The 144,179-nt window shown below is 39.6% G+C and overlaps 3 protein-coding genes across 6 annotated transcripts; 2 read left to right on the forward strand and 1 right to left on the reverse strand.

Annotated features, from left to right (window-relative positions):
• Nucleotides 1-700: 700 nt before the first annotated feature.
• On the forward strand, nucleotides 701-27,062 carry il6st (interleukin 6 cytokine family signal transduce). Its single transcript, XM_081354978.1, has 16 exons — nucleotides 701-886; nucleotides 5,966-6,043; nucleotides 6,132-6,440; nucleotides 7,383-7,521; nucleotides 7,634-7,800; nucleotides 7,927-8,081; nucleotides 8,346-8,505; nucleotides 10,166-10,242; nucleotides 10,375-10,564; nucleotides 11,926-12,108; nucleotides 17,238-17,375; nucleotides 17,663-17,812; nucleotides 17,901-18,041; nucleotides 18,184-18,280; nucleotides 20,325-20,406; nucleotides 25,457-27,062. Exons 2-16 carry the CDS (start codon nucleotides 5,989-5,991, stop codon nucleotides 26,009-26,011), a joined length of 2,598 nt encoding a protein of 865 aa, XP_081211104.1. The 5' UTR covers nucleotides 701-886; nucleotides 5,966-5,988; the 3' UTR covers nucleotides 26,012-27,062.
• Nucleotides 27,063-55,961: 28,899 nt separating this feature from the next.
• On the reverse strand, nucleotides 55,962-111,173 carry pam (peptidylglycine alpha-amidating monooxygenase). 4 transcript variants are annotated; one of them, XM_081354346.1, is made up of 26 exons: nucleotides 111,080-111,154; nucleotides 101,134-101,549; nucleotides 100,718-100,838; nucleotides 98,737-98,794; nucleotides 96,467-96,554; nucleotides 92,509-92,600; nucleotides 92,285-92,368; nucleotides 91,890-91,938; nucleotides 91,086-91,153; nucleotides 90,829-90,909; nucleotides 90,640-90,716; nucleotides 88,485-88,588; nucleotides 85,422-85,618; nucleotides 85,066-85,125; nucleotides 80,513-80,815; nucleotides 69,251-69,380; nucleotides 67,632-67,748; nucleotides 67,439-67,511; nucleotides 64,092-64,302; nucleotides 63,673-63,876; nucleotides 62,787-62,905; nucleotides 61,359-61,458; nucleotides 61,159-61,212; nucleotides 58,869-59,153; nucleotides 58,722-58,781; nucleotides 55,962-56,751 (listed from the first exon to the last, which is right to left on the reverse strand). In XM_081354346.1, the coding sequence occupies exons 2-26, from the start codon at nucleotides 101,223-101,225 to the stop codon at nucleotides 56,573-56,575; spliced, it is 3,006 nt and encodes a 1,001-aa protein (XP_081210472.1). In that variant the 5' UTR covers nucleotides 101,226-101,549; nucleotides 111,080-111,154; the 3' UTR covers nucleotides 55,962-56,572. The 4 variants fall into 4 exon arrangements, with proteins under 4 accessions (XP_081210472.1, XP_081210473.1, XP_081210474.1 ...); XM_081354347.1 differs by having other exon boundaries at nucleotides 110,870-111,110; XM_081354348.1 differs by lacking the exon at nucleotides 80,513-80,815 and having other exon boundaries at nucleotides 111,080-111,173.
• Nucleotides 111,174-125,304: 14,131 nt separating this feature from the next.
• Nucleotides 125,305-136,450, forward strand: st8sia4 (ST8 alpha-N-acetyl-neuraminide alpha-2,8-sialyltransferase 4). The gene is made up of 5 exons (XM_081353982.1): nucleotides 125,305-125,503; nucleotides 129,788-129,916; nucleotides 130,584-130,841; nucleotides 132,282-132,575; nucleotides 135,196-136,450. The coding sequence occupies exons 1-5, from the start codon at nucleotides 125,382-125,384 to the stop codon at nucleotides 135,476-135,478; spliced, it is 1,086 nt and encodes a 361-aa protein (XP_081210108.1). The 5' UTR covers nucleotides 125,305-125,381; the 3' UTR covers nucleotides 135,479-136,450.
• Nucleotides 136,451-144,179: the final 7,729 nt, after the last annotated feature.

Genomic DNA, 144,179 nt, shown 5'->3' on the forward strand with positions numbered 1-144,179 from the left:
CACACACACACACACACACACACACACACACACACACACACACACACACACACACACACACACACACTAACTATAATTAATTACTTGTTTTCCCTGATTTATAGCATGAGCCAAAACCCATCTGTCACAGGACAGATCATAGTTTTATTTGGGATCTTCAAATTTCACTGTGAAATCCATGCATGGTTCTCTTAAACAACTGTCATTATTCATGTGCCAATGCACTGCAGGCATATACTGGTGCTGAGGGCAATTTGGAAAAGTGATGTTTTCGTTTAAGCTTGTCATAACACGTCCTAAACAAAAGGCTTTTGTCAACAAAAGGACCATTTCATATAAATGTCCCTGGATTGCACAATACTGTGACAGCTAGAGCACTAATAAAGTTGGTGAACTGAAGTTAATCATTTGAAAACGTTTTTTATAACGAGAATAGGCCCCCAAAATAGCATTAATGAGTTTGTCAAGCATTTTCATGTTTTTTTGTTTGTTTTTTTTATTTATGTAAATACGCTCAGGAAGCAAGATCATTTTACAGGGTTTTCGGGCAGTGGGCGAGGACTAACTGGAAATCTAATAGATTATGAATCACGAGGCTTATTTTAATGACCGACCGCTCTGCTGACCAATCACGAGAAGAGTTTCGGTACCGGGGAAGTCTTGGTTCTGCGCATGCTCAGAATGCTTCGATCTATAGAACACAGTAAAGTCCCCAGTGAACGCGAGCGTGCCTGCAGGTCTTTCCGGATGAAGTAATCCTCTGTTCCGATGAAAACCGGAAATAACTGACACAGGACGGGCAGAACAGACATGTTGACTTAATCCTCCGCGATGACTTCGAAGAATTAAATTCACAGTAAACCATATAATGTGAACACCTCTAAAGGTAGGAAACCATTACAATGTCTCCAATTTGGTTTTATTATTATTATTCTCTCATTTATGATCCTAGTCTCGTTTAGTGTGTTAAGTTTTATTTTCAACGTCCGTGTACGTTAGTTGACAGGATCGTGTTACTGTGATATTTCAGTTATATTAAGTAAAGATAAACCTTTTGTGTTTGTTAATTCTAGCTCATTAAATAAAATATACTTACTATATGAATTATTTTCTGGAGCTTGTACATGTACAGACATATTGCTGGTTTCCTTGCCTCTGAAATAAGTGTAATGTAATATAATTGGAATAAAAACCATACATACTATATTATTATAATCGTGTGTTGGTTTAAGGAGGCCAACATTGTGGTCTGTGGTTTAAAAATGGTTGGATTATGTATTGGATTATTATTTATGGATTAAATCAAGTAGCAAAACAGTACGATCTGCAATAGAAAATACTATAACAGATAACTTTATTACTTATGGAATCTCAGCATTAGGTTATATTATAATTTATTGGTAAAAAATAATGACGATAATCTGTTTGCAATATTTGTATATTTATATAGCCTAACAAAATATCGTATGTACATTGTATATTGCCTATATAACAACCAGACACAGTTTAAAAAATAATAGTTCTTTACAAAGTGCACGTATTAGCAATTTATATATTTTGCTCTCTAGTCCTCTCAAGCTTCAAGCAGCAGTGTTTTCTCTTGCTGTGTAAATGATGTGTTTAAAGGGTTAGTTCGCCCAAAAATGTCAATTCTGTCAGCAATTACTCACCCTCAAGTTGTTTCAACCCTGTAAGACTTTTGTTTATCTTCAGAACACAAATTAAGATCTTTTTGATGAAATCTGAAAGCTGGCTCACTCCTTCATAGGCTGCGAGGTAATTTCATTCTGCCGGCCCAGAAAAGTTAGTAAAGACATCGTTAAAATAGTCCAAGTGACTACAGTGGCTCAACCTTAAGTTTATCAAGCGACGAGAATACTTTTGTGCACAGAAAAAACTAAAATACAGACTTTATTCCAACTATTGATTTTCTTCTGTGTGGGCCTCTGAGTTCATGAGAGACACGACGCATGCACTAGAACTGAGGAGAGGACGCAGATGGGTCTCGATGTAGTGTTTACAATGGTTCTAAAGTGTGCATTCCCTGGATGTCCCTGGAATTGTGAGAAACCAACAAGAAAACGTAAAAGTGCCTTACCAATGCCGCAAAATGGATGGCTTACCTTTCACACTTTCCCATCAAATGATCGTGAGCGTCATCTTCTCAGTTCTCGCGCATGCGTCGTGTCTCTCGTGAACTCACGTCAGAGGCCCACACAGAAGAAAATCAATAGTTGAATAAAGTCAGTATTTTAGTTTTTTTTGCACACAAAAAGTATTCTCGTTCATTTTTGGGTGAACAACTAACCCTTTCAATTCTTCATATAGTAGCACTTTATTTTACAGTCCTGTTCCCCATGTACAGGTGAAACCCGAAAAATTTGAATATCGTGGGAAAGTTCATTTATTTCAGTAATTCAACTTAAAAGGTGAAACTAATATATATTCTAATATATATATATACTTGAACCAAAAAATCAATTCATACTCCACATTCCATACCAGATGGGGGCAGTATACCTCCAGAAAGTGAGTTGGTCTACTCTAGAGTAACAACGGAGAAACGGCATAGTCTCTATGCTCCGCCCCTACCTTCACAACGACCCTAGAGCCATAGCCGAAGCCGAGCCAACTCCTAATAGAGGACGTTTTGACTCCAGAGGAACGTTGGTTGATGTCAAGTGATGTTGAAATATGACATCTTCAAGCTACTTCCCTTCACCTTTACCAGTGAATATGTTCATATTCGTGAGACACACGCAATTGACACTTTTCACACGCTCTCACGCCACACATCAATTTTCTCACGCACAGAAAAATCGCGAAGCAAAGAGGACACGGAGACCGACAGACTAGACAGAGCAGGTTAGTTATGATATGAAAAAACTCAGCTCTCAGATTCTGTCAATTTTACTACGCTCTCTTCCCTGAACTGAAATGTAGTAGTGGGCTACTTTCCACACGATTGACATCAGGTTCAAGTACGCCCACAAGCTGTGCGAGTTATTCGCGTACTGCAGTTTGGCTGGTGGTTATGTTGCCCGCATACCGCCTCCCATGGCCGAAACTGGTATCATGACACCTGTCGGGCCGTGGCTAGTAATGCTAATGCTAATTCAGGTTGATATCTCTGCAGCACTATAACTTGACATTTTTTTAATGACATCATCGCCCTTATTTCTTCTCATTCTTTTGATGCGAGTAGCTCATTTTTTGGATATTTTTACCTCAATTCTTACACATGGCACCTTTAAACAACTATATTTTCTTCTGAAAAACTCTCAAAACTACATTCTGTGACAACAATTTTGAAACAATAGTTTAAAAAATGATAGTGTGTTTTCGCCTGTCTAGAACACACAGAGACAGGAGGACCGAAATTGAAGAAAAATAAGAAAAAACAGAAAAGGGGTTTGATGTGGATTATTTTGAATTAAATAACTGATTCAAATACTGTATGTAAGGCAACAATTGTATGTAGGTTTGAGAACCAAACCTGCAGAAATTAAAAATATAAATAAATATATAGATAAAGAAATGTAATAAAAAGAAAATAAACAATGGAATAAAATACTTGATAAAACAAATATAATAAAAACATTTTTTAAATAAAATTTAATCCAAGCTTTCAGGATCTCGAAATTGTCTTGCTGTCATTTTGGTTCTTTTGTTTTATATATTGTTATTTTAATTATTGATTTATTTAGTTTAACATCTTTGGATGTTCAGTTTTTGTAGTGGCTGTGTTGGTGTATTCTCTGGTTTGTGGGTGAAATAAGTTCAAAATAAAATAAAAAAGTTGAATGAAAATAAATAAATAAAATTGAATCCTGCAGTTCTGGGCTTGATGACGATGCAGCTTCGTGCTTCTGTTTGTGGACAACCGTTTTTGAATCATAAAAAAAAACCCTCTGATCTCTATCACTGAGGCTTCTATTCGGTACGTGAGCTCTCAACCAATGATGCACTGGAGCTACACATGGACCGCCTCCCTCATTTACGTGTTGCACACGGAAAAGTAAATAAATAACTAAATAAATACATGTAGGAATAAATAAATATATACACATAAATGAACGCATGAATACATAAATGAAAGAATAAATATATGAAAGTTAATAAAACAAAAATACATTTAAAAATAAATACAGAAAAGAATATATGGTAATATATTCCATATATTCAAATAGGAAAAAAAGTGTTCTTTATTAGAAGAAATAAATTCAAAGATGACATTTTATTAAAAATGATTTATATTTGTTTAGTCAAGTCATTTATTCCTTTATTGATTGTCCTATTATTACATTTATTATTTTCTCTATATATTTACTTATTTTTTATTTCTGCAGGTTTGGGCCTCCATAAATGAGTTGTACTTGTTATTAAATATGGTTGTCATATGTAAGACTGTGTTGAAGAATAACATTTTGGTCGCCATGAGCTAATAAATCGTACTAAATTATGTTTTTTTGTAAATGTAAAATCGCAGAATGTTTTCTATTGGTTTAGAGTTATGGTATAGAATGTAAAGTTCGTAAAATCATTATTTCTAAGGAGAGTCCTCATAAAACACAAAATCCCAATGTGTGTGTGAGTGTGTGTGCAAAATGCATAAATGTTTTTTGTCCAGATCTATTAATTTATCCAAAAATACATTAACAATGCTGTTCATGCAATGTTTTGAATACACGTCTTCTATGATAATATTGCTTTTAATTTCTAAATTAAAATAAATTTTGATATTTTTGGTAGGCATAAAGAAAAAATGTCCAAATTATCCAAAATTTCAGATGATTTTACCATTTTGTAAAATAGATTTTCAGAGGAATTTATCTTTTCTTTATTGTGGAAAAACTAAAAATGCTTGTGTTGGAATTTAAGGAAGTATTAAAGGAACTATAACTTCCCTCATTATTATAACTCTATTATTTGAATAATGGTATGAAAATGAACAGGATGTCTATCAGGAGGGAAATAAGGAGCTCAAGTTAGCCGTTGCTCAGTGAGAGATTAGTTAGCTTTCATGCGTGTGCTGCACGTCTTAAGGCTGATTTATACTTATGCGTCGGACCTACGGCGGAGCCTCTACGTTATAGGCAACGCGTTGGTTTGCATTTATACTTCTGCGTCGTTGTCCGCGTTGACGCACAATTACACTTGCAGAGGGAGCGTGTGAAACCCGAGGGAGGGGTTCTAGCAGACCAATCACAGCGCTTGCGTCCACATAGAGTTGACGCGTTGTTACATTTTTGGAGAGGTGCACGTCAGGGTACGCCGAAGGGCACGCGCACTACACACAGCCTACGACGTAGCTACGGCATGAGTTTGACGCAGAAGTATAATGAGGCCTTTAGTTTAATTTTAGATTTTTGTTTAACCTTGTTTTAAAATTTTCATATCATGTTGATTACTTTAAATCAAACAAATTACACAAATGAACTAATAACAATTATCTCAAAAACACGCTTTGAAATCGCTGGTGTTTCTGTCGTCACAAACTACCTTGTAACCAATCAGATCAACGTGTGATCGTCAACCAGTGGGTCTTTGAGTGAGTGAGTGAGTGGAGGTGGGGCTCATTTGCATATTCATAGAACCACGCATATTAAATGAGGCAAGGGTGTTGAGTTACATTCAAGATATTTTAAGGCATGAAGAAAAACGCTTAAATATGTCATTTAAAAAAAAAAACTTTACTTCATTGAAAAATTGGTGGTCCAGTGACAGGTAAATTTTTATTTTATTTTCTGGACAGTGGAGCGTTATTTAAAAATTTGGCAGTTTTCAATTGTAGACGTTTTTGATTGCAGCAAATGGGAGCGATCCTCTCGACCCACAGCAGTGAAATCATGTAGTTTAATCTGAAAACATACATTACAGGGATATGAAATGTTCTGAGTGGGAATTACCACTATCTGTTATCACTATATCTATATCTTTTGATGTCCATATTTTATTTTTTCAGATATATCCAGTTTTGATGTGACAATGGACGCTTCACATCATTTCTTCTTACTCTTGATGTTTTTGCACTGTACAATAGGTAAGCCATGTCACAAGTTATTTACTCCCAATTAACAGTTTCTTAATTGTTCTTTAGTGATACTCAATTTAGTGTTTTGTCCACACAGGAACCAATACAACCTGTGTAAAAATTCTTCCAGACTCCAACAGTAGTATTCCTGTTGAGGTGGGAAAAAACTTCACCGCGACATGTCACCTGCGGGAGGGATCTGATTACACCTCAGATGACATTGAATGGTTTTTGGAAGATAACAGCAGCATTGCAAAGCAGCATTATCATAAAATAAATGAAACGGCCGTCAGTGTTACTGTTAACGCCAACAGTAACATGAAAGGCTGGTTGAAGTGCAAAGCCACCAGGAAGTCCTTGTCATACATACCACCGTGTGTCTATGGAGTCTCACTCCTTCCAGGATGTGAGTGTCTTCTTGCTGCAATCACATCATGTGTTACTTTCTAATTAAAAGGCTGGAATTCTTCCACACTCCAGTTGTGTTTTAGTGTTGTACGTATTGTAGGGATAGTCCCCTAAGGGACATGGTGAAGGAAAGAAAGATGAGATGGGAGGAAAACTTTTATGTCAATGCTTTTGCATTCTCTCTTAAATGTTTTGCTTTCCCCTTAGAAACTTTTGAGTTTTTTGGAGGAACACAAAAGTTTTGCGAGCGAACGCAGTGTTTCTCAGGGAACGAAAAACATTTGCGAGAGAACCTCAAAAGCAATGGCATAATTTGTCCTCCTGTCTCATATGTTTTTCCATCACCTTGTCCCTTTAGGGGCTCCGTAGGATAGTTCCACCAAAAATTAAAATCTGACTTTGTTTCTTCCATGGAACAGAGAGGAAAAATATTGCAAAGTATCCAAGTATCCAGACATTTGTGTCCGGAAAAGACATTTCAGTCATTATAAGCTTTCCCTGCCTTAGATTTGAGATTTCAGTAGCGCTCAAGTTCAATTTCAAATAAAGTATTTTTTTCTTCAAAGACCATGATCGTTGATGTCACACCTGGCCCGACAACCTTCAAAAAACCCTATTTGAATTAAATGAGATTTCAATAATGTTTTCAGCAAATAACGGAATCATTATTTCACACAGAAAGCTAGTGTGTGGCTTTAGAACATTTGGTTAATATTGACAATTTTCAGTTTTCAGTGAACTGCCCCTTAAGAAGCTTTTATTAATTTGTTTATAAAAATGTAGGAGAAAAGCAGCCCTTCTGTTGTGGGAAATGCCAGAAATGTTTTTTTTCATTATTTAAAAGCTAATGTATTATTGACTTTTACTTCATTATGTATTTTATTCATTTATGTACAGGTATTCTGTTTACGTTCAATGTTTTTCTGTTTATGACCTCCAGACCCTCCGTTGAAACCAGAGAATCTGACGTGCATTGCTGTGCAGGAGGGCGATACTATTTCCCCTCACTTAAATTGTTCCTGGGATCCAGGATCGCGGGATCCGCTGCTCGACACCACTTACACTCTTCATGTTGAAACGTATGTGTAAGAGTAGCTGTTGTATCTAATAACACTGCATCAGTTGTTACACCTTTAATTCAAGATGAAAGACTAGAGTATCACTTACTTCCTATTCATTTTCTTTTTATAGTGGTGATTCAGAGTTTTCCAGCAGCTGTAAACAGCGTCTTGCAGGAAGTTGCATCGTCAACCTGAGCACTTTTCCGTTTTACATGATTGTGACTGTGTGGGTTGAAGTGAAGAACGGGTTGGGGTCAGTACGGTCAGATGAACTTCAATGCCTTGCTTCGAAGTTTGGTAAGATATGGGCTTTTGCATTACGAAAGAGTTATTATACACTCTATATGGATGCGTAACTTCAGCTATCTTCTTCACTTTTTAATTATTTTTTGGTTTTTATTTGTTTTTGCATTTGTTTTGTAGAGAAACCCAATCCACCATTGGATGTCCAACTTCTTGCTGAAGCTAACTTCTCCACATCTCTCATGGTTACTTGGAAACATCCCATTGAAAAGTCAACTATGCAACTCTCTTATGTCATCAGATACTGCCAAGTAGACTCAGATGTTTGGACCGAGGTACGAGAAAGCCAAAAGCAATTCAGATTTTAAAATGGTCAGGACAAATTATGATTTTTTTATGTGAATAGTGATTGTTAGTGAAAAATTTGATGTGATCTTTAGTTTTGACCGATCAAACATTTTATTTACCTACCAAAGCGGTTTGTTTCTTATTTCAAACAATGGAGTACAAGCTTGAATTATGTTAATCTTACATTCCATGTTGTCCTCACATCAAAAAAAGTCACATTGTTTTATTTATGAATTGAATCCCTCTTTCAGGTGCCTGAGGATTACACCCGAGCACACACGGAGTCATTTAGACTGCAGTCGCTGAAGCCTTACACTGAATACGTGGTACAGATGCGATGCATTGAAGATCAGCATGGAAGCTACTGGAGTGACTGGAGCGCCAATGCTACAGTTCGCACTGCAGAAGCCAGTATGACCTGTATTATTCCCAAAGTTATTTAATTTTTCTGAAAGGGTTGTTTTTATTTCGGACAGTTGATGGAAGGATCCTAGAATTGCAAAATATAATAAATATTCCTAAACACTGAGGATGTCTTCAGAACAATTTTGCGGAGAAGCTACTTTGAAGCTGTAGATTTGTAAAGTAGTTAAAGTTACGAATTTTCATGCGATTTTCAAATAGCGCTTTTATTGCCAATTTATGAACGGCTTGTAAGGAATAATAAGTAGCTTATCTTAGCTTTCATGCATGTTTAGACTACCTTCCCCGACTTCCTAGGTTGTCTATGAAAGCCTGTGGGCTGATTTTTATGTGAAGGACTCTGGAAGTTTTTTCCGGGAGAATCCAGAAAATGTGATGTTTATCTTCCGTTCAGTGACACATGAAACGAATGCTTATACAATGTTCAGACGAGACCACTTTGGCAAGTTTACTTTAGTTTATTGAACACAATTTATCTTTGGCGGTATGGTTCCTTATGGGGGTTCTTGCTCCATAATTAATGACATACGTAGCTTTAGCATTAACCCCCCTATGGAACCATCAGCTTGAGCAATACACAGATGATTAAGACAGTTTAGTAATGTCTTTAAGCTGTGGTTAAACATGTAGACGTAGCAGTGAAGTCCGGGACGTCTATGCTGTAACTTGCTATGAGGAAGGGTGTGTCTCTCACGATGATGTCTGTGGCTCTAGAACTTGGAAGCCTTGATAATCTGAAACAAAGAAGACAACAGCCAAAAGGTGCACAGAAATATTCTTGATACTTATAGTGGTGAGGGTGGGGGGGTTGCGAGTAGTTTAAGCATGTTTCCCAGGCGGAAGTGCCGCGTATATATATCCTTCCGGTCTAATAGGAGAACGGTAGTGGTTGGAGCAATTTGACAGCTGACCGCGTCAGCTGATGGCAGCCTATGCCTACGTGGCCTGTCTGAACTAACGCTTTGCTTGATTTGAGGGTAATGTTGAAAGAGCCATTTTGTATTGTAATTTCAATGTGTCATGCAAAGAAAAGGGATTAATTCAAACTATAGTCTCATAAAAAGCCGGATCTAAAACTATCAGAACAGTGTAATTTTAATGAACTCATCTGTCGACATGATGCCGGTTAATAGCAGAGGTCATGGATCGCTAAGATCAGATGCTTTCTGAACTGCTGTTTTCTCACCGTTGTCATTTTTGTTGTATTTATTTTGTTATTGAGAGGAAAGCACGCAGCACATATTTACGTTCATCTAAACGTCGCTCTCAGCGGTTTTAAATACAGTAATACACGGAGAATGAATCTGAACGTACCATTTTACTTGACTCACTAATGAATTGGAGAACATTACAGGTGCAATGTGAGACTAACCACTTGAATCTGACTTTCCAATGCAATTAATAAGAGAGTGAGTTTGATTATTCTCTGGACTTGCTTGACAGTAAAGTGTGTGCAAACAGTAAAGCATGCACAAGCAACATGACATTAAAAAAGTGATGTAAAAAAGCAGCTGAATTGCTGTCAAGCTACTAAAATGCATATTTAATTTAGCAGAATCACTGCTTAATTACTTCCCAACATTCAAAAATATTATTGAACCTGCATTAATACTTATAAGTACATTTTTAAACCATCTTATTTCCTCAGAGCCAGCAACTGCACCAGATCTGTGGAGAATCATCGAGCCCACTCGTGATAATAGAAATGTCAAATTACTATGGAAGGTAAATTCCTTTTTTTTTTCACGATAAAATATCTTACAGTGTTTGTACAGCATGGAAATCTCTATATGTGTAATATTCAATTTCTGTTGACAAGTTTAATATTAAACATTTTAATATTGTCTCCTATAACAGCCTCCCGTGAAAGCTAATGGAGTAATAATTAAATATGACCTGTATATCAACGGGAAGCTTGAAATAGCACATAATCAGATGCATCAGATGCAGTTGCCACCAGGAAAAGAGGCAACCATTGAAATAACTGCAACCAATTCAGTTGGAGCGTCTCCTAATGCAACTTTATTCATTCCAAGATCAGATCAAGGTATATTAAAGACTTCAGAATTTTTCATTAGTTATTTTAAACAATTTATTACTTTTTTAATTTCATTATGCATGTAACACTGACCCTTCTGTTGCCTTCAGAACGCCTGTAGGACTTCACCAGATAGTCAAGTCACTTTCATTTATATAGCGCTTTTATCAATATAGATTGTTTCTAAGCAGCTTTACAGTGATAATAAGAAATTAAAAGGGTGGTTGATCATGATTTCACTTTTCTAACTTTAGTTAGTGTGTAATGTTGCTGTTTGAGCATAAACAACATCTGCAAAGTTACAACGCTCAAAGTTAAAAGCAAAGGGAGAGATTTGCTTTTAAAGAAATTGTTTTTAAAGACTACAGCAAACGGCTGGTAGAGACTACACCACATTCCTCCCGGGTTAGTGACATCACTAACCCTAAAATTTACATAAACCCCGCCCCCGGGAACATGCAAGCAGTGTTGAGAGAGGAAGAGTTTTAGTCAAGCACATTTGTGAGTCTGCTCAAGCTGTCGCATCCGTCTTTTCACATGCAATACAGTGCATAACACAAATGCAATAGCATATCACTCTGTAGACATCTTACAACAGTTCCCGCACACACACACATAAGCTCTTGAAGCCCCGCCCCCTGTGTCGGGAGCAGCAGCTCATTTGCTTTTAAAGGTACACACACAAAACAATGCGTTTTTGCTCACCATCAAAAAGGGACAATTTAAACATGCTGTAAAAAATGATGAGCTAAAACTTCACATACACACTCTGGGGACAACAGAGACTTAATTTACATCTTGTAAAAAGTGGCATTACCACCCCTTTAAAGTTAAAGACTTTTTTTGGGTTTACAGCAGCTCTAAAATAAAGTTATTGTGCAGCTAAAGTTAGATTTTGATTGATTCACTTCTATTGCAAAGATCATTAGTCATTAACTTAGGGGCCGCTAACATGACACCGTTTTAACTGAAAACAGAAAACATTTCATTTGTAAAGATAGTGTAATGTAAATGGTAATAAATTAATTTGTTGTGATGGATGTGAAAAGTCAGCCATATTGATATCATAATGGCCATGTGTATGTGATATACATGAATTAAAATTCTAGCTCTAAGATATACAATAAAATATGAAATTAATTTGGAAAAGGGACACAAAATTTTAACCAATATATACGATTATAGGACAATAGAATGGTTAAATGTAAGAGCATATATATATATACATACATGATTTGATATGTATCTGTCTATCTATTGTTCTGTCTGTCTGTCTGTCTGTCCATCCGATAGTGCTTTATTGTAGATGGTTAGATAAGAGAATAGGGCATATGAAAGGTGTAACGTGTGATGTGTTTGTGGTTCATCAGAGCTTCCTGGCGTGGGGAGTGTGAGCTGGTCAGTGCGTCATGAAGAGCTGCAGGTGGAGTGGACTCATCCTGGCAACGCTCATCTCTCTGAATTCCTGGTGGAGTGGGTGAATCTGCATGAGGAAAAGCCTCAGCCACACTGGCAGAGAGTTCCTCGCAACGTCAACACCACCACACTAACCGGTACCTGCACTATATTTTCTAAAGCTCGACTGGCTTATAAGCTGGCCTTCATGGAATCTGTGCTTATTTAGTTACATTAGAATCCACTGATTGTCGGTGGTACAGCTGAATGAATAAAATAAAAGGTGAATAAAAATGCTAAATATGTTGACTTAAAGGTGCCCTAGAATTTGAAATTGAATTTATCTTGGCATAGTTAAAGGTTGTCTAAGCGATGTCAGGCCAAAACATTTTTTGTCACATACAGCAAACATCTCACTATCCGCTAGCTGCCTGTCCCCTGAACACACTGTAAAAAAACGCGGTCTCTGTAGACACCACAGGCTCCACAAACGGCAACAAAAACAAACTGGGCTCACCCGCACCCCGAAACATAACAAACAGTGTTCCAGCCAATCACTGGCAAGAAGTGTTGAAGGGTGGGGTTTGCGCGTTTGCGGGGTTAGTGCGCGTGCACATGAGGTGGGTGTGTGGAGGAGAGAGATGAAGAGGGAAGTTTGAATTATGGCCGACACACGACCAAATAGACGACGTTCCGATGAACAGAACAACTTGCAAAAGGGACAAGGATAAGGAACGCGCGAAGTCCCGAATTTACATCGGAAAAACCTTTGAAATGTGGCGAGACCTCCGCCGGCAGAAGGGATTAGCTAGCAGCTACTATCCGACATTCAGTTGCTCTGTTTTTGCAGAACAGGTAAATCCACTTTTCTTTCTAAACTGACGTTCATGTTCGCCAAACCAACACAAGGATGTAATTAGCTAGATTTATGCAGTCAGCGTTAACTTTGGTGAATACAACATGTATGTTTCTAGCAGCGATCAATCTCTATTGTAAATGATCAAGCAAATTCACAGTAGGGCGACAATTTGTGTAAGTTAAGGGTTGTTTTCACCCACGGTTTGTCGTGAATTTGAATGTTCATTTATAGGCTATTGACAACTTTGACTAAATTGGTTTACAACGCCGCCGTTGTTTATGCTCACTGGGAAACGCGAAGCTAAACGTTATCTTGCTATCATTGCGTCCTTGTATGGGAGCTATTTATAACCTCAGGTGGCAAAACGATTTTAAGATAATTTTTCTCTTTTTCTGCATTCTGTTCTGCAATATATAAAAGCATTTATCTAACTTGGCGACATTACACATTGAATGAAGTATCAGTAAAACTTAACTTTGTAGTGACTATTTTGACTTTCCTTTATGCCGGAAGGGAGGGGAGGAGGGAGGAGACGGGATGAGGAAGGAGGGAGGGTCTAGCCAGCCTCCGTTTTGTTTGACAATAATTCGAATGTCAACAAGAAGAAACGTCTCCCGGGATCGTTTAGACAACCTTTAAATAACAAGAGTTCAGTACATGTACATGTACATGACATACAGTGAGTCTCAAACACCATTGTTTTCTCCTTCTTATTTAAATCTCGTTTTTGAAAAACACCCCTGAAAAATAGGCGAATCTCCACATAACACCGACTGTGACGCAACAGTCGGGATCATTAATATGTACGGCATCAAAAATTTGCATATGCCAGCCCATGTTCAAGGCCAGGCGGAACTGCGCAGCTGAATAATTTTTCTTCGAGAGACATCATGGCTTGCAAACGAGCGAAGCATGGCAGCTGCTCAGTGTTTGGATGTACAAATGAACACAAAGGTATTTTTATAGTTCCTTCATCCGAGCCTCTGAAGAACCAGTGGGTTATGTGAATGTCTGATGTGTAATTGTTCAAGTTCAGACAGATAATCTTTCTCTCAAAGTCGTTCAATACTGTTTATGCATTAGTAAATCAAGCCAGTGACTAAACGATCAACTTCAGGTCGTTTCTCTTAGTAGGATGAAAATAATCTTACTTAAACTGTGATTAATATACAGAAAGCGATCAAAGAACAATCCCTTTCCAGTCGCCAAAGCTGTCAATCACACAGCGTGAGTTTATCTGGACACTTGCCAAAACTTGTAATGAAATCAATGACGCTGTTACACTGCACAACGAAGTTCTTACTGTACGTACATCATGTTTGCATTGGTGAAGTCATTAGTGAGAGTGCAGAAACTGCGTTGCAATGATACGATCTTCATTCACGTGATCAACAGGCTTACACTGAAGTCTCACGGCAGCCAATCACAGCAGTGGGCGTTTACACTGAAGTCTCACAGCAGCCAATCACAGCAGTGGGCGTTTACACTGAAGTCTCACAGCAGCCAATCACAGCAGTGGGCGTTTACACTGAAGTCTCACAGCAGCCAATCACAGCAGTGGGCGTTTACACTGAAGTCTCACAGCAGCCAATCACAGCAGTGGGCGTTTACACTGAAGTCTCACAGCAGCCAATCACAGCAGTGGGCGTTTACACTGAAGTCTCACAGCAGCCAATCACAGCAGTGGGCGTTTACATTGAAGTCTCACAGCAGCCAATCACAGCAGTGGGCGTTTACACTGAAGTCTCACAGCAGCCAATCACAGCAGTGGGTGTTTACACTGAAGTCTCACTAGGGGTGTGCGATATGACGATTTTTGATCGTGGGCGATTAAAATGTCTCCACGATCTGCTTTTGAAGAAATATCGTAGAATCGTGCATTAGCCTATATCTGGCGCCTCTGTCCCAACATACTGAACAACGCGACGTATATTCACATCAAATGTTAACGCAGCGGAACGGGACACTGCAGTTCAAGTTTATAATTTGCATGTGCTTAAATGCCTTGTCGGTTAAACATTTAATTTGCGCGCTCATGCGCTGCTCTAACATGTGTGTTCCTCAGCGCGTACATGTGAAGCTCACATGCACTAAAAGCCTGTCTACCAGCGCCAGGATACTGGACTAAGTTATCTTTCGAGTCTTATTGTGCTTATACTGTCAAATACACACAAGGTTTACATAAAGTCGTTTATGTCTAAAGTGAAAACAAACTTGAGAAAATTGAGAGAAAATCTGCTATATTAGACGCGTCGCGCGCAACTCTTAAAGAGACAGTAGCAATAGTAAACACGCTGCCGCTTGTCCTTAAAGGGATAGTAATAAAAAAAATAAAATAATTATCTCATCATTTACGCACTAATGTTGTTCCAGACCTGTATTCATTTCCTTCTAATATTTTCTAATGTTTTTCTAATATTAATATTTTGAAGAATGTGGCTATCCAAACAGTAGCTGGTCCCCATTGACTTCCAAAGGAGAAACATAGGCTATACTATGGTAATCACACTGGGGTATATCAACTGTTTGGTTACCCACATTCTTCCAAATAACTTTTATTTTCAACAGAAGAAAGAAACTTATTCGAGTTTAAATCAACTTGAGAGAGTAAATTATGATAATTTGAATTTTTAGGAGAACTATCCCTTTAATGTTAATAAAACAACAAAATGCAAAGAGAAAATCACTCAATGCTCTTGACTGATAACTTTAATAGTAGCTTTAATAAGTATCAATGTTTAATTTATACAGTGAAGTCTGTTTTGTTTTATTTTCATATTTGTTCATTTAATTACTTTCTTCAATGCTACTGTTAAATACACCTACTGTAGCTGAAAATATAAAGCACTGTTTAGCCTATTTAATTTGTATATTAAGTTGTGTATGTGTAATGTGTATCTGTGATCTTAATATTTAATAACAAAGAAAATAATGACAAATATTTTTATCTTTGCCCCTGTCTGCCATTTTTTTAATTTATTTTTTATTTTGTTACCTAAGGTTTTGTTTTTAGAATATGGACATTAGATTGCCTGTAATGCTAAGTCACAAAATAGTAAAACCAACATAAAAAGAATCGTGATAAAATCGTTAATCGTGATTTTCCTGAAAAAAATCGTGATATGATATTTTTGCCATATCGCCCACCCCTAAGTCTCACAGCAGACACGCCCCTTCAAACAGAGCGTTCAAATTAGAGGCTAAAATCAGGCTAGGAAAAATGCCTTTTATTTCTAAATTATAACAAATTTTGATCTAAAAAACATACTAACATTATAAGGGCACCCCAGGAAACATTCTAAAATAATAAAATAATCCTTGCAATGGCACCTTTAAGCTGTACATATTACTTTTTTCAGTTTGTTCCTTTTATTTAAACAACATTAATTCAGTCCTTAAAATGCAAATATTGTGTGTAGAAGTTGTGAGATAAAATATTGCCAGTAAACATTGTAAATTTGCTTTGTACTTATTAGACCTGTTTCGTGCATCTTGTGTCTGTGGCGGGTTTGCTTGCAGTTATTGCTGTTACAGCAGTGTTGGTGGTAGCAAGCAAGGGGAAGTCACTGTTTCACACTGAGTTTCGGGGTGTTATGAAAACTTCTAGAGCTGCACGGTTTTGGATAAATTGAGAATCACGTTTTTTTTTTTTTTGCTTCAAACTGAATCACGATTTTCCCACGATTCTGAACAGACAACTAAACAAAATAACATATGATTTATTAGAGGTTTTGACAGAATGTTAATTGCTGTAGTCTATTTAAAATGTTTAATTAATCTGAAATATTTTAAAAAATCAGTTTGAATGAATGATTGAATGACAAATGCATTTTTAACACATTGATGTAATTGATACAGTCATTATTGATACAATCATTATCATTATTATTCTGTGATCATTTGAATATTTGTTACACAGAAATAATGATACTGTGTGGTTGAAAAGACTGTTTGTGAAGCTGTTCATACCTATACATGACAACTGCTCTCTCCGGTTTAAAGCGCAGATCTGAATGTTCGCTGTGATTTTGTCAAAGGTTTGATAGACACAGCCGAATCCTTGTTGTTTAGGAATGAGATCTGAATCAAAATCGCGATCTTTTAACAATTAATTGTGCAGCTCTACAAATTTCTCAAATACATGAAAGATATTCAACAATAAGAAAATCAGTCAGGGCAAACTATTTTTCACAGCACCGTTTAAGCTGAAGTTTTGCGGAAGAAGCACTTCAAATTTTGGTTTTGACTCTGTTCTTGTCTCAATGCCCAAAAAAATGTAATATTATTTTTATATAGAAATATTATAGTAGTGCCAACTATATATATATATCTATCACAATGCACACACACATATAGTTGCAGTTTCAGTGTTTGAGAGCAATGTAGCTGGCATTTAAAGGTGACCAAAGTCTTTTCCCCTTTCCAAAGGTTTTGAAGAACTGAAGCGGTACAACATATCAGTGTATCCAATTTACCAGCAGCGCTTTCACACCCAAGCAGGAAGACCAGTAAAGCGCATCCAAGCAGGAAGAGCAGTGACCGATGCAGCCTACATTAAACAAGAAGGTTTGTATCTCAGATGTGATGATCTCATATATCACATTGTTATCGTTCGTGATAATTAATGTGACATGGCTCAGCTTGTCAGTGAACTACGGCTCTGTGTAGTAAATGCCGCTCCATTTGAAAGCAAGTGATGGCGATTTACTACTAATCAAGGAACCGGCTTCACTGACGAGATGCGCATAACAATGTCATGCGATATATCGCCCAGCCCTACGTTTTCTCATAAAGGACAAGTTACTGAAGTACACTCTTGTAACAGCTTTGTGGTGTGGTGTTTAATTTTATAGCTCCAGAAAAGGGCCCTATTCTCAAAGTTCCAAAATCCAAGAAAAATGCTGCTGAGCTGGCATGGGAGGAAATACCTCTGGTCAATCGGTGTGGATTCATCACCAACTACACATTATTCTATAGGGCCGGGAACACTGAGCACTGGCAATGTATGTTCAACACATGATGGTTTTTTAATGCGTGATGAAATGAGTATGATGATTTCACAAGCAGATCTTTATCAAATGTTTTTGGCAGCTGTGACGGTGGGTCCTAATGTCCGCTCATATGTACTGACTGATCTGGCCAGTGAAATGGATTATGTGGTTCACGTCATGGCATCAACAGTAGCAGGCTCCAAAAATGGATCAGACTTTAATTTCAAAACATCGAAGTATGGTATGTATTTTAGCCTCATTTTATACATTTCTTATTAAATTCTTAATGATGCCAGATTTTATTGTGATTTTAAACAAGCTTAAGCTACAAAAGTATGTGACATGCGTTGATGCTTTGATGTGCATTTGTTTCTTGGCTGTAGGTGATGGAGAGGTGGAGGTGATTGTAGTTGTGGTTTGCCTCAGCTTCCTGTTCCTGACCGTCTTTATCATAATGCTCTGCCTTCGGAAAAGAGAAGTGTGAGTCACTACTTTTCACCACTCAAAATGAAACGCAAAGCAAGACTTCAACTTTAACTCGTCACTTCAGTTTAGTTCGGAGAACCCTTGCTCTGGAAATGCGAATACAAGATTGCTTAAAAGTGCCTAACTGCCTTAACAGTCTTTGTAAACTTTGTACACACTGTACACAATTCAGAAGTATATTTAATATAATAAATTCAAGAAGTAAATACTGTAAAAAAAGAAAAAAAGAAAGAAAAGAAATTCACACATTTTAAATTTTCACTTAATGAAAACAAGAGAAAATTATGAAAATATTTTAGCATTTTTATTTATATTACACAGTATAACAATACATGCAGTTTAAATAATATACAATTTAAACATTTCTTTATTAAAGGTAAATTATGTTGTTACTTACTCCCATCATTACTTATGATGTCATTACTGACTCTTATGTTGTTTTGATGCATTTAACAAATATCTTTATGCAGCTTTTATTCACTACAACGGCAGTTCATGGTGTTGTTCATCTGTTGAGTTCCAAAAATCTTTTTTTCTATATAATGAAAGTAAATTATGACCAAGTGCTGTTAGGCATTCAAAAAAGACAAAAGGCACCAAAAAGCACCATAAACGTCCGTGTACCTTTGGATAATTTGTTTTCTCGTTTTTGTCTTCAAAACGGGAAAATGATGAAACCGTTCATTTATCACATATTTGACCCTTCTCATGAACATAAAAAACTGATCTCGTTTGTTTTTTTGGGGTTAATTTTAGTTAGTGTAGCAAAACCATGGTTCATTTGTGGTTACCATAGTTTAACTATATTAACCATGTTTTTTGGTTTTACTGCCCGATCCACTGCCGTGCAAGCTTTGCCTCACAAACACTAACTTTTATAGTTGGTCAGCTAAATAAACAGGCAGTGTGCCAAATATGTAGGCTGGGAGTAGTTGTGTGTGGAGATAGGAAGTAAATTAATATTTATGAGATAAATTAATATTTCACGGCACGTAGGTGAATTTATGTCTAGACAGAAGAAAGCCCTGTCTAGGCTCTGCCCCGGTACAGTTTGTGCCAAGCCATTAGTTAGTCTGGTTGTTTAATGAGAAAGATGAAATGTAGTTGCAATAAATGCTTTAATAATCTGTACAACTTGCAGTGGACCGTAGGACTATTATTCTGTTGGCACAGTTTGATGTTGACCAATCAGCAGAAAGGGGCGTTTCATTCCCGCCCATGTAGAGTTCAAATATTCAAGCTGTTTATTCATTTTAGTTTCCATTTGGTGAATTAAAACAAAGTATGATGAAAACGAAAATAAAAATATGAACAAACCCACATGAGATTACTTTATGTTCATGAGAAGGGTCGAATAAGTGATAAATGAAGAAAAAAGTTTTGACGAAAAAAAAAAAACCCAGAGAAAACAAATTATCCAAAGGTGCACAGACCCATAAAGCTAGTACATTTGATTCATTTTATATATTCCAAACCTTCTTTGAGTCATGTGACTTATGTGGGGAAACTGAAATTGAAGTTGTTATTCACTTATACTGTAATCTTCTCTGGCACAGCTCGTAATTCTCATTCTTGTATATATTTAAATAAGGCAAGTCGAATCATGTCAGGTTTGCACCAGGTTTGATGTTAATGATGCCATACATGATTGATTGCGACTGTATGTGTTTTGTAACGGATCACAATGCGCCAATTTTTATATGTGCATATTTGGATAGCTTGAATGAGACTTTAGAGTTATGCCATCGAGGTATATTTTAGTGCAAGTGTCCTGCAGACTATGTTATGTTATATTATTTACCCTAAAAAATCCCACAATCCCGCATAGAAGGATTGTAAAACTAGTCTAATAATATGCTCTTTGGGTAACTTAAAAAAGCGGCAAATAAAAAATATCATGATGGCATTTATGATATTGTTTATCGCCATGAATCGTTCTAAATATATCATGAATTCTGGATATATCACCTAGCCGAACTTATAATAGAAGTAAATGGTGCTGTGTGGTGTTGAATTATTTTCTTTCTCCTCTGTTCAGGATTAAGCAGCTGTTGTGGCCACAGGTCCCAGACCCGTCTGACAGCTCTATTGCCCACTGGTCACCTGATTTCCCTGTAAAGGTCAGTGAGCTACTGTATAAAGTATCAAAATAACTTATGGGTAAATCTCACAAAAACATGTCCTGAAAAGAAATATTGTAATATGGAAAATGAAACCTTTTAAGACCATAAAGTTTTAGTTTCATTATGAAATTGACATGTCAGTTATGCCATCAGTTTAAACCCTCACATTTTTGGGTAATGTGTCCGGAAGTTGTACTTCATTAAACCCCTTTAGGCATTAATGTGTATTATATGTGTAATTTATTATGTTTGTCATTGATGCTACGACTCAAAAGACTTTGCTCCTTACCAAATTCTCACTCAGAAATGTTCATGCTTGGGCTCCAAGTTAAAAATACTGTGTAAATGTAAATAAAATTGAAATCATGCGGCATACTGAAAAATGCCTGTCCTAGTATGAATCATGGTGAGCACAAGCTTAGGACATCAGAGCCCGGTGTGGAGTCCAAGTCCAAGCTATACATTTTTTTAAATGTGTGGGGAGAGGCCCAGCTCGCTGCATCACACACTTCTTGAAAGGAAACCCCTGATAACAAAGTCTTGGAGGCCGCCATACTCCTAACTGAGACGAAGGCCGGCCATGTGCCTCATAAGCCACATACACCTTCAGAGTGGAAGGGGATGGCCCAAGAGAAAAACAATCCTGACGGATCTCTGACACTGAACCGACCGGGCAGTTGACTGGGTCCAACCGGCATTCTCTGCACCGTGAAGTGAAGACTCTCCACTTAAAGGTCTAAAGGTTCCTCATAGAGGGAGCTCTTGAGTTTAAGATGGTCTCAACAACCTCAGTCGAGAGACCAGAGTTCACGAGTTGGTCCCCCTCAGGTGCCAAACCCACAGTTTCCAAAACTCCGGGGGAGGGGGAAAGATTGTGCCCCCTGCCGGGGAAAGGAGATCTCTCCTGACAGGAATCTCCCAAGGGGAGCTGTTGAGGAAAGACATTAGGTAAGAGAACCATACTAATAACAGCAGACAAACCCTGTAATGCGAGCTCTCTCTAGAATTACCGATAGCAGAGCGATTGTGGGAAATGCGTACAGATGCAGCCTCGTCCATGTCTGCACCATGGCATCAAACCCCAGTGGAGCTGGATGCATTTGGAAAACCAAAGTGCATTAGAGAAAACCAAACCAAACAGATTCACTTCCGCTTATCCGGACCTCTCCCAAATCAACTCCACTGTCTTGGGGTGGAGTCTCCATTCCTGTCTTGACAGAATGTCTGCTCCCTGATTTAGGTGCCATGGGATGTAGATTGCCCTCACCGAGAGCAACTTGCCCTGGGCCACAGGAGGATTTGGTGTGCCGGTCTGCTAAAAATGCACGACCACAGAGCCCCCTGATGATTTATGTATGATACTACTGATGTCTTTTTCTGTCCGGATAAGCAACCATGTGCCTCTGAGGTCTGGGAGGAAGTACCTCAGTGTTAGAAATCCGGCCTCTCCACCGACCCAGAGTTGAGTGTCCATCTAGAATCGCGCCCCAGCCTGTGAGGAAAGCGTCTGCCATAAGTGTTCTGCGACGACAAGGCACCCCCAACACAGGCCCCTTAAACAAGAACCAAGGCTTCTTCCACATCACTTGTGGTGACTCTCTATTCGTTCCGGTGAAATATTACAAAAAAAAAATGCACACAAACGTGTCCCTGCCTGATATACAACCACTGATAAACATAATCGGTTTTGATGAGAAAAAAAAACAAAACCTATACGAGTGCGGATTAGAACCCAGAACCTCTGACACGCTTGGCAAAAGTTCTGCCACTGGACCATTTAAATACACGCTTGATGTAGTCGGATCTATGTATTTATTCACATGAAACTTCTCACCACTAACAACATATATTAGACCTCATTGAACGACAAATTAAACCCAGTGTACTATTTAAATCAATTGCTGGACATCGTAGTGTTATTGTACATACATCTGATTTATGATTTAGCATTGTGTTAGCCCCCATCTATGGCCCCATCTACCCAATGTAATATTGACATTGTATGCAGACATGCACCAGCCTGATCCACTGCCATATAAGCTTTACCCACCAAATCCGAAGTTGTTCTACACAGCTTGGTGTGTAATGTCGGGGCCTTCATGGACGATTGTTCCTCAGAGAGGTAGATCACAAGCATCTCTTCCAACCATAAATGTGTTCATTAAGCCCCATAATTGACTATTAGTTAGACACTTGAGGGCTGGAAAAAAAATAGCATAAAACGGTTCGCTCCAAGACCTTGACACCTTGGTGCCCAGCTAACTTATATTTAATTGGGCAACGGCATGAGTAACAACCTCCACTAGCTCCTCATAGGCCGGAGAGGGAGGTGGCGAGTCTCTGGTCTTCCCTGCCTCGATGCTGAGCACATCCACCTCCTTAGAGCTGGATACGTCAGCACGGGGCCTTCCCTCGGGGCAGAAGAAACCACAGAGCATTCCGGTTCCCGGATGAAAGGGCTGGGTCCAATGGGTGAGAGCTGAGAAAGGGCAGAGCCCATCTCAAACTCCTCTGCTAGATCAATCTACGAACCCCGTGATCTAACCACAGAGCTGACTGTGCAGTTTTTTATGATTAACTACTGCTGTTGTGTGGAGTCTGAAATGAGCTCATCTCATGCAATTTAAAGAGTTAGTTAAATGTTAAATTACAAATTTTCATCATTTACTCACCCTCTTGTAATTCCAAACCCTTTCAAACCCATCATCTTCAAAACATAAATGAAGATGTTTTAAATTGAAGATTTCTGTCCCTCTATTGAAAGTCAATTTACCCAAAACTCTGATGCTTCAAAAATACATTATAAAAGTAATGTAGACATATAAACATGTATAAACACTGACCAGAACACACATATAGAGCTCACCAAACATGTTAAATGGAAATTCAAACTTGCTTGACGTGTGAGAACAAACCTCACTGGTTCCTGGATCAAACAAGCATGTTTGATGAGCTCTGTGTGTGTCTGCTGGTCAATATTTATAAGGGAATAGAAGTTTAAAGTTGTTCATCATATAAAGCAATCCTCTCTTCAGGAGATTTAAAGAGCCTCTCTGTTCATAAGGATTATTTTATCATGCCTTTATGATCTTTTTAAAGCAGCAACATTTTGGCTGCATGGACTTTGAGTGGAGGGACATAAATTGATCAGGTTTCATAAAAAAATATCTTAATTTGCTTTCAAAGATCAAAAAAGGCTGATGATTTTGGAACAACATGAGAGTGAGTAAACGATTTTATAGTAATTTATAAACTATTTCTTTAAGGCAATAAATGCAATAAGAATTGATTTTCAAACGTTTGTCACAGCTGCAAAGCTTGGAAATTAAGTTTTAAATCACTAAATTATAGATAATATAAACATGCCACCTTTAGCATAGGAATACATTCGCTCCTCTAAAAACAGTGCCTACATTTACGGGAAAAATAAATGACAAGCCACTACATTTTTAAGATCCCATTACAGTTACTCTTCTTTTTATTAGGTAAATTTTATGATACATGAAAATGCATTCCTATTTTAGTGGAAATTGGTGTGCATATTTCTCTGTTGCAATACAAATGCGTTTTCAATACTGTAAGTGATTTTACTGACAGTGCTTGTATTCAACTAAATTCATTAAGAATTTCTCACCCTACTTAGTGGTCTGGGAAAAATAGATCAGTATCTGCCCTGGTTTGGGGGCACAAACATCCATCTCACAGCAGTTTCTTAATTTTCTCTGACTGTCTGGTGCTTGTGGGAAAGTCCTGTGAGCATATTTATTTTGCTTTGTCTCGTTATTTGGCATGAGATTTAGTTGGGTGGCGTGTGAGAGAGCCTGAAAACTTGTTTCTCATGCCAAGTACTTTATTAGTAAATTATTTTCATTTATACCAGTATAAAGGCAGAGTACAACCATTTGAACAGGTATATGTTACATATGTTTTTTTAAATAATGGAAATACATTTTTTTTACTCTTTTGACTTTGTGGTTAATTATGACCTGGCCATGTTCATGTTTTGTGAGATTCACCCTTATATAAAGGTTGTCTGTAAACCATGTATATTGTAACACAAATAATGGCATACTGCTCAAAACTGCATTTATGTTGTGTGGGGACATACTTTAGTAGTCTGGTACTAGGGTTGGGAATCGTTTAAATTTTAACGATTCTGATTCCAATTTCGATTCTGCTTATCGATTCCGATTCTTGTTGATTCCTAATTTCGATTCCAATTAGGTAAATTAAAATAAAAATGTAGAATATCATGAACAAAAATCAACAGACCAAAGAACACTTACACAAGGAACGTTTGCCAGTGGTTTTAAAATACCATAGAAAAAACAACTAGAATAAGACAAGTAAACACTCAGTAATTAAAAAAGAACAAAGTAATTAAAAAAGAACAAAAATAGCAATAGCAACAAATAGATACAACTGAACAAAGATACCATTGAAATAAACAGTGTTTTAATATTTTCAGGTTACAGAAACTGTAATCAAATGTAAAATAACACTGCACTTTTTAAATAAAATATACATTACAAATATAGTTACAAAAGTAATTCAGTCAAGAACGAGTGAATTTTCTGTTTGTCTTTTGTTACATATGCCTACAGCACTGAAGACAGCGCGCAAGTCGTCTCGCGCTTGAATGGTTTAAAATCACATTGAAATCACTTTTTCTGTGCGCACATTTTGGATGTGTGCAGCACATAAAGCAGTGCACGAGTTGTCTTGTGTTTGAATGATTTAAAATCACATTAAAATCACTTTTGATGTGTGCACAGTACAGAAAATGTCTGTTCATGTCTGTTTAAAATTTTAAAAGTTATGTTTAAAATCACTTTTTCTGTGAGCGTGCTTTGGATGTGCGCGTGCTTGAATTGTTTAAAGTCATATTGAAATGCTCACAAAGGAATCGATAAGAGGAATCGAAATTTTAGTTTTATAACAAGTATCCAATTCCTGACTGCAAGTATTCGATTCCAAAATTGCAATAGATTTTTGATTCCCAGCACTACCTGGTAAACAAACGAATGCCTTGTAAACTTCTCAACAGGCCGATATGCCCAAAGAAGACGTTAGCGTGGTGGAAGTGGACGTGTTTGATGGAAAGTCTTTGTGTGAGGAAGACAAAACTGTGCTGCCTCTGAAGAAGGACAAGTATCTCTCTGAGGAGCACAGCAGTGGCATCGGAGGCTCGTCCTGCATGTCGTCGCCCCGCCACAGCGTGTCGGACAGCGACGAGAGCGACTCGGGCCAGACCACGGCCAGCACCGTGCAGTACTCCTCAGTGGTGGCCAGCGGGTACAAGGGCCAAACGCCCAACCATCCGCCTCCTGTGTTCGCACGCTCCGAGTCCACCCAGCCGCTTCTGGACTGCGAGGAACATCCGGACCTTCTCAACGAGAGTGGCGGCCACTCCAGGAACTCTTACTTCAGACGAGGTAGAGAACTTGAGGCTGGCGTCCTCACTCAGGACTGCGACGAGCCCAATGGAGGCTCTCTTATTTTCTGTCCAGTGCAGGAGGAAGAGGTGTCTCCCATCGTGGAGGATCCGCCTGCCTCTGGTGTGAGTTACATGCCGCAGCAGAGCGGCTATCGACCTCAGTAAAGCTAAACTCATGAACTTTAATTTGGATGGGATTTGTTGATGAACTTTCACATTGTAATGGGATTGCAAGCTTACGCCAGACATGTATGGAAACACTAGACCGCTCCCCAGTGAAGCTGTCTGCACTTCAAGACATCACACTGCCATGTGCCTTCTGTGGACTAACGTTTGTTGCTATTTGTTGCTTCCTTGTTTAACTGAAATGAAATGTTGCTGTTGTTTTGAGCCACATGCACTAGTTGTAGCATTGCCTTAAATTAGTTTAAGAAAAAGTCTGTTTTTATACCAATGGATTTGCTTTTGATTTTACTGTTGCTGGCAGCTTACTAAAGTTCAAGTTGCGATTGTAATTTTCCTTGCTCACAATATAGACACAGTGTTGTTCAGAAAAAAAATGAACACTTTGTGCCATGGTGAATTATGTTACTGACATGTATTATGGATTGTGGTATTGCAAATATTCGTGTTTTCAATAACATGCTACAGAATGTCAACCCTAGCTTGAGTTAACCTTGCTTCCAAGTTCCTCGTGATAATTTTCTCCTGGATAAAACTAACACTACATTGAAATGTCAGTTATGAAATGCAAATATTTCATTGTATGCCTTATCAAATGTATCCATGTATCTCTGTGTGATTTATGTGTTTATATCATTGCATCACTTGTATGACTGATACTAGGTTAAATAATGACTTTATTCAAATGTTTTGTAGTATTATGGTTCACTGATGGCACCAAACAATCACTTCTATCTACCATCTTTAGACACCTTTACTTCCATCTCAGGCTTTGCTTACACCTTCAATCTATGGATATTGCTTGGATGCATTTCCATTGTAACAACAGCTTCTCTTGATTGGTGAGTCCCACTTCAGTATTGTAGGTAACTTTGCCTGTAATTTGGCAAGGTTCTAGGTTTTTTACTTAGTACAACAACGTTTTGAGAAACTATGTTGTATTGTAAGCAATGAGAAATTGAACCATTGTAAAACGAATATGCATGATTTGAATATACACCAAATCTTATTAAAGTTACAAAAGTTCAGGCAAGAGTAGTATGTGATTTTCTACATATATTATACTGTATATCACTGGTGGATCCAGCTGAAACCTGATTGGCCCATGAAGTCAAGTCACATTTATTTATATAGCGCTTTTTACAATACAGATTGTTTCAATCTGTCTCTGCCCTGTCACTTATGATCACTGATCTGCATCAATTCAACCCGCGTAAACATCGCTCATTCAAGGACTTGCATTTATTGCATTTATTTATTGCATGGATACCCTTATGAAAAAGAAATGTATTCAAGTGTGCTATTAATATACTTCTTTTAAACTAAAAAATAAGAAAGTATACTTTCAGTCTACTTTTTATGTTCTTCTAAGAAATATACTCTATGTAATATTCAGAAATATATTTTAAATTGCGCTTAAGTACACTTGACTTGTACTGACAAAAAAGTACAAGTATATTTGGCCTTTACTTGTACTCAATTATACTTTTAAGTATATCTCGATCAAAAGATTAAGTATTCTAAGTATACTTGGCTTGTAGTTGTGTTTACTCTTTTGATTGAGTAGCCTATTACATTTTTTTTTCCACATAGGTTTACATTCTGCCTTATAAACTTACATTGTTGGCAAATATTGATTTATAAAGGAAACAGATATGTTCCTAATTCTGAGTATCTGAATTTCTGTTTAGGTTAGTCCACTGGTAGTGTGCATAGGAATTTACTCGCCAATTTTCCAGCTATCTGTGTTTTCACTGTTCTCAGCGTTTTCTTTAAAATGTTGCTTTTTTATGAAACTTACCCACATTCAAGTGTTGATCAAAAAGAATGCATGAAGCTAGAATAAAATGTTGAAGTACGGCTAAAGTTATACTTAAAGTACAGGGTGGGCCATTTATATGGATACACCGTAATAACATGGGAATGGTTGGTGATATTAAAGTCCTGTTTGTGGCACATTAGTATATGTGATGGGGCAAACTCCTCAAGATGGGTGGTGACCATGGTGGCCATTTAGAAGTCGGCCATCTTGGATACAACTTTTGTTTTTTCAATAGGAAGAGGGCCATGTGACACATCAAACTTATTGGTAATGTCACAAGAAAAACAATGGTGTGCTTGGTTTCAACGTAACTTTATTCGTTCATGAGTTATTTACAAGTTTCTGACCACTTATAAAATGTGTTCAATGTGCTGCCCATTGTGTTGGATTGTCAATGCAACCCTGTTCTCCCACTCTTCACACACTGAATGGCCCCCAAGGTCTCCCGATCTGACCCCCTTAGACTTTTATCTTTGGGGTCATCTGAAGGCAATTGTCTATGGTGTGAAGATACGAGATGTGCAGCACCTGAAACTACGGATACTGGATGCCTGTGCTGGCATTTCTCATGCGGTGTTGCTATCAGTGTGTGAAGAGTGGGAGAACAGGGTTGCATTGACAGTCCAACACAATGGGCAGCACATTGAACACATTTTATAAGTGGTCAGAAACTTGTAAATAACTCATGAACGAATAAAGTTACGTTGAAACCAAGCACACCATTGTTTTTCTTGTGACATTACCAATAAGTTTGATGTGTCACATGGCCCTCTTCCTATTGAAAAAACAAAAGTTGTATCCAAGATGGCCGACTTCTAAATGGCCACCATGGTCACCACCCATCTTGAGGAGTTTGCCCCCTCACATATACTAATGTGCCACAAACAGGACTTTAATATCACCGACCATTCCCATGTTATTACGGTGTATCCATATAAATGGCCCACCCTGTATAAAAAAAATTAACGCCTAAATAGGAATATAGTAATATAGTTAGTGCAAAAATAATATATAAATAGTAAACTACAAGTATGATTTTCACTTAAAGAAAACTTGCAAGAGTATTTGCAGCATAAAACTACTAAACTAGTAGTTACTGAGAGTATACTTCAAAGTGGACTTTCATAAACTAAACAAATGTGCTGCAAGTGTTAAAATAGTAAACTATTAGTATACTTATACATTCACTTGTATTACAGATGTATTACTTGTATTAGCGCGCGGAGGAGGAAGGGTCTAGCTAGCCTCCGTTTTGTTTGACAATACTTTAAACGTCAACAAGAAGTGACGTCACCCACCATATGTAACGAATGACTGGAGAAGTGGTCAGCTGGAATGCCGGATTGAATCAAGATGTTTTTAAGGTGTTTTTGGAACCAAAAGTGTTCAATTGAGTGATTGCGATTTAGCCTGTGCGTTTCTTAAATGTAGATAGGCTGAGAGGGTTTGGTACGGCTGAATTGGTGCGGGCAGATTAAAGATGTAAATGAAATGGCCTCTTTTCATTTAGTCTGTTTTACTTTGTGTAATGAGGTAAGAAATGGTGTCGCCATCTAGCACTGATAGATCTGTCATTGTCGGGTGGATTTTTGGATTGAAGCTGGACGTGATGGTGATTTCTAAACATCTGAGAAAAACCAAAGAAAGCCAGAATGAACATAACGTCAAGAGTGCGTGCTGTATTGATGGAGTAGTAGCCTCGGCGGAGAGTGGAGATTTGGTGAGGAGGTCTAGCGTTATGGGTTTCCTGGTGTCCTGGCGGGTGGGTTGGGTTCTTTGGATGCCTTTGATGAGAAGAGATGTTTGTGAATTGGCTATTTCAGAAGATGGTGAGCCGAAAATAAGTTTATAGAAGAACTGTATTCCGCTTAGGTAGCCCTTAATGGAGCTGGCTTGGAGGTTTTTAAAGCCGTTTAGATCAGTGGTTCTCAACTCCAGTCCTCGGGACCCGTTGCTCTGCACATTTTGTATGTCTCTCTTATCTGACACACTCAGTTCAGTTTATGGAGTCTCTCCTGACGAGCTGATGATCTGGTTCAGGTGTGTTAAATAAGGGAGACAAACAAAATGTGCAGAGCAGCGGGTCCCGAGGGCTGGAGTTGAGAACCACTGGTTTAGATAAGATATGAATGAAGTAATGGTGAGGAGAGAGAAATTGGGAAAAGGCAGACTGTAAGTGAGGTGGAATGACTTAAAACATCTCAATGCAGTCAAATATGATTGTAAGGTTCTGGGCGAGACAGCTTGAAGAATGTAGTTGAGGAAGGTGTCATGGAGTGTTTTCAGTGGGTGGTTTATGGGAATATCAGCTCTGAATAACGAGGTACTGGGGTTGGGAATGGGTCCGCCTCTGGTGCCAATAGCTTGAATTTCTGAGAGGATCTGTGTTCTGATGTTGTTGGCTACTGGGTTTGGTTCCAAGGCTGTAGTGTTTGGTGGGATGGGCATCGGTGTTGCAGAGTATAGAGAGAATGGCGTTTTTGCTTGTGGGGCAATGTTAAGAGGAAGCTGGGTCGGGACCGAAGCCGTTAGCGGAGGCAGCCTCACGCTCCGCTCGGCCCCTGGGGTCGGAGGAGGAACGGAGAAGTTTGGAAAGGATGGAAATTGCGGAGTGTCAGAACAGCTCAGAAAGGTTTCTAATTGATTCATAAATATAAACTTCAGATAACACACAATACGTTTTTCTGCTGTTCAAACAATCATTTGGCTCAAACTGAAATATTTTTTAATAGTGCTATGTTTAAGGATATCATGGCAGAAATATGTTCCAAACTGTTGAACAAAGGCATGTTTTTGTCGCTTAACAAAGAATTCACCGAAGCCATCTTGATGAAGTTGGACAAGGAGTTCTTCAATGCTGGTGATATCATCATTCATCAGAATGCTCAACCTGACAATATGTTCTTCATTGACTGTGGACGGGTGCTTGTGAAGAACGAGGCTTTTCGAATGGAGCTGTGTGATGGAGATCACATTGGAGGTGATGTATGAGAAACTTACTGTTGTGTGATTCAGTTGAGAAGTAGTCTCGTGTAGAGTAACGGCATAAGTCTGGTCCACATTGCAGTGCACCCAACGCAAAACGCTGTCAAAATAGGCTCAATCCTTTGTGCTCTGTTTGTGCTGTAAAAAGTTTAATTTTTTTAGATATTAAAATAATATTTTTAGGTCATTCTGAGGTCACTCAACCCCCCATATGCTCCAAATTCACCCAAAATAGTGTTGTTTTTGCTCCGTTTGTGCTGGTTTGTGCCGGTAAAAGTTTCGCTTGTGCTGCGTCGGGTTGGCTGCGGGGCCAACTTCACACAGGTGTGCTACCTAAGTCAAATTTAGCGCTTTTCAAATACACATTGTTTCAAAGCAGCTTTACAGAAAACCATGTTAATGTTTATAATATCTGAATTTCTGCATGCCTCTGATAGTCACATTTATCAGATTAGAGCTGGCCGATAATATAGTTTACATTTTGCAACAATACAGGCAATCAAGCAGTTGAGATCTGCTGTATACATTATGCTGATACTGTATGAATGCGAATAAAGATGGACATGCTTAAATATCCAACCTTATATAAAGAGCTGGGCAATTTTTTTATTTAATTTTATATATATATGTTCAAAAATATGCTATTTTTAAGAAATATTTAAGAACAGGAACATTTGGACATCAAACCATGCACACTTAGAGCGGGTGTTTAAACTTTTGCTTTAAATGCAATTTTTTTCATATTGTCAACCTCTTGTCTGTCGCCACGTTGTCAGTGTCATCTTTACTTCCGCAATATTTTTCACTGCATGAGAAAACAGACAGTGTGGTGTGAGAGTGTGAGAAAAGCGTCAATCACATGAGTTTCACACTCAAAAATGCTCAAAATTAGATTACAGAGCTTGCCAGATCAAGAAAATGTTTTCCCAGTTTTGTGTGCAGTATTGATCAGATGGTCAGTCAGATAATCTTTGCTGTGAAACTCCAATGTGTTTTAAACAGCCAGCCTCATACTCACCATCCTAAAGGACAAATCAAGTGAAAAATGAACCTGGGGTTAATTAACACATGGTTACCGAGTCGATTGTTCCCTGCGATGCGTTTTCATGAAAATCGAATGTAAAGAGTTTTATTTATAAAAACAGATTAGCTCATAACACTAGTATATAGGGCAGAGAGTAAGTAAAAGTAAATCGCAAGTTAATACCACTAACAAGGCTCAAAATAGCCTCACACTAACACGGTAACATAATGAGGGTCCTTACATACAAACCGAAGAATTGAGAACTTTGTAAGTGTACAGACAGTTTAATAAGAAGATACTTTATAAAGACAGTACATTACGCATTTACAGGCAGGGGCCATCTTGGAAAACAGTCTCGACTAGTCGAGCCACGAACGCCGTGCGATGTGAGCTGGTCGATAGGAATTACGTTTGTGAAATCTAATGTCATGCACGTTTTGCATGTAGGGACCCTCATTATGCTACCGTGTTAGTGTGAGGCTATTTTGAGCCTTGTTAGTGGTATTAACTTGCGATTTACTTTTACTTACTCTCTGCCCTATATACTACTGTTATAAGCTAATCTGTTTTTATAAATAAAACTCTTTACATTTGATTTTCATGAAAACGCATCGCAGGGAACGATCGACTCGGTAACCATGTGTTAATTAACCCCAGGTTCATTTTTCACTTGATTTGTCCTTTAAGAAGTTTTGTGTTTCTGCAGAGATCAGCTTCCTGTTTGGTGGAAGGCAGTTGGCCACAGTTTCTGCGCTGACCACCTGCAGCCTTTTCACCCTGTCATTACAAGAGATTCAGGAGATTGAGGAAGAGTTCCTACATGTTGTGAACGAACTGAGGAGAGCAGCTCAACAGCTCGAAAATGATCTAGAAAGTAAGTCTTGCATTATGAGTTGTTTTGTACGGTCATCGGGAGGGGACATGTTCGGTTCATTTAGTTTTGTCATGGGTACCTTGGGTTCACCGGCGTCAGAATGAACCCAGAACATCCGAATCTTAAACCTTTTATCCTGTTCTTAATGTAAATTAAGTTGCTCTTGTTGCAACAGCTGTGGTATGTATGTTAATAAAGTTGTGACACCCCATTGTCTTAGAAGGTTCTCTGTGTCCCACACCCATTCCCATTCTACAATTGATGATGACCATTTGCTCTGGATGTGATCAGCCCAAATGGCGAAGAAACAATAACTTGACTTCCTTCATCTCTATGATAATTAAGCCATTTTGGGGATGAGCTCATTCTAAAATATAGTTTGGAGTGGAATCTGGGTCGAGGCAAACTACAATTTCTTACAGTCCCCTCTCTGATGCTCTTGGCCCAAAAGAAGCATCACATCCACTCCCTTCTCACAGATTACACCTCCCTTCCCTATTGGGCAGATGCCCAGTGGCGGTGAAGCCCTGCCTTAGAGTCGTCCCCCTCTGGCCACCGGATTATCTGACCCGTCTTTGGGTCGACACCTCATGCACACTGGTTACAGCTCCATCCAATTGGGCAGAATTATCAAAGAGACTCTTGAAAATGTATCAAAGAGAAATTTTGCAACATGATATACAAACATTTTCGTAGGTGTGGGTGAGAAGACTTTCAAGAACCATCACAGTCAGTAGGAGTGTCCTAAAGCGATCATTAAGTTATCTGCAATTCGACGTTTAAACAGAACACTTAACATAATGCATTGGCAAATAATAAGAAAGATACATACACATACAGCCGTTTTAAAGGTTACATTCCAAATTAAACCAGAACAGGCCATATATAAGTCTCCATCATGCATTTGTTTTGCAAAAATCTTGTCTTTCTTCAAGGCCTTGTTGGGCTCTCACAATGTGTATCAGTGATGTTAGCATATTGTTTGGTTTTGATAAACTCAAACAATCAATAGACAATATAATGTGCGTGTGTGTGCGTGTGTGTGTGTGTGTGTGTGTGTGTGTGTGTGTGTGTGTGTGTGTGGTTTTTCATTTTGTCATGTGTTTTGTGTCCATTTTCTCAGTGTGGACATCCTTTGTCCACTTGTTTTCCCTCTATGTGGAAAGACTGCTGTCACTTTCACTTCTCATTGTCCACTCTTTTCCACTTGGAGCGTAAGTCCTTCTAGAAGAAGCAGTCAGTGGTGTTGTTCGAGTCTGTGCCTCTTCATCAGTTCCATCCATCCCATGGTGGGTCTCAGGGTTTCTAGGTCTTTTAGGCCTGGAGTTCTGGATCTTGCAGGTCTGGAAATCTCTGTATTCTGTTCTTTTTCTTGAGAAAATCCCCTGACTCCACTGGTGGTTCTACTTCCTTCTTGTCCTTCAAACGACCTGATCATATTTCTCCAGGAGCTTACACATCTCAGACAAACATCTCAATGCTTATATCTGAAACTATAATCAAAAGAAGAGGTTGCCCCCCTTTTCCCCACAATAATCTTTTCACATTCAAAACATTAAAGTCACAAGATTCATCTCAAAACATCAAACATCGGTAATGTTTTTTAAAAATGATTTCTCAACATAATGCCATTAAAACATTTATTATAAATCATAAAGAATCATCCCCCTTTTGATAGTAAACCTTTTTCTAAAATGTGTTACTATCATAAAACTAATTCTAATTTGCATCCGCATTTGCTTTTGACCGAGCTACAGTCATGTTGCTGGTGCAGTGATATGTTTGACAAGGTGTAAATGGCTTCTTCTTTATTTCCTTTCAACAATGCCAACTGGGTTTCTAAATGGCCTGTTTTCTTAAGCATATCACGATAGCCCATCTTTCTTTTGTGTGAAAAGTGGCACTGCCTTGCCTTGTGTCCCATCTGATCTTTTCTTCTTTCCTTATCATTTCACTAGCCTGGTAGTTATTGTTATTATTATTATTATTGTTGTTTTAATTACCCCAAAACTGAGAGCTCATTTTCAGCCTCTAACTCATCTACTCTCCTCCTAAGCACAAACAGCTTGAAGCGCATTAGCGATTTTTTTTGTTCCTAGGCATTTTGGGATAATTTTCAAACTTAGAGATAGCCCACTTATATGGTTAATCAACAATATTCTCTATTCCATCAAACATGTCCTGAGAACCATGTTTAGCGATGTATTTCACAAGCATTTCTTCAATTTTCAAAAGTCTTATCAGGCTTTAAAAGTATCTTGTGATCTAATAGTTATTCACAAAGTCTGATTTAGATGACTACACGTTATCTAGTTCCTTTTAAGATATCCGTTAGTCTACTTCTTCACAGCTCCAGTTCTTCGGACGCAAATGAACAAAATAGCCACACTACCCGAGGCTTCTAAACTTAACCACGGCCACAAACCATTGGGCCTTAAATTTCATTACACAAAACAGTTAAGAAATGTAACACTGTCACAGTACGTCGGACAAAACCACACTACATCGGATTTTATGTTATTTTCTTAAAAGAACTTACTTAGCCACAGTACTTCGGCTTAAACAATATTTATCAAATTTAAAACACTGCCACAGTATGTCAGGCAAAACCACACTACTTTGAGTTCTTGTTTTAAACTTCAGAGTCATGGCGAGTCAGACTCACTAATCTACACTAGAACATACAATAGTTGTGAAATAATTCTGTGACCACACTGCGTCTGATCTATTCAATTACTTTAGAATTTCCTCAGAATTATTACAACTTCACAATTGGTTTCAAGTAGGCGTTAGAAACACACATTTGTTTCAGTTACTTTAGAAACAACCAATCTAATATAACTCTGCCACCACACTACTTCTGGCTGATTCAGTTACTTTAGAATTTTAACAGAATTATAAGAGACCATCACCAAGTTTCAGTTACTTTAGAAACTTAAAACTTAAGCACTTCGTTTCAATTACTTTAGAAACAACAATTCCAATACAACTCTGCCACCACACTACTTCTGTCATAAAACACAAAGCGGAGGCAATAATGCAAGTAACTCTTTATTTGATGGGTCAGAAGACACAAAAACAGTTCACTAGTAGGCTAGTGGCGCAGGGACAAGATGGTCAGCGTGCTGGTGAAGAGTGGTGACAGTGAATCCAGGGACAGGAACCGGGACAGGCGGATTAATACAAGAATGAAACACGGGTTTTATTTTGGAAACATGGAAGGCGGAATGAATCCTCCTGTACACTGGAGGGAGTTTGAGGCGGACTGCCACCGGGCTAATGATCTTGGTGACAGTGAACGGGCCGATAAATTTGGGAGCAAGTTTATTAGAGACGGAACGGAGAGGAATGTTCTTGGTAGAAAGCCACACTTTTTGACCAACGACGTATACGGGAGGCCTAGACCGGTGGCGATCGGCTTTGGCCTTGGTGCGCGCTCCCATTTGGAGAAGAGTCTTGCGGGCTCTAGTCCAAATGCGATGACACCTCTGGACGAAAGCGTGAGCGGAGGGGACCGCGACTTCGGATTCCAGACTAGGAAAAATTGGTGGCTGGTAAACTAGACTACACTCAAACGGAGATAGGCCTGTAGATGACAATGGTAACGAATTGTGGGCGTACTCCACCATTGACAGTTGTTGGCTCCATGAGGAAGGATTCTTGGAGACCAGAAATCGCAACGTTCTCTCCAAATCCTGGTTGGCTCTCTCAGTTTGGCCATTGCTCTGGGGGTGAAACCCTGAATCTACAAAACTCTTGCCAAAATTTTGACACAAATTGGGGTCCTCTGTCGGAAACCACGTCCGTCGGGAGGCCATGTAACCGAAAGACGTGGTTAACGACTGTTAACGCTGTCTCCTTGGCTGAGGGTAATTTGGGCAAGGGAATGAAGTGGACCGCCTTCGAGAACCGGTCCACCATGGTCAAAACTACCGTGTTACCCTGAGAGGGTGGGAGGGCAGTGACAAAATCTAGTGCGATATGGGACCAGGGTCTCGAAGGGATCGGCAGCGGTTGAAGGAGCCCATCTGGGGTTCGATTGGAAGTCTTACCAGTGGCACAAACTGAGCAAGCCAAAACAAAACTGTGAACGTCGTGAGCCATACGTGGCCACCAAAATCGTTGCTTGACTAAAGATCTAGTGCGACTAACTCCTGGATGACAAGCCACATTGGAACAATGCCCCCACTGAATAACATCGGACCGTAATCCCTCTGGCACAAATAAACGGTTCGGTGGACAACCGACCGGAGGCATTACCCCTTGTAAGGCCTCCTTGACCTTCGATTCGACCTCCCATGTGAGTGTGGAGATAATTAGGGTCTCCGGAAAAATGCACTCGGGAGTAGACGGGCGATCGGAGCGGTCAAAATGCGCGATAAAGAATCGGGCCTGGAGCCCGGGGGGTACGACTGAGTAAAGTCAAAACGTCCGAAAAAAAGTGCCCACCGAGCCTGCCTGGAGTTCAATCTTTTAGTGGTTCTAATGTATTCCAGATTCTTATGATCGGTCCAAACGATAAAAGGTACCCCCGGCTCCTTCTAACCAGTGACGCCATTCTTCCAATGCTAACTTGACTGCTAACAACTCTGTTACCAATATCATAATTACGTTCGGCAGGGGACAAACGGTGAGACAAAAATGCGCATGGATGCATTCTGTCGTCTGCAGGAGAACGTTGGGATAGCACTGCACCTACCCCCACCTCTGACGCATCGACCTCCACCACGAACTGACGTGATGGATCAGGGGTAACTAAGATGGGGGCTGAAACAAAGCGGCCTTTCAGTTTGGCAAACGCAGCCTCAGCTGCGTCCGACCACCTGAACGTAGTTCTGGGGGAGGTCAAGGCGGTCAGAGGTGAGGCTAGTTGGCTGAAATTGCGAATGAACCGCCGGTAGAAATTGGCAGACCCCAGAAACCTCTGTAGGGTCTTACGGGAATCTGGACTTGGCCAATCCACCACAGCCTTAACCTTCTCAGGATCCATACGCATTCCCTCAGACGACACAATGTACCCTAAGAAAGGAACAGACTGCATGAAAAGCGCATTTCTCCGCCTTGACAAAAAGCCCATTCTCTAGCAGCCTCTGAAGCACTCGTCGAACGTGCTGCACGTGCTCCTGGAGAGAAGAAGAAAAAATCAATATGTCATCCAGGTAGACATATATGAACTGATCGACCATATCTCGCAACACGTCGTTGACGAGTGCCTGGAAGACTGCTGGGGAGTTGGACAAGCCGAAGGGCATGACCAAGTATTCAAAGTGCCCCCTGGGGTAGTTAAAAGCAGTCTTCCATTCATCCCCCTTCCTGATGCGAACCAAATGATAAGCATTACGTAAGTCCAATTTAGTGAAGTCCGACGCTCCCTGCAACCTCTCGAAGGCTGAAGACATCAGCGGCAAAGGATAAGTATTCTTTACCGTGATGCTGTTCAGCCCCCGGTAGTCAATACAAGGTCGCAGGGATCCGTCCTTCTTCCCCACAAAAAAGAACCCCTCCCCCGCTGGAGAAGAGGAGGGACGGATGAACCCTGCTGCTAGAGAACGATGCGGAGGGAGGGAAGCAGCACGAGACTTACTGAACCCTTCCTTCAGGTCCTGATACACCGTGGGCACGTTTGACAAATCCAGTACTTCCTTCTGAAACGCAGAAACAGAAACAGACGAACAAGCAGACACAAGACAGGACTCATGACATTTACTGCTCCACTCCATTACTGATCTCTGCTGCCAGTTCAATCAGCTCATTGAGAGTAGTGGGTAAGTCCAGAGCATAAATCTCTCTCTGGACGCGGTCAGCCAGCCCATGCAGGAACATATCCCACTGCGCCTCTTCGTTCCACTGACACTCTGCCGCCAAAGTCCGGAACTCAATAGAGTAATCAGAAACAGATCTTTTGCCTTGCTTGAGGTCCGCAAGAATCCGTGCCGCTTCTCTTCCCGCGACCGCGCGGTCAAACACTCTCTTCATTTCGGCGGCGAGTGTCTGGAACGAGGCACAGCATGGATCTTGATTCTCCCTCACCGCCGTCCCCCATAGCGCTGCCCTCCCAGTCAGTAGCATGAGCACCAATGCCACCTTGCTCCGTTCACTGGAAAAGGTCCTGGGCTGCAGAAAAAAGTGCATCGAACAGCATGTTAGGAATGCTCTGCAATAGTTACGCTCACCGTTGTATGGCTCGGGAACAAGTAGGCGGGGCTCTGACTGGGAGACGCTCTCTGGTGGTACGGGGGGAGCGGGCGGTGTGGGTGGCGCAGTGGGAACTTGCAGATGTTGTAATTGCTTGGTGAGCTGGGACACCTGCGCCACAAGAGCTTGAATAGCCCGACCCGACTCATTCATGTTCCTCTCCTGGGTATCCATCCGTGAAATGCTGGACTTGATGAATTCTTCCAGAGGAGAAGAGGGTCCGCTTGCTGCTTCCATCGCTTGTTCAGATCGTTCTGTCATAAAACACAAAGCGAAAGCAATAATGCAAGTAACTCTTTATTTGATGGGTCAGAAGACACAAAAACAGTTCAGGAACTCGGGTGTGCTAGTGGCGCAGGGACAAGGTGGTCAGCGTGCTGGTGAAGAGTGGTGACGGTGAATCCAGTGAAGGTGAACATCCAGACGAGACGAAAACCATGAAGACACTGAACAGGAACTCGAACCTGAAACAGGACTGCAGACAGGCACACGATGAACACACACTGAGGACACCAAACAACGATCTGACAAAGAGAGGAGAGTGCGATGAGTCTTTATAGGTGACTGAATTGGCAGCAGCTGGTGCGGGAAAAAGCAGCTGACACGAGCGGCCACGCCCACTCACACACACCCACACACACAGAACAACAAATACACGAGACACGAAGAAAACAGTGAATTCATGAACCGTGACAACTTCGGGCTGATTCAGTTCCGTTAGAATCTTAAACAAAATCGTATGGAATAGGCTTGACTCATCTAACACACATTAGTTGTGAAATAATTCTGTGACCACACTGCGTTGGGTCTATTCCAATGTGAAGTTGTAATAATTCTGAGGAAATTCTAAAGTGATTACTTTAGAATTTCCTCAGAATTATTACAACTTCACAATCAGTTTCAAGTATGTTAGAAACACACATTTGTTTCAGTTACTTTAGAAACAACCAATCTAATATAACTCTGCTACCACACTACTTCGGGTTGATTCAATTACTTTAGAATCTTTACAGAATTCTAAGAGACCACACCAAGTTTCACTTACTTTAGAAACTTTACACTTAAGCACTTTGTTTCAGTTACTTTAGAAACAACAATTCCAATACAACTCTGCCACCACACTACTTCAGGTTGATTCAGTTTCTTTAGAATCTTAAACAAAATCGTACGGAATAGGCTTAACAACTCCTCCTGCTAAAACTGAATAAACCAAATTCTCTTCTGTCCTTAAAAATTTCCTTTCTAGATTTTTTTAAAATGAGGGGATTTTCTGATAAAAACCAGCATAAATTAAAGAAAACGTCTCGGTTACGTATGTAACCCTTGTTCCCTCAGTAGGGAACAGAGACGTTACGTCAGTGACGACGAAATGGGGTTTCGCTTAGAAAGCCTATCACCTTCGAGATTTAGAAAACGAGCCAATGGCAATGGAAATGCCTTGGGTCTGCGGATTTTGCATGCGTAACTCCGCCCCACCTCGTGGGTATATAAGGAAGTACGCTGGCATAGCACGGTATGTTTTCTTGCCATAGTGAAACGGACTCCCCTGAAGCGGGGAGGAGACCGTGCGAACCTGATGGTTCGGGCGACCCAGCGGGACAGGTTGGGAAGCTCTAGCCAGCCTCCCAAGGGTCATGCGAACCACAGACGTCCTCTCGGTGGTGCAGCAAAGTGGAATGACCGGGTGTGGGTGGCATAGCGGCCCGGTGTGGGGACATGGTCATTAGCCGCGTCCTGACAGAGGAGACCAGGGAAGGACCAGCGTTCCGCGGGGGTCTGCTCTGCCAGGGGTCTGGCAACAGAGGGGGACGAGAGTGGCGAGGCCCGTGGGTGGTGCACACTGTCATCTGAGAACTCTGTGACAGAGGGGGGCGATAGTGGCAGGACCCGTGGGCAGCGTGCACTATCGTCTGAGAACTCTGTGTGCTCAGGGATGGTGGTTGTCAGTTCTTTCTTTAACCACATTAGGGTGCTGCTCACCCAGGGGTTCTCACCTCCTGTAAAGAACTGACAGCCATCCCTGAGCGGCCCGTCTCAGGAGCGCCTCTTAGCCTGGCGTTTAGCGGGGCACGGGGCTGGAGAGGGCGGGGGTTCCTTGCTGCGGCTTCCTGCGACGTGGAGGCTGCTGCTGGGGTCGTGCGGGAGGGCGCCCTTGGCGGCGAGCAGGCTGAGGATTCTGTGGCGACGGCTGGGTGGAGGCAGCAGCGGACCGTCGGGGCAGAATGTGTTTGATAGCCTCAGTCTGCTTCTGAGCGGTTGAGAACTGTTGGACGAAGTCCTCAACCGCGCCGCCGAAGAGGCCGGCCTGGGAGATAGGGGTGTCGAGGAACCGGGTCTGCTCAGCATCCCGCATATCGGCTAGGTTCAGATGTCTCTCCTGGACCACATTAGTGGCCATCACCTTGCCCAGGGAGTGTGCGGTCACTTTCGTCGCCCGGAGAGCAAGGCCAGTGGTGGCATGCAACTCATCGAAGAGCCCTGGGTCAGTCCTAGCCTTGTGCATATCCTTGAGCATCTGGGCCTGGTAGACCTGCAGAATGGCTATGGCATGCAGTGAGGCAGCTGCCTGTCCCGCGACTCTGTAGGACTTCGCCACCAGAGTAGACGAAAACCTACAGGCTTTGGATGGGTGCTTAGGGTCACCCCGAGAAGAAGCGCTCTGTGGACACAGTTGCATCGCAATAGAACATTCAACCGGGGTAACCCCAGTGTACCACTTAGCATCGGCCCCGTCGAGGGGAGGAAAGGCGGAGAAGGCCGAATCATCACTTCCCAAGGACTCCTGCCCACCTTGTGATGCTGCGCTGGACATGACATCATCATCTGGAGCGCCTTCGAAAGAGATGCGAGGCACCTCCAAGGAGGGACCAACGCGCTCAGTCTGAGCACTCACGCGTTGCATCACTTGAGAGGGGGATGTGGGCCGAGGACGTATCGTCTGCATATCAGTCCACACCATCACCCTCAGGTCACCCTGGCCACCAGCCTAAGTACGACCCCCAGAGGAGACCGTAGATTGGGGTGTGGATGAGAGGACTCTCCCTCGAATGAGATCATTGAGTCTCGACCGTAATGTTACGATGGTCATGTTCCCACAGTGAGAACATGACTCATCCACAAATGCTGCCTTAGCGTGATCAACGCCCAAACACGTAAGGCAGTGATTGTGCCCATCAGGGTCAGCGACAGTCCAACCACAACCAGAAGTACACGGGCGAGGCATCTTTAAAAAGACGTGCCGCGTGCAAGCTCTTTTTGTGAGAGGATAACTCTGCGGATGTTGAAGCGGCCAGGGAGAACACACTTACTGGCAGATCACTGCACAGGTCAGCAGGCAATGTGAACTCGCTGGAATCGGCGTCACACCAACTTCGGAGAGTCGCTCGTCTCGAAGAGGTGAAGAGAAAGAGAATGAAAACTCAGGATTGGTTTGTGTAGTGAAGAGATGCTCTTGGCTCCTTAGCGAAAACATACTGCGCTATGCCAGTGTACTTCCTTATATACCCACGAGGTGGGGCGGAGTTACGCATGCAAAATCCGCAGACCCAAGGCATTTCCATTGCCATTGGCTCGTTTTCTATATCTCGAGGGTGATAGGCTTTCTATGCAAAACCCCATTTCATTGTCACTGACGTAACTCGTAGTGACCACGAAAGGGAACAGCTTTTTCTTACATTTCCACACTTTTTGTTGGAAATTCCTCCTTGCTGGCTCGCCAATGTAAGAAAAAATGATGTGGACATCGAAGATCTCAAAAATGAAGTTTATTACAGCATAGCAGTGGCAAGGTACACGAAGCACCTTGGGTTCACCGGCGTCAGAATGAACCCAGAACTTACGAATCTTAAACCTTTTATCCAACAGCTGTGGTCTGTATGTTAATAAAGTTGTGACACCCCATTGTCTGAGAAGGTTCTCTGTGTCCCACACCCATTCCCATTCTACAATTGATGATGACCATTTGCTCAGGATGTGATCAGCCCAAATGGTGAAGAAACAATATAACTTGACTTTCTTCATCTCTATGATAATTAAGGCTTTTTGGGGATGAGCTCATTCTAAAATATATTTTGGAGTGGAATCTGGGTCGAGGCAGACTACAATTTCTTACACGAGGTAACGCATCCTTATTTCGTGTAGTAGTGGGAAGTTTGGATCATTTTACTAACTCGGATCTTTGAATTTCGTTCATCAAAATGAACGAATCTTTTTTCGAGTCATTTCGTTAATTTCAGCAGAATGTATTTAAAATGTTATATGTTAGCCAATTTCCCCAAACGCATCAAATGTTGATCACATTTAGAATAAGAATAAAATTGCAATGCAAGGAAAAGGCCAAATTATGAGAAACAGAAACGATAAATTCATTGATCTTGGTCTCAGGCAATGCAGTCTGTTAATTTACCTCACCTCCCGAAGCTGTTTGTTCATCCCGTGACACCCTAATAAACTGAGCTTTGCAGTCAACAAATCATTCTCTGAGACAACTCAGTAGTCCCGAGTCATATTACACCATGTCCTAACTACACGTGATGCTGCAATGCGCGATAAAAAGTATCTTTTGCATGTTAATCAGAGTTTTTGTCCTAACCAGCCACGACGGTGACACGCAACGATTCTATTTTAGAAATAGTTTCTACTTTTCTGCGACATCGCGCTGGAACAACAAGCACAAAGTATGGCAATGATAATCTCAGGTACTGTTTATGTGCTTTATTTAATGTTAAAAGCATGCAATGTGACTTTGAATACCAATTAATGCTCCAGCTTTGTAGCTGTAAAAGCAACAATGGATAATTCACCTCAGACTTGAAATTAAACAAATGGAAACAAGAATGTTTAAACTGTGAACAAGTATATTCTTTGTTACGGCCTAAGTCTTATGAGTATTGTATTTGTATTTTGTGTGTATCTGTTTCTGTGCTCTGATTGGTTTCTTTCTCTTCTGTATGTTAGGCTCCGCCCCTGCGCACCTGTGCCCCGTTGCTCTAATGGCTCCTGCTGTGTATAGAAGAAGAGTGTGAAACAGAATGAGGCACGCAGCGGTGAAACCCGGCTTTAATTGTAATAAATGTTTAAACTGCACTTTGCCTCGCGTGTCCTTTTATGTTGCTTACCCCTTTTCCAACGAGCATTTTAAAAACAGGGGTTCGTAACATCTTTGACAAAGATTGTTTTAGTAATTCAGTAGCCTATGTATTTTTAATATTGTTTAAATGGTGTAATATTTGTGAATTTGATTATGTAGCCTACTTGTCCATTTTCTTGCGAGTGCCGTCAAGATTACTCTCTGGTGCTGTGAACCTAATTCTATTCTCAGGATATTTTTATACCCTACAATTTATAATCATTTAAATATTGATTGCAAAGAATGGAAATCGACCCAAACAATCTGTAAAATAGTTTAAATATGCCTTATCCATCACATTCCGTGGCTGTTATTGGTTCATCATTACCATCATCAGTAACAAGATTAGTATTCTTTATTTACACGTATCAGTTCAGAAGGTGCTATATACATCATCATTATTATTATTATTAATCAAGTAAACAGAAAAGATGTTGTAATAAGCAAAAAGGGGAAAAACACATTCTGTTCATTTATTCTACTTCTTTCCAAATACTTCCAGTTTTCTTTGTGGTTCTATTGGTGTTGTTCATAATCTGTTTGCCTCTACAAAGTATGCTTTATTAATAAGGTAGGCCTATATTGTGTGCTAAATTTGGTGCTTCAATATCACTTTCTTAAGCCACATTAAGCGTATTAAATGAGAAAAAAAATGGAATGGAAATGAAAAATCTTTTGAACTCTTGGCATGAAAACAAACTGAGGTTTCTACCATTCTTTCATGATTTTTCATGTTCATTACTATTTTAAAATAAAGGTCTGATCATGCCTTAGGAGTATGAAAATATTCTTGTTGCAAATTGATAAATTACGGCTCCTCTGTAATTTATTTTGAAAATCATTCAAATGATATATAGTTTATCAAGATTAGTTTAGGTTTAGTATAGGATATTACTGTTTTAAATATGTAATGGCTGTGGGCCCACTTAAGGGGTTAAGAAAACATGCTGGAAGTTGCTACAGAAACAAGGTTGGTTGTTGCAAAGTGCCGTACAGCAGAAAATAACAATATAACTGTAGCGCCCCCTACCTGTCTTTCTTGTAATTAAGTAGGACAGCGCTCCAGATTCATTAACTATGTACAGATGTTGAAGTTAGGCCCCTCTGATGTCACTAAATGAAGTACTTCTGTAGAAATTTACTTATAATAAAATCTATAAACACACAAGATGAACTTGTCAAGAATAAAACTCTTTTGAAAGAATAAAACTCTTGTGAAAGTAACAAAATGTAAAAGGATTTAATTAGAATAAAATAAAAGAGTTAAATTGTCAAGTCAAGACACTGAAACTTTATTTATACAGCGCTTTTTACAATACAGATTGTTTCAAAGCAGATTGTTTCGGCTGTACAGCAGATCTAGAAGAAAATAGTGTCATAAGTTGAGTGACGGTTAAAGTTATTAATTTAGTTAATTTATCTACACAGCCTGGCGAAAACAGTGATGTCATCGTCCAGCTGAGTTCAGTTCTCATATAATGGTGTCAATGCAGGTAGATCAATAATATTGTTGAATATTAAGGGTCCGCAACTAAGCAAGCCAAAGGAGGTGCAGGTCCACCATCTGATCTGGATACGGGCCGAATCCGGCTGACTACATCATGCGTTGTGTAGTGGTGGGCAGATCGAGGCTTCGTGAAACAATGAAACAGTTGAAGCAAATGTGCCATATTGTGTCAATGCTTTGAAACAATCCGACACCTGTCTCAACGGTGACACCTAGTGGTCACTTGCAGGTGTTGATCTGAAACAACCTCGACAACGAGCCATTAATAAATTTGTTGTTTTTTATTATTGTATTTTTCTAATATGTGAAGCTTGTAACCTGTAGGCTCCTCACTGTGCATAATGTTATTTTGGTCATGAAAAATTAATATTAATCAAAGAAATCAAGCCACAATGTCTCACTTTTTTATAGATTTTTATTCAAAAATATTAATTTCTCTGCTGTGGAAGGACTTAGCCTACTTCTTTTTTTTACAGATAATTTCTCCAGCCTTTGAAAAATTCCTCTCACAAGAGACACTTGTTGCTGGCATGCAAAGATATTTTTTAGCAAGGACATGCAAATGAGGAAAGATTACGGCTCTCTCTTTCCAGTAAGTTAGGGGATCATGAGTTCTGGGCAAAAACGCATCGTTGAGGTATTTTTTCACTTCCACTGTGGCATCAGCTGTAGCATTGTGTATCATCTGGGTTTCATGGATATGGTTATCAAAAAGTTCCCATATAAACTGTCCTGTGTTTCTACTGGTGTTGATGTTGATGATGACGATGGGCCTGATGTTGACATTTGTGGCTCTGAATGAAAATGAAAACAGCAATTAGTAACAAATCCTAAACTGACGGCATATATGAAGTATAAATTACATGAATCAGATTACATAACATAACATAAGACTGAAACTGCTCACCAGGAGTTGTGTTTGAATGCATCAGCGAAGCACACTCCAGTGTGATGTGCTTTTCAGCGTCCTGGGCTTTGGCAGGATTTCCAAAATCCTTTAGCCTCCATGAGATGCTGGGCTGTGTGGGTTTGGTAAAACCTCCTTATACCCAGTACAACAGTTGCCATTTTTGCCTCTGGTGTTATGTAATAGCATGTTACACCAAGATATCCAACCATATTAATGGAGGACTATATGTCAGCCGTAAGGCTAACAAATTCGGCCTTTTGTAGGTCCTCCATTGTCTTCTCCTTGGTTTTGTTGTACCTTTCGCTGACCATTGTTTTAAGCACCTTCCGGGATGGGAGGACATAGCTTGGATCAAGCTTGTTCACAAAGGCTCTGAAACTCTCATCCTCCATGATGGTGAAGGGCTGCAGATCCTTCACCACCATGTATAGAAGAGCCTCGTCCAATTCCCTCTGTCTGACTTTTAAAAGAGAAGATAAAACATACTTTCAGACAAATACATAGAAAAATACAGCTTCAAATAGTGCACAGCATTTGGAAATCTTCCTAAACAAAGTTATGTTATGAACGTTTATGCTCAGTGTGCAGAGAAAGATAAAATGGAATGTAGAACTACAACAATTAGGAAAACCAAAATGATGTCTTCATTGGCTGTAGATTGGGTACTCATATGTAGACCTATAAAATGTATATTCACAAAATATTATATTATATTATATTGACAACATATTATATTATATTCACATTGAAGCTGTTTTTAACATGATTGGCAGTTGTGATTGAGACGTTAGGTTGTAGGGCTTAGGTTGACACAGGCCTGTGGACTTTCTAAACAGTGTCCCAACAGTTTATTATATTTCAATTATAATTATATCTATTATATTATATAGATATTATCTATCTATCTATCTATCTATCTATCTATCTATCTATCTATCTATCTATCTATCTATCTATCTATCTATCTATCTATCTATCTATCTATCTATCTATCTATCTATCTATCTATTAATCTATCTATGTATCTATATATGTATCTATCTATTAATCTATCTGTCTATATATATTTCTATCTATGCATCTATTAATGTGTCACTATATGTATACTCTGTCTGTCTTTAGCCTATCAGTCAATGTGTAAATTTAAATGTAAGCCTAAATATAACTAAACAAATCGCACTATAAATGTCACTATATCACCAAAAATCCGCTATCTCAAAATCAAACTCCTCTCACAAAAACCCACGAGGTCAAGATGCGTTGACTTCACTTTTATACAGATGTGCGATTGTGTGGTCAACCATCTGGTCTGGACACGGCCTGGATCCAGCTGATTACATCATGTGTTGTGGTCGTGTCTAGGCGCAGGTCCACCATCTGATCTGGATACGGCCTGGATCCAGCTGACTACATCATGCGTTGTGGTCGTGTCTAGGCGCAGGTCCACCATCTGATCTGGATACGGCCTGGATCCAGCTGACTACATCATGCGTTGTGGTCGTGTCTAGGCGCAGGTCCACCATCTGATCTGGATACGGCCTGGATCCAGCTGACTACATCATGTGTTGTGGTCGTGTCTAGGCGCAGGTCAGCCATCTGATCTGGATACGGCTCGGATCCGGCTGACTACAGTTAACCTCGGAATAAACAGAGAGACTAATATTAACGTAGATACATTTGGTGTTATAGGAAGTGTTCCCGGTTCCGGCTGACTTAGTTTATGCAACCTAACAAACATTTAACTGATTTGAACCATAGAAATTGATAATGTTCTATGTGTGTGCCAGGTTAAAGAGATGTGTTTTAAGTCTAGATTTAAACTGACCGAGTGTGTCTGCTTCTCGAACAATGCTAAGAAAACTATTCCAGAGTTTAGCTGCTAAATAGGAGAAGGATCTACCGCCTGCAGTTGATTTTGATATTCTAGGTATTATCATACTGGGGTACTGGGGAGCTAAACCATTCAGTGCTTTGTAAGTAATCAGCAAGATTTAAAAAAGTATATGATGTTTAATAGGGAGCCAATGCAGTGTTGACAGAACCAGGCTAATATGGTCAGTATTTCTTCAAAACTAGGGTTGTATGGTTTTTAGATTCTGCTGTTGTTGTTTCATTCTTTCCCTATTTCTTAATAGTTTTGACACCTATGGACCAGTGAGGTGGGGATAAGAGGGGGGATGAGGAAATCTTCACCACATGGCTGACCCCCGAGGCCTGTTGCACTTCGGTTCTTCCATGGGCTCCGCACTGGTCTGTGTGTCCTATTCTGTCCCTGTTGTGTGCATACTGTACAGTGTGTGAGAAAATTTACACATTTCCATTCTCCAGTGAAACATCAGTCTTAATAAACATCATAATACAGGATTGGTCTGACTGGAATATTTCTGTGGTATAACATTTAAGGCTTTGAGTCTTACTTTCCTTTTGTTCTATTAAACAAAAATCAGACTTTCATCTTTGTTGTTGTTTCTGGGGAAATTAAGCACTCACAGCCTAAATGGTTAACACCTTATCAGGTTGCCCCACGAGTTTAATGAGGAGGGGAGGGGCTGCTTCAGAGTAGCAAGCAAGCTTAGCAGAAGCTGAGTAACCTTGTTAATTTCTTTAAAGTTCTTTTTGCTTTTCTTACACTCATTCATCCAATGGCCAGGTTTACCACAGTAATGCCCTCTCTCTTAGGACGTTTGCGTTTCTGTTCATGCTCTGTGTTGACCTTAAAAGAAACTGCCGCAATTCTTACTCTTGCCTTGACATCAGAGTCTCTTTCCCAAGTAGCTAACCTGTCCAAGTTACTTCTGAGAGTTCCGTTAGCCCACGTAATATCGAGGAATGGCAAGGCTGATCTGTACTCAGCTATAAGACCATCTGACCAGATTCGAACTAGAGGTCCTTTATCATCTAGTACACTTTCAGGGTCATCAACGATTCCACTATAAGTTACAGCTGCCTGACAGAACCTCTCAGTAAATTCACTAACAGTTTCTTCTTTCTTTTGTACACAGCTAGTAACTCTAGACCAATCTATTTTGGGTCCTAAGATATTCTTTAGGATTTTCAAAACACCTTCTCTCATATCGCTTCTACTGGCATGTTGAGGTTCAGAAGTAACAGCAGACTCAAAACTGTTGAATTCAGATTCAGTTAGAATTTGTGATATCAGTTGTATAACTTCTGCCAACGACATGTCATAGAGACACATTTTACTGATCAATGCTCTTCTAAATTCAGAAAAATTTGTGCGTGCTGAGGGTAAACTCTGGGAGAGTTTCTCTATATCTATAGGACATAAAGCTGTGTTGACTGCTAGTATGGGTGTTGCAGATTAAACTGGATCAACCCCTTTTCCCTGAGCTTTTTTTCTTGCTCCACACACTTCAACTGCATTTACATTGACATTGTCTTCTATTCTATCAAAAGACTGTAAATCAGGATAGCTTTCATCTGACTGTTGGTCTTCTGAGTCACATTTGGTTGAGGCCTTGTTATGGCCCAACTTTTTCGTGAAACAGGACACTTGAGTATGCAATTGTTTCTGTTCTTTTAACTTATCAATACAACGAGCTTGTTCTTGTACAATGGATAAGCTAAATTCTCTGTGACAGAAGATAATACCTTTCACATTTTTCTTCCTGATACATGCACCCAACACTTTCTTGCAATCTTCAATTGACCATACTCTGTCTGCATCAATGCCAAATTTCTTTGTTAAATTCAATCTGACTGGCTCAGTCACAATGGAGTCCATGTGCTCTGATAACAAAGACTTGAATTCACTATCTGTCCATAAAGGTGTAGCTAGTCCAGCTTTCTCAGTTGTGAGAATCAGCCTGGCGTTCCTTCTAACCATTTTGTGAGTTGCTTTGTTACCACACAAACAAACATTAAAACTTATCTGATCAACAGAGGGTACACGTTGCAATTGATTAATTCTCTAGGATCAAGATGCGTTTTTTTAGTAAGAGGTTTAATCATAGCCAGCTTAAAAGTTTTCGGTACATATCCTAGTGACAAAGATGAATTAATGATATTAAGAAGAGGATCTGTGACCTTTGGAAGCATCTCTTTCGGTAGCTTAGTCGGTATAAGGTCTAATATACATGTTGTTGATTTAGATGATTTAACGAGTTTAGACAATTCTTCCTCATCTATAGCAACGAATGAATGGAAAACTACAATGCACTGTCTGATGCGATACTGTGGTAGACGGTCGCATAGTTATAATTTTCTCCCTAATATTATCAATCTTGCTAGTAAAGAAGTTCATAAAGCCATTACTGCTGTGCTGTTTGGAAACTTCAGAAGTTGAAGCTTAATTTCTTGTTTATTTAGCCACTGTATCAAATAAATACCTAGGGTTCCCTTTCGTGGTCACTCCGAGTTACGTCGGATGACGACGATTGGGGTTTCGCTTAGAAAGCCTCTCACCTTCGAGTATACAAAACGAACCAATGGCAATGAAATGCCATGGGTCTGCGGAATTTGCATAGCGTATCTCCGCCCACCGCAGGGGGTATATAAGGAAGTACGCTGCAATATGCAGATATGTTTTCGCTTCGGAGCCAAGTTCAGTACTTCACTCCACAAGCCTTTTGAGTGTTATCTCAAATCTTTTCGAGACGAGCGGCTCTTCAGTGTGTTGGTGTGACGGCGTTTTCCAGCGAGATCGCATTTCCTGCTGCTGATTTGTGCAGTAATCTGCCGACAGTGAGTGTGTTTCTCCCTGGGCGCTTCGGCACTCTGCTGAGCTTTTCCACTCTCTAAAAGAGCTGCACGTGGCACGTCTTTTTCAAGACGGTTCGCCCGTGTATTTTCTGGATGTGTGTGCGTGAGTCATCTGCCTAACGGTCGCGAGCGCTGTTTTGCGTGTTGGGCTTAATCACGCTCGGCAGCGCTCGTTGATGAGTCATGTTTTCATTGCGGGAACATGACCATCGCGATGTTTATAGATCAAGACTCAATGATCTCCATGTGAGTAGAGTCCCCTCTGCCACACCCCAATTTATCTCTTCCTCGAGAAGGGATACTTTGGCTGGTGGCCAGGGTGATCTGAGGGTTTGGTGTGGCACAACAACCGACGAGTCAATTCCTCGGGCCACACCCCCCTCCACATCGCAGACCATGCACTCACAGCATCACAAGGCGGGCTTGATTCCTCTGGAAATGAAGTTTCGACTGCGTTGCCTCCCACGGGAGTGCCATCGTTGCCGGGACCGATCCAGAGCTGTCAGCCAATGCTTTCCCGGGCGGCTGAAAGCATCGGCTGGAGTGGCCCCGCCCTCCCCCCGAGCGCTGTAAGCCTCTCCCGGACGTGCATCAGGACGCCTGCATTGCGCGAGACTCCACGTGACTTTCGCGGCCCGCGGGTGTCCTCCGCCTTCGCTGCTTTCGATCGCACGGCGATCATGGTCTGTATGTTCCCTGTCACTATCGTGGCACGGTTATGCAGTGCTGTGTGTCGCCTGCGCCTTCGATGCAGTGCTGTCCCGGGAGTTCTGTCGAACCGGCCGCAGTGGAACGCTAGTCCTTCCCTGGCCAACCCTGGCAGAACGCGGAAATTCTAACCACGCCCCTATGCTGGGACGCTATGCCTCCCATGCCCGGCCTGGTTTGTTCCGCCACGCACACTGCCGACCTCGCTCAGGCGACATCAGCACCTGTGTGATCCTGGGTCAGGTGATGTCCACTTGTGTGGTCCAGACATGGGCTTAGCCAGGTTGATGTGGGGGTGTCTGAAAGTTCATTTTCTAAGCTCCCCCATGTCCCGGGCTGGGCTCTTTGGCGGTGTGGCTTCGACCACCTGAAGTAGACTTGGGTCCTGCACCGATGGTCATCCATCCATGTGGTCTCCTTAGTCTGCTTCCCGCCAAGGCCCCCTCCATGCGGTTGCTCCCCTCGGGTCTTCACCGGCCCTGAGCAGGAGCAAGTCGCAGGAGGGCGGCGCTGCCTGTCTCCGCCCCTTAGACTGCCACGCCAGCCTAAGCAGCACTCTTGAGACGGGCAGCCTAGTCGGCGGTGTGGTTGAGGATTGCACCCAACAGTCTTCGATCACTCTATAAGCAGGCGCAGGACCTTCTGCACTGACGGTCATCTGTCCGTGCGGTCTCCTTAGCCTGCTTCCCGCCGACACCGCCACTCTGCGTTCCTCCCCTCGAGCTGGCCCACACCCTTTCGAGACCAGGTAGTGAACCTGCAAGCGCTGCCCTTGGAGGAGGCAGACCCAGCCTTGGCACTGCTCTGCCCAGTACGCGCCCTTCGTGCTTACGTAGACAGAACGCAGTGTTTCAGGACCTCAGACCAGCACTTTGTCTGTTATGGTGGGAAGCTGAAGGGAAAGGCTCTCTCAAAGCAAAGGTTGTCTCACTGGATAGTGGATACCATTGCTTTGGCATACCAGCAGCAAGGTCGTCAATGCCCCCTTGGTGTGAAAGCCCACTCCACTCGTAGTGTGGCTTCCTCTTGGGCTCTAGCGCATGGCGCCTCGCTAACAGACATTTGTAGAGCTGCAGGCTGGGCGACACCCAACACATTCGCGAGATTCTATAATCTCAGAGTAGAGCCAGTTTCTTCTCATGTACTCGCTTCAACCAGCCGGTGCTAGATTCTGCTCAGGTGTCTTCGCTTGCTCGCCATTCCTCTCCACGGACGGGATACGTGCGATTATCTTCTCAGGTGAGTCTGATAAGCTCTGAGTTTCCTCCAGCACTGGTTACGTCAACGCCTGACTTATGCCATTCTGCCATAACGCAGCTTTTGCGCTTGACTAGGTGCCTCCATGTGCATGGTCCCCCCTTTTGGCGACCCCCACATGTGTATTCCACTGTAAGTCTCTTTTTGAGCGTGTGTCTTTCCCTTGGCAAGCAACCTTGCCACCCCTGGGGTTTAAATATTCCACCTGCGGTTGGACACCCCAGTGATACTCCATATGCAGCCCTCTGGGTCATATGTGTATTCCAAGTCCCCCCCTTAGGGTTGGGCATGATTGCATATTTCCTCTGAGATATGCTTCCCAGTGTACCTTGGTATTCCTGTGTTAAGTAGGACTCCTTCGTTCGTGCTAGTCTCACAACAGGGAGCTCAGACTTACGCAGGGCACTGGATGACAGCCGAGGTGGCGTGATTAGACTGGAACCCCAATCGTCGTCATCCGACGTAACTCGGAGTGACCACGAAAGGGAACGTCTCGGTTACGGATGTAACCCTCGTTCCCTGAGTAGGGAACGGAGACGTTACGTCTTCCTGCCACTTCCGCTGTATCGCTGAAAAACGCCTGAGTTCAGTCTCGGCTCCTCAGCGAAGACATATCTGCATATTGCAGCGTACTTCCTTATATACCCCCTGCGGTGGGCGGAGATACGCTATGCAAATTCCGCAGACCCATGGCATTTCATTGCCATTGGCTCGTTTTATATACTCGAAGGTGAGAGGCTTTCTAAGCGAAACCCCAATCGTCGTCATCCGACGTAACGTCTCCGTTCCCTACTCAGGGAACGAGGGTTACATCCGTAACCGAGACGTTCTGTTTGGTTTCTTCAAAGAGAGTCGAAAAATAAGCAGATCTAGCAGTTGTTGAGGTCTTTCTTTACGCAATCATGCTCTCTTTCCACGAAATGTGAAAAACCTCTAGTTTTGTTTGATTCCAGCTGCTTCATTTTTCTGGCTGCTCTCTTGAGGGCCCAAGTGTGCTCGTTGTACCACGGCATTGGACTACTTTCTTTAATCTTCTTTAAGTGCAAAGGAGCAACTGTGTCTAAAGTGCTGGAAAAGAGAGAGTCAGTAGTTTCTGTTGCAAATATCGAGTTCTTCTAAGCTATCTGGGATGCTGAAGAGATGAAACTGATCAGGAAGATGCTGTTACTGGGAGAATGAGTGCAGTGGTTTGGATGTGTATACTGTATATCAGTGTCATATAAGAGCATCAGCAGGAAGGGACTGGGTGAAGACTGTTTGTTTGGACGTAATGATCAGTCCTGGAGTTTGTTTTGCTCTTCCTTCAGTTACTCATTCTGGAAGAAGACTGAACTCCCTGTAAAGTCCATCAGCTGTCATAGAAAAGGAGTGTGTGTGGATCACAGTGCAGGAACTCTGTCCTTCTACATCGTCTCTGACACAATGAGCCTCATCCACACGGTCCAGACTACATTCACTCAGCCGCTCTATCCGGGGTTTTGGGTTTGTGTTGGATCAGTAAAACTGTGTTGATGAATCAGAATAGATTGTAGAGAGATTTTACCCGTAATACTTTGAGCTGCATGATAAATCAGTAAAAGTGAGATGTTACAGTCTCTTATTTACTTAATTCAGCTGATTTTTCCCCACTGAAATAACACTGAATACATTTATTAGTTTTTCTGAATTGCTAAAAGTTTTAACACTAAACACTATGAACCAAATTCTCAATAGCCTAAACAGATATGTAGAATAAATCACTCTTCCTGTAAAACATTAAACAAGTTCAGGTAGCCTAGTTAAAACACTGTTTGCAAATCTCCTAAACTCCTGAACTCATTTCATAATTGATGATCTTCACAATGTCCTGAATCAACACTGAACTGAACAATGAATCTTTTGTCTTTTTAGAGCTGCTTTACAGCTGAACTGAGCTTTGTTTGCATCATTGATCATTATTTTCCTGTTATCACTGTGTCTTTATCATCTAATCCAGTCCTTCAGCATTATTGAGAACTTCAGGTGTGTGTGTGTGTGTGTGTGTGTGTGTGTGTGTGTGTGTTGGAGCAGGTTCGGTACTAAACTCTGCAGGACTGTGCATGGCTCCCCTGATTTAGACCGTAGTGACAGTCAGAATTGAAACAGGTCTTCATATTTTGAGTGAATAACTATTAGTGAGGTAAGATTGTGTGAGATGTCCTTCCAACTTTTCTTCTGTCCATATATGTCACCAATTTCAACACATTTATTGAATGGTTGTTAATTTAGACTTTCTATCTTAACACCAGCATTGGTGAGATTCATTACACCGAATCAGTTTTGCCGTTCACTGATCTTTTTTTGTTGTTGAAAAGAGTGATCTGTGAATTTATATGTGTTTTCAATGGGGATTTGCAGGGGGAAAACTTTTTTGATTTTTGTTTTGGTGTGAAAATTTAGAGTTAGATCCTTGGGGGTAAGATGACCCACTCAGAACTGTCTTGTTTTTGATTCTGTTACCTGTTAAGAAATTCTTTAGTCTTCATTATAGGCTATTAACAGGCTATTTGACACAGTTTTTAAAGTATCAAAAATCAATCAATGGTGCCTTTTCTTTCAAAGTAAATTAGCAAATGTTTCCATTTATTTCCTGTAACAATATATTGAATGATGCACCATCATCATCCTGTGCCTGCTATGTTGCAATAAATGCAGAATCGGTTTTAATCGGTTCATTGAAATCATTAACACACTATAGTGTAGTGCAGTGCAGTGTGCATTTTCTAAAATTGATTCTCAATATACATTTAGGAAACTTTATACAACTGGTAGAAAGAAGTGATGCTTTGCAGACACTTTATTACACAAATAACATTGTTACTGAAAATAGTTTTCTTGCAATAAAACCTCATTATCACAACAAATATTAGACACATCTCACATTAGCTTTGAAAATGTAGCAAATACAGCCTTAAATATGTAGTCATCTTTTTTTCTTATTCTTTTATGCGATGCAAAAAAAACCAACTCAAATCACAGGTGACAGTAGCAGCTCTTAAATATGTGGCACATCTGTAGTAATATATAGGTGCTGCGGAAGGCGAAACACGTAAAAGGCACAAACATACAGAAATGTTATGACACGAAATGCCTGGATCAATTATATATTAATTGCACTGCTATCAGATTGATAAATTATTGGAAGAGATTGACTAGCTGTTCATCATTAAAACTAAATAAATAATCTAAGTTTACCCTCCTGTTAAAAAATTATAATCAATTGTCTTTATCCTCAAAATGACCAGTGCTTTGTATCTCCACATGGTCCTTTAAAATCATAAATTAAAGTGGCAGTCGTAGGTCTCAAAGAGAACGTTTTCACACAGAAGATAAAATGTTTCAGCAGCCGATACAAACGATTACAGGGGTGCTTAAAGTCGGTCCTGACAGTGCTTAGGACGAGGACACCGGGGGTGGTGGAGCGGAGTACTCTTCATTCTCAGAGTCGGTCCCGTCCTCCTCGTCCTTCTCCAGGTCGCTGCCTTCGGTGCTGAGCCGGTCGAAGCCGTGCCGGGTGTAGCCTTTGTGGGAGGCGAAGAAATTCCCCAAGTTCAGGCCTCCTGCAGCTTTGCCTGTGGACGAGAAAGACAGAAAAAAGGGGGTTACTCAAAACCCCTGCAGCATCTAAACATACAAACTAAACTGTTGAGGAAGAACTACCGGACGCACAAGAACAAACCTCGTTGGTTTGAACTTCCATTTACCATGTTTGATGCGCTCTGTGTACGTGCAGTGATCACTCTTTATATGGGAATAAAAGCCTAAATTTAATCCGTTCATCATATACAGCGATCATGTCTCTTCTGAAGACTTAGATTAAACCACTCGATTCATATGGAATTCTTGGTAACACTTTACAATAAGGTTCATTAAGTTAATGTATTAAAGAAACCGTATGTAAGATTGTGGCCAAAACTGGTACTGCAATCACTTTCAAATTACTGTAGAGCGGTGTATAGGTGTCTTTTAGGTTTCGGAACGTTAGACATTTTTTATCCGACACGTTTGTAGCTGCAGCTGTGGTAACTAGAGCAGAGCTGGCAACCCGGATGCGGAAACACTACTGACTTCGTGATTGGTAGATAGAGGTGGAGGGTGGTAGCCTGGCAAGCCAGACCTACATCAAGATGTTAGGTCTGGAAACTCACCATAGTCACGGCTCAATCCGAGGGGCGGGATAAACGGCTGTCTTTCAAATTCCCTCTGCATGCAATAGGACAGCGCTTCAACCAACCAGAGCGTTTTCCCAACAGCGGAGCTTAGTTGATAGATTCAACTTTTGCCATATCTGGCTGGCAAAACGACGAACACATCTTCCTTTTTTTAAGAATGACTTAAGTGCCGTTCTTTGCTCTTTTCTCAAAGAAAAACTTAACTCCAAGTCCTCCAGAGTCGCGGCCAAAGCCGATTCGAAAGACCGTTGTTCTCCATCAGCAGCCGCCATTCTTTGTTTTCAAGTAGTAGCAGCCAGGTAACCGTCGCAACTCTGTCGTGTATGTTAAGCCCGCCCCCGCCTACTCTATACACAACGTGATTGGCCTGACCCAATCTGGGTTTTTGCAGCGAGAAGGTTTATTGAGAGTTGCTAGACCCACCTGGCTGCGAAATACATTTTGCTGCCGCTAGGGTGCGTCTAGATTTCTAGGCTAGGAGGGTGGAGCATCAGGCCAAAACACAACATGACAACATCAACATCAGTTGAGGGCTGCAACTTCACTTTAAAATGACAATATCCTGGCCGGACTACTGTTGTCAGTGATATAAGTATTTGAAATGAACATGATTTCTTAATGTCTAGTGACATAGCAGGGCCATTTTATGATTAATTGAAATACATATATATGAATACTCGATTCTGATTGGCTGCAGGGTGTCCATTAAAAAGTGATAATGTACACCTAGGAAAGGCGTCCCGTCAATTTGCCTGATGACAGTTCTAAATGATTGCGCTGGCTCAAACTCACTGATCAGCTGCTGCGGTCGGGGCGCTGTGGCCACGTTGCTTGGCAACGCCTGTATACGGGAGATATTAAATAGTGCGCTCGACTTAACCCTCTGGGGTCTGAGGGGTTTTTGGGGTCCTTGAGATGTTCTGACATGCCCTGACATTTGTGCTTTTTTCAGTTGCTGACCCTCATGATTTTTACTCTAAAACACATTAAAGTATTATTAATTGATTAAATATTTCTTTCTTTCGTAAGTGACCATGGTATAAGCGGGTTAATGCCCTTCGAGGTGTCCATTATCAGGTATTAATGGACTCCGCTGCGCGTCGGATGGTTCACGCCTCGCCGTCGTCTATTAAGTAAGGGTTAATGCCTGACGAGGTGTCCATTATTAGGTTTTAATGGACGACGACGAGGCGTGAACCGTCCGACGCGCAGCGGAGGTTTCGTCCGTATGGAGGTTTCAGCCATATGGTTTCGTCCCTCCCTGAACCGGCTCCAGAGACCAGCCACAAGAAAGGGTTACGACAGACACACACATTTCTGTTTAAGCAGCAAGATGACCATGACGTCAGTAATCCCTCTGTCTCTCTTACCTCTGATTTTACCCAAGATTCCACCTGTAGATCCTGATGGCTCCATCTTCACTTGACAATCTTCTTAAAAGTAGAAATCGATCAAAAACTATCCGACATACAACACATGGCATGAACAAGACTGTCATGGACAAATTCCACAATTACCACTGTACATCCTGCCCTTCCTCCAGCGGATGAAGACCCCGATGGCGATCACAACCACCAATGGGATGAGCAGTAGAGTGGTGATGACAGCAGGTGACACGCCCTGAGCGCTCTGATTGGCCACGCTCGGGAGCTTCTCCTTCTCCTTATTCTCCTCAGGAGCTGCCAGCGGCTGCTGATGCGCTTTCTGCGCCGGCTCCTCCATCTTCTGCACAGCGGCCACCGGAGACAGGGCTGGAAGCTTGGGTAAGGGCTTCAGATTGGCCTGCACAAACGTTTCTGTTTCTAAAACACAAGATAACAACCAATGGAATATTGATTACCGATTTGAGGGAATGCTTAACTGTTATGAAAACAGGTGAAATATGACTGACGTTTTCTTGACTGCTTTTGGTAGTTTCACCCATGAAGTCAACCGTAGAATTTTTCTAATAATAATAATAATAATAATAATAATGTTTATTTATATAGCGGCTTTCCAACACCCAAGGTCGCTTTACGAAGATAGGTTAATAAACAGAACCAAATAAACATCAAAGCAAAATACACATACCAAGGGCAGAAAGTAATATACAGAAGTCGCTTACAAAGTTATGTTAAAGATACAAACAAAGAGGGATTCAAACAAATATCATATCCATAACAAGGTACAATTGCTGAAGAGAAATATTCAGAGAAAAGACATGTTTTTAAAAGGTTTTTGAAGGAGAGAAGGGTAAATGCTTGATAAGTAAGTACTGTAGGACCAAGGTTATGGAGAGCTTTGTAAGTGAGAATTAGAATTAGTATAAACCGGAAGCCAATGAAGGTGATAGAGGATTGGAGTAATGTGCTCATTCTTTCTTGTGTGAGAGATCAAGCGGGCTGCGGAGTTTTGAACATATTGTAATCATTTGATATTTTTAGCTGAAAAGCCATAAAGAAGTGAGTTACCGTAATCTAGTTGAGCTGTGACAAATACATGTATAACGGTTCATGCATCCTGCTAACTAAGAGAAGATCGAATATGAGAGAGATTACGTAGGTGGAAAAAAGTGGTCTTTTACCACTTTACCAATGTGATCATTAAATGAAAGAGTGGATTCAATGAGAGCGCCGTAGAGCCGTATGTCGTAGAGGGCATTATCAAATCACCAGTTGATCGGATAATTTAGACAGATTTAGAGCCGATCAATATTACCTCCGTTTTACCAGAGTTAAATTTAAGGTAATTTGCCTCAAGCCAAAGCTTGAGTTCCTTGATGCAAGTTGTTAAAGTAGGCAGAGGAAACACAGGTGGGAGGTATACATCTGAATGTCATCAGCATAACAGTGGAAGTTAAACCCATAGCGTTTAATAATTTGTCTAACATAAATAGTGAAAAGAAGAGGGCCCAAGACAGAACCCTGAGGGACACCAGAACTGATGGATTTGGTGGATGATTTGTGCTTCTGGTATATAACAAATTGTTGCCTCCCTGTCAAACCATTGTCCTGTCATACCAATTGTTGCCTCCCTGAGGAAAACCAGTCAAAGGCTGCGCCAGTAATTCCAGTAGCTGAAAGCCGTGACAGGAGTATCTCAGGACTAACAGTGTCAAAAGCTGAGGTCTAGCAGAAGGAGAGCGCCAGAATCAGAAGCTAGGAGGAGATCATTAAGAGCCTTAACCAGGGCTGTTTCAGTACGGTGTAACGGACGAAAGCCAGACTGTAAAGGTTATGTGCTGTTAAATGAGGTTCAGTGTACCTGCCCTATCATTGATGGTTGCTGGATGTGTTTGACATAAGGCTCAGAGGCACAATATGCCCTTTGTGAAGGTTTCATTGCTTCATTGATGACATACTAAGATCATTATTTCAAGAGCAGCACCTTCTGAAACCTTCACAAAGAGCATACTGTGCCTCTGAGCCTTATGTCAAACACATCCTTCAACCATCAGTGATAGGCCAAGTACACTGAACCTCATAGTCCTTTCTTAATGCAGTGCCATACACGTGAAATGTTTAAAATTTCCAATTGGTAAATATAAACCCCTTAAATGTAACATCGAACTTTTAGTAATTAACAAATTATTCACAAAATTCTCTGCTCTGCTCTGAGAACTGGAATTAGCATTAGGCTAGTACAACCACTGTTTGTATATGCTCTTGTTTCGGGAAGTCAGATGCTAGTTCCACCTTCTCTATGACATCGTTAAAGATGGCTAGCGATGATTGGTCGGGAAGCAACGGGTAGTCTGACATGTTTCATGTCCACGACATGACATCAGTAGTCAAAATCACATAATCTGACACAGTGACGTGACATTACCTTCAATTTCTTGGACCTCGATTCCACCTTTTTTAACGGAGCGATGTTCTGCTTCTGAAATGAGGAAAAAAATCTTCAAGCTTCATTTTTTTGTTGTCAGAACAGACAAAAAGCATAGATTTTCTCATGTACATATTTTTATTTGAAATGTTATACTGCTATGTTCACATATTAGTATATTTATATATATTATAACTTACTTGAAGACTGAACAAACTTCATTACAGAATCTGATGCTGCGTCTCCAACAAAGACGCTCCCATCTGCTGTAACAACAATGTCATGTGGTAATTTAAATTCCTGAAGGAAAAACAGAAGGAAAAGACTTCAGGTGTCAGAACAAAATATAAGAACAGGTAAATAGATCCATGACAAGACATTGTATTTTGTTGCAGCAATACGGAATATTTCTAATATTGCTTGTTTTTCCTCATTTGGTAAATTGGTTTGGCCAAAATCATCTACTAAACGAATAAATGTGAATGTAAGACGTAGAGAGTAGAGAAACCTATAACTCTGAAGATATTTGCTTATTGGCATGAAAATAAATCCTAATGTAAGATGTGAGCACTACTTCTTTATACTTCATTACACATTATTATCACTCTTCTTTAAATCACCAAAAAATACAAGTTTAAAGGCGCAGTAAGCGATTTCTGAGAAAAGATGTTGATATTTGAAATCACCAAAACACCAAAAGCTATCTTTATAGCTCCGCCCCCAATGCAACGCAGGCACCTCCGCCCTGATGAGTGGACACACCCCCTAATGTGTGGACACGCCCCCTAATGTTGATTGGCTACAAGTGTGTTGTGCTGCTCGGTTCGATCCACTTTCAAGAGTGTTTCACAGAAATCGCTTACTGCACCTTTAAACCAGACAGGAAGCCACAGCGCTGTCTGATGAGAATGAGAAGGCAAGAGGATGCTATTATTAGCAGATCAGAAAACAAATCTCATACTGGTGTTTCAAGAGATTTAGGATATTTAAACAAATCTCTAAAAGCACAAGATCAGAGCGATAAACGGCACAACAGTTAGATCTATAATGGTTTTGCTCATATATATTTAGACTCATGCTTTACTTCTTTCTTTCTTGCAAGTGTGTATATCTGTTTTGCATACCGTTTTTTCCCCCCCACCAATAAATTATATGAATTTATCCTCTTATTTCCAGACATAACGTGTCATCAGCATCTAATCTGAACTTGTATTTTCTGCTAAAGCCTCTACCGTCTGTAGCGCACCGTTTTGACCTCCACATGAAAAGAGTTGCAGGTAGCAGTTGTACATACACATACAAGATCAGTCTCCATGCTGTGTGTTTATTTCCACGCTAGCGACACTAATGTAATCTAATGCAAATATTAATGTAATCAATGGCTGCACTTTGTAAGGCAAATGAGTTGAAATGGTTTGAAACAAAGTTAGCTATTTGTGCAACACTGCTACCATTGAACTCTGTTTTGGGCAACGTTGATCAGAAAGAGTTTTTACTATGTGCTGTTAACAACTAACATCCAGCTCTCAGCAATATCACTGCTCCTATCATGAAGAACGCTTCAAGCGTGTTTTGAGGAATGTTGTGTTGTGCTCAGCAGGGTTGTGTAAATATTTCTTAATCAGCACCTGTGTTTCTGGACTGAAGGAATCCAGGATTTCCTTGGTTGAATAACTGATAACAAACCCTTGAAGAGGAGCAGCCTGCCCATACGGAGCTTCTCCATTCACCGCGTAGATGAGACCGCCTGCAACAACACATGAGCAACATGACTGCAGAGCCTGCATTACTACTGAGTTGGGTTTAGCGTCAGTCGTCGAACGATTCACATTATAGATCAAAGGCTATGTGAATTCACATGGTTAGGCTCGAGATGCTCAGTGAGCTGTTGAGCTTTATGAAATGAATGACATTAAATCCAAATGTTCATTCATTCTTTGTTTACTCAAGTCATACCAAAGTCTTTCTTCTGCTGAACGTGAAGGGATACATAAAGCTTCAAGCGGCAATACGGGGTCAAGCATGACAGTAGCAGATCAGTTACACGAACATTTAACCGGACATGGCATCCCTGGTGATCATTTCAGGAAAAGCCATGAAAATCTAATGTAGAATCATAAAATAAGACAACTGCTAATAACTGCAATAACCAGTAGGTGTCATGGTCATCCAATTAATAGGAAAGTGTCAGGGCATTGTGACATTTACACACATAAAGTTGTGTGTCAATTTGCCAAAGCACTCCCTGAGTGGAATTATCAATATGGTTTGGTCAATCAAAATCCTGTAGCTTTTCCGGCATTCTGTTAAAATAATCTGACACAGATTTGGTGAACGGAGGTATATTCAATTCAGCATCAGCCAAGGAATCAGCAGAAAAAATTATGTTTCTAGACCACACAGTTCAAAAGTTAACGGCAGAAACATGAATGCAACTTTGCCATTTTGGTAGAGCTAAATTTATAAGACAAAGTAATAAAAAAATCAGATTTATAACGCTCTCTGCATGCATACCTTGGACAGGCGAGTATGCGATGGCAAATACTTCTCCTCCAAACGCGTCTTTTTTGATCTCCTTCACAAACTCGCCAGTCTCTGCCATGAAGCACTGAATCCGTCCATTGTCCCGATCGGCCACACACAGCTCCCGTTTATCCGGCAGGAACGCCAGGCTGTGCGGGATCCTGAACGGGAAACGCCGCTTTCTGTCCGAGGAGCCTATGCCATCAGCAAAAAATGATTATTAATAAAGTCTTAAAGCTAAACTATCCAAACAGTGTTCTGAAATATCAGCCACCTGTTGGATGTTCACCTTACTGAATCAATTCTAGTTAAGCTGTATCATACCTAGCAGCAATACCAGAGTATTGTTAATTGTAAAAGTTTTGTATCACTGTAATATCATGTCTGATAAAACATTGTGCCACGTGTACCTGCACCCCAGTGTGAGATATATTTGCCCTCTGGTGAGAATTTGAGGATCCTGGAATTGCAGTATCCGTCTGAGACGAAGATGTTTCCAGTAACAGGGTCCACGGCCACATCTGTAGGTTGGCAGAAATGATTCTTGTCACTTCCTGGTTCAAAAGCTTCTCCCAAGACCAGAAGCTGCTGATCTGTGCCGCTACTGCTCAGCTTCAATACCTAGATATGGAGAAAGAATGCGTCAATCGCACCAACTTTATTATAGTTTAAGAAGTCATATTCCTTTTTTTTTTTACCATTATAATGTGTTTTTTTTATTATATATTTGTTTCTCACACAATCAATACATTTCCTTAGCCATTCTGATTAACATTTTTACTTCCACTGCCATTTTTGTCTTATTTTTGTGGACCTCTCATTAAAATCATCGTATGAGGAGTCCAAGTTTGAAACAGAATTTTAAATATATATACACTCACCTAAAGGATTATTAGGAACACCATACTAATACTGTGTTTGACCCCCTTTCGCCTTCAGAACTGCCTTAATTCTATGTGGCATTGATTCAACAAGGTGCTGAAAGCATTCTTTAGAAATGTTGGCCCATATTGATAGGATAGCATCTTGCAGTTGATGGAGATTTGTGGGATGCACATCCAGGGCACGAAGCTCCTGTTCCACCACATCCCAAAGATGCTCTATTGGGTTGAGATCTGGTGACTGTGGGGGCCATTTTAGTACAGTGAACTCATTGTCATGTTCAAGAAACCAATTTGAAATGATTCAAGCTTTGTGACATGGTGCATTATCCTGCTGGAAGTAGCCATCAGAGGATGGGTACATGGTGGTCATAAAGGGATGGACATGGTCAGAAACAATGCTCAGGTAGGCCGTGGCATTTAAACGATGCCCAGTTGGCACTAAGGGGCCTAAAGTGTGCCAAGAAAACATCCCCCACACCATTGCACCACCACCACCAGCCTGCACAGTGGTAACAAGGCATGATGGATCCATGTTCTCATTCTGTTTACGCCAAATTCTGACTCTACCATCTGAATGTCTCAACAGAAATCGAGACTCATCAGACCAGGCAACCTTTTTCCAGTCTTCAACTGTCCAATTTTGGTGAGCTCGTGCAAATTGTGGCCTCTTTTTCCTATTTGTAGTGGAGATGAGTGGTACCTGGTGGGGTCTTCTGCTGTTGTAGCCCATCCGCCTCAAGGTTGTGCATGTTGTGGCTTCACAAATGCTTTGCTGCATACCTTGGTTGTAATGAGTGGTTATTTCAGTCAAAGTTGCTCTTCAATCAGCTTGAATCAGTCGGCCCATTCTCCTCTGACCTCTAGCATCAACAAGGCATTTTCACCCACAGGACTGCTGCATACTGGATGTTTTTCCCTTTTCATGCCATTCTTTGTAAACCCTAGAAATGGTTGTGCGTGAAAATCCCAGTAACTGAGCAGATTGTGAAATACTCAGACCGGCCCGTCTGGCACCAACAACCATGCACGTTCAAAATTGCTTAAATTACCTTTCTGTCCCATTCTGACATTCAGTTTGGAGTTCAGGAGATTGTCTTGACCAGGACCACACCCCTAAATGCATTGAAGCAACTGCCATATGATTGGTTGATTAGATAATTGCATTAATGAGAAATTGATCAGGTGTTCCTAATAATCCTTTAGGTGAGTGTATATATATATATATATATATATATATATATATATATATATATATATATATATATATATATATATATATTTGTAATGTATATTTTATTTATAATGTTCAGTGTTATTTTACATTTGATTACTTTCTGTACCTGAATCCTTGAAAACTGTTTATTTCAATCATATATTTTTGTTCAGTTGTATTTGTTGCAATTGCTAATTTTTTTGTTGTTCTTTCTTTTAATAACTGAGTGCTTACTTGTCTTTAATAATGCTTGAAATTTATATTAGTTAGGCTAGTTGTTTTTCCATGATATTTTTAAACCACAGGCAAACGTTTCTTGTGTTAGTGTTCTTTTAGCCTGTTAATTTTAGTTTATTATATTCATCTACAATTAAATGTTTTGCAATAAGATGTGAATAATATCCAAGTTTTTTTTTTTTTTTACCTTATTGTAATCGAAATTAGGAATCGATAAGAATCTGAATCGATAATCAGAATCGAAATCGTTAAAATTCAAATGATACTCAACCATTGTGTCTTGACTGAACACACCCATATTGAAAATGTGAAGTCGGAAGCAGTTTATTTTTAATAAGTAATTAGAGAAGAAAGCTTGGGATGTGAGTGTGTGCAGTTTACACTGTAGAACACAACGTCAAAGTATTGCCAAGTTAAGTTTACCACTGGATTTATTTCACTCATAAATTAAAAAAACTCATTATAAGACCCCATAGGAAAATCTGCGGCAAAATAGACTTCCTCCGAGTTTTGACGTCATCCCTGTCCCACTCTATTGGTAAATATTAAAAGTGCCACAACTTCTATTGTGTAGATACCAACACAAAGCTAACAGACGCTTAGGCCGGTGACACACTGGATGCGTGGCGTGAGCGTGGCGTTTCTGTTGCGTGTCAGCTGCGTGGCGGCTGTATCGCGTTTTCTGTGTCTTTGCACACCAGAAGCGTGTCTGACGCAGCGCTGCTGTTGCTAGGTGACATATTGGTGATATATTTGACATATGGGGAGAGAGTTGTGGAAGGCCTATACTTCATGTTAAACAAATATATAGCAGCAAAGACAACGTCGGCAGTGTTGACGGCAATATAGACTATAGAATATTTCATTCTGTATTGACAGGTGCAGTATTTGAAAATCGATAATATTTTTTTTAAATTGCATTTATATTTGCATTTATGTCAAACCCTGGACACTTTCAAATCAAAATGACATTTATTAATATGTATTCGTGTCAAAATTTCATATAAACATCTTTTCCTATTCAATTTTGCTTGGAAACGCTTCCAAGACGCTTGCGTGTCGCGTGAAAAATAGGCGTCGGTTCTATTTCTAGCAGGCACGCGTTTTCCGCGCGGCTCAAGCCGCGCCTGAGACGCGCGTGTCACGCACGCAGTGTGCAAGCTCTAACCTGTTAACATGGGAGCCGAAATAAAAACGGACACGCCACGCAGCTGAGACGCTTACGCCACGCATCCAGTGTGTCACCGGCCTTAGTGCCAATAAAAAGAGTTTCCCAATATAATATATGACTTGTACCAAACAGCTAAATCACCCCACTCGACTAAACCTGGTTTCTCTTAAGTTTTTTTTGTTTTTTTCGTTTTCATTTGTATAGTAACATATCTACTAGAGGGGTTTCTTAAGTTTATAGGAGTGTCTTTACCTGATGAAGTGCTACATCGGTCACCCAGTAATTATCGTTCTTGTCGGTAGTTATTCCATGCGGCAGATAAAACCTGTTCAAACAAACATCTCATTATCAACAAGCACAATGAAACAAAGCTTCACTGATTATAAACGGGAGGATTCTAGTCTGTCAAATTGCATTGTGCCACATGCCTGAACTGTGGACTTACATATTCCTCCCTGAAGCTCTGAGCACTCGTCCTTTGACTGGATCCACTACCATGATGGCGGGCTGCTGGATGGGGCCCAGTTTCTTCTGCTGGTACATGCCATTCATATCAAAGGAGCTGCAGGAGAAAAATACTTCATTATACCATAACAGCATATTGCTTATCAGCAGTATTTGCATCTTTACAGGAAGTTCACCCAAAAATAAAAAACCTGTCAGGATGTACATTCATGTTGTTCCCTTCTTTCTACTCTGGCACAAAAAGAAACTGAAAGAATGCCTGTGCTTCTCATGAAATAACCATAAATGCAGATGGGTGCTGTCTAGCTTCAAATATGGCAAAAAAGCACAGCCAACATATCATTAATTTTATTCCAAGTCCTCCGAAATCATATGAAAGCTTTGTGTGAGAAAAAAGGCTGAAGTTTAGCTTCACACATCATATGAACCACTTCTATGTTACTTTTGTGTTATATTTGGAACTCAACAGCATTTCTATTGCATGGAGAACAGAAACGTGGACATTCTGCTGAAAATGTACTTCTCAGAAAGGACTAAGTCAGAGATTGGGACTTTGTTGAGTAATGATGACAGATTTTTTTTACTGGGTGAACTGCAATAATCATAATTCAAATATGCAAACCATAATTCAAATTGCAACGGACAGTTCGTTCAAAAATTCTGTCATTATTTATGCACCCTCATGTCATACCGACCCCCTTCAGAAGACTTCAGATGATCCATACATATTTATTTTACAATCTCTTCACAAACTTTTTGAAGCTTAAATATTTTGTTTGTGAGGACATTCAATGGATGGACAAATATGATGAGAGAATATAAAAAAAATATTCATTAGTGTTCTGAATAAAAGACCCACTGTGGTGAAAATCCAGGTTTTAATGTTTATGTGTATATGTGGTGTTATTAATGTGCTTTAAGACAAGCCATGTGTAAATCCATAAGTCGACACCAGTGCTGAGTATTTTCTCCTTAAAACTGCAGTGAACCAAAGACAGTCTCAAAAACACGCTTTGAAATCGCTGGTGTCTCTGACGTCACAAACTACCTTGTAACCAATCAGATCAACGTGTGATCGTCAGCGAGTGGATCTCTGAGCTGAGTGAGTGGAGGCGGGCTCATTTGCATATTCAAATAACTGCGCATACTAAATGAGACAAGGAGTCGAGTTATATTCAAGATATTTAAGGCATCGAGACATTTTTTACAGGAGTTTTTTTTTTAAATATGTCATTTTTGGTGATCAAATATGAGTTTTAAGGAATAAAATTATTGACTACAGGGGACTTTAAGGATTTGGAAGGACATGAGGGTGAGTAAATGATGACAGATTTTTGGGTGAATTCACTTTAAGCAACACAATGCAATGGTAGCATTTCCTTTATATAACCTTTCATCAAACAGTAACATTATGCAGAGTCAATAACAACTTCATGAGCAAAAGGCCAGTGTTCATTACATGTCTAGATAGAGCTCAATTCTACATCAGTAATGTTTATCGCTTAATATGCACAAATTCTCTTAAAACATTTTTTTCTCCAGAGCCTTTGGGTGGAGAATGCTTAAATGTATGGAGTGGGTTAATATTCCAGAACGTACTCCCTTCCCCATATGTGATCTCCTCTGTGGAAGATGATCAGGTCACCCTTAGAGTTGAGAGCCAGACCAGACACCTGTCCAAACTGCAGCTCCGCCTCAGGCCAGTCTGACACCTCCACCAGATGGGCACCTGCACACACACACACACACACACACACACACACACACACACACACACACACACACACACACACACACACACACACACACACACACACACACACAATTTAATATAGGTTTGGATTTGAACATGGAATGAATGAGGAATGAGAAAGAAAAAAACATTTAAAATCTGAGGGTTCTAGTTTGAAACAACACAGACATCTATTGAATGTTTTAATAGTTTTGAGCACCATTGTAGAGCCCTGCGCGGGACTGTTTTCTTCATCCCGCTCCCGCCCGCGCCCGCCGAATTTCTGACCATTACCGCCCGCTCCCGCAACGTATGTTTCACTCCCGCCCGCTCCCGCAAAACTCTGAGAATTTATTCCCGCACAATAATAGAGATGCATTGATTTTGTGTCTTCTCCCGTCCCGCAGGAAAAAACACATATTTGTATTGCTATTATTAAAGAGATTCATGGGGTTGTTTGTTTCGTTTCCCTGGCCGGCATAGCCTACTGGACACATACACACAGGATAATGGAGGAAATCGAGTGTGCTGTTTTTGGATGGTTTTGTTTTCGTTTTTGCTGTTTTTTATTCAGGATACTCTGTCTTGCGCGTGCAATGATGACGCAGTGAATAGTGATGTTTCTCTCTGAACAATCAGCAGTCTGCCGTGTTTTCACGTCACATTTTAGTATCGCCTGCTCGCTCAGAACCCCGCCGGAGGGGGTACGAAAAAAAGTACCTGGAAGCAGATACAGTTACAACTTTTACACAGTGGAAAACCAAACAAAGGCGAGTCGAGTCGAGCTGAGCCGAGCCGAGCCGAGCTGGTACTGTGTAGTGGAAAAGCGCCATTATTGACATCTCCATCATGTTGCAAGGCTACCTCCCGATCCCGCAGTGTTTTTTTTAGCCGCCCATTCCCGCCCGCAGCAAAGTTCAAACCGCCCGCTCCCGCGAGATTTGCGTTGGGTCCCGCGGGACCCGGCGGGACTCAATCCCAATGCAGCCCTCTACACCAGGGGTCGGCAAGTAACTTTGGCCGCGGGCCAATATTTTTTTTAGCCAGTAGATGGCGGGCCAGCTACACAGAGTAGGCCTATGGATACAAATTAAATACTCTTATATAGGCCTATAATTGCGGAATATGATGGGTCCGTCACCGTCCGTGGATCATTCATTCAATCGTTTTTTTTTTTTTTTTTCAAATTAAAACCAAAAATAAAAAGATGAAAAACGACTTGTTTTTCCATTATTTATTTCCTAAACTGAAATGAAAAAAAAAAAATAAGGACGGGTTTTCTGATTTTCTGATTGTGCTCAGATCAAAAATAGAAAAAATGAATTACTGGATTAGACAAATTTAAATTTTGATTTTTAAGTTTTAATTTAACACCTTATGCATATATCAAGGAAACCATTTTAAACAGATCAAGTAGGCTACTATTGTGGTAACATATTACAGCCATTTTAATAAAGGTGTGAATAGCAATCATGCCTCATTCCGTACAGTCCGACTTTTGAACTTTATTCCTTTTTTATTATTATTATTTATTCGGGGACACACACATACACACCTAAGGTTTAAGGAGGTCTGCGTGGGACTGTTTTTTTTTCGTCCCGCTCCCACAAGGTTCTATTCAGCAACCGCTTAAAATACACTCGGTGTTCACCCGCTTTATTTCCCGACCTGACGGGTCCACAAAATTTAGATCTCGTTTCCATAATCTCACATTCAAATGTCTCTAATGGAAAGAAGGAGATTGGAGTAGCCTATAATAATTATAAATGCTATACAAAAATTGTGTTCGTGTCAGTATAAATATTAGGCTATTTTAACATTGTACTGTCAGCAGAGAAAAAAAATGTCACAGAAAAAAAATATGAAATATAAATAACATGAATTAAATAGGACAAAGCCTATCACTCAAGTTTCTAAGCAACATAAACGAAAAACATATTGCCCTACTGACGAAATGAAGTAGGCTATTTTCTGTCGAACTATTTCAAACATCCTTGCAAAAAAAGAATGTTGTTGACTGACAATGGTTTCAGTACCAAACAGCTCCTCAGAGATAGGTGTACAGGCGGTCAGAATTAAGTGCGGATACGCTGTCAAAAGATGTCGGGAGTTGGCTATTGTCAGTCAGACCGCACGCTCCGTCCAAAGTACACCAGAGTTCTGACCGCTACCGTCTTTTGACGCGCGAATGGACACAAAGTGGTCAAGCGTATAACTAGACGCGGCAGGCGCGAATTTGACGCGCTATTCGCGTCCGTTGTGAACGCACAGTTATACTTTAAAATGTAATCCTGCACCGCATGATTCCCTATGGGCGTTTCACACAGTATGCGGCGGTGAAATCGCCGCGCGACTACGGCTTTTCTCAAGTAGTGGAAGAGTTTTGTACAGCATTTAGGACTGCCAAAATAATCCGGCGGGCCAGAAAATATTGCTGACGGGCCAGTTTTGGCCCGCGGGCCGCCAGTTGCCGTTCCCTGCTCTACACCATTGATTCACATGAATGGATCAGCGGAGCACAAAGAGAACTGGCTCAAGGGTCTAAAAAGAAAAAGACTGTAAAGAATAATAATACATTTATTATTGATCCACAGTGAATAAATAATAACCTGTTGGCAAACTAATGAAAACAGCCTCTGAATAAGTTTGTCATGTAAAGCGGAATAATGACCACATCAGATCATGCATCAGTGCATCATAATCATAATCACACAGAACTGTCCCTCGACTGAGCCTGGTTTCTCCCAAGGTTTTTATCCTCCATTTCTGTCACTGATGGAGTTTGGGTTCTTATCACTGTCACCTCTGGCTTGCTTAGTTGGGGAAACTTAATATTAATATTTCGCAATATTATTGATCTGCCTGCACTGACACCATTGTGTGAGAACTGAACTAAGCTGGACGATGACATCACTGTTTCCTGCAGAGCTGCTTTTAGGGATGCACCGATGTGACCATTTTGGCTGAAATAACCGATATTGAAAGCCGATAACCGATATATTGGCCGATAAATCTAAATCCAAATTTGTGCTAAATGTTTTGAGAGCCTGATTACAAAAACATAAAAAGCCATGTCCCAAGCACACAAATATATATTATATATCATTATACATTTTTTTGCAGTCTATATATGACAGCACGTTTTCCCTTTTTGAAGTGACAGTGCGCATCTGAAGTGTCTCAGCTGAAGGAAATAATCAGTGTTTGGTCACAACGTTATTTTTTCAGTAACGGGGTAATCTAACTAATTACTTTTCCCGTCGTTACAACGCCGTTAACATTACTTGACATTAAATGCGGTGCGTTAGTATGCATTGATTGAATAAACTCTATTAGACATTCTCAGATAAACTGTGTAATCCAAACGCACCCCTGGCTCGCACAGCTAGTGAGGAGGTGGGTTAATAACGAGGTAAGCGATTATGATTGGCTAAGGCAGAGTCATGTCTTTCATGGTAGCCAATCAGAGCCAGTATTTTTACACACATGCCAGCACACGCGCGCCACACACACACACACACACACACACACACACACACACACACACACACACACACACACACACACACACACACACACACACACACACACACACACACACACACACACACACACACACACACACACACACACACACACACACACACACACACACACACACACACAAGCTAAACAGAGATTTGATGAAGCAGCAGAGATGGCGAGTCAGGAGCAATCCGATGAAAAGTTGGCATTTTCAAGGTGGAGATATACTACTTCAAATTCATTGAGGTCAAACAAAGGCAAGAACTAGGGGTGGAACGGTACATGTATTCGTATTGAACCGAAACGGTACGGGCATCACGGTTCGGTGCATACACTTACACGGAGAATACACGGTATAAAAATAAATAAAACTCGCGTGCAAATTAATTAAGGTAATGCGGAACTACTGTTAGATACGCGGGTTCTTTATCTGTAGCCCCGCCTTAGCTCTGAACATTGCTCGGGAGCAGGAGAGAGAGAGAGAGAGAGAGAGAGAGAGAGAGAGAGAGAGAGAGAGAGAGAGAGAGAGAGAGAGAGAGAGAGAGAGAGAGAGAGAGAGAGAGAGAGAGAGAGAGAGAGAGAGAGAGAGAGAGAGAGAGAGAGAGAGAGAGAGAGAGAGAGAGAGAGGCGCGGCCGCGATTGAAAAGTTGCAAAGTGTTTACATTTGTGTGTGTGCTCGCGTGTGTGTGTGTGAGGCGTGGACGCGATCGAACAGTGAAAACATAAAAACATACTCCGTAATTTTGTTTATACAGGACATTCAAACTGCAAAGTGTTTCCAAATTCTTTGACATATAGCAACTTTTTTTTTTTAACAGTAACGCAAATAGTTACTTTCCCTGGTAACGAGTTACTTTTATTATAGAGTAATTCAGTTACTAACTCAGTTACTTTTTGGAACAAGTAGTGAGTAACTATAACTAATTACTTTTTTAAAGTAACGTTCCCAACACTGGAAATAATACATTATTTATTGCCTTTAATATGTTAGCCCGATAATGATAACATTAAAAATGGACATATATCGTCCAATAACGATATGGTGGCCGACATATCGTGCATCCTTATCTGCTTTATAGATGAAATGCTTCTTTGAAACAATTTGTATTGTATAAAGCGCTATATAAATAAAGGTGACTTGACTGACTTGACTTATACACCGCTAGACGCGACACAATAGAGACATTCTGCATGTGAAACTGCATAAGTCAACCTGTACTCGACTTCTGTATCTGAACACCTTTATGAGTTGAACTCTAGTGGGAAATGAGGAATTAGTGTGGATTGCAGGGCACTAAAAACTATACACTCACTTATACTACTCACACACTTATACAATAAACTATTGTTAAGTTAACAGTATGCACTTATGCTATACACTATGCACTTATACTATACACTATGTACTTATACTATGCACTTATACAATGCACTATGCACTTATACTATACTGTATACTATGCACTTTTACTATACACACTATGCACTAATACTATACACTATGCATTTATACTATGCACTAATGCTATACTGTATACTATGCACTTTTAATATACTGTATACTATGCACTTATACTATACACTACGCACTTATACTATACACTATGCACATTTACTATACACTATGCACTTATACTATGCATTGTGCACTTATGCTATACACTATGCACTTATACTATACTGTATACTATGCACTTATACTATGCATTGTGCACTTATGCTATACACTATGCACTTATACTATACTGTATACTATGCACTTATACTATACACTATGCACTTATACTATACACTATGCACATACTATACTGTATCCTATTTACTTATACTATACTGTATACTATGCACTTTTACTATGCATTATGCACTTAGACTATACACTTATACTATACTGTATACTAGGTACTTATACTATACTGTATACTATGCACTTTTACTATGCACTTATACTATACTGTATCCTATGCACTTATACTATACTGTATACTATGCACTTATACTATACTGTATACTATGCACTTTTACTATGCACTTATACTATGCATTATGCACTTATACTTTACTGTATACTATGCACTTATGCTATGCACTATGCACTTATACTATACACTATGCACTTATACTATACTGTATCCTATGTACTTATACTGTATACTACGCACTTTTACTATGCACTATGCACTTATACTATACACTATGCACTTATACTATACTGTATCCTATGTACTTAAACTATACTGTATACTATGCACTTTTACTATGCACTTATAGTATGCACTATGCACTTATACTATACACTGCACTTATACTATACTCTATACTATGTACTTTTAATATACTGTATACTATGCCCTTTTACTATGCACTATGCACTTATACTATACACTATGCACTTATACTATACTGTATCCTATGTACTTAAACTATACTGTATACTATGCACTTTTACTATGCACTTATAGTATGCACTATGCACTTATACTATACACTATGCACTTATACTATACTCTATACTATGTACTTTTAATATACTGTATACTATGCCCTTTTACTATACACTCTGCACTTATACTATACACTTTGCACTTATACTATACTCTATACTATGTACTTTTAATATACTGTATACTATGCCCTTTTACTATGCACTTATACTATACTGTATCCTATGTACTTATACTATACTGTATACTATGCACTTTTACTATGCACTATGCACTTATACTATACACTATGCACTTATACTATACTCTATACTATGCACTTTTAATATACTGTATACTATGCCCTTTTACTATACACTATGCACTTATACTATACTGTATCCTATGTACTTATACTACACTGTATACTATGCACTTTTACTATGCACTTATACTATGCACTCTGCACTTATACTATACACTATGCACTTATACTATACTCTATACTATGCACTTTTAATATACTGTATACTATGCCCTTTTACTATGCACTTATACTATACACTATGCACTTATACTAAACACTATGCACTTATACTGTGCACTCTGCACTTATACTATACACTATGCACTTATACTATGCACTTATACTAAACACTATGCACTTATACTATGCACTTATATTATACACTATGCACTTATACTAAACACTATGCACTTATACTATGCACTATGCACTATGTCAAGGGTTGGAAACTACACGGACGAATAATCACTGACACGTGACAATAGCTAAAGAGGTGTTTGTATTTAATTTAAATAAAGTCCCTCAAACTTGCATACGGATGTACATTTTAAGTTAGGAGCTATACATATTATTAAACTGTGAGATTATAACCTGCGCTAGCGCACAGATCTGACAAACCATTAGCGTGACCCGAGGTGCGCGCTCCAGTGATTATCCCTCCGCATGCCTGGATTGCAGACCCGTGCACTTTGTACTTTACCGTCTATTGTACTTTTGAACTTTATTTTGTTATTTTGGTTATTAAAGGTTATTTTGTCATTCAAGATGGTAGTCTGATGCCCCTGCCCTCTGTTACGCAAGGAAAGCTGTGACAGCTGAGTGCAATGAAGTGTCCAACACTTTGTTTTTCCAGTTAATTAAGTGCATCATCTGGGTTATTTAAGTGCACCACTTCTTTCTGGAATATCAGTGTGATCACACTACTCACACTACTCACACTAAAAACAGCATAGAATAGAGCACAAGTAAGCAAACTGGGACACACCTTAGGTGTATAGTGTGCTTAGACTGCCAACTGTCACTTTTCAGCAGCAGCGCTCCAATGTGACGACATACTGTGTGTAAATAATGTCAAGACAACATGTCTTTCTCGAAGTTGTCCTCAAACAGATGGACTGGGTGTAAATCAGTATTAAAGGTCCCATGACATGCTATTTTTTGTAGGCTTTAATATAGGCCTTAGTGGTCCCTAGTACTGTATCTGAAATCTCTTTTCAAAAATTCAGTCTCGGTGCAGAATTATAGCCACTACAAGCCAGTCCCAGAATGAGCTTCCTTCAGACGGGCCGTTTCGGTGTCTGTAGCTTTAAATGTTAATGAGGAGGAGAAAGGCGGTGCAAGGTGGAGGGTGGGTGTGGCCTTGACCATCTTGCGCAACGGTACCGGTCCGTGCATGTTAACGTTGGATATAGCAATGGCACAAAGACACGCAGTCGTTCAAGCATTTCAGTTTGACCCAGAATCTGATCCGGATGGAGAAGCAACAACTCAGCGGTTCCAGCAGGACATTTCCGAATGGTTAGTTTAAAATATTATGTCTGGATACGGTACTTTATTCGGATGGTTTACCGTTATTATCATGTACAGTAGCTAACGCTAACCTACTGTTGCCTTTTCATGAGAGATCTGTAACATCTGTAATTTATCTTATTACAATTACATCATCAAGCTCTGCGATCTTGAAATGCGGATATCGCGCGCGCCGTATAACCAACAGGAAAACGGTTATCCAAATAACAAAGAAGTGTACAACACTCGCGTTACAGTGTGTGTATTCACACACATAAACTGCATAGCTGCATAGCTAATGTTACAGCCACATTCTACGTGTAACAGTCTAGGCAAACATAAACAGTAAAGCAACACACTTATATCATTAGTTGACTTACTGTTCCGAGGTGTGTAGCTGAGCCAAAGAGAGTGATCCAGACTTTAGTTTCAGACGTTCAGCAAGCCCAGCTCTGTATTAACCCTTCGGTGTTCATTTGTACATCCAATTATTGAGCAATTATTATGCTTCGCTCGCTCAAATGCCATGATGATATCTTTCGTGGACAAACTAAAATCGCGCACGCGCGTTCCTACTTCCTTCCTAGCTCATTTTCTCATGGGCGGAAAATATTCTCTGGGCGGGCAAAGCAGAGACAGGGGAGGTAACATTCCTCCTTATAACGTCACAAGGAGGAGATTCAAGATCAGCGCGATTGAGCTTCCATTTTCTCAAAGGCAGAGAAAGATAGCAAAAGCTCGATTTACACCGATTGAAATTTCTAGAAACTTGGGGACCATATACAGGCTAGGGGAACTCATATTAATGTTAAAAAACCTCAGAAAGTGAAAATTTCATGTCATGGGACCTTTAAGAATCCTTCACTGAACAAACTCACAAGCTTAACATCTGACCACTAAACTGCAAGATATCAATAACTTGTTCTCTGTAAAAAATGATAAACCTGATTAACACCCAAAGATGTCAATGATATCTATTATTCTGTATTTACAGTGTCCCCAGAAGAAATTGTACATAAGACATATTTAAAATGGATAAATGTCTTCATTCTATTTAACAAAATATCAAACCAAGTGCCACTATGTAAATAAAATATAGAATGTTTGTTCGAGTAAGGGTTAGAAAAAAATTAAGGCAAAAAGTATTTGCCTAGTATCTGTACTAAGAAACATTAAACCACATTTATTTACTCTTTTTGCATATGCTATAATTCTAGTCCATTTAAACAACCAGGACTCTTCCAAGAGCTGGCTGAACAATGAAACTGCCGATGAGAAGGGCCTTGGTGACCAAGAACCTGATGGTCACTCTGGTTGAGCTCCAGAGATCACGAGTGGAGATGGAAGAAACTTGTAGACGGACAACCATCAGTGCAACACTACTCTGATCCGAGCTTTACTGAAGAGTAGCCAGCTGAAAGCCTCTCCTCTCAGACTGTGAGAAACTATATTGAAGGTTGACCCTCCAACAGGACAAAACGCCCCTAAGCACACAGCCAAAGCAATACAAAAGTATCTATAGCGATAACTCCCAGCATGAGCCTGGATTTGAACCTGATTTAACCCCTCTTTAGAGACTAGGCTGCCCAAGGATGGTCACCAAACAACCTGACAGAGCTTGAGAGGATCTGCTCAGAAATAGGGCAGAAAATCTCCAAAGCCAGGAGTGCAAACAAAGCGTGTTGCATCATACCCAAAAATAATTGAGGCAGCTTAATACTAAATACTGAGTTAAGGGTCTGAAAATTTATGTCAGTGTGATTTTTTTTTTTTATGAGCAAAGTTATTGCAAAATAAGCATTTTAGGGCTGCAACATAATACCATGTGAAAAATTCTGAGTGATATTAAAACGTGACGATATCTCTCGCCAAGATGAAAAGCTATTTCACTATGAAGGTGTTGAGTTTGTGTCTTTTACAGCTTATAATAATTCATATTCAAAGTAGAACTAAAGTGACAGCATTTTTTATCAAGACCATGCAAAATACCGGACGTGGCACATCCCACGGACGGGAATACATTATCAGACCGTTTTCTGAGGCTGCATGATATATTAAGATTATTTAAAAGTTACAATAAAGCATAGTACTGTTGTGAAATCACAAAAGCTGTGATTCAATTAAACATATAAGTGCTGTTGTATTGTTATTATTCACATGCGAGGAGCACGTCTCAGCAGCTCGGTTAAACTCCAGCTCTGCATCTGCTGTGAGTCTCATTATAATGTTCATCTGGGAATGCAACGTGCGCCATTTCACCAGATTTGTAATGTAATGATAATTAAACACGCCAATACAGGAGAAAACATCAATATGTTTCTAAATATGCAAATAAAAGTCTGTGTGGCAAGTATTCGCTGAGCTACAGTTTTGAATGATGTATTACTCGTTTCTGTATAACAAAAAAAAATATTTTAAGTTGTTTCCGCTGCTTCCGTGCCGACGTGTCCATCGACCCCATAGGGTTAAACCCTTGCTCTGATGTTTTGATGTCCACATATTGTTGTTCAAGAAATTAGAGTGGCAGTAGCATTTCTATCATAAAGAAGTATCCAAATATTGAAGATATATTTAAATGAAATGTTGTTTGGCCAGAATTGATCATGCTGTAAAGTGTAACAACAACAATCACAGGCCGTTGGCCCTCTGCAGGCATTTGTTATAATATGTGATGTACAGAAGTTACTGTTTATAGGTGTTCAGTAAAGCCATATGATTACTTGCTTTTGATACTTTATTTGAATCAATTATTATTGCCTTATTGTTACTGAATATGTATTTAAATCGTTTTAAAGGCTATTGTTCACTTAGGTTCTTTTTTTTACAACATTGTTTTGCATTTTGTGACTTTCAGTCGAATAAAAGACTATTTTTCCAGTCATGTTTTGTCATAATTTCTTAAAAATAGTGTTAAGATATTGTCTCGTCTCGTTCTCGTGAACTCAATATCTGACTGTTTTCTGAATGCACATACAGTATGCATGCTTGTGTACTCCTGACATCTTTCAGTGAAATCAACCAAATATATTGATGTCTCATCTTGCTCACAGGGGTGATATTTTGACCAACGAGATGAAGGCAGTGCATCTTGAAATCTATTCTATAGCAATCCTCATGTTCCAGATCGTTCATTAGAGAATTATTAAAACCACATGCTATAGCATTACACACTCAGCCAACAATCTGCGCAACCCAACGTATACATGATAGCAGTGAGATGGGTGAAAACAGGCATCAAAAGGAAAACAAATGGATATGTGGGAGACAAACGCTTGTCTCAGTTGACACTGTGGCCCATGGGTTGAAAGCTTACTGTCCACACAACACTTGATACATTTGCTCTAAAAAACGAGGCCGAAACCCACCTTGTTGGTCCCTTTGAGCCTCCCCTGTGGTCGGCTGTCTGGCGGGTACAGTCCTGCTCCTTGAGGGGCTGACAGTGGACTCTAACTGGTGAAACTTGTGCACTCTGTCCCTCACCAGAATTGCATCCTCTTTTGTTTTGTAGCCTAAATGTGGCCAGCCTCTGTCTTTTTTTTGCATTATGCTATCAATCTCTGCCATCAGACGTGTCTGGGCTCGGGCCGCATCTGCAGGGTCGTACTTATGCACGTGGACAACATCATCTCTCTCCCCCAGCAGTTTAGAAAGAAGGGAATAGAGGTCACCTGCACAGGAAGAAAGAGGAGGAAAAGCGGAAAGACAAAAGAGGAATGGTGGTGTGAAAAGTGAGAAAGTCCTGCAGTGGAGGAAGGGAGGTTGTGCTGGTGGTGTACTGGAAATACTCAACGGCCGATTATACATGTGCTATTTTTGCCTGTCCTTTATCAGATTGAATGACACCCTCCACTTGTGTAACAGGTGGACTGCGCAACATCAACAGTCTTTTATATCAGACTGTACCACACACAGTACATCTATTCAGATAACGACGGCTGGGTGTTGTGTTCTGACACAAAATGAAAATGGTCAGAATGCTGCATTACAAGATGTATTATGTTCATGCATGCATTTCAAATTTAAACTATTCCATTGGATACTATGTGAACACAAAATCACCCTGCATTTGAATTTCATTCAAAGCCTGTTTCACACTGCCAGTGTGTGCATCCTCAGTCCAGTGAAATGCATAAGATAGTATGTGTACCAGTGCGAGCCAAGCACTCTCATCACTATAATATTTCACTGTAACAGTGGTCAAATAAGGAAGCTTGTGAATTTACACCTTTCTATGACTATTTGTCAAGATTCAATCTTATGATGCATGTCCATGCACAGACAATTTGAGGGTCGATGGCTCAAACTGAGAAAGAGGGCACCATACTTTCCTATAGTATACTACACACTCAACTACTATTCCTGCATTAAAACAAACTGGTAGTCATTTATTGAGATAGGATGCCTGTCCCTATATCGAATTTATGATGAAATGACTACAATTGTGATTAATGTTGAATGGTATTAGTGAAATTATTAGACTTCACTTATTGAGTAATAGAATAGCAGCACTGTCTATTCCAGTAACCAATTTTAAGTGTTAAGAAACATGTCAATTTTAAGGACTTGAAAGTTCGCGAAAGTAGCTAATGCTTGTGGGAGATGCTTCATGATGAAAGCATGAGATGAAATTTGTTCAGATTACTTTATTATTTGACGTTTTGAACCACATAAAAAAAAAATCTAAACAAAACAACAACGCCTTGATCTGACTGCATATACCTACTACAATTCACATATTCCTCCAGAATTACTAAACACAGCAACATACACATGAAAAAAAAAATAATAATTATCCTGAATGTGTGTGGAAAAAATGTGAATGTACACAAATGTGCACAATGTGTCTGTGCACAAATACAATGTGTTATCAGTGCATCGATACATGGTTTGTTTCTGCCTCAATATAACGGACTTGTATGTGCTTATTGTAGGACTCATATGTCAATCTCAGAATATGACAACGCTCGTGTTTTAAAGCTTAGTAGACACTGGACTGAATAATTCACTGAAAACTGTCCGCGAGCCACTGTTCTCTCTGCCTTCTCTGATGTAATCAGCCTGGACCTCTAAGATCATCTAACTGTGCGACGTAAACTACGTTAATTGCATTTAACTAATTTAACGTGCCAAGGATTTTGAATTAATCGCATGTGCTAACACATTAACGATGACAGTCCTAATTAATAATAATTCGCCACATTTATATAGCGCTTTTCTCTGCACTCAGAGTGCTTTACATAGAAGAGGGCCCCAATTTGCCTTCAGAACTGCCCAAATTCTTCGTGGCAAAGATTCAACAAGGTGCTGGAAAGATTCCTTAGACATTTTTTGGTCAATGATTTCATCAGAGTTGCGGAAGATTTGTCGGCTGCACATCCATGATGTGAATCTCCCGTTCCAGCACATCCCAAAGCTGCTCTATTAGATTGAGATCTGGAGACTGTGGAGATCATTTGAGTTTAGTGAACTCACTGTCATGTTCAAGAAACCAGTTTGAGAAGATTTGAGCTTTGTGACAAGTGTGTTATCCTGCTGGAAGAGGCCATCCGAAGAAGGTCCACTGTGATCATAAAGGGATGGACACGGTCAGCAACAATACTCAGGACGGCTGTGGTGTTTAAATGATGCTCAATTGATACTGAAAGGCCCAAAGTGTGCCAAGAAAATTTCCCACACACCATTACACCACCAGCAGCCTGAACCTCTGATATAAGGCAGGATGGACACCAATTTCTGACCCTTCCATCCCAACCCTCTACCACCTACCAATCCAGGACCCTGTTTAATAGCGTTCCTCTGACCGTCACAGTGATTAAATATTTCATAGATTTCCATTGGATCTTGGACTAACACAAACAAATACCCAGTGCCACCAGATAAGGCTGCTAAAACAACTGCTAGACATCTCTTACTGGGCAAAAACACGACCCCTCCACCAGGCCTTGAAAATAGGCTTCTCATTGGTCCACATGCAGTTTCTTATGAACTAACTGCATTTTACCCATCTGGACTCTCATCCCAAGGTTCACAACAGGGTGGGCATAAATAAACCTCCAGATGCAGCCAGGTAATTGACTGGCCACACCACAACAGTGGCTGGAACAAAGCAGGACAACTCTCCACACACTCCTGTACAAAATGGATACAATACTAAACATTCAATTCATACTAATTCAGAGAAATAAGTACTTAACAGCTATTCTTAATAACAGCTAGTCTAAATGAAAGCATACATGACAGTTGCAACTTTTTCAATTATGTATGGATCTATGCATTCAGAATATTGGCAAAATCTCAGAGGTGACACAGTAACCAAGCAAGTACACAAGTATAATTCAGTCACGGTTCTAACTGTGAGCTGTAGATTATGCAAACGAGCTCCACGTTGAGATGCTAATACATAACATTTATACATCTATTCTGTAAAAAGCTATTAAAATACCATGATATGCAAAAGACCAAGTCATTTTTACAATGAGGCTTCATTTTTTAACATAAGTTATCTTAGAATGAACAATACTTCTACTGCCTTTATTAATCTTAGTTAATATTAATCTCAACATTTACTAATACATTTAACAGATCAAGTTCTGTTAAAATTAGTTATTGCACTGTGGACTAACATTAAACATTTTTATTAACTAACATTAAAAAATGTTAATAATGCTGTAAAAATATATTGCTCATTGTTAGTTTATGCTATTGTTAATAAATGAGTCCTTACAATAAAGTGTTACCAATTTTCTTTACGGAGTTTTGGGATTCAATTTTGCCATGATAAAACAGCAGAAATCAGATGCCAGCAGATTATGCAAACTCTCAGCTTTGGTGAGTGAATCATTTAAAAATCTGAGCTCCAAAGAATCTCAAAAATGTTTAAAAAGGTTGCTGTGAAGGCAGTCATGCATTGGTGCATTCATCATCAAAAAATTTAGCAATTAAGAAAATGAAAGAAAATTTCATTCATGTCATGATGTCTTTAAAACTAATCTCTGATAACATAAACATGTCAAAGCACACAGCTTACATTTGCACAGCCTCCGGCCTATTCGCATCAACAGTAGATTTTCATGTCACCAATGAATCGAATGATGTGTTTAACAGTTTATCAAGCCATATGCCACTTGAAACATGATTTCCTTTTATGGAACACAAAAGGAAAAATCTTGCAGAAAGTCATTTTCCATGCAAAGAAAGAAAATTAAATGGATGTTATTAAGCTATAAACGGGCCAGGAAATGAGCACCGAAAAAGTAGTGACAAATAAATAAGACTTGAAAATGAGTTTGAGAGCTGTGTCAGAGCGGAAGGCTTTTAGCATTTGTTTATTGTATTATAATTTTTATATATATATATATATAATATATATATATATATATATATATATATATATATATATATATATATATATATATATATATATGACTTGGACGTATATAATAAAATATATATATATATATATATATATATATTTTTTTTTTTTATTTTTTTATTATGTTTATTATTATTATTTTGTATTATGTTTTTTATTCGCAAATTGTGTTGTTGTCATTTTTGTAAGCTTCACTGCAGACACTGTGAAACCTTCATGGTGTTTTTATGATGCTTTTATCCTTTTTTCCATCTTTCACTGTATGAAAAAAAAAGCAACAAAACAACAACTTTCATGTACCACTGAAAAAAGAAAGTCATGCTCCGTTTGGATGACTCCCCTATCGGACACTCATTTCCAGTCTCGGAGCCTCTATAGAGGAGGTGTAATAAAAAACCATTGTGTGTGTTTTTTTTCCGGTAAAAGGGTGCCATTCAGCGTGTCAAATTAGATTTGTAATGGTATTTCAGCACTGATTGTGTTTCAGGACTGTCTCTCTCAGTTTTGACTATGTCTGTAATTTGAAATAATTTTTAAACATCTCACCCTGATCCTGAACTTCCTCTTCTCTCTTGGGCTGCTGCAGCTCCAAAGACTCCACAGCATCTGTGCAAATCAAAACAGAAATGAGAAAATGAGAATATATCCAAGATAACAAATAAAATTAAGTACATTTCATTTGCAAAATATTCTGGGTTAATGTAAAAATAAATAAATAAATAAATATAATATAGTAGAATAGAATAGAATAGAATAGAATAGAATAGAATAGAATAGAATAGAATAGAATAGAATAGAATAGAATAGAATAGAATAATACCATGATACAAGAGTTTGGTCGTGCTGCCTACTCTCACTATTTGCGTGTGCAAAATCTAGAAATGTGTGTGTTTGGACGGTACCTTTATGAGGAGCTGCCTCGTGCTTCATGGACATCATATGGTCTGGCCTGACCGGGATGGGAGTATTGGCCTCAGAAGGGATGTTTCGGAAAAGCTCACTGCTGCCGCCATCTCCGCAGTTCATGTAAGGCACAGCATGGATGTTGTCCATGTAGTACATGATGTAGAAGTTACACATCTCATCATTGGAGGTGCCTCTGTGAGGAAACCAACAACGGGACATGAACAAACTACCAGCACAAAACACAAATACAGCTCCAGAGCTTTAGTATGAAAATATCCAACAGAACTACAGTAGCCTTTGCCTCAAATGACACCCACAGTCCTCTAACCCTCTACATACCGTAAAATGGCAAGATATTTCTCAAAAAAGCTGTTAGGTATTTTTGTTTTGTTTTTACGACTTAATAGGATAAAGATGGACTTACTATGCAGGATTTTCAGTTACTCTTTGTAAAAATAACATTCAAACTTGGCCTCTCCTCGTGGGCGGGCTCAACACAGCCAGAAGCCACGCCCCTGATCAGGAGGCCACACCCCTTTCCGGTGACATCACATCAGGTGCCACAACACTGCGGCAGCATCTCAAGAACAGCTTCAGACTCAGTCAGGTGTTTTGCAAATATTATTTCAAACAGTTAGGCTAATAATTCGATGACTGGCTGTAATTTGCGAGTGAGTTTAGCGATCTTCTGTCTAGCTCACTAATAAACAACAATTACGTGTCATCATAAAGACCTAGTAATCTGACGTGTTAAAGAGTGCTAATAAGGGAATAGCAACATTATCGAATCGGTTTGTGCCGAGACAGGAGAACGTAGCAGAGCTTCCCGAGCTTCAGACACAGACGTCACACTCACTGGCCAAAGAATGCAGCCCAGAAACATCCTGAGCACAGCAAAACAAATACAGGCAGAGGACAGTGTCTCTGTACACACAAACACCACCACACACTTCCAGTGCATCACAAGTCATGATTGAGAGGGATTATGTTTGTATGACTCTGTACTTTATTTTTTGGGAAAATCCTGCATAGTGCAACTTTAACGGGATATCACAGCTATATATTTTAGCTTTTGTTTTCAGGTGCACTCCTAAATACAGAAAAAAGTCAACTGTTACGGCCATTTTAGTGTGTGTGTGTGTGTGTGTGTGTGTGTGTGTGTGTGTGTGTGTGTGTGTGTGTGTGTGTGTGTGTGTGTGTGTGTATATATATATATATATATATATATATATATATATATATATATATATATATATATATATATATATATATATATAGGAAACAATTGTGCTGCTTAATATTTTTTAATAACCTGTGATACTTACTTAGAAAAAAAATACGTAATGAAAAGTTAAAAAAAAAAACAAAAAAAAAACATTTATTTCAAAATATAAATCTTTTGTAACAATATACACTACAGTTCAAAAGTTTGGGGTCAGTAAGTTTTTTCTTTCTTTTTTTGTTGAAAGAAATTAATACTTTTATTTAGCAAAGATGTTAAATTCATAAAAGGTGATATTTAAGATTTAGATTGTTAGAAAAGATTTGTATTTGGAATAAATGCTGTTCTTTTTGTTCATCAATGAATCTTGACAAAAGTATCACACGTTACAAAAAAATATTAAGCAGCACAAATAATAAATCATCATATCAGAATGATTTCTGAAGGATAATGTGACACTGAAGACTGGAGTAATGATGCTGAAAATTCAGCTTTGATCACAGGAATAAATTATATTATATTTTAAAGTATATTCAAATATTTCACAATATTATTATTTTTTCTGTATTTTTGATCAAATAAATGCAGCCTTGAGCAGAAGAGATTTCTTTCAAAAACATAAAAAATAATAGTTTCCAAACTTTTGACCTTTTTATATATATATATATTATTTCTTAATCTTTAATCAAAATGTCATCATGTCATCACACAGTTCAGCCATTCACATTCTGCTTCCACTTCTGTTTAAAACTCACAATCCTGTCAACATCCAATGGATACAATTAAGCCCTGCCCTATTTCTTTTGCCTATTCGATAAGCCATTTCACTCAGACATTCTTCCATATACACAAGTAAAGGTCACAACTTCCATTTCAAGCCAACTTCAAGACTAAGACTAAAGCATTTCTGATGTTTCCCACAATTATCGCAGCACCGACTGTCAGATCTACACCAAGTTTTACACTGCACCTCTGAATTACATCAAGTTTAGTGAAATCTGATATTTTGTTGAATAATATAACACTAGATGAAACAAGACACACCTTATTATTTCTACCATAACAAGGTTCTATAATTCAACAGGTTTAATAAGATTTTTTGGTTGCTTGCCTTGGACTCCTAATTACACACTTCTCATGGTGTGCACAAACTTTTTCACAAAATTGTATGTATAACGAGGCCTGTAATGTATTCATGTCTGTGTGCTTGTGTGCACATGTTTCTGGCCTACGCGGGCAGTTGACAAAGACCAGACTTTAAGTCAACAATCATCTTATCGTGTGGCCTTGAGTCGGGTGTGTGGGCTTCCCGGGAGATGCGTCAATGCACTATTGTGTGTTCGCTCTGTCACCATGGTAACAGGAATGGCAGGGCACAGGCAAACACACGTCCGAGGAGTCACGCTCAATCGGGATATGATGAAACACACACACTTCGACGAGCTGAGTGCGATGCAGTGCGTTTCATCACTCACACACACACACACACACACACACACACACACACACACACAGCCACCACCTGTCGTACCATGTGTCACTTTGTCAGATAGACGTACAGTAGTAAGACAGGTGGTCAGAGACACAGCGACAGGAATCAACACCATGCAAACAGAGTGAAAGGAAGACGGTGGAAACGTCACCAGCATGCACACCATCATCACTCATCTAGCACACTTACTGCCACTGTAACTCTACATAGGAATGAAAAATAAAAGGTGAAATCTCTTACAGAAAATCTGACGTCAATTATACATTTTAAACAATGTTATTAAGTTTTAGAAAGCAGTGAGAGTCTAAATAAAACAACCACAAAAGTTAGTCGGCAAGAACTTACCCGATTTCGGTATTAGTGGTTCTTCCTTCTCCTGTGAACATACATCGGGCCGCTAGTATGTCTCCATTTTTTACGTCAATGGTATTGGTGGCTGGATAAAAAGCCTGAAGTTTAAGTTCAGGGAGGAGAAATAAAACGAAAGAGTTAGTTCAGCCAAAAATGAAAATCCTGTCATCATTTATTCACCCTCACTTCGTTAAAAAAACCCACAAGATATTTTTGAATGAAACCTGAGAGATTTCTGTCCCTTCAAATGAAAGTCATTCACACCAAAAAAAAAGCCTTAAAAAAGTTCTAATATAAACTGTAAACATAATCCAAGGCTTCTTAAGAGACACGATCGCTTTGCGGACAAGTTTAATTTAGGCTTTTATTCTCAAATAAACATTGGTCAACACACATTATATGGTAAACGGAAGCTCAAATGTGTTTGCTTGATGAGAAATTCAGTTGTGGTCAGAATTATTGGCACCCCTGGCAAATGATCAGAGATGGCTGTGAAAATAAATCTGCATTGTTTATCTTTTCAATCTTTCATTCAAAAATGTGTAAAAATCTAACCTTTCATTGAAGTAAAAGAATAAAGGCGGGGGGGGGCCATTTATTATGAAATAAATGTTTTTCTCCAAAACACGTTGGCCACAATTACTGGCACCTCTAGAAAATCGTATGAGTAAAATATCTCTGAAGTTTATTCCCATTAATATTTACATTTTTTAGCACACCAGGGTGAACAGGAACATGAAATTGTCCAGCTACTGAACAGTATGACTTCTTGTTTCACAGAAGTATAAACACACAAAAGCCAAGGACGCACAAAGGCCAAATTCCCAGAATCATCCATCACAATGAGGAAAACCACAGAATATAGTTCTGATGTGCAGCAAAAGATTGTTGCTAAGATTGTTGCAAAATAACAGCTAAAGCATTGAAAATTCCCATTTCCAGCATCAGGGCAATAATTAAGAAGTTCCAATTAAGTGTTACAAATCTTCCTGGAAGAGGACGTGTGTCTATATCATGGTGAGGAGGAGAGTTTGAGTGGATCACAGATGGAGAATTGCAGAGATTAGTTGTGAGCCTTGGGGTCAGAAAGCCAAAAAAAACTTCAAACAACCCCTACATCACCACATGTTGTTTGGGAGGGTTTCAAGAAAAATCCTCTGAGCTCATCCAAGAACAAACTCCAGAATACTCAGTTGTCAGACACGACTGGAACTTTAAACGGGACTGGTTTCAGTGGTCAGATGATACACCAGATGGGATAAAAAGTGCCCCATGCCCATGGTTAAATATACCGCTGGATCTTTAATGTTGTGGGCTATTTTTTTGCTGGAGGTCCTGGACATCTTGTTCAGATACATGGCATCATGGATTCTAGCAAATACCAACAGATAAAAAAACCTGACGGCTTCTGCTAGAAATCTTATAATGGGCCGTGGCTGGATCTTCCATCAGGACAATGATCCGAAACAAACATCAAAATCAGCACAAAAATGTGTCACTGAGCAGAAAATGAACCATGACCGTCCCAGTCCCCTGACCTGAGCCCTATAGAAGAGGACTGGGCTGAACTGAAGAGGAGGAGCGCCAACATGGATCTGGGAATCTGAAGGATCTGGAGAGATCCTGTATGGAGGAATGGTCTCTGATCTCTCGTCAGGTGTTCTCCAAACTCATCAGGCATTATAGGAGAAAAGTATTTATTTCATAATGTGATTTCCCCCCCACTTTCAATAATTTTACTTTAATGAAAGGTTAGATTTTTGTGTTTTTTTTTTATTTTTATTTATTTTTTTATATAAGATCAAAAGGATAAACAATGCAGATTTATTTTTACAGCCATCTTTGATCATATTTACCAGGGGTGCCAATAATTCTGACCACAACTGTATCTTCATTTGTGTTTCGAAGATAAACGAAAGTCTGAGTACAGAATATACATTTTGGGCGAACTATACCTTTAACATAAACAAATCTGCAGACTCAAAAAAACAAACAAAAAAATAAAAATATGAGGGGCATATGACAATGACATGGGTCATTAACATGACTGACAACCCTTATCAGTGAAACATGACGCATTAACTTCTCTCTAGGTGTCACAGAGTAACCCATCATGCTCGACCAAGCAGAGAGGACTTGGTAAACGTACCTGTGGCAACAGTGGAGACTGGCGCCCGATCTGAGTCCACTGTCCATCCCGAACCCTGTACCCACTCACAACTTTACCTGAAGCACAAGACATGCAACATGTTTCCATTACCATAAAAAGTAAAAAGAGAATTCGCAATGAACTTAGTAGATATAACAAGTAAATGCATAACAAAATGCAGTATCTCACCAAGGCTGTGTGTGTGTGTCCTGAAGGCAAACGGATACATCGGGAAAGATGTGTAAGTGCAAGCGATGTCTGCATTGGTAACTGCGAACACCAAAAACATCAGACGTCAAAAATAACATAACATACGTTTATAAGGTGACAAGCATTGATAAACTGATCACAACATTCGAGGTAAAGCTCAGAAGCCTTTCGCAACCTCTATAAGATTATTAGTGCCAAACTGGAAAATAGTTGAAACTGTCACAAAGTTGGAATACCTTTCTTCCCTGGAGGAATAACAGTGTCCAAAGACATCATCAGATACATGCCAGCAATAAAGGGCTGTCTGCACAGAGGACACAACATCCATCACACTTCAAGGGATTTCAGTTAACTTGACAGTTATATGATTAATTAAGGAATAACTGATGACAGCACACTTAATTATTGAAAAATAATGTACACCTGAGGAGGTAATGCAGCCACAATGCAAAGGACGACATTGTTTTTCTAGTAATTCTACTGTCTGGAGTCAGTTTTGCTCAACAGTTACCATGTCTCAAGATATTTTACAGGTTTTTCTCCAAAAAAATGCTCTTGTGTGTAGAACTACTTTCTTAACAACCCAGCCAGAAACTACAATAGTTTAATATGAATTAAAATGGAAATTTACAGTTTACTATGTAACCAAAATACCAATAATGGCCAGAGAAAAAAAAAACTTACACATATTGTGTGAGTTTTAATTATAAACAAGCCTGAAATGCACAGGGACTCTTATTTTGAAATGTCTATACTATTGCAGGCTGATCCTTCAAATTCAGATGATGGAGATCAAATATGCATTCTTACAGCCGTCTAAAACATATTACAATATAAAGACCATAAAGTAGACATTTTCATAATTCATCAACTGAGTTCATAAGCAATGATGCAAATCTCATTTTGCAGTTCAATTCAAAAGCAGGTTTGGAACAACATGAAGGTGAATAAACGATGACAAAATGTTCATGTTTGGGAGAGCAACAAATCTGTCTTATGACAAGTCACAGTTATGTTAAAATCTAGTGGCAATAACTTACGGTTTGGAAGTCATTCTTAAAGTGAGTCCTGAGCAGTCTCTATGATGATCTACAATCAAGACAAGATAAACACATTAGTCACATCTCAAGACACAGAAACGCTGCTTTTCATCACCGTCACAGCCATAATACAACAGTTTTCAATGGGCAGGACTGCTTAAACAGCAGTACTAGCAGTGATTGACAGGCATCTAGGTGCATACAGACTATTGTCAAAATGAGATATAAAATAAATTGTGACAAAAATTTTCTAAGACTTTTAACTTATCACAGTAACTTGTCTGATCAGCATGTCAAGTGTCAAGTGTGGTGGATGGAGCGGACAAAACATAAAAACATGCTGATTTCACAATACTGTTGCGCTATCTCTGGATCTGCTGTATCGCTGTGCTTACCTCGGAAATTGTTGACGTCACCATAATGAATTTGCAGCACGAAGTAGTTGATTCTGGTGTCTCCTCCAACTTTAAAGCCAACATCTGCAAAATAAGATGACACTTCAGAGTTGCTTTTATTATTTTTCAGATAAGTGCATTTACTCATCATGATCACTTGTAGGTTCTACTGGCTGCTTTGAGACCGAGAGAAGAGGAGGGATGATGAAGAGGAAGGTGAGCACCTTTGGGTAGTTTGGTTGGAGGAGCATTCCTGGCCCAGGCATACATGATCTTGGCCTGATCCCGACAGGTCCCCAGCTCTCTCCCACAATCCCTGAGCAAACCAACAACAATAAAACATCAGAAATTATCCTCCAGCTTGGCATTATTACTCATTTAACACATCCATTCACAATGGTAAAGTTAAAACTTTGTTATATTTATAAAAAAAATTGTGAAAATAAAAAATGTGAGTAAATGCAAGCAAATAACCACGCCTCAAACTCCAATGCCATTGGTTGAGCCGGTAATGTCAGACTGGTTGATATTCTTAAACAAAACTATCATCAAACACACAGATGCATGTTTTCAGCCATAGCGTTTATTGGCAAATCCACCGAGCAGCACAAATTATTGGAAATTATACATTACTTATTAAAGGGATAGTGAACCCAAAAATGTAAATGTTGTCATCATTTACTCGCCCTCAAGTTGTTCCAAACCTGTACGAGTTTCTTTCTTCTGCTGAACACAAAAGAAGATGTTTTGAAGGATGTTGGTAATCAAACAGTTGATGGACAACTTTGACTAGTGTTTTTTATCCATACTATGGGAGTCAGGGAGGTCTGTTTGGTTACCCATATTCTTTAACATCTTCTTTTGTGTTCAGCAGAAGAGAGAAACTCATGCAGGTTTGGAACAACTTGAGGGCGAGTAAATGATGACAGAATTTACATTTTAGGGTGGATTATCCTTTTAAGGTGTTACACCTTTAACAAATAAAGAACACATATACATATGTGTGTGTGTGTGTGTGTGTGTGTGTGTGTGTGTGTGTGTGTGTGTGTGTGTGTGTGTGTGTGTGTGTGTGTGTGTGTGTGTGTGTGTGTTAATTATTTCATAAAATCATAAAAAAAATCTATAAGTCAGCACAGATCAGATCTAACATTTGCAGACATATGAAGATTTGTATTTCATCCATAATCCTTTTGGCGGTAAATGAAGATAGATTGTTTTTACTTGAAAAGAAACAAATATTAAAAAATAAAAAATAAAAACATTACAATACCGTACTTACAATAGGTTCTATGTGGTTGAAAGCTTGAAGTTTAAAGTCTGTAATTTCAATGTGGGTGTGGTCGTGTGGATATTTAATGTTATCTACATTTTCAACATTCAGTCCAACCTGAGTTCAGAAAACTTCTCATTTCTGCCTGACAGATTTATGCTGAAGCCCTAATCAGATCTGATGATTTAAACACCTTGTAAAAACCTCTATTGACTAGTTTTGAAGATGTATCCAAATACTTGAACGACCCAGCGACCCAACGACCCATGGTCCCACAGCACTGAGGCGGCACATGACTCATGCTGTCTTCAAATGACCTATTTCTAGACATTTGCAGGTTTGGCATATTAATTAGCCTATTTTTATGCTGAGCTTCAGAAGCCTCAGATCAAACGCCACGAGAAGCTCCCTGCAGCGTCTGCATGATGAATGTTTTACAATACATTACAGAGAGAAGCTACTGGAAAACTGATGGCAGGGGAATCAAGCCATTGTTGTTAAAATGAAGCAGAGATGCGGTATATTTCAAATATATTTTAGCTTTATCAAAGCATGCATAAAAATAAAAACATTTTTCACTAGCACCTTTATTTTGAGTTGCCATGTATTGAGGTTTGTTTATCAGGTGATATTTATTGAGACATTTTAAAGTGAATGATTTCTAATCACGCAGCCCATGGAAACTGAAGAAAGGATGAGAGCCCCCCCCCCGTCCCGTCCCCCCTCCCCCTCCCTCAGGTCATCTCTCAGATGCTACCGTCGTCAAGGTGCACACGGTTGCCACGGTAACAGGCTGTTTTATCACTTTTCAATGAGGAAAGTGCTGTTGTTGCACATATTTCCCAAAGAATTCATTTTAATCGTGGTAATAATGCAGTAGTGTTACATTACAGGCCAGAGGAAAGCTGAGGTTTGAGATTTAATGACATTTGCTCGACTCGTTTTCAAAATCGTATGACTAGTTCACCGAAAGAATTCACTTCTTTTAAAGGTGCTCTAAGCGATACCGGGAGTCGTAACTTCTTGTTGACATTCGAAATGTTGTCAAACAAAACGGAGGCTAGCTAGACCCTCCCTCCTCCTCATCCCGTCTCCTCCCTCCTCCCCTCCCTTCCGACATAAAGGAAAGTCAAAGTAGTCACTACATACAAAGTTAAGTTTTACTGATACTTCATTCAATGTGTAATGTCGCCAAGTTAGATAAATGCTTTTATATATTGCAGAACAGAATGCAGAAAAAGAGAAACATTATCTTAAAATCATTTCGCCACCTGAGGTTATAACTATAGCTCCCATACAAGGACGCAATAATAGCATGATAACGTTAGCTTCGTGTTTCCCAGTGAGCATAAACAACGGCGGCGGCGTAAACAAATTTGGTCAAAGTTGTCAATAGCCTATAAATGAACATTCAAATTCATAACAAACAGTGGGTGAAAACAATCATTCACACAAATTGTCGCCCTACTGTGAATTTGCTTGATCATTTACAATAGAGATTGATCGCTGCTAGAAACATACATGTTGTATTCACCAAAGTTAACGCTGACTGCATAGTTCTAGCTAATTACATCCTTGTGTTGGTTTGGCGAACATGAACGTCTGTTTAGAAATAAAAATGGATTTACCTGTTCTGCAAAAACAGAGCAACTGAATGTCGGATTGGAAGCCCTTCTGCCGGCGGAGTTCTCGCCACCTTTCGAAGGTTTTTCCGATGTAAATTCGGTACTTCGCATGTTCCTTATCCTTGTCCCTCTTCTTTGCAATTTGTTTATCGGAACGTCGTCTCTTTGGTCGTGTGGCGGCCATAATTCAAACTTCCCTCTTCATGCTTCTCTCTCCTCCACACCCCCTTCATGTGTACGTACACTAACCCCCCCAAACCCCACCCTCAAATACTTCTTGCCAGTGATTGGCTGGAACACTGTTTGTTGTGTTTCGTGGTGCGGGTGAGCCCAGTTTGTTTTTGTTGCCGTTTGTGGAGCCTGTGGTGTCTAGAGAGACCGCGTTTTTTTTAAGTGTGTTCAGGGGACAGACAGCTAGCGGATAGTGAGGAGATGTTTGCTGTATTTTTTGGCCTAAAAAACACGTGGCATCGCTTAGAGCACTTTTAAGTTTGCATTTGAGGAAATGGCGAAATCACGTTTCTACACGGAGGTGAGGCTGTAATATTCGTGTGCTGGAACAGAGACTCATTAATATGGTAATGTTTCTTGTGCCACTAGCATCACCAAACAGAGAAGCAAGAATATGAATTGTTTCCCAAACACTCCCACATTTGTTCCCAGACAAACCTGTAAAATCAGTCTGAATCAGAGGTCAACATGTCAAACGCTCAAACAAAGAGATCGATGTTTTGAAGGTCCCACAAGGCCACACTGTTTACAGTCTTCAGGAACTCAACAGTCAGTGGATTATTTACAGATGGCTATATACTTAAACAGTGAGAGGAGTTCAGTGCCTTTAACAGGAAACAACTGAAACCGTTTCTGCAATTATGACGTTATTTGACAGAATTAAAATATGCATGAGCTTGCCAAGATTTTAATATATTTGAAAAGAAATTATCTTATGTATAGAAAGCACAGTATTTATTTGTAATAGAAAATTCTGTATCAATGTAAAAGTCCATACTGTCACTTTTGATCAATTGAATGTGTCCTTGCTGAATAAAAGTATTAATTTCTTTAAAAAACAAACAAATTCAGCATTTCAACGCTAGTGAAACAGCATGTATGCAGTTTTTGTTTGAGCATCCCAACCAGCTTGACAATGTTATTACAGTGCTACTAACAATTGTGCCTGCAAATTAAGCTGGGACAAAATAAAGTATGGAAACATCAAAGGAAAAACTAAGCTAAAAAATAAAATCACACACACACTTCCCCATTAACCAGCAGAGACACACTCACCAGTATCCTTGAGTGGCGTAAGGGGTTTTGCAGCCATATAAAATCATGTGGTGGGCTGTGTCCATACTGGCATGAGGAACAAAGTCCACTGAGGAGAGAAAGGTTCTTGAAGTCAGTAATGAAGATGGAAAGGTGAGCATCTTGAAAGACAATCAAATGTATCTTGATAAATCAGCGTCATAGCATTTCTGCACACAAACTACTGTAAAGTCAGCTCTCTTTAAAAGAGATCTCACTCGCAAAGCTGGCACAAGCTATATGAGCCCTAGATCAAACACAGAGAACTGTAGACTGGGAAAATCTTCAAACCATGTTTACTCGCTGGTGCATTTCACAATTAATTAAGTAATACAATGAATTAAACATGAAATTTTGAAGTGAAATTTTCCAATAATCTTTGTTTTATTTACAACTTCAAAAACAAATCATCTTTTAAACAGCATAGGTTTGAATGTAACCTCTGTGAAGAGTTTGAAAGGGTGAATGCTGTTTGCTAGCTGGCATAAACCACAGTGAACATCAATATGCTGTCCTAAGAGTGATGGATATCTTCAGGAAAGGCCTTTCTCTCTCTCTATTGTGGTTATGAATAATAGATGGGATGTTTGATTGATGGCGATAGCAAGACAGACATAATGTATCTCTCAGAAGTCTGGGTGGACCTGCTTTCCCTGAAGACCACCACAAAGTAACACAACACATTAATGCAGTTACAGATTCAAAACAAGTCAGTTCCACACAACCAGTCAACTGTTACAATTCATTAATTTCCACGATCCCTCAACTTGCTTCACTGCAAGACGGATATGGTTGAATGTAATGATAAAACACAGTTTAATAAGTGAGATGTTGATTCAGTAACCGCTCGGACTGATTCAATGAGTTCATTCACTGAACGATTCGTCTGACTCCTTATACTTGAAAGCTGACGACCGATATACTGGCCGATAAATCTAGATCCAAATTTTTGAGAGCCTGATTACAAAAACAAAAGTCTCACCATCCCAAGCACACAATTACAATGTCCACATTATAATTTTATGTAGTCTATATGACAGCACATGTTGCACTTAACTGTATTTTCCTTTTTCAAAGTGACTTCAATCATATTTCAAGCAAATCAAACCCATCATGGTGAACAGTGCACATCTGAAGTGTCTCAGCTGAAGGAAATAATACATTATTTATCAGCTTTAATATATTGGACAAATTTTCTTATCGGGTCGATAACGATAATATTAAAAATGATCATATATCGTCCGATACCGATATGGTGGTCGATATATTGTGCATCCCTAATTCAAACCAGTAACTCCTGATTTTTTTAGTCTTTCTGAATGATTCATCAAAAGAAGCATTTTCAATCAATCAGATTACACCTCTTTCGCTGTGTGTTTGTTTTAGCTTGCAGCTCGCATGGACAGGACAGTTTTATAGACAGACGTCCGTTGTCTTGTTATCTCAATACAGACTGCAATCTCACATTAATTTTACATTTGCCATAGTGATGGAGATTCAGAGCCGCAGGAAAGACTGGCGACTGTGATAGTAACAATAATGACAGTCTTGTACTGGCTGACAAATTTATACTGGTTTAATATAATCGGTACATCGCTTCCCCTACTACAATTATTAATATGTTACAAAAGTATTCAGATAAAGAATATACAAAAGAATATCAGACAGTCTCTAAAACCTGAATAAACCATAACCACCCATACAGTAAATGATCAACTATACAAGAAGACCAAAGGTCTTCAACATGCATTTATTTTAATGGCAGTGAGTGTTGAGGGTGAACTGTGGTGGTGAATTCAACGGACATGAACAGCCTGCCATTACTCAGTATCATGGGATTTACTGGCCCGGATGACTTGTGTAAAGATCTGCTTACGCACACAGCAGGACACTGAGACTCAGTGAGTCTCATCTGAACATTAAACTGGAGAGGGACTGGCCTGAACAAGATTATATCTTTAAAGCATGACCAGATTAAACATTCATATCATCATCGAGATCACAGATAACAAATAACATTCAAGCTTATGAAATGCAGGTTGGGGTAATGCTTGGAGTGAATTCATATCCACTCCTTGTCCAAACAAGACAGTGCATATGCACTCATAAAAATAATGGTGGCAGGTTTCATTCATTGTGTATTTAAGAACTCAAGTCTCAAGTCTGGTCTATTTGTAGACGGTTCATGTGGTGCGTCTTAGTTCTTGTTCTCTCATGTTTGCGCCTGGATCTAAAACTGTTGATCTACTCACCTATGTAGGCCTCCCGGGACGTGGGGACGGGAACAGCCATACAGAAGTAGCTGTCAGACTGTTCAGAAACAAACACGTATTAGACAGTTTCTACCATACATACACAGATTTGTTGCTGGCCATGTATACAAAATGCATTCTGGGCGATGTTGTCATTGTAAATATCATTAAGGAAATGTCATATAATCATTTCCCATTGAATTTTAAGCAATATCTACAGTGTGTCTCAAATAAATTTTAGGAACAGTCATCATCTGGCCTTACAACCATATAGCTTATTGCAAAATATTTACATACTGTACACCATTTAACACAACATGCAATTGGCATCACGTAACTTCATAACATTGTACGTGTTATTAACTAAATGGTCAAAAGCTAAGACATTTCATATAACACTGGATTAAAAATGTAAAGAATTTTTATTTACAACTACATATTTTAGTAATGTTAAAAAAGTTTATATTTACATAATGCATATTTTTTCCAATTGTGGGACAAGATTCAGGTGAACTTTATTATAAATACTGCTACTGCATAAACTGTAGTATTATATAAGCTGCATTAATTTTATATATACAAAAAATAATCGGAATATATATATATACACACACACACACACACACATATATATATTAAATATACGCACACACATATATATATATATATATATATATATATATATATATATATATATATATATATATATATATACAAATGTATAGGCCATTCCAAAGCTTTAATATTCTTGTTTTTCGACCATTTTGAGGTAGGCTTGCTTGTAACACTGTAATATGATCTTTATTTAACAAATCCTCTCTTTCTCCAGATTCAGTGCACTCAGCACCATCAGACATACAAAAAAAATGTAGCTTAAATCTGCAGCAATGAGTACAGCTCTATACATTACAAAGTGTGAGGAGACATGCAAAACTGTTAGTACCAAGAGATAATGAATCATCTGGAGACCATTATGATTCAAATACAACATGTGCCTTTAGGGACAACACTTGTCTGATTTTTAAGGGGAAATTGTTAATTTTATGCTTTTTTGCACTATTTTGGTCTTCTGGATTTAAAATCGCAATTATTCCTATCGCACTGATCGTCAAAACATTCGATTTAATTAACAAAATAAGCAAAATAAGTTCAATTCACATATGAACGCGACCACAGACGACGGACACACACACCGAGAGCATCGGCTTTAGTTTCTGCACTGATAACTGCTAGATCACACCAAACGCTGTGAGTGTGTGTTAGAAATCAGGAATGGTGAGAGAACATTGTGCTTGATACATTTTTCATCTTCAAACCAAACTTGGGTCTTCAGTCGACAAAGTTTAGGCCTAAATCCCAACTGGCTAGTGAGCTTCCCATAATGTTTACACATAAGGTCAGTGGGCAGTCTAAAGTGGACCTGTTCAAAAGGTTTTAGATCCAGTTTACGCCTGTATTAGAGGCATCTACTTGTGATCAGATCGACCAAAACACATCTTAATACCAGGTGCAAACAGAGCCTACTGTACATCTATGATTCATCGGTGTCTCATAATTATTCATGAGACTGTGTGTCCATTTATTCAGGCTTTCCTATGACAGATGCTTCAAAATGCAACGGCGTGAATATGTGTGTTTGATACAGAGCACAAACGCAAATTTGTGCATTAAATTACAGCTATCACAGGATGTGTGTGTCTTTGTGTATTGTACAATGAGCTTACAGAATCATAATATATTTGCTAATTTTGATTCATGCAATGGAGAACTGAAGCGTTTTTTGTGGGAAACTTGAACTCATTGACAGAGTAATATATCTGCCTTGATCAGAAGCTGCTGTGTTGTCGGTCTCCCCCCTCCCCCGTCCACTCCACTTTTAGCATTTTTAAAAACTGGTGAGAACTAACCAGAGATGAAACAGTGGGTTTCATGACCTTTAAAGATATGTGCAAACAACAAAGATGATGTACAGAACTCTTACCTCTGTTGGAATTACTCCTGGTATGCGAATATCGAGTGAAAAATTGTACGGATTGGACAGGACAAAAGGCTGCCTGGTCCTCGAGCAGTCATTGGGGTCTGACCAGGCATGTTCCTGAAACCTATCAACAACAACAACAACAACAACGTGAATGTGGTTGCTATTACTATTTTGAGCTGAGATGAGTTTGAGTTTAGATATTCCTGTAGCTCAAACAGTAGAGTGTTGGAGCTTGCAACGCCAAGGTCATGGGTTCGATTCCCAGCGAAAGCAAGAACTGATAAGAATGTAAATGTGTACCTTGAAATGCAATGAAAAATTAAACATGCATGGATGAAATGTTCACAATAACATGCATTTGGAAAACAGATTGAACTTTCGTTTCATGCTGATTTAAAGGAAATGAATTGCCTCACCTCTTGAACCTGTCCATGGGGTTTTGGAGACTGTGACTGTGGCATTGAAAGAAGAGCGCAAGCACGAATACGCCGCACCCCAGCATGCCCATCTCTGACTGGATGGAAGAACGATCAACAACAGAACTGAAAGTAAGCCAATGCGTTTTCCGCGTCAATCCTGCCCTGCCGCCATAAGCATCGGCAACACTCCGGTTATTCTCTCCTCACGCTCTCCTCACTTGCTCAATCTCTTCTTTCAAAGAAGTGCCATAAAACCGTCCACCGTCTCAGTCGCCTCCACTCTGAATGAAACAAGGGCTGTCCGGATACAGTATGACCACCAAGGGAGATGAAGAGGACGGAGGAGACAGGCTTTCTGGTTCTCACGCCGGGCAGAGCATATCACACATGCAACATCAGGCTTCTCTCACAACCTGCAAAAACAGCAGTCAAAAAATAAGAATAGATAAATAAATAAAAAAAACAGCACTTTCAGAATAATGAGCGAGATCGATTCTTACACGCCCTACCAACATTCATGAAATATACATGCACACAGAGTCTGTCTCTGAAGAGAGAGACTGAGGGAACGGGTGGAGAGAGGAGAAGTGAGAGAGCACACAATGATCTAATCACAGAGGATTCCCATAACAATGCTCTGGGTTTGCTCCCTAGGAGACACCGGAGTGAAGGGGCCTCAGCAGTGCACAGGGAACGACTGCTGGAGACGTCACTTTCCTGGGAATTATGGGAGGCGTCAGCTGAGTGCATTTTCAATGTGTCGTGTGTTTATGCTGAGCGCACCATCACAATATGCCCACGTTCAGTCAGTGTCAATGGGATGCAAAAACAGACGCTACCACGCTAATCATGACTGATATCCTTTTTGTGATGGCAGATGTCTCAAGATGATGATGCCTAACCAAAGAAAGATAAATAAACGGCAGAAAAAACAACCAGACGGGAAAGAACTGGAAGGCTTTCAGAAATGGGTTTTTCAATCTAAGCTGAGCTAATCGCTGAAATAATCCTCTTGACAGACACTGTTGGAAATTAACATATTGACAAGGAGCTGTTTGGTCTTTCTGGGCCATATGATAATCAAAAAATTAATGCACACCCAAATAGACACAGCAAATTCAGATTCCTTACCTTGGAGACTCAGAGAAATAAATTGGCATGAAAAACGTCAACATTTCTAAACAATAAACCTCTGTACAAGTCATTTATTCATGGGAACAGACCCTGTTAAATGTCAAAGACATTTTTACAACAAAAATGAACCATCACTGAACTTAAGCTGGACCATGATGCTATAGCAGAAACAAACTTTGTTGCATTATTTTCCTGTGATCACTGTAAAGCTGCTTTGAAACAATCTGTATTGTAAAAAGCGCTATATAAATGAAGGTGACTTGACTTGACATTAAATTCCCCAGCATAAACACTGATAGTAGTTATCAATAAAAGTAGGCAGCTGTGAAAACAAAACAATGTACGTCCAAGTTGCATCAAATGCATTCTCCAAATCAAAGAAAACAGCAATCGCATATCCTCTGAGCATCAACACAGAGCATCACTTATAAGATGACTGGACTCCATCATCCATTCATTAACCCTTATTAATAATAACCATTATTAATATTATTATTCTCGTCATGGTTTTACATAAGCACTTATAACTGAATGGTTCATTGTGAACTTTCCCTGCTTTTGGAACATGAATGATTTCCACTGCTTTCCAAGAAATTCTTTAAAGGAAGTTCAAAACAGTATGAGGTAAATAAATTCTCTAAAAACTGACTGTGGATGTTTGTCCCCCCCAAAAGGTTTAAGCAAACATATTAGCAATTTCTTGTTTTCTGATTAATATTCCATTTAAAACATATATTTAATATGCAGAATTTGAGTGCTCATCATACCGCAAAAATCAGACACCAAACCTTCTGATGAAACACTAGCCTCATTAATACTCTCTGTGCTTATTTTGATTTCATGAGGTTCCCAGTTGTTCTGAAGAAAGACCTTTGTCTTTCCAGTGTTTATTCCAGTTGTCTTTGAACTATGCTAGACGGTATTTGGTGATATTTGTGAAATGGTATTATTTAAAATGGACTAGCCTATAAATTCTAAATATCTCTCATCACACAGGACTGAAAAAGGTACCAGTTTGCTTTTTTAAAAGCAACACTAGGCCCTTCTCTTCTTCCTTCAAGAATTGTAATAAGTGGGAAATGGTCACTAAATCTCTTCATTAACATTAATTTAAGCCAATTCTACTTGAGCTACTGATATAGTAACTGTATCAGTGCTGTGAGAAAAGAGAAAAAGGTCAGCATAAAAAACATTCGCATTTAAGCCGTCACAGACTGATCCCATCTTCCATTTTATAATATCAAAAAAACAGAAGCTGTAAAACAGAAAGCGCATGATCTATTGTGCGTTCACTAGGTATGAATCATCTCACACGCGCAAGTCTGCACGTCATCCATACCTGTTATGAAATGCAAAACTTGCAGTCTACAATCTCAAATAACTGAAAAGATGCCACTGTAATCCAGGGAAACATCTACTTTTCAGCAGCCCATGATGCCTTTTACTTCAAGAGAAATCTGACCCAATAATTTTTTAATGAGGATGGATGTTGGATGGCGGGAGACAAGTACCACTCTGAGAAACACACAAATAATGATCCCCTGCACCTTCTCAAACATACGCCATTGATCATCCAGCATATATCAACCTGACACACGGCACAGTCTCTCAGAAGTCGCAGTAAATAATCACCGACGCAATAAATCCGCTCAAAGCACTGCACTATCTGGAGCTGCTCTGTCACGAAGCACTCTCTCTGCATTAAACACACTGTAGCACAGGGAACAATAGAGTCTGTGAGAAGGAGAAAGACAAAAATTCATAACAGACTGCCTACCTCACTCGCTCGTCACATTTAGATCTGAAGCACGACAGAAAACGAGAGAGAACTGGAGAAAAGAGAGGGACGTCTGCTTCAGTGCAGCCTGACTCATTCATAGAGAGAGAGAGAGAGAGAGAGAGAGAGAGAGAGAGAGAGAGAGAGAGAGAGAGAGAGAGACAGTCTAGCATGCTGGTTGACATCATCATCATCATCACACCCAAGACCTGAGGAGGTAACTATGGTAACCGCTGCACGCCCACAGGATTCACCATCAGTTACCATAGTTACCGTCCCCATGAGTCTCTATTTCTCTCTCTCTCTCCATATTGATCTATCCGTGTTTAAGCCGCTCGCTCTCATACGCAGCAACACACCGTGAAAACAGTGGCTACGCCCATGCAGTTAGTGTCGGAGTTGGAGACTAACAACTGTGAGAAACAAAACTATAATGCTTGGTTACATGAGCAAAAACAATATTATTTAGGTCTATTGCTAAAATCGAAATATATAAATAGCATAATGTTGGGAGAGTGACTCTGATCGCATCATTGACGATGCTTCACAGGAGTGGGCGGTTGCCGAGCTCTTTGACGCAGACTCCGTTGCCATGGTAACAGCAGCTGCTCAGGTGGAGCTCTCCTCTGAACTCATGGGTAATGTAGTTCTTCACTGGGAATTTGGTTATTTTTTTAACAAAGTTAAAATCACTCTGACTTATGGCATTTAAGAATTAATCATCACTTGCTTTCAGAACTCAAGGTAGCTCTGTGTTGATACAATTCAATTTGCAAGAGCTTTATTTTAAAGATGCATTCAGCCATGTATTTAAATTCAAGAGCAATCCAGAATTACAGTCTTGTATCACAGTGTTTGTTGTCTGAATCATTTTCTCCTAAAATCCCAGATATATGCTATAATTTCTTTACTGTAAAACATCCAATAAATCAAGATAAACATGTAACTGATGAAATGTTAAATGGCATGGCTTAAAGGGTCATGAAACACTTAATTTGGGGACTTTTGTTTTTTGGGAGGGCAATGATATGTGCTTTATAAATAATAAACTGACAATATCATAGTAATATTCATGCTAATAGCGAGAATTTGACCCTAAACTAAAGTGTTACCAAACCTACATTGAGTCAGCAACATCACAGGATGAGACGCAGGATGTGGCGCTTCATGTGACAAACAATATACTGTGAGTGATCAGACATTAGTTGAGAGATGTGACTCTGATGTGTTGCAAGGCTTTCTCTGCAGTCACTGTTTCAGTAGCAGCATTAAAGTGCCCCTATTGTGCTTCTCAGATATTACCTTTCATGTAGTGTGTAATATCGCTGTTTGTAAATGTCAAAGACCAAAGTGCAGATAAATGGAGTTATTGTCTCCTAAAAAAAAAGAAAAGATTCTGAAACCTGAAGTCTTCCTGTTCCATAACTTCGTAACAAATTTGCATAATGCCAGCTTATGGTCTTCATTTCAAACAACACCTCAAACACTGTATCTGCAAGCTGAGACTGGTGTTATTACAACTGGTGTTATTCATGTCGAGAAGCGTCATTTTTCTGCACAGCGAATCCGCTTTGATGCTCTTCCAAAAGGATGAAGACTCGCACTCAAATTGAGACTGTAAAACTGACACCATCAATACTGTTCATATCTAGGGCTGCCTCAAAATAATCGACTAAATGTTAGTCGATCAAGATTTTATTGGTCGGTTAGTCGCAGAAAAAAGAAAAACTCCACAGGAATTGGCGAAGTGACGCAGTCTGTGACGGACAGATCGTTAACGGCGGGTTCTTGTGGTAATTACTGTATGTCGGGCAGTAAATCCAAACGTTCACCTATCATCCATCAACCTCAAATATGGATTATCATTTGGAACAGGATAGTGGTAGCAACTTTACATAACTCTATCATTATCCTAGATAAACGTGCGCTATTATTAGGTGCACATCTAAGTGTTTGAGCTGAAGTAGAGTGTGCTTTACTGCATGACATGGAGGCCATCACTTGCATTTTTTCCTGATAACAGCGGAAACAACTTAAAATACTAATTTCGGTCATACAGAAAAGAATTATACAATACATCATTCGAAACATAAAGGGTATTTGTGTAAACTCACAGTAAAATTTTTTTTAGTGCTTTTGTAAAATAATTGGTGAACTTCAAGCACGGCACAAAAATGAACCGAAACTAAGTGTCCACTTGCCTCACAGACATGATAAATATATCTATAGAAAGCTTGAAATGTCTACAAATACTTTCTGCTTATGTAATCCGCATAAAAGGTGCATTTCTCTCTAAAGGTGTGTCCACTTTACTGCGGAGATGAGAGTCCGCATCGTCAACTTCAAATTTGCAGCGACACTGACTCAGAAAACACTAGTTTATTAATAAACAATTAAAATGTCTCCCAGCTATTTTTTCCAACACGTTTATAATCATTACTTTTGCCGATGCTTTGCGGCGAGCTTTATGTGTGCGCTTGAGTGCTTAATAGGCCAAATATTCCACCCCAGTATATATTTAAGCAATTAAATTAATATAAATGTGCGTTTAGTCGTCTAATGACTTAAATGAATGACTACTATTCGACTAGAAAAATCTTTAGTCGGGGGCAGCCCTATTCATATCACTGTGTATCAAGTGCTGAGGAACTGAAATTCAGATATGGTAATGGTCATTTGTGTCCGACACGAACTGTAAGTGGTCGACCAATCACAACAGACTGGGTCATCTGACCAATCAGAGCAGAGTAGACCAATCACAGCAGACTGAACCATCTGACCAATCAGAGCAGAGTAGACCAACTAACAAACAACCAAATACACTTGCTACCCTCTAAACGGTCTTAATTTTGTTTATCTTGCGCTGCTCAATGTTGGACTAACTCACACTGACAGCTGGTGGCGGCGTGCACAAAGCATCATGCAAAGATAGAGGGTTCCTGTTACAGATGCCACTGTTGATGCAGTATTCGTGTTAGTGCCCCAAGATACATTTGTGATGCGATCGGGAAAAACCCATCATATGGTGAAATTTGACCTATTACAGGTTTTGATACCATATGAGAGCTGGTTTCAAGATATTCTCAGAGATGATTGACAAGATGTCATAGAATAATAATTTAATGAAAAATAAACTGTGACTAAAAAATTACATTCAAACTATTTTTTGATCTTCCTGAAAACATCCGACGGGTTTTCCCAGAACGCATCACATTTATTCCGTGAGGTTAATTTTTATTTTTAGAATTGGCCGTTTGTGTGATCAAATACATATAATAGCACTGGTCTTACATAACATTCAGTGGCACATTACACTCATAACTGACTACAGATTATAAATATGATTATAGAATAAGAGGATAAAATCAACTTTCAGTTCCAAAAACTGAGGTAAATCTCAGGGTATGTTCAGCATGAAGCTCTGGAGCAGCTTCTGTTCCAGGGTGCGTTCACTCCAGCGTTCCCTATTGATGAGACTCAAGTGGCCGTGACAGATTACGCATATATATGGTTAATAATATAGCCTAGGCCTATTTATTTAGTCAGGCTATTATAAAGCACTATTATAACATAAAGCAATGTTTACTTTACTCAAATTTATTTTATTCTCATCTGACACATTGTGGATCTGCAATTTAAAAGTGTTTTTTTTGTTGTTACATTTTCTATATAACGTATTTACAAGAAATGTGGAAGCAAAATGGCTAAACATAGGCCATATTATCTTTGCAAGCACTGACTGTTTTTCTTAAAGTTTAATCAAGCTTTCTTTTTTAAATTTAGAATAAGCATTAAACCAAAAGTATATATTTTGTATTCAGTAATAAAAAAACTGATTAAGATTTAAAAGATAAGATTTAAAAAAACGATTGCACAACTGCACAGTAGGTGGCGATATACACTAAGAATGCACATCGGCAATAAACAAAAGAAAAAGAAAGCAGAAAGTTCTTAGAGTCCGTTTCCATGATGACTCCTGGATTCGGCACTCAGTTGAGAATGTCTTTAGGGCTTTTCACTGCGCTTAACCCCATGTTATCGTCGTTCTAAACAACACTTTTAACCCCGGGTAAAGGAGTGCTTCACACTTGTAATTTAGCAGCGGGTTAAGCACAGCTTTTTACCCGGGGTTATTAAACCCTGCTCCAGGGTTAGCACAGCTTTTTACCCAGGGTTATGAAACCCTGCTCCAGGGTTAGCACAGCTTTTTACCCGGGGTTATGAAACCCTGCTCCAGGGTTAGCACAGCTTTTTACCCAGGGTTAGCACAGCTTTTTACCCAGGGTTACGAAACCCTGCTCCAGGGTTAGCACAGCTTTTTACCCGGGGTTATTAAACCCTGCTCCAGGGTTAGCACAGCTTTTTACCCAGGGTTATGAAACCCTGCTCCAGGGTTAGCACAGCTTTTTACCCGGGGTTATGAAACCCTGCTCCAGGGTTAGCACAGCTTTTTACCCGGGGTTATGAAACCCTGCTCAAGAGTTAGCAAAGCTTTTTACCCATGGTTATGAAACCCTGCTCCAGGATTAGCACAGCTTTTTACCCGGGGTTATGAAACCCTGCTCCAGGGTTAGCACAGCTTTTTACCCGGGGTTATGAAACCCTGCTCCAGGGTTAGCACAGCTTTTTACCCAGGGTTAGCACAGCTTTTTACCCGGGGTTATGAAACCCTGCTCCAGGGTTAGCACAGCTTTTGCAGTGTTAACTCCACATTGCGTTGCCAAACTTGTAGTGTGAAACGATGCGGTGTTAGAACGTTACAACTAGATGCTTAGCAACCGACAACCAATCGTGTGCCTTATATTCACGGGTTTTGAGCAGTCAAGGAAACACAGCACAATGTATAAACAGTCGTTTCTGCGTATAATAGGAAAAATGTGCAACGCTAGAGTCTTTATGCAAACACGTTATGTGTTGCGTTTGCCCAATCAGTGACACTGACATCGCACCTATGCAAATGAGGACATAAACCCAGGATTTACGAACATACAGTGTGAAACAGCAGTTATGAATACCCAGGATTAACAGTTAATGAGCAGTAATAAATTATGAGCAGTGTGAAACGTGAATAGATAACCCAGGATTCCCTTTAACCCGGGATTTAAGATGACCCAGGGTTAACTAGTTCAAGTGTGAAAAGCCCTTTTGTGTGGTCACAGAAACTCTGAGTTTCATACTCCAGGTTGACTGAACTTACTGCAGGTGTTGAGACCTGCATACCTCGAGTGAGCAAGCTTTGGGTTAATCAACCGAGAGTTCAGGGTATTTGTGACGGTAAATTAACCTCGCTTTCTAGATTACCCCCCTCTCTTTTCACTGTGCACACAATAATATTTTCATGTTGGTTTGTTTTTCAAAGGGAACACAAAGTAACAGCACACAATTTGAAGTTTTGAGATACAAAGGGGCTATATATATTGATACAAAAATCTTAACAGCTACAAGCAGTGAGATGTTTTTGTGTAAAACCAGCTACAACCTGTGCGATTTCGGCAATCCTATAAGATCATTACAAATCACACTGTACGACATGGCTCTAGGGTATGGCATGTATGTAGACTGTACGATGATGACACCTATTGAATCATAGGCTACGACACAAGTTAGTATAGAAGAGTAAACAGTCATCAGCATGAGCTAGTGGTGAACAAACAGAGCAAGATGAATCGTGCTTTGGCAATCGTGGTTATATTCGCTGAAAAAAGAGGAAGCGAAAGAGGAGAATATAAATGCGATTATCGCTGGCTATCTGTGGTCGCAAGACCGTGACAACAGCCGTCTCTGAACCTCTCTCACTGTAACTCATCAGCTCATTAGTAGAGACCACAAGACCTGAAACACCCAATATCAGTGGTTTTTAATCCTGGTCCTGGGATCCAATGCACATTTTGTCGGTCTCTCTTATTTAACACCTGACTCCGATCATCAGCTCATTAGGTGAGAGCTCCATCAACTCAATGTTGGTTTCATCAAGGTATGTTTACATAACAACCTATTAAAAATGGATTCATATTTCAAATAAAATGTTAGTGCATATGGGTGACTATGAACATGAAATTGTCCAGCTATGACTTCTTGTTTCACAGAAGTATGAATATGAGGACACACAAAGGCTAAATTCCCGGAATCATCCATCACAATGAGGAAAACCACAGAATATAGTTCTAATGTGCAGCAAAAGATTGTTGAGCTTCACAAAATAGAAAGTGGCTGTAAGAAAACAGCTAAAGTAATAGGAAATCCCCATTCCATCATCAGGGAAATAACTAAAACATTCCAACTAAAGATGTTACGAATCTGCCTGGAAGAGGACGTGTCTATAATTTCTTAAAGTCTTGGGGTCAGAAAGCCTTAAAAAAACAGCACCACCACCTCCACATATTTTTATTAAAAATCCTCTGCGCTTATCCAAGAACACACTCCAACATATTCAGCGGTCAGACACTGGACCTACACACGGGACTGGGTCCTGTGGTCAGAGACGAGCTTTATGGCAGCAAACACACACAGATGGGTTTGGGTCACACAGGGATAAAATGTACTCCATGCCCATAGTTAAATATACTGCTATATAATATACTTCTGACCTCTTGAATCCAACAAACAGTAGCCCAAAAATAATAAATGGCACAATTATTTATTTAATGACGATCATTTAGAATTAATTAAAACCTTAATAAACATTTAAAGCAACAGATGTATCTTATCTATAGTCACATCTATAGCTCTCATTTAATAAAAGCTCGATTTTAATATAAAAGTAGTCTTCACATTAAAGTACAATTTCGTAACAGTTGTAATAAGTAAGTAATTAAATCTTACATATTCAGTTTTCAGTATGAAATCCGAAAGTATGCTGTAAATGGCTAGGCTGCTTTGCTAACCGATGACGTCGTGTGAAGTTCAGTGAACTTCAGTGAAACGGTTCAAAAGCTGAGAAAACACTCATATGATGAAACGACAGGCTTGTGAAAGACTTAAAAGGGAACGGAGGATGTTTATACTATGTTCAGAAACATGGCGGTTATTTACCTTAATTTTCTGTTCTTGTTTTGTCACGTTCAGTGTTCAGTCAGACCAGTGTAATCGATACGTGAGTTCATGAGTGAGAAAACCACGTGATAGTGCTTGGAGAGTGACATTAAAATTAAACTAGACTAAGCTATACATTTAATATTTCAAATGTAAAAATAGAAAAAAACACTTTTTAAATTGACAAATATACACGTTTAAATGTAAATAAATTAATATAAAATAAATGATTTTTAAATTGAATTTGTAGATGTGCATATTTTAATAAAGTCTCATAACACGCTCTTTTGTCGCCACTTACTGGCGTGGATTTGTAAGCTTCAGATCACTTAACGAAACTAAATTAATCTTTTTTTTTTTTTTTTTGGTGGTCAAAAGATTTGAGAATCCAAACTCTTTGCCTTGAAAATAGACGAGAGTAGGAAGAGAAAAGTGAAATAATGTGCTGTCAAAATATCTCGTGATTCACTCTCAAGTGCTCAGTTGCAAATAAATTTAATGTCATTTCAATTCTGTTGCTTTTATAGGAAAATAAATACGATGAACAAGCCAAAGTACCTGTTATTTAATTTCAGTTTAAAGTCCCAATGAAATCAAAATGTACAATTCTTATAAATTCTTATAAAACTTGTTGTTTTAAGGAATGTACAGTATTTATGTATCATGATTTATCCGTGCACATTATTATTATTATTTGTATTATTAATCTTTAAAGTCCACATGAAATCAAAATTGACCATATTTACTTTGTTTGCCTAAATTGATCGTTTTGTGGTGAACAATTCATCCATGCAAGTCAATCCACACAAAAAATTTTTTGGCTTCATAATCTTTAATCAAAATCTGAAAATGCCCCTCCCCTCTGCATTGGAGGACCTTCCCTGATGACGCAGGTTTGACGGCTTGGTTTGGGAAACGCTTAACCACTCCCCTCAAACCGTTATTTAGTCTGCTATGAGCAGAGATGGAGAGGAGGAGCGCTAGAGTAAAACCCTGCCCTTGGTTCAATATAGAGAGCCTAAGTCCCGCCCCTCCGCTTCCGGCTCATGGGACCTTATTTCGGAAAAAATATGTATGGAAGTCAATAGCGAGAGACAACTTATCTTTTTATTCCGTCTGAACTGTGCCCTGAACTACACATATGATGTTTGTCAATTTAAAAGATAATTATGTCAAGAAAGTCAAGAAAGTCGCAGTTTGTCACAGGCACGGCGTTATGGGTGGGCCTGACGGGCCTAGGCCCACCCACTTTTTAACAGGCCCACCCAAAACTTTTCTTCAAAAAGAAAAAAACTTTTAATATATTCTAAGTTTGTCAAGAATTATAAAAAAATAGCAATAAGCTCATCATTTGTGCTAAAATAGTCTAAATGTTTAGTTTTTAAAACAATTTTAAAAAGCTGTTATCTATTTTGATGTTTCTGCGCAAGTTCAGCATGTGGTTCGGGTTTGTTCCGATCAGAGCGCATTTCTGAATATTGCGCACCACTCGCTCATTCTGCAGGGTCGCTCGCTCAACCCAGAATTGCCTGCTGCCTGGCTCGAAAATATGCGGAATATGGGCTGCCTCCGACTATTTTTTTTTTTCTAGTCGACTAGTAGTTTTTCATATAAAGCCATTCGTGGACAAATCGTAGGCTATATTATTTTAATTACTTAAACAGGATATGAGTGTTTACGTAATATAGCCACACTCAAGCGCACGACCGCACACATAAAGCTTGCCACAAAGAACCGGTAAAAGTAATGATTATGAATGTGTCTAAAATAGCAAGGAGACATTTAATTGTTTATTAATAAACTGGTGTTTTCTGTGTCGCTCCAAAGATGAAGTTGACGATGCGGACTCCCATTGAACGCCAGAGATGGATTGTGTCACGGTTCATGAATTCACTGTCTCTCTCTCGTCTAACGTGCTGTTGTGTGTGTGTGTGTGTCTGTGGGCGTGGTCACTGATTATCAGTGATCAGTAGCGCCAGCTGGTTTCAATTGTATGTCCCTATATAAGCTCAGTAACTGGTGTCTCATGTTGTCAGATCGTTGTGGTTTTCCTGGTGTGTTTCCCGTGCTTGTTCCTGTGTTCCCCGTGCCGTTTGGATCTTCCTGTCGTCGTCGTGTCTTCCTGGATTTCTGCACTCTTCACGGATTCATCTAGCACTTCACGAGGGATTACCACTGGATCACTGCACCAGCACCTGTTGCCCACCGAGGTCCCTGCGTCACCACACCATCAGCGTTTGTGTCCGCCCACCTGTCCCGCTGAGTTAGCGATCATCTGTGTGCTGTGTTTCTGACCATCTGTGTGTTTTCAATAAAGAGCGTTGTTGCATATACATCCTGTCAGTCATCCGTTACAGAACGATCTGACCTACCATGGATGTAGCAGGCGCCACGAATTGGGACGAGTTTGCGACTCGAAGCATCGCGAGAATGGACACCCAGGAAGAGAGCATCTCCAACACAGGTCGGGCGGTCCAAGCGCTTGTGACGCAGGTGTCCGAGCTCACCCAACAACTCCAACAGCTAAGAGTTCCCACTGCGCCGCCCACACTGCCCGTTCAGCCCAATCCACCAGAGCCGTCCCAGCAGCGCGAACCGAGACTACCGACACCAGAGGGATATTCAGGTGACCCGGAGTTTTGCAGAGCATTTTTGACCCGATGTTCTATGCACTTTTCATTACAGCCACTGACGTTCAGTCAAGAACAGTCGAAGGTGGCATTCGTGCTGACACTGTTGTCCGGCAAGGCGGCTCTCTGGGGAACGGCAGTGTGGGAGAATCAAGATCCATGCTGCGCCTCGTTCCAGGCACTCTCCGAGGAGATGAAGAGGGTCTTCGATCGTGCGGTGGCGGGTAGGGAGGCGGCCAGACTACTCGCCGATCTCCGCCAAGGTAACGGCTCGGTGTCGGAATATTCCATCCGGTTCCGCACCCTGGCTGCAGAGTGCCGATGGAACGAGGAGGCGCAGTGGGATCATTTCCTGCATGGGTTGGCTGACCGTGTCCAGAGGGAAATCTACATGCTGGACCTTCCACGCAGTCTAAATGGACTCATTGAGCTGGCGTTGCGAGTGGATGCTCGATTGAGCAGAATGGGTCGCTTCCAACAGAACCCTCCGTTTCGCGGTATGGAGAACCCGCGTTTGGAGAACCTGGACACGGTCAGTCCCGTGTGTGATCCCGAGCCCATGCAGGTGGGTAGAGCTCGGCTTTCCCGGGAGGAGAGAGAACGGCGGAGGTCCCAAGGACTGTGCCTGTACTGCGGGAAGGCGGGTCACTTCATCCACTCGTGCCCGTTAAAAGATCAAGCCCGGTAGTAACAACGAGGCTACTATCGGGTGGGATCTCCGCCAAGAAGACCTCATCATCACCATCATCAGCTACTCTCCTTCCGGTAAGACTAAGGTGGGCAACCCACACTCACGACACCAAGGCTTTACTGGATTCGGGGGCAGAAGGTAATTTTATGGACTCAGAACTGGCTCATCATCTTCGCATTCCGATTTCCCCTCTTCCGTACAAGATCTCTGTCAAGGCTCTTAATGGACAACCACTTCCTGACATTTCACACATTACTGAACCCATCACTCTCATCTCTTCTGGCAACCACACAGAGACAATATCATTCCACCTCATGAACTCACCTCTCGCACCCATCTTACTCGGACATCCTTGGCTCACATTACATAATCCCAGAGTCGATTGGGGTCACAATTCTGTTTCTATGTGGAGTAATACATGTCATGAGTCATGTCTTGTGTCTGCGTGTTCGTCTGTACCTGTGTCTGTTTTCCAGGAGGAGGCGGTGAATTTGTCTAACGTGCCCGGGGAGTACCAGGACCTGAGAGAAGTGTTCAGTAAGTCTCGTGCTGCTTCTCTCCCTCCACATCGTCCCTATGACTGTGCCATAGACTTAGTGCCAGGTGAGTCTCCGCCTAAGGGCAAGTTATATTCACTTTCTGTTCCAGAAAGGGAGGCTATGGAGAAATATATTTCTGATTCTCTAGCATCCAAATTCATTAGACCTTCCTCATCTCCAGCGGGGGCGGGGTTCTTTTTTGTGGGGAAGAAGGATGGATCTCTGCGACCGTGCATTGATTACCGAGGGTTGAACAACATCACGGTAAAGAATACTTATCCTTTGCCGCTGATGTCTTCAGCCTTCGAGCGGTTACAGGGAGCATCCATCTTCACAAAATTGGATTTACGTAACGCTTATCATTTGGTTCGCATAAGGAAGGGTGATGAATGGAAGACCGCGTTCAATACCCCCAGGGGGCACTTTGAATACTTGGTCATGCCCTTCGGGCTGTCCAACTCCCCAGCGGTCTTCCAGGCACTCGTCAATGACGTGCTGAGAGATATGGTTGACCAGTTCATATATGTCTACCTGGATGACATATTGATTTTTTCATCTTCTCTCCAGGAACACGTTCAGCACGTCAGACGAGTGCTTCAGAGGTTGCTAGAGAATGGGCTTTTTGTCAAAGCGGAGAAATGCGTTTTTCATGCACAGTCTGTTCCTTTTCTAGGGCACATCGTCTCGTCTGAGGGAATGCGTATGGATCCTGACAAGGTTAAGGCTGTGATAGATTGGCCAAGTCCAGATTCCCGTAAGGCCCTGCAGAGGTTTCTGGGGTTTGCCAATTTTTATCGGCGTTTTATTCGCAATTTCAGCCAACTAGCCGCGCCTCTGACTGCCTTGACCTCCCCCAGAACGACGTTCAGGTGGTCCGATACAGCGGAAGCTGTATTCGCCAAACTGAAAAGCCGCTTCGTTTCGGCTCCCATCCTCGTTGCCCCTGATCCATCACGTCAGTTCGTGGTGGAGGTCGACGCGTCAGAGGTGGGGGTAGGAGCAGTTCTTTCCCAACGTTCTTCCACAGACGACAAGATGCATCCTTGCGCGTTTTTGTCTCATCGTTTATCACCTGCCGAACGTAACTATGACATTGGTAATAGAGAATTGTTGGCAGTCAAGTTAGCGCTGGAAGAGTGGCGTCACTGGTTAGAAGGGTCAGGGGTACCTTTTATCGTATGGACCGATCATAAGAACCTAGAATATATCAGAACCGCCAAAAGACTCAACTCTAGGCAGGCTCGGTGGGCACTTTTTTTCGGACGTTTTGATTTTTCTCTTTCGTACCGCCCGGGTTCCAAAAACATCAAACCCGATTCCTTATCTCGTATTTTTGACCAATCCGAACGCCCGTCTACTCCCGAGTGTATTTTACCCGAGACATTAGTGGTCTCCACTCTCAGATGGGAGGTCGAATCGAAGGTCATGAAGGCCTTAGAAGGGGTAACGCCTCCGCCTGATTGCCCACCGAATCGTTTGTTTGTGCCAGAGGGGTGTCGGTCCGACGTCATTCAGTGGGGTCATTGTTCCAGCATAGCATGTCATCCAGGGGTAAATCGCACCAGTTTTTTGGTTAGGCAACGATTCTGGTGGCCATTAATGGCTCGCGACATCCGCAGTTTTGTTTTGGCTTGCTCAGTTTGTGCCACTGGTAAGACTTCCAATCGACCCCCGGATGGGTTACTCCAACCGCTGTCTGTCCCTTCGAGACCCTGGTCCCACATTGCGCTAGATTTTATTACCGCCCTCCCGCCCTCCCAGGGCAAGACGGTCGTTTTGACTGTCGTGGACCGGTTCTCGAAGGCGGCTCATTTTATTCCCTTGCCCAAATTACCCTCAGCCAAGGAAACAGCGGTAACTGTCATAGATCACGTCTTTCGCTTACATGGCCTCCCGATGGACGTGGTTTCCGACAGGGGTCCCCAATTTGTGTCCAAATTTTGGCAAGAATTTTGTAAGTTACTGGGGGCGACTGTCAGTCTCTCTTCGGGGTTTCATCCTCAGAGCAATGGTCAAACGGAGAGAGCCAACCAAGATCTGGAGAGAGTGTTGCGATGTTTGGTTTCCAAGAATCCTTCCTCCTGGAGCCAACAACTCTCTATGGTGGAGTACGCCCACAATTCATTACCAGTGTCATCCACGGGCCTTACTCCGTTTGAATGTAGTTTAGGTTACCAGCCACCAGTTTTTGCTAGTACGGAATCCGAAGTCGCGGTCCCCTCCGCTCACGCCTTCGTCCAGAGGTGTCGCCACACTTGGACTAGAGCCCGTGAGACTCTTCTCCAAGTGGGGGCGCGCACCAAGGCTAAGGCCGATCGCCACCGGTCGAAGCCTCCCGTATACGTCGTTGGTCAAAAAGTGTGGCTTTCAACCAAGAACATTCCTCTCCGTTCCGTTTCTAATAAACTTGCTCCCAAATTCATCGGCCCGTTTCCTGTCACCAAGATCATTAGTCCGGTGACAGTCCGACTCAAACTTCCTCCTGCGTACAGGAGAATTCATCCCGCCTTTCATGTGTCAAAGATTAAACCTGTGTTTTGGGCACGCATTAATCCGCCAGTCCCGGTTCCCCCCCCGCCGCGTCTCGTAGATGGGGAACCAACTTATTCGGTTAACCGTATTCTGGACTCGAGAAGGAGGGGACGCGGATTTCAGTACCTGGTGGACTGGGAAGGTTACGGTCCGGAGGAGAGAAGTTGGGTTCCTGCTAGAGACATTCTGGATCACTCCCTTATCGATGATTACAATCGACAGGTAAGTCCGTCGGGGAACGCTAGGAGGCGTTCCTAGGGGAGGGGGTACTGTCACGGTTCATGAATTCACTGTCTCTCTCTCGTCTAACGTGCTGTTGTGTGTGTGTGTGTGTCTGTGGGCGTGGTCACTGATTATCAGTGATCAGTAGCGCCAGCTGGTTTCAATTGTATGTCCCTATATAAGCTCAGTAACTGGTGTCTCATGTTGTCAGATCGTTGTGGTTTTCCTGGTGTGTTTCCCGTGCTTGTTCCTGTGTTCCCCGTGCCGTTTGGATCTTCCTGTCGTCGTCGTGTCTTCCTGGATTTCTGCACTCTTCACGGATTCATCTAGCACTTCACGAGGGATTACCACTGGATCACTGCACCAGCACCTGTTGCCCACCGAGGTCCCTGCGTCACCACACCATCAGCGTTTGTGTCCGCCCACCTGTCCCGCTGAGTTAGCGATCATCTGTGTGCTGTGTTTCTGACCATCTGTGTGTTTTCAATAAAGAGCGTTGTTGCATATACATCCTGTCTGTCATCCGTTACAGATTGGAGATATGGATTACATAATCAGAGAGTAGCCTATTTCTTTTGGTTTTGAATATTTTCGTTTAAAAGTAGACATTTCAAACTTTCTATAACAGATAGCCTATATTTCTAAAATCTGTGAGGCACAAGCTGAGTTTCGGCGCCCTCCAGTTCACGTGCAATGTAAGTGATCGTGTTGGTGCCTTATTACATTGTCTGCTATATTCCTTCTCATTTATTAAATACAGGTAATTGGTTGATAAAACATTGATCAAAATTAAGATACAATTTATAAAAAACGAAAACCTTTTAAAAAGAGTCTTTCTACAAAAAAAAAAAAAAAACCCCTCAATGAAGTGGTCAAAATCATATGGAAGTTTGTTTCCGCCACTGAATAAAACATTTTAAAAGATAATTGCGACTTTTTATCTCACAATTGCGAGTTTATATCACGCAATTCTGACTTTATTTCTCAGAATTGCGAGATATAAAGTCATAATTCTGACTTTTTTCTCGCAATTGCGACTTTATATCACGCAATTCTGACTTTATAACACATAGCCTAACACATAATTGCGAGTTTATATCTCGCAATTCTGACATCTTTTCTCAGAATTGTGAGATATAAACTCACAATTGTGAGATATAAAGTCCAATTCTAAGGGGGGGGGGGGGGAAGACGGACTTTTTTTTTTTTACCTTAGAATAGTTTATATCTCACAATTCTGACTTTATAACACGCAATTGCGACTTTATATCATGCAATTCTGACTTTATATCTCCCAAATGCGTATTATAAAGTCAGAATTGCGTGATATAAAGTTGCAATTGCGAGAAAAAAAGTCAGAATTCTGACTTTATAAGACGCAATTGCGACTTTATTTCACGCAATTCTGACTTTATATCTCGCAATTCTGAGAAATGAAGTCAGAATTGCGAGATGTAAACTCGCAATTGTGAGATAAAAAGTCGCAATTATCTTTTTTATTATTATTATTTTGTGGCGGAAACAAGCTTCCATAAAATCATGTCTTACCCACTCCATGTCACATCTTTCTCGGCGACCAGCGCCGTTGCTCGGAGGGCGCCAGCGCCGTTGCTCGGAGGGCGCCAGCGCCTCTGCCTCGCGAGTGGATGATAGCCCTGAAGACTCCTAGCAATGGTATACCTTTAGTGAAGTTATACCTTAAGAGTTTTCGTAGCGCACTAAGAGACAAAGCCAGGTATGATGCGTAATGGAGATTACAAAGCGCTCTTCTTTGGTCAGAACCATGGAGAGCGATCGCGAATAGTTCCGTCTTATGCACCGAAACTTTTTACAATGCAACAAAATATTCAAAGAGCATCAAGCTATTAAAATCTATATTATGTATACTCACAGATAATATAACAGTATATTAGTCAATAATTTTTATTAGGTTAAACAGTGATTGGATAACGTTTTTAATTTAAGGCCCACCCACAATTGGTCTGGTCCATCCAAAACTGGAATCCTGGCGCCGTGCCTGGTTTGTCATAAAACAGAAGAGTAACTTTTAGTTTTATGTGAAAATCGCTCAATGACCTACATCTCTCGTCTCGCACTATGTACGTCACAAGATCCGTTGCTCGTATGTGTGTATTCTGGCTCAAAACACTCAGGCATGACGCCGTTACGTTACGATTATAATGTAAGACTATAGAAAAAATGACAGACGTTAGCTTCAGTAAAGTTAGCTTCATTCATTGAGAGAAAAGGTATGACGTCCCATGTGCGCCTTCTGGGTTTGTAGTCTTTGTAATTACGTATTTTCACAGTCTTATACCTCAGCAGTTTTACATCAAGCTGCGACTTTCTTGACTTTAAAATGCATCTTTTAAATTGACAAACATCATATGTGTAAATCAGGGCACAATTCAAACGAGATCAAAATATTTGTTGTCTCTCGCCATTGACTACCATACAATATTTTTCCGAAATAAGGTCCCATGGTGGTCGACCGGAAGGGGGGGACTTAGGCTCTCTATTCCGTTTCACTGGGAAATACGTCACAACACTGGAGAAAAGTCGTTTGCAACTTCCGGTTCACGCAGACTTTAAGCAAAATAACTTCCTCTCCCTCTTGTATCTCTTCTCCGATGATGTGTTTACTGGCGACCTGTCACTCACATGATGAGATACACCCATACACCAATGGCAAACTCCAGTCATCCAATCGAAAGAGTGCAACAGTGCCCGCCCACTTTTTCATAGGCGTTGACTCTGGAAGGATTTTTTTCCCTTCAGTTCTTCCATAGTGATTTCTGTAAATAAAAAAATTTCGTTGTAGAGTTATAAGCCATGAACCAAGCCAAACTGCCACAAGGTGAATCAAAACATTACAAACTTTGATTTGAAGCAAAAAAAGTATTAGAAAATTGGACAAACGAGGCATAAAAGTACTCATTTAAAAATGTTGATATAAATGTATTGCAAATACTGTATTTATGCATTTTCAGAGCTTAAAGGGATAGTTCACCCAAAAATGAAAATTCGACACCCTGAAGTCATCCTAGGTGTATATGACTTTCTTCTTTCAGACGAATACAATCTGAGTTATATTAAAAAATGTCCTGGCTCTTCGTTCGTCATTACATTGTGCGTCGGGTCAAAGGTTACTAAGTCGACATAAAGTTTTAAATATGAATATTTTTACACCAACGCATCAGAAGGCCTTTATTAACCCCTCGGAGCCGTTTGGGACACTTTTATGAAGGATATGATGCACTTGTATGGACTTCAACTTGGAAGAGCCAGGACATTTTTTCCGATTGGAGCAACTCCGGTTGTATTCGTCTGAAGGAAGAATGTCATATACACCTAGGATGGCTTCAGGGTGAGTAAATCATGGGCTAATTTTAATTTTTGGGTGAACTATCCCTTTAAGGAGATCAACTCGTTTACTATATTCGCAGTGCTTCATGGGAGTGGGCGACGAGAGCTATTTTGGTGCAATTTTATGAACAGCATCATGGGTAATGTAGTTTTTAGGCAATTCTACTGTTAAACACGATCATTTAAAATTTAAAAAAATAATTTGAAATATGGGGTGACGGCTTATACCATTGATTAAAAACCTTAGCTTACAGTAAGGCTATCTTTAAAGTTTTTTAAGTTATCAAAGTTAATCAATTTCCCAATGGAGAAAACGAATGGAGTTTTTACTTCCAGATCCCAACTGTTGCACTCTATATGCAAAATCAACAATTCTTTCATGCTCAAGAAGCCTTTCACTCAAGTATACTGTACATCACAATTGGGAAGGAAATACTATTGCAACTTCCATTTCATGCCAACTGTAATACAGATAACAAAAGTGACCTATCACATGAGGTCCCGAGACAGAAGTTGTGAATGTCAGTGAAGCAACATTACTGACAGTGTGATTCACAAGACAACAACAGCAAGGTGGATGTAGTACTGTATGTCTAGATTACTTTCATATCACACAAATTCATACAATGAAGAACATAATTTTTAACGGAACAAAGTTCGTTTCCCATCAGATGTAGTCCTACTTAATATGCGATTTCTGAGTTTTTTGCTCATCTAAAAGGAGCCTCTGGTTGTTAAGTCTGATATCACGCGTTACTGTTACTTCAGATAAAAGCAGAGTGATGCAGGGATTACATATTTTTAGGCCAAAAGGGCACAACGGGGCCAAAGATACGCCTTAAAGGGGCATTCCACCCATTTGAACATTGTTTTTTATTTAAAGTGGGTCATATATGTAGTCGAAATGTAAAATATATTTTGAATTTGGTGCCTTCGTGACCGAGGAAAGACAAAAAATAACTTCAGGACGCATTTGTATGAAAGACAACAACTCCCACAATGCACCACATTGCACAGCTCCGCAAGCCACTCCCACTAATCCAGAAAGCGCATATCTGCCTATAAGAGAAATCACTCTTCCTTCTACAAGGCTAGCTACCACCAGAGCTTGAAATTCATTTCACATTCACACAAAATGTCTAGTTAGTTGGCGAACTCATATAGTGCATTACTCCTCGTTTGTATTTCTTTCGAAAAGGTGAATTATTGCATGGTACCTGGATGTTCAGTCAGAACATATGCGGTACGAAACTAGGATAGTTCTCAACACAAACGTCCGTGTCCTCGTCTGATTCAGAGATTTCGTCCAGGAGAAATTGTCATCGTTGAAATTCTTTGCCGCAGACGGACTCTATCTCTGTGTTCGTAGCGGTTCGTAGCTGCATAGTGAGATCACCGGCGCCACCAGTCCGCCCTAACCCGAGCCAGTCCGGGCTCCTCGTCCGCGGCAGGCAGGTCTTCTGCCTCGGCTGCTCTTCGCTATAATGCGGCTTGTAAAGGTAGCCACAAACACCTGATTCAAGCATCAGACTTCCAAAATCCTCTTCTTCTATATCATATTGAGCACTCTCCTCCGCTATTGTCATAACTTTACATCTGTCTCCACAGCGCCTGTTAGCTTAGCTTCAAACAAGATGGAGGATATTGCTTTCAGTTTCAGAGCGTAAAGTCCCACCCACTGATCTGTAATAGGTCTGTAGCGTGAGCGGGTCCCGCCCCCTGGGAGAGATGAGGAACGAGTGTCTGTAGTCTCAATAGAAATCCCCCCTCTTACACTTCCTCCTACAATGATGCAAAATGACGATTTTTGCGTCATTGTAGGAGGAAGTGTAAGAGGTAAATAACGGATTTCTCCCATCTCAGGGGAAAATGAGAGAGTATTGCACGACCATTCAATAGTATGACTGGGTTTCTAACAATGCAAAGCTTAATGCAAATGGGTGGAGTGTCCCTTTAAGACAATGTGCTTTTCACTACTCACATAGTGTATGATTGCAGGAAAAAAAAATGTTTGTATTGAACACTGATGGAGCAACAGATTTTGAGTGAAAATTAGTTGAGAAAAAGGTTTATTTTGTTTAATAAATGTATGAGGTGGCGAGGGGGGTCGTTTACCCCACAGACACACGGGGGAAAACCAGCACGGGGCAAAAGACACTGTCTTTATACAAATACTTCAGCTAAAATAATACGTTTTTAATAATGTCTAAGATAATACTGGTTCAAAACAATCACTTTAGCAAAGTTTGCACTATTTTCTGTTTATTTTGATGAATAAAAGACATTTTTGTTCAATACTGTCATTAAAATATGTTAAAAGATTCTTAAAGCATGGAAGGAGATCCCATAATAATTTAATATAGGTTTACAGTAGTAACATTAAATCATATTTTATATGATATGATTAATATATTTTTAAATATGACTATTTCATTATAAATATGGTGATCATCTAAGTTGGACACCCAACTTAATATATATGATATTTACCATCTGAATCAAACCATGTCAAGAAATGTAAAAGTCTGCTGAGGCTGTGGGGTCAAAGAAAGGGTTCTTGATATAAAAATGTTTGAGAACCCCTATTATAAGGCAAACGGTGGCCATACTAAATACTGATTTGATTCAGTTAATTAATTGATGAATCTATTTGTGGCATTATTTTTGAAAACCTCCTCACTTCACAGCATTGTTTAATGCTGTGCCTGAATTTTCTAAATGCTTTCAGCTTCGCATGGTAAATTTCTAAGCATTCAGTTTAGTCTGAGACATTGTTTTCAGAATTCATATGACAGACTTGATGATGGTTACATCAGATTACTGTGTGCACTTTATATTCAAAACTTATATTCTCTTAAAAGAATACATTTACAGACTACATTATAAAAAAAAAACGGGAAAAAAACAGCTTAAGGCTTGATTCGATTGAATGATTATGAAATGAAGCACGGTTATATATCTTACAATGAACAATCATAATGTAACCTAGCCCACTTAATGAGCTCACAGGTAAATCATGTTTATATACTAAACCAGCAGTCAGGACTTTGGTATAAATGCTTTTACAGAGCAGTTTTATTTAACAAGTGCCTTATAGACATAAGACACCTAGTCATCAACAGAACAAAATAAGCCAACCCAGGCAGTACACTGAGTTACAAGTGGAGTGAAGAAATTAATACTCAAAACAAACCATTAATTCACCACAGCATTTACCTATATGTGACACCCTCACACCAAACCACTGCATCCAATGAAAGTAAACACCACCCGTGCGCCCACTGTCCCTCAAGTGCACCCGCCTGGGAAAAGAACAAACAAAAACACATTTAAACAAACAACTCCACAATCCTTCATTCCATTCTCATTTCCCTACAAATGTCATCAAAGAGGGACTCACTCGACATTTGCTTGTCACACTTAAAACAGTTTCACGCGAGTTCAAGAACTCATTAAAACCTCATATTAGATAAAGACAGTAAAAAACAAAACTCTAAACAGATAACAATCGGTGCCAGTCCTACAATAAAAATGCACACATTAGTACATTTATAAAACAAACAATTTAATAACTATCGATTCGGCTAATACCTTGTTTTAGTAACTTGTGCTTTCCACTGATATATTAATCATCAGCCCCGCTCATGCAGAATCACAATGCTGCAAACAAACAAGGAACATAACATTACACTTAGAAAATACTAACTAAAACCATAAAAGCAGTTACTACCTTGTTTTAGCAGTTTGCATTATACACTGAATCAGCTCGCCCCAGCCCAGAACAAACAAAGAGCCCAGCTTCCCATTCACCTTCTCGTCTACTGATCGTTTGTCTCACTTTAAATATGTTGTTTCACCTGGTCTTAATTGGTGTGATTATTAATTCTAACACCCTTACCAGTCATGCCCCACACAATTCTTCCCCAGGTCCTAGTGCCCCCCTCTCTGCCACAATAACGATAGAAACAAAACATAATGGATTTGCTTTCAAAATATGAAATAATAATATAGGTTAGGCTATATAAGCTAATAATAGGGTTAAATCATATCTTTGAATAAGTCATCATAATGCATAAAACAATTGCACATTTTTGTTAATTATAAGAATAGCCTAAGTAAAAGAGGAAGGCATAAAGGAGACTTTTTTGCTTGTGAATTTGATTTTGCATATGATTATTAGCATATTGGTGAAGTTATTCCTGTACGCGTCACTGAGAGAGAGAGAGAGAGAGAGAGAGAGAGAGAGAGAGAGAGAGAGAGATGGGCGTGTAGCCGCTACAGGAGGACTCGACTGTTTTCTTCTCATCTTCAGAAATATATTGATGTGCAAAATGCGGTTTACACGGAAATGTTGGACGATATGCACCATCAGCGTTCTGCTGATATTCTACAAAACGACAGATATTGGCAGAAATGAAGTGCATCAGAAAACTGGATTGACAGGGTAAGGGCTCTTCTGCTGTTACTGCTGATCTAATGAACGTCGAAGTCTGATTCAAGTCTATACGAGTCTCTATGAACTAGGCATTCATTTATGCGGATCTATTTGTTCATTTGTATCGTAAACTTCAGTTCGTGTGCCATAGCCTACTGTTGTTCCGCCTCAACTGATTTAGATCGAGTCACAGTCTTCTTTTGTTTTAGTTGAAAAGGCCATTTTATTCTCACACCCCCTTGTGAAAAAGAAGTGCACTTAATTGTATTGAATGTGCACTTTGTACTTCAAATCTGAAAATTAGGCATATATATATATATATATAACTAATTGCAGATAATGTAATATTAATAATTAAGTCACTTAACAGAGTACACTTTCATGACTGTTTTGAAAAGTGCACTTGTAATAATGGCACATTAAAAGAAGGCATACCATACATTACATTTTAAATCATTATGTTTTAATAACATTACATAAAAGTTTCAAAGAAATTGCATTAAAGTATATTTTATAAAGTATATAGTTAGGCTAAATAAATGTTTCTCAGTACATTCAGCACTTGAACCTTATTTCAAAGACAATAGAAGTAATTGTGAAATTACAGATGTACTTAAACTTAAGTAGGTCAAAAAACCTTACTTTTTATAAATTTAAAATATAATGCAGTTTAATTAAATTAAAAATAACATGCAATTACGTGTGTGAAAACATCACACATTACAATCATTTTGCCCTTCATTCAAAGAAGTGCTATTTAAAGTATATTGTTTAAGCAAAAATATGCTAAAGCATACTGTTTTTTCAGGGCCTATAGCTAAAAATAAAATTCACTTTTCTTTTTTTTTTCTTTTTTTGATACACTTTCCTGTCATTGACTTGTGTGTCTTTTCAAATCCTTGCTGAAGTAGATCAAGTATTATAATACCCAAACATAAGTGTGTGTCAAAGTTTTTTGGGGCTTTTGAAATAATGTAATGCGTTAATTTGAGCTGAATGTTTTAAGTTTAAAAAGCAAGGTCTTATTCACTGAAGAACTTGCTCTTGTTTTGTTTCAGGAACTGAAAAAAATGTGGTCAGGTTCATACTTGCTGATATGCTTCGCTTTACATGCTCTGCATTGAGGCAATTTTAGTTTTTCACAACAGATCATGAGATGATGGCTTTTAGTTCAGTGCCAAAAGATCATACACATTTCGAAAGACTGCTTTGTTTGTTATTCGGCTCTGACGTGTGTGTGCGTGCGTGCGTGTGTGTGAGAGTTAAGTGTTGTCAGGTAAGTGAGAGGACAGCAGACAGCTTTTGCTCATTAGATGTGGTTTCCTTTTGTCTCATGCAGAGTTGTTGCACATGGTTTTAAAAACAGAAGTAGAAAAAAACCCCACAGTAAATGTCAACTGCATCTGAAGTTGAGTTTCGATTTGATTTTACGTGATACAAATCTTTTGGCCTTTGTGCAGAGACAGTGTGCTCATTTGCAAAGTTTACAGTAACTTTTTCCCTCACAAAAAAAATAAGAAAATAATTTGTTCTCTTCATTGAAAAGTTCCAGAAGAATATGTTGTTTCTGCTTAAAATCATGTTTCTGTGTAAAATCATTAGCAAAAAAATTAAATTTAAAATAAAATTACGTTTATTTTTGCTACCGCATTGCTTCTCAAGTATCTTGATTCAAAAATGTTTTGATATTTGTACTGAAAAACTCAAAAACACTGAGTCAGAAAATCACGTTTTGCAGTGTAATGCTGTAACGGATGAAGCAGAATCAGAGGTGTGGATCTAAACGCAAGCTGAATTTATTAACTCAAACAAGACTCAGCAACACGGGGATCCAAATAATATAACGGCATCTTACAAAAACATAAAAACTGAAACAGAGAGCTTTAAACATATAGTGAGAACAAGAAACAGATGTGCAGGGTTCTTGTTGTTAGCTAAAACTGAAACTAAAACTACTACTTTCACTACTTTGTGAACCACTGTTTCCAAATAGTTTCTGAATTTGATCGACTCTTTTGAGTTGGGCCATATATTAGATCTGGTGATAGATCATATATTAGATCAGAAAAATAACCCCTACGACTAATGTTGAGTTTGCAGAGTAATATAGAAGTCATTGTGAATCTACTTTATCTGAAACTTTTTCGATCTCTTTAAATGTTGATGAACATCTGAAGCAATTTGATTCCACCTGGTCTGAAAATTTGAACACTATTGCTTCTTTTAAAGCTATGAATTGTAAGCCAAATTCTCGGCCATGGTTAAATGAAACGGTCCGTACTCGGCAAGTGAAAAGGAGATGGAAAAAATTTGGAAAACTATGACATCTTTAGAGAATCTCTGGTAGCATTTCAGAAGTCTTTGAAAGATGCAAAACATAAACTTTATTCTGATGTGATCTCTCGCAATGCAAATAAGCCTAAAATTCTATTTGCTACTATAAATTCAGTTATTAACCCTTCTCAAAGTCTGTACCCATATCCCTCTAATTTAAGTCGCAAAGATTTTCTTTGCTTTTTCAATGGGAAAATTGCTGCTCTACTACGCTCCAATATACCGCAATTACCGGCGGCTGTATCTGTACCCTCAACCTGTAGTGTTACTACTGAGTGGACTAAAGCGACTACTGTACTTTCAGTCTACATCTCCTTCAGCTCTGGCTGACACAAAGCCTCTTCCTCTAATGTTATGCCACCACGACTTTTTATTATTGCACCAATATTATTTCCTCTCTACATGTTGCACTGTAAAATGGGAATTGTCAAGTTCACATAATTGAATTTTTTCAATTAAGCATTAAGTTGATTTACTTAATAATTTTAAGGCAACTAAACACTTTTTACAGTGTGCCTTTAGGATCCATCTTCTGAAAATACAATGTATCCTTCCACTGTTATGCGGACGACACTCAGATCTTCCAGTGAGACGATAATTTATTGGCCTGTCCACGGGACATCAAAGCCTGGATGGCTGCAAACTTTTAGAAATTAAATGGTGATAAAACTGAGGTCATTGTGTCCAACATTTAGGGTTTGTTCTTGACACCGATTTAAAAATGGACAAGCAAATAAACTCGGTTGTCAGATCTAATTTCTTTTACCTTCGTCTCTTAGCCAAAACTAATCGAAAATCTTTGGAATGATCTCCCTCTTTCTGCAAAGTCAGTAAAGTCACTACCGAACTTTAAGGCCATGTTAAAAGCACATCTTTTAAAGACTTCCTTGGCATCTTCATGATGGGTGTTTGATCATTACCTTGTCTGTTTTGTGCATTTTCTTTCTTTTTTTTTTCTCTCCGTACTCCTGTAATTTTGTGTTTATTAGTGATTGTGAAGCACTTTGGGCAACAGCTGGTGCATTAAATGTGCTGTATAAATAAATAAATGAGATGAAATACTAATAGTGAAGCTGTGGGTTTTAGTAACTAAGAAACATATGCTAGAGCCTTTCAGTTTCTAAGCTATTTTATTGATAAATCACAGAACAGAGTTTACAATACATTTCTGCTCTACTTCAGATCTTCGCGTGATGTGGGCGCTACTGTGTGTGTGTGTGTGTGTGTGTGTGTGTGTGTGTGTGTGTGTGTGTGTGTGTGTGTGTGTGTGTGTGTGTGTGTGTGTGTGTGTGTGTGTGTGTGTGTGTGTCTCTGTGTGTGTGTGTGTGTGTGTGTGTGTGTGTGTGTGTGTGTGTGTGTGTGTGTGTGTGTGTGTGTCTGTGTGTGTGTGTGTGTGTGTGTGTGTGTGTGTGTGTGTGTGTGTGTGTGTGTGTGTGTGTGTGTGTGTGCGTAATGCAGCAGCAGTTTCGAACGGCGATGAACTTACCTGTACAATAAGCTGTGTATTCACGCGATCAGTGTTGAGCATCCAGATGGCATAATCAGACATATCCTGTGGAGCGCTCTCTCAGTATGCATTTATTTGTCATTTTAACTAAAACGGAGTGTAAAAAATGGACTTCAGAGATTTCTTATTCTGTTGCGCCCTCTATAGGCCATGAATGATCAGCGACTACTCGACTCGACTCGACGTCAAGCTTAAAGCGTCATGCCAGACCATTAAAGTCAACGAGTCTGTTCAACCCCTAATATATTGATGAATAATATATTGGCAGTGTTGGCCTTTTTTTGGATACTCGCTGATAGTGTGACGGACGGGTACTAGTACGCTGCATGTCTCTGCTATCAGACTGTATGAATGAGTTTGACTACATGAGCACAGTATTGAACCCAATGCTAGTCTCAGTACTGGTGCATATGCTGGAGTTACTAAACCAGACCCTCCTTCTGTCTGAACAGGAACTCGAGGGCGATCAGCACTCGACTGATGGTCAACGGCTCCGAGATGCCTCTCGGCAATGGTGTCAGTGATCTGAGTGACCTGGGAGTGGATTGGAGGCTTAATGCCACCCTTGTGACCATGATCAGGTGAGGAACCTGCACTATGTTAGGTCATCTAAAAATGTGCTTAATGTGAGACTTGTACGTTAATCATAGGCTGAGTTGAGAGGGATGAGTCCCTCTTAATGTCCAGAAGTCTATAACATCAAAACAAAGCATTCTTGAGGTTCATCCCGGATCTGCACCAGGAGTAATGGCGTAAGTTTATGAGCAGTGATATCATGCAGGGAGTAGGACATCTGACTGGACCAAAGATGGATCTTGATGTTGATTCAGATCAGTTCAATAACTGTAAAGATCATCAATTATGAAATGGGTTCAGTTCATCTATGAAGCAGCTCTGCAGAAAACAGCTCAGTTCAGTTCTCATACAACAGTCAGATCAATAATACTGTTGAATATTAAGTGTCCTCAACGAAACAAGCGACAGTGACGAACCCAAACTCCATCAGTGACAGAAATGGAGGGGTAAAACCAGGACCAGTTCATCTCTGGCCAAATGAATCAACATGATGTGCTTATGATTCAGGCTGTCACAGATCAGATTGTCTACCCTATAACTTTCTCAGAGCATGACATTATAGGTTCACTTTTAGTGTATGCTTTTGCAAGCTGGTTTAGTTATGAACTAATGAGAAATGTCAGTATTAGCCTGTAATCTTTTCCTTTTTTATCTGTTTCAACACATGGAAAGGAAGGACATACTTCGCTTCTTGGATGCGGAGAGAGACGTGTCTGTTCTCAAGAGCAGTTTTAAACTGGGCGACACATACCACTACGCTCTGGACAAACGCAGGACCTTCAACGTTTCTCAGACCCTGTACAGTTTACTTCCCGAAGTCTCTCCTCTGAAGAACAAGAGGTTCAGAACATGTGCTGTGGTGGGAAACGCGGGCAGTCTCCTAAAGAGCGGATGTGGGAAGGAAATAGACAAGCATGATTTTGTTATACGGTAATGTATTTCCTTCTTTGCAGTAATTGAATCATTACCGTCTTCTGGTAAGGCAGAGTCTATTACGGTCTAAATGGTCATGCATCTCTCACTGTATCCGTGTTTTCACCGTCTTCACCTTAAATCACATTTTTGGAAACCTGAACCAGGGACAAAAGCTCAACATCATTTAGAAACTTCACATGCCTAATATTTTCATAGTTTTCACCCCAAAATGAAAACAATCATGTCATTATGTTAGTATTATTTATATACTATTGTAGTTTTTAATATTTTGATTTTTTTTAATAATTATATTTTATTTTTATGTTTTTTTGTTTTTAACAAAGGTTTAGAAATTTTGTTGTGCTTTTGCCATTTTAAAATGTGTGTCTGTGTGTGTGTGTGTGTATATATATATATATATATATAGACATTTTATATATATATATATATATATATATATATACACACACACACACACACACACACACACACACACAGACATATTATATATATATATATTTTTTTTTTTTTTTTCGTACTTCAACTTGTTGCCTTGGCCAACTGAAATAAAATAAGTTTACATTTTTATATTTTATTTCATTCTATTTTTTTTTTTTTTCAATTAATGAAAAAGATTAAGTTTTATTTAACAACAACAAATTCACCATAAAGGTAGTATGTTCAACTTGTGCTCTATAATTCAAGTCTTCAGAAGCTTTGTGTGAGGAACAAACTTGAATTTGAAGTAATTATTCACAGATAATCTTTCCTTCAAATCTCCTCACACTCACTTTTCCACAAGAGAGGTCGAGTTCAGGCGGAAGATGACCTCTGACCTGACAAAGCTTCTCTTCTCTTATATCGAAATCCTCGATTTCATTAAATCTTCCCATTTTAGACTTCAGAGTCATGACTGCCGTTTTGTTTTGCTCTATCCTCTGCGCTTCCACATTCGCCATTTCTCACCTCCGTACGCTTTCTTACAAAACCCCATGGCTTTGCTTCAGAAGGCCTTCATTAACCCTGGAGTCGTGTGGATTACTTTAATGATGGATGTGCTTTTTGGAGCTTCAAAAACTTTGGCACTATTCAATTCCATTACAAAGCTGGGAAGAGCCAGGATATAATTTAGGGATTAGTTCACCCAAAACTTAAAACTCTGTCATTACTTACTCACCCTCATGTCGTTCCAAACCCGTAAGACTTTCGTTCTTGAGGGTCAGTATATTATGGGATAGTTTTCATTTTTGGATGAATAACCCTTTAAGTTTCACATGGTTGAATGGGATTTTTCAGATGCTCCGTCGCCTCAGTCCACATTATTAAAAAGCAGTGACATCTGTGTTTATAAAATAAAGTGAGGCGGAAGTTTGTTCCTTAAACTGTAATATCTCTAATCTTATCCTCCACCTGTTTTCGCTAAGAGAAGAAGTGTTTTCTCTGGTTCTTGCGCAGGTGTAACCTCGCTCCTCTAGAGGACTTTGCAGATGATGTGGGTTTGCGGTCAGACTTCACCACCATGAACCCCTCAGTGATCCCGCGGGTGTACGGTGGTCTTCGGGATGAGGCGGAGCGGGGGAAGCTCATCCGGCGCTTACAGCAGCTGAACAGCAGCGTGCTCTGGATCCCGGCCTTCATGGTGAAGGGCGGCGAGAGGCACGTCGAAACCGTCAACCAGCTCGTCCTCAAACACAGCCTGAAGGTGCGCATGGCCTATCCTTCGCTCCGCTTTATCCATGCTGTACGAGGGTGAGTTGTAACGTTTCAAACTCAATTACTCAATTTGAATTGAAGTGGAGAACTGTAATTAAAATATATATGTAATGAAGTGTAATTGAAAATTGAAAATCTGAAAAATTTATATCACTGTGATTTTTAACTAGAAAAGGGAAAGTTTGTCAAGACATACTTTAAAAGTGTAAAAAGACTTAATGTTTGAAGGGTTTTAATCCCTTTGTTGTTGTAGTTATTTTATATATTTCATGAAATTTAATCAAATAAATTAAGTTTATAAATAAATAAATAATTTTAGGGATGCAGCGATATGAAAATTTTGATTATTCTTTATATTTAAAAGCTGATAAACGATATATTGGGAAAGAATTCCCAACTTTCTTTTACAGTAGTGTTTTCATTATAATTTGATGTAGTCTATATGACAGACTTGTGCTGCACTTGTTGCACTTTACTATATCTTCCTTTTCAAAGTGATTTCAATCATATTTCTAGAAATTCAAACCCATCATGGTGAACAGTGCGCATCTGAAGTGTCTCAGCTGAAGGAAACAATGCATTATTTATCGGCCAAATTTTCTTATCGGGTCCATAACGATAACATTAAAAATGAACATACTGTATTTCGGCCGATACTGATAAGGTGGCCGATATATATCGTGCATCCCTATTAATTTTGGTGGAAGAACATTTCACTTCCCAGAATGCATTAGCTGTGTTTAAATTCTTGGAATTGCAATTCTGTATGTTGCACTTCCTCTCGCTGCTCTCAAAAATAATTTGTGTTCACATTCTGAACTTTCTTTCATGAAGTGGGGTCAAACATTTTCAGAGTAATTTCCAAATTTTAGCTTTCATTCACGTAAGATGCCTCAATGAGCACTGGCTATTCTTCTGTTTATATTGCACTGGTTGATATGACAGTTGTCTTTCCATACAGAAAAAAAATATATTGAAATATATTTTAAAGTGTCATACAATACATTGAAATATATTTGCATTGTTGTTCACTTATATTTATCATTCTGAAATATATTCTGAAATATAACAAATATATATGATGTTAAGTGTGAAATATATTTACATTTATAACATGTAATGTAAAATATATGACAAAATATATGGTCATAAAATGTTTAGCTTGCTAAAGAAGGGTTGAAAATGTATTTTGATCATAGTAATTCCTCTACCTTTTCTCCAATACACAACAGTAGGCTACCATATTTCACTACTGTATTATGACACACAGCTATATAAAAAATTGTGCTTACATTTAAATGACTGCAATGTAAAATGACAGATAGTTGCTTTCCTAGGACTATACGGCCATATTAGGTGGCACGTACCTAACACTAAGTGCAATTATTAGATTTATTGTTGTTGTTTTATTGACATCTTTCCTGAAGTCATTTAAATATTGAAAATATGCACAATATTTATGATGCAAGTATAACAGTGACACTCCAACAGTGAAGTGCACTTAAACAATAGATAGAACTCAGTGTCTAACACTGCATACACACACTATTAAATAACTGTATTCAATTCTGTAAAAATAGGGGAAAAAACTCTGCATTCTGTGTGTTATTTCCTACATAAAATTGTCATTTTAGGCCAAATATATTTCAAATATATTTCTTTTGTGTATGGGTTGAATTTATACTAAGATTGTAAATTTGTAGGAATATTAAAAATTGTCCTTTACTGACTTGTCTTCAAAATAATCAAGCAATTAATCTGTGAATCATTAACGTTGATACTGCAAAACACATGTGGAGGACTCCAGATATAATGTGCACGTAGCTTACTTTTAAATTTTAATGTGAATATATAATGTGAATATAAAGGGGATTTATGTTTTATAGTGCTATAGTAGTTAGTTAGTGTAGTAATGTGTAAAGACCTGATGACCTCTAAATGTCAAAATATCATGGAGAATTTGATTCCCCATTTCATGACCCCTCTCAAACTTGCCTGGGCAATTGCAAATGAAAGAAAAGAATATATACATATTACACATTTACAGTTAACTGTGTCTGCTTCATTGTTACTGGATGTTCCTTTGCAGTACATTCTGTCACTTTTCACAATACTGTAGAAACATTTTTGGTTAAAGTCCCCTTGTGGTAAAAATCTAGTCTTTGTCTATGTGGTGTTATTAAAATGCTTTAAGACAAACCATGTGTAAATTCATAAGTCGACAGCATAAGTATTTTCTGCTTAAAACTGCAGTGAACCAAAGACAGTCTCAAAAACACGCTTTGAAATCGCTGGTGTTTCTGACGTCACAAACTACCTTGTAACCAATCAGATCAACGTGTGATCGTCAACCAGTGGATCTCTGAGCTGAGTGAGTGAGTGGAGGCGGGGCTCATTTGCATATTCATAGAACCGCGCATACTAAATGAGGCAATAATGTCATTTTGGTGATCAAAGATGAGTTTTAAGGGATAAAGTGATTGACTGCAGGGGGACTTTAACAGATTAAAACAAATGTACGAACTGAATGTACTGATCTAATACACATTTTAAATATTTTTCATTTCGACCAAAAATATTCAAGCCACCATCCTAATAATTATAATGTAAATACTATTACACATTAATACTTAACAATGTATTTTTTATCTCTTAGGTTCTGGCTTAAAAGTAAGATAAATATCAAACGACCCTCTACTGGATTGTTGATGTACACGATGGCTACACGCTTCTGTGATGAAATCCATCTGTACGGATTCTGGCCTTTTCCAAAAGACACCGACGGAAATCCTGTTAAATATCATTACTACGACACACTAAAATATCGGTATTTTTCCAGTGCGGGTCCCCACCGCATGCCACTGGAGTTCAGGACGCTCAAAAGTCTGCACAGCAAGGGTGCACTGAAACTCACAACGTCGAAATGCACATATTCTTGATCCGCAGCTCGCGGACGAACACTGTCATGAGGAGACGAGGAGTGTGCCTTCAACTGGAAACTGTGACCGGTTCATCTTGGGAGACTTTAGATTGGTTTACTATTAATAATGTGCAATGTTTTAGATACTGAATAATCTAAAGGCTTTAAAATGGCAGGCGAAACAGTCTTGCTTAGTGCTGAGATATTATGATCTATATTAATGTCTCACACAGAAGATGCCAAACATACTGTTTGAGAGATTGTTGTCTGTTTCTCTATACTGTACTTTTTTAGTATGTAGAAACATGATTATGTTTTAATTTATACAGAGATTCTGTATGTATGACAGACTATATAGCCTTCAAAACCCTCAAATTTTAAAACTACTTCAAACTTTCGGGTCAAGGCTTTCTCAAGCCAACATCAAAGTCTGTCATGATAAACTTTTACTATCTAATGGTGTTTTATCATACAGGTCCAAGATTCTCAACCAGGTAAACATGTCCAAAAAACAAAACAATTTGTGTAAAATATACATTTTATGAATTTGCTGTGGGTTACAATCGAAGCAGATCAATCAAAGGGCCATTTTTTTTAAAGTGATTAATAATTGTAAATGATCTCTTTTATAAATTATACTGAGTTCACATTTCTGGTTCGGTGTCAATGAACCTTATGTTTACACCTAAAAAAACTCTTTCTGAAAAAGACTGAATATATTGAATGTTGTCCAAGTCATTTTAAATCATTGTACTGTATGTCGTAATGTGTTGGCACGCTTGAAACAGATGTTCATTTATTGTTCAGGATAGTTCTGTTTTATACTTTAGTGTTGTTTTTTATCTTTTATTTATGTTGTAATGTATTTTTAAACATGCTGGGTGCATTTCTAAGTGTTTTATACCATTTGTATTGCTGTAATTTTTTGAAAGCTTTAATGTTGATTTCAGTTTGCCAAATTTCTATGTGGAAATACATTTTATACAAAAGCAAAAAATCTGCTTGATTTGAATTTGTTGACACTTCTGATTACTTGATTTCTGATTGGCCTACATATCACATATAATATAATTATTTTGAAATATTGCAATATAATCTAACCTATGCAAACCGTTTCCACCACAGTAAAAAGTTATGATAATGGAAAACTTTCTCATAATAATGACTTCTAATTTTTACAAGATAATAATGACCTGGCATCTAATGTAACTAGCCCTGTGTTGGTCTGGCTGTCCATCCATGGTGTTTCCCAGCCTGTGACCCGAGACACAGATACACTCCGGCATCCCTGCGACAAGCCGTCTGGAAGTTGGATGAATCGGTGGAACTCTGCTTATTTTCTTTTCTTTGTTAACAGGATTTTGGTGGTGGCATGGCAAACCTTCTAAAAAAAAAAGCCTAAGAATAAAACCTCAATCACATTTTTCAGCTATTTTAAAATCTGCATTTAAGTGAAAGGGATTCATTTTATATATTTTTAGTTTTTCTACATTGACAGAAGCGCTGCATGCACGTGTCATGTGACAATGTATGAATCATTATATTCTGCTGTTTAAGCTGCTTTTGCGCATGTAAAAGTGAACAAAAAAATTAAGCATTGATAATGGTTCGTAGACACATCCATTCCAATTTAATTCTAATTTAACATACTGTAATTCTGTCAGTTAACGGTTAATGATCTGTTAACGAGCATTGGTTGTCAGTCAGGGGGGAAAAGAAATTAACACCCTAATATGACCGCCTCATTTTAAGATGGGACCCCCCCAAAAAATAATATACTGGCTATGCCACTACCACATACACCCCTTCATGCCAACGGTGTTCCCTGATGACTGTAGCCTCTTTTAGCCGGATAATGATATAAAAATGGTTCGGGAATGATTTGAGGAACATGACAAAGAGTTCAAGGTGTTGCCTTGGCCTCCAAATTCCCCTAATCTCAATCGATTGAGTATCTATGGGATTTTCTGAATCCATAAATCCGAGCTTGCAGGAGTTGAAGGATCTGCTGCTAATGTTTAGGTGCCAGAAACCACAGGACGCGTTCAGAGTCCATGCCTCGACACAATATTACGCTGGTGGATTTAATGTTGTGGCTGATCAGTGGTTATATATAAATTCATACAAAATATTTCACCCCTCAATGACACCATTGACCTGTGTAATCATGAAACTTGTATTACAAGAACAACTTATGTGAGGTAGAACATAATGCAAGTCTGTATTTTGGCAAGCTTTCTTAGTAGCACTGGATATTAACATGCAATACAAGAACTTAAATGAACAGACTACATCAAATTCTAAGCTAATCATTAGGGAATATTACACTTGGTCACTTCATATGTTTCACTGATCAGACAGCCATCCAATCATCGAGTGTTAATGCATTTGAGATGGGCAGCAATCCAAGAGGTGACCAGGTGTAAATACTCCCTTAGTTTTGTAATAATTCTTATCCAACTGTACACTGGAACTGAAAAAATATTAATACAAAAAGCCAGAAATGTATCCTTATTTATACAAAGAATAGGAAAAATTCATAATATTGCCATACAAATAGTACAAATGAGCTAAGACAAAGCAGTAAGATATTTTACTGTGGGTTATATAAAAATGACAATGTTTTATGGAACTGATCTAGACAGCAAAAACCAAGAAAATGTGTATTATGTACAATAGCGGTGGCAGCGTCTTCACATAGTTAGCAAATCCTGAAACATAATCAGAAGTGAAAGTAGCTATGTGACACAAAAAGGTTTACAGGAATGCAGGCCTGAATGCAAAGAAACATGTGGAACTAAAACGAGATTATTAAAAAGTACAATATGTATAAATGTGAAAGAGAAAACAGTTTAATGGGAACAAATAATTCATATAACATAAGCTCATGTTTTTGGTACGCAATCTATTAAATGGCTGAGGTCTGATGGTGATGCCCTAATACTGTATGTACATTTTAGCGAGTTATGCCTCTGCTTCTATGCTAGCAGCCGTCACAGCGCAGCGGGAACTGTGCAGGATCTGGTTGCCATGGCAGCTTCATGCGCTCGCGGCTGCTCTGCTGTCATAAAGCACTTGAATATTATATATGGAGTTACACTTATTTTAGGTTTTATCATGAGATGATCACTTTAATTTTTATGGTACTTTTTATCAAATTGTATAAGTTTGTTAAACAAATGCAGCACTTCAAAGCCATTCTCCAGATCACTTCAACATATGTTTATCAAAACGGTAAAGATCCTATCACATCTTATTACTTCCAACTGATCTTTCTGATTTTGTATCTCAATGCCAGTGTGGTGTGATACAGTACGTCTGTAAGGCTTTACAAGGCATAGGATCTTCACCATCACGTTCCCAATTCCCTCCACCGCTAAACTTGTTGTGAAACGCCTCGTGGCAAGATCTGTCTTGTTCACATTCTCGTTTCCTCTGGTGGGCGACTCATGTAGTCTTGAATTGCTTGATGCAATGGCAGCCATTTTCCTATAGAAGATTTCATTGCACTAATCCATCTAGGGAAACAGAGGAGGAAAGGATCATGTTAATTCATCAGTATTTCTTTGATTCCTGCCAATTCATCACTGTTGATGATGACAGACACACATGCAAATTTCACAAAATATTATTCGTTAAACACAATTGTTTCATATGGACAACAGGATTTTCTGAAGCTACAAGACCTTGCCTAGATCTGGCCCACATCTGGCACACGTGGATTAAACACGGCCCAGATGTGGGCCGGATCTGGGCCGACATTTTATTCCTGTCTGGGTTAGTAGGGCTGAAAACGTCTAGGTTACGACTGTAACCCTGGTTCCTTGAGAAGGGGAACGACACGCTGCGTTTTGGTATTTACGCTGTGGGGAATGCCATCAGCATCGGAGTCAAAAGCATGTCAACCCCATGGGCACATCCCATGTGACTCATATGGTGGCACTACTCCCTAAGCCAATAGTCCCAGGTACCGGGAAATATCCCCCAGGTTCCAAGGCAAGTCCCGGCTGTAGTCCTATACGGCCCCAAGCGCAGAGCTCGAAGGAGAAAACACCCAACATAGCCTCAGCTTCTGTCAGGCATATCTTACAGGTATTTTACAAAGGGATAAGCCTACCGAAGGGAGCATTCACAGACAGCAACATAGTGTCTTACCAGATCCGGCCCACATCTGGTTTCCACACAGGCCTGATGTGGGCCGGATCTGGCTCGACACTATGTTGCTGTCTGGGTTCCCAACAACAACCTTCGGTACTACCACATCTATAGAAGCACCTCACCTAATGGGAGGACGCATCCCTTCTTCAAGACCCAACAGCAGTTGGGGAGGGAGGTGAACGAAACAGAGGTGCTCCTGTGAATTGTCCATCATAGTTCAATTCACCTTACTCTACTTCAGCAGCCTTCCAAAGCGAGCATACAATGTGCTAAAAACCTCAGTAATTAACACCTCAGTATAGATAGAGTGGGTAACTAACCACTTATTCTCCTGCACAGGCTACACCCTTCAGCATTACATAATGCAGTTTGGCCAATAACTCTCCTCACCCAGGCTCAAAAGCCCAGGGGAGCTGCAGGGGAGCGAGACCTACTTAAAGACTCCAATGTAACGGGGAGAGAGCCGCTCATGCCCTGTCTTGGGTGAAAACACCTGAGACTGAGTTTAGGCTCAAAGCTTTTGATTTGATCATTTTATGCACTTTAGTTAAAAGGAATGGACTTTTACTATCAGCCATGTGAGTTCTTTGCAATAAACAATATTACATGGTGCTGTCTGGCTTATGGATTGTTGATTTAAAAAAAGAATTTAGATTCAAAGCCCTATTTGTTAGAAAGGTGAAATTATTATTGTCTACATTTGTACTGCTTTCATAAAAAAAACTGCTTAAAAAAAGTTCAGAAATGGCAAACTTTAGTCTGTTTAATCTTTTTGAACTATTTCTTTTGTCTAAGAATATTATTGCTGGACAATATTTAAAATCAAGTTAATTACCGCTTGTTCTCATTAGCGTTCTCTGCACAGAGGTAGAACACTTTGAACTCTTCAGATGGAGGTCTGAGCTCAATCGTGGATCTCTTGGACCCCATCGGCTGATCCCTCACTGTGTAACCGTGCAAGTAGATTCCTCCTGCAATCACACAAGTGGAGCTATTAATCATAGCATTGCAAGCTACAAAAATAAAAACATTTGCATACTATTAACATATATATATGTTTGAAGAAAATAAATAAAACTGTTTGTTTAATATATCCTAATCAAAAGAGAATAATTTACAGGTCTACAGGCTGTGACTAAAGCAGTTGAAAAAAATTAAATAAAAATCATATCATATCTGTGTTATTTGTGCTTGATTACAAACTGGTTGTTGATGTGACAATTTAAACACTGTAAGATACACATTCACAACAGAGCTTTATAGCAATGAATATTAAAGCAATGAATATTTGTAAAAAGTTGACAGTAAGGGAGAAGTTTGTTTGGTGACGTGGAATGATCGTGGATGTGTAAAAAAATAGAATCACTTTTTATATCCGTGTGAAACTTCACCCTCTGCAATAGATCTTCAAAACCGATCCACAAAACTGAATATGAGCATGGATAAACGTGCTTCTTGAACAATTCTCGAATTTGGTAACTAAAAGAAAACAGTATTTTAAACTGTAAGATGTTTAACTTCAGGATCCATTGGCTCCCAAGTCATTTTATTTTATCTGGAGCCCTACTTTATGAAGAGATAATTCACATGTGATTTTGTTTCATTAGCAGTCGTACAACAATCGGGCAGTTCAAACAGTTGCACTGTGAAACTTCCCAGACGTACCGATGGCGCAGGTTGAGCGAATGCTCGCATAGAAATAGAGGCATCCATCTTTGAGCACACAGTAGTGCTGCACCCATGAGTCCTTGTTCCGGTCCAGCTGGTGGAGCAACCCAAGGCATTCTGGGGTCTTGACTGCCAGCGGGGGCAGATTTGAGTTGTGTCGAGTGACGTCCACCCACACGTGATTCTGCTTCAACAATCACCATCATTAGCATTATGAGCATTACTTCCATAACAACATCAGTCTCAATCAGCCAGTGGGATATTCTGTTTAGCAAGACACTGATTTATTAATTGATCATGTGTATACATATCAAATACCAAAGGTATGTGTAATAATGTCACAGCAAATACTATGTACACAAATGAGTAGGAAGTTACCTGAGTAACGGGATGAACAGCTCGACCCATAGCCTCCAGCCACCTGAGAAACAAACCAGTGCAAACTGCTTATTTCAAGTTATTTGTTATTTAGCAGATGGCTTTTAGTACGTACGCACGTTATTAAATCGCCTTACATTAATCGCCTTAATCCATTGGACAGCAGTTTCAATTTACAGTTTGAATTAACATTTCAATTACAACAAATATAACCAATACTAGGGAAAAAAACAAACAAACAAACAAACAAAAACCATTCAATTTAACTAATAAGCTCACTAATATTAATCACAGCCATAATAATGCTTTCTAGGACTGACCGCACCACTTAAATTACACACACGGCTTTTCTGTAAAGCTGCTTCGAAATGACATTAGAAATGAATATTGTGAAAAGCACTATACAAATAAACCTGACTTGAATTTAGAAATAAATGAGTATATAAATAAATATACATTTACTTTGATGCAACAGTCACTAAGATATTAAGATATTATTATTTTTTACTCTTGGTATGAGTTCATTTTGTCTTACTGCACTGGCAGATTCAAAAACACGTTAAAAACAATTGCAGTGACACAAAATACACATTTATTACAGTATGTCTTTTAAACAAAGTCTTCATTTCTTATGCAGTTTCTTATTTGATTAAAGCAAATTATTTTTTTGCACACTCTCATTAATAAGGTTTTATTAATCAAAAATGTTTACAAAATAACAACAATCTCTTAATTTCAGAAAGCACTGTATGTTCTCACCTTTTCATCTCTTGGTTTGATGTTGCATACAAGTAGTAAACTCTGTTCCCAGAGACAGGGCAGCATCTGAACACAAAGGGCTTTCCCAAGCTGGTGTCGGCCTCCACCTGCGCCCCTTCCAGACTCACCACCGACAGAGCCCGGCTCTTCCCTTCATCCTGCCAGGAAGAAGGAAACATCACTGCACATTCACATTTTCCAGGTTAAACCCTTCTGGATAAAACAGAAAACTGAACATACACGCTTGTTTCTGTAGTAATAGAGGCAGCAGTCGTGTCTGAGCACGAACCACCTCTTTCTCCAGCCCTTCAGCAAACTGGATTGAGTTCGCTTGTGCAAGTAACCCCTGCACGTCGGCCGTGGAGTGTTCGGCATTCGACCGATATCCGAGCCAATGGTCAGAGTTAATATGTCTGGGCCTTTAAACATAAATCACATGAAAGAAAATAACACAGAATGAAGTTATACAATTGCATCTGCTATTTTGTTGAGCTCCAGTCCCACAAGAGCAATGCATTTCCATATAAATCATGAGGGATGTGAGCATTATTTTGCTCAAAGGCTGGAATACACTACACAACTTTTAAAATCTGAACAGATATCAAAGTGGTGTAGATGGGCAAGCCATGTAATGCCAGTATTACGGCTAATAATGGCTGAATACAAACAAAAGAAAATTTTGATATAAAAAGAACAATGAAGATTTGTTTTCATACCCGGGAGAGGTGTGAAAGGTTTCTCGAGTGAGAACAATAGAAACGTGAATGGGACAGTTCGCCTCACTAGACATAGACAATAGAGTGCAAGTGGGTGTTGGTATGACATGGTCTTAGAAAATGTTTCATAAAATTCATAGTTTAAGAGACAACATCCTCAGATTCTAAATGGAGAAAGACCACACTTGTGGCTACACTACAGCCACGTCATATTTTTATACATTTAACATTTTGCTTTTATGTTTGAGATTATATATCTCCATATTAATGGTCTGAGTAATTCTGAGTCTTGAACTGTAAACAACAGATTATTTACCAGTGCATGAGTGTCTCCCAGATAAAATGAATAATAATCTCTAATAATGTAGTCTCTCTCTGAGTGTCCAGCTTACCTTGGCGTGCGAGGTCAGCTGCTTCTGAGTGCGGCACACTAGTGACGTCAGTGCCGTTGACTGCCAGCACACAGTCTCCGACCTGCAGCCCGGCCTCCTCCGCGGCTCCATCTGAAGCAGAGCACACCAGCGTCTTCATCTTACCTCATCCCAGGTCTCAACATTTACAAGAAAACGGCTCATAACAGCACACTCTATGTTACTCAGATTCAAACTGATTGAATTCCTGCATTGTCCCTCTGCTCAAGGTTGATAAGGGTTTTAGTTCATGGGTATGAGTAATGTTATTACAGAGGGCACAATAATAGAGCTGTTACAACCTGAGGACGCTTTCACCAGAAATCTTCCCGGCTAACAGGGAGCGTTCTCAGAACTTAGGCTAACCTTCTGGCGAGGTTCAAAACGTCAAACCAAAACAAAAACGTTATTTATTCATCATTCATGGAAGATTTTTTTTCTGAAACATTTTAGTTGGACATTCATCTAACATTTTTCAGACGTTATCACTTACTACACGTTTCAAACATTCAGAGAACATTCAAAAGTTACATTCCCAAAATGATAAAATGGAAGATTCCCTTAATGTTTTTACTAATGTTTTTATATATATATATAAAAAAAAATTTTTTTAAATAAAATAAACATTTAA

Source organism: Scardinius erythrophthalmus, assembly GCF_964197995.2.
Source record: "Scardinius erythrophthalmus genome assembly, chromosome: 23".
Taxonomy (NCBI): domain Eukaryota; kingdom Metazoa; phylum Chordata; class Actinopteri; order Cypriniformes; family Leuciscidae; genus Scardinius; species Scardinius erythrophthalmus.

Coding starts and splice junctions, on each gene's coding strand:
- pam (XM_081354346.1), bottom strand. CDS start 101,225: ATGGGCATGCTGGGGTGCGGCGTATTCGTGCTTGCGCTCTTCTTTCAA. Junction 100,839..101,133: donor CCCATGGACAGGTTCAAGAG/GTGAGGCAATTC, acceptor TGTTGTTGATAG/GTTTCAGGAACATGCCTGGT. Junction 90,910..91,085: donor TATTCCTCCAGGGAAGAAAG/GTATTCCAACTT, acceptor TGGTGTTCGCAG/TTACCAATGCAGACATCGCT.
- st8sia4 (XM_081353982.1), top strand. CDS start 125,382: ATGTGCAAAATGCGGTTTACACGGAAATGTTGGACGATATGCACCATC. Junction 125,504..129,787: donor CAGAAAACTGGATTGACAGG/GTAAGGGCTCTT, acceptor CTGTCTGAACAG/GAACTCGAGGGCGATCAGCA. Junction 129,917..130,583: donor ACCCTTGTGACCATGATCAG/GTGAGGAACCTG, acceptor ACACATGGAAAG/GAAGGACATACTTCGCTTCT.
- il6st (XM_081354978.1), top strand. CDS start 5,989: ATGGACGCTTCACATCATTTCTTCTTACTCTTGATGTTTTTGCACTGT. Junction 17,376..17,662: donor AGCCTACATTAAACAAGAAG/GTTTGTATCTCA, acceptor TTAATTTTATAG/CTCCAGAAAAGGGCCCTATT. Junction 18,042..18,183: donor TTTCAAAACATCGAAGTATG/GTATGTATTTTA, acceptor TCTTGGCTGTAG/GTGATGGAGAGGTGGAGGTG.